Here is a 120,987-nt window from a genome sequence, read left to right as displayed (position 1 = left end):
CATAAGTTAAGCTCATAACTACTTATACTCATGGGGGCTTTTTGGCTATGAAACACACAGCCCTGGGAACCGCAGTATGCTCCCAACATACAGCATAAGCACATTGTTTTAAAAAAAGGAATAGTATTTCGGGAGGGGGAGGAGAAGACGACACGGTTCACTTCTTAATGGTGGTATATCCACATCTGTAAACTCACTTTCTTACTGAGTACTCATTGGCTACACCCACACTTGAAGCTAGAAATGTTATTCCAAGTTTGCCCAGACATACTCTCGCTAGCTCTCATCAAACGAGTGCTAAAAGCAGTAGTATATCTGCAGTAACATGAACAACCGTGAGTGGCAGCATGGGCTAGCCGACCCATGTACATTCTAACAGGGTCCAGCGCGGCTAGCCGGTGCCATTGCTGCCCCTGCCAGTGCTACTAGGGCTACATTACTGTTTTTAGCACTCTAGATCAATGAGAGTTGGCAGTAGTACATCTATATGAGCTAGGAATCACACCCCTAGCTCCATGCACAGACATAGCCATTGTCTCCCTTGGTTAGCCTCTCAATGAGGTAGGTAATGAATGAATAGGCTAGAGTCTAGACTCCCCTTTCACCCCATATGGCACATCATGTTCAGGACCCTCTGCTATGCATGACACACACATTGGAAGATACACACACAATTTTTCTGTGCAAGGTATAGGAAGAGCCAGATGACAAATACTCAAGTCCCTGCCAAACTGTTCCCCCATCTGCAGCATTGTTACAATCTGCTACTCAAAAGGAAAGAAGTAGAACAGAGACAGCAATTCTTCATTACTATGTGCACGTTCCTTCGGCAAGCACACTAAAAATAATGTAACATTAACAATCTTCTCCAACTTTCAGCTGTGAGGCCATTTCTTGTGTCACCCAAGTAAATTATATCCATGTTAGAGGAGTTTGAGCCTCCCTCCCACAGTCCTGCCCACCAGTCTCACTTGTTTGGGAGTGATGATGTGGTGGGCAGAGAAACTCTCATGGGGACTTAAAAGTAAGGCAGTTTTAAAAAGGACTTAGACAAGACAGCGATTTTAGTGCATGTTTCCCTGTGACGTTTAAAATGAAAAACGGTCCCTCATTCAAGCTGGTGCAGCTTGACAGACCTTCTCTCTCCCTTCCCATCCCTGTTGCTTCATGCAAATACATCAGAATCCTTACTTCTTTATTAGCCTGTGAAGGGAGCATGGGCTGCACACCACAGCGTGGCTATCTGCTAAACACACATTAGCAATCAGACCTGGGTAAACAAGTAAAGTTAACTGCTACAGTGTTTAAGTTTTGGATAGCTCCCCTAGGGCACGTCTACATTGCAATTAAAAACCCATGACTGGCCAGTGCCAGCTGACTCAGGCTCCCAGGTCTCAGGCTGTGGGGCTGTTTCATTGCAGTGTAAACATCTCGGCTCAGGCTCGACTCTCCCACATCACCCAGCCCAAGCACAGAAGTCTACACTGTAGTGAAACCACCCCACAGCCCAAGCCCTGCGAGCCAGCTGGCATGGGCCAGCTGTGGGTGTCTCATTGCAGTGTAGACATACCTTTAATAACGTTGCCCTCATATAAGGACCTTTCACCCAAGGAAAAAGCTTCACGGGAGCATTGTAACCATTTTACAGATGGCAAAGCCAAGACACAGAGGTTTAGTGACTTGACAAAGATCACAGGCAATTTAGAAGCACAGTCCTCAAGACGGTCCAGACAGGAATCCTGACTCTCCATCCTTCGCCGTATCCACTGGAAAAATCACTGTCTGCCACCAACTACTGCAGCTCTTACTGTAGCCTCCTCCCCTTTGCATATTAACCCTCCTCTCTCTCTTGTCCAGCCCTGTCCTTTAGAGCGTCCCCCCACATTTCTCTCCCCAAATATGCCCTCTCCACTTGGGCCCAAGACTCAGACTGAAGATCATCAACAGGAAGTTGAGTCGTATTAGGAGTACATGTCAGGAATCAAAAGGGGCTTTCCAGTGGTAAGAACAGGACTTGTTCCTGGCAGAAGTCCTGTCCTGCTGCTGGAGACCCTCCCTGAAATCCAGCACAACACCTCAGATCTGTTTCGAAGGGGGTGTGTGGAATGGAGGGAGCCCTGAATGACCAAGTCCAGGGTGGGTGGTGGTTTCTTCAGAACTGGCCAGCTACAGCAGGGTTAGCATTATTATTTCACAATGCTAGTTGCTATAGTTACAGCAGTACTTTTCTATTTACTCAAGACATCTGTTCTAGGAAAGAAACATTGCTGCACTATCATCTGAGGAAGCTCACAGTATGGTGAGCAAACCACCAAAGCTAATTCAGGGTGCATCAGGACTAACACCACATGGGCGTGTCCCCACATAAGGGAATTCGGAAGTAATGTCTCAGCCAACTTTTCACCTGTTCTACTGGGAGCTGGATAATCATTTGAAAGTGATAATTACAGCAGCTTGCCAGAGTTTCAAAGATAGAATCAAGGAAAAGTGAGGGAACAGATAATACAGGGTTAGACTAATAATAGCATTCACTGCTTTTTTTTTGTAGTTATATTAAGCTACTTTATTAAAAATTAGCACCCTACTTCAGGCTGGGCTGGGGGAGTATACTATGCAGGGATCCAAGTCTAGATAATATCTTCATTCCTCTTTCATCCTCTCAGCCCTACTACACCGCACCTTCAGCTAGCACATATAAGATGAAAAACTTTTATTCAACTGACAAAACCATTTCTATACTTGTCAGTTATGTACCTTGACTAAAAATTTAAAAAGCTCAATTTCATGCAAAATACTGTAAACTAACTACTCCAAACTCCTTATTTTTGTGGAAAGGTCACACTTTGGGATAGGGCAGGGGATTAGCCACCATAGGAGATGAAGCATTTCACTTTTGGTTTGATTCTGGAAGTGGGGGCAGTAAAGATATCACCCTACAGTAACTGTTTTTTTTTAAGAGGTTGCTGTGAGTGTGTATCCTCTGCTTTAGGAGCACTGGTTTTTCATGTGCACAAGCCTGGAACCTTTTGAACAGCCATGTCCATCCATGCTACCCAAACACACATGCTTCCTTGTGCTCCTGTGCGAGGACACAAAAGGCAAAGTGGCCACAACCCTCCCTCAGTTCCCTCACAGAAGTCCATGACAGCAGACTCTGAGAAGCAGCGAGGGAGTACAGGCTGTGGGATCCACACTGACTACAAACACCTGGATGCCTCATAGTTACTATAGGGAAAGTAACAGTTCTTTTTTCTTCAAGTATATGCCAGTGTGGATCCCACCAAATACAACCAGCAGCTGTATCCCCTCTGGAAGGGAAGAACAAAGTGTTTCAGCTTTATCCGTTGAGCAATAATTTGATTGTAGTACTGCTTTTCTAAACCTGACGCCTGCCCTGGTAGTTAAGTCCACTGCATAATGTTTGACAAAATTCAATGGGTTACTATTCTATGCTGGCAGATTTAAAAAACTGGCATGTTTCTGAAGCAGGGGGAGGATGTTACTTAAGCCTTAATGTAAAAGGAGTACACCAACCAAGTGGTAACACTCTGAGCTACACGGCATTATCGACTTCATTGTCCTTTGTGATTAGAGGGCTTGGTCTTCAGAATGAAAGAGAAACAAATGGAGAGATAGCCTGAACACTTTGGTTCTGTCAATATAATACAGTAAGATTATGGAAACATTCAGCTTGTATAACTTCTCTCCTGGTATTGAGTGCGGTTCTGAGAAGAAAACAAGCAGGTAAATTGGCTGATTCAGAAAAAAACTCTGAGATCACGTTGGGGATGAATTTAGGGAGAGGTTTCAGTAACACTTTGTCCCTGTGACATAAGGTGCAGAAGAGACCATTCACTGTCCTAGCTGAAGCAATAGGAACTAGGAAGATCATCTTCAGAGTAAAACAAAATAAGGACCATTCTGACAGAGTCTGGAAGGGTGTGTGTCAAGAGGACAATGTTGAGGTCCCAGGCAAGAGTAGGTTCTCTGACTGGTGGATAAGTATATCAAGATCCTTGAGGAACTTCAATATTTTTGGGTGAGACCCCAAGCACGACAGCACAAGCAGATAGCAAGCTGAGATCACTGTGACGGGGACATTAACAGAGCTGAATGAAAAGACAGCGCACAGCAAATAATTGAGTATCTTCAGCATCACAGCCTGCCAAGAATCCAAGCTATGTTGGGTCATCAATATTGAGAACCTCTTCCATTTTGTCAAGTAAGTCTTTCTGGGCAAGGTCTTCCTGGACTTGTCAAGAACAGTTCCTGTCTGAGGTACTCAACTAGCTAACATCCAGGCTGTCAGATGTAGAGACTGTGGGTTTGGATGAAGTATCTGACCACAGTGCTCTGAAATCAGGTTTCAGCAGGGTGGGACCTGAATAGGTGAATGGACATCAGTAACAAGTCTAAAACTGCCTTGGCCAGGAGGAAGCTATGACAATGATCATGGATGGCTCAGTCTCATTTGACTTTGGATATCACCCTAGATGAGTCAGCAAAAAGCCATAGAGGAGGTGTCTGTTCTACCATACAGGAGGCAGAAGGAAGGCATCTAGTAATGATCATGGGCTCAAAACTAAACAGGTTTGTCATAGAAATCCTCCATAGAAGGAGCATTGGGTCTATGATGGAGCATTGATTGTTCAAGAAGACTGCCAAGTCACTGTTGACTCCCAGGAGGTGAAGAGCCACTGGGGTTACTCTGTGTTGGCAGCCCCATGTCCAGAGCTTGATGGCTTCCAAAGACAGGAGTGCTGTTTGTTGTGCATCATGGATTTGCTATCATCTGCACTGTGGAATTTTGGAGGACATTAGGAACACCATATGGGCTAGCCTGATGTCTCTGAGGTCCACGACATTTATGGGAAGTCTCATGTCTCTAGCAGATGTCATCTGAGCATCCCCAGACTTGCAAGTCCTCGAGGAGAAAGTCTGGCACACAGATCACTTGTCTGGGATGTCTCTCTCCCCCAAGCAAAACAGGCATCAACTATTCCTGTCCATAGGGGAGATAAGCCCATCGCTGGATGGTCAGAGTTTGAACCCTGACAGCTTAGAGTCCACCGTGAGGTCTGGTGCTGGCACAAAGTTCCTTACCCCACTGTGTGGAGGAGCGTGTGTGCGGGAGGGGCTGCGTAAGCATAGTAGTTCTTTTTTCCAGAAACATCTAATTTAAAGGAGTGGAAAAGATAAAGTTCACAATTTTTTGAGCCAGGTTTTGAAGCCTTCAGGAGAGTAGTGGCTGAGAGTAGAGAGCACTTGCTACATTCTGCCTTGCTGCCATGGGTGTAAGAGAGAACTGAGGGGCGCAGCTGTTCCACCCTTCATGCACTGGCATGGGAGCATGAGGTGGCATAGGGCGCTTACGCAGCCCCAATGGACCCTGCTGTTCAAAAGATTCTGATGCTCATGTACACGAAGCCCACGTGCACGTACAGTGGGATCTACACTAACACCCAGGAAAAAGAATCATGTTACTAGTTGATGAATGTTCATGCATTTACTGTATGGACAAGTTGTTGGTCTCAGTCCAGTTACTAGTGAGCATGTGCTCACATCACAACTGCCACCCTTAGTAGCAGTCTCCTCAAAAAAGCCAGAGAGTAGACAGACTAGGGAGAGAAATTCCTTGAATTCTAAAAGGGAGTTCTTTTAGGATAGATCAAGGTATACTAGAAGGGCTGTGAAGGGAAGTTTGCGCTACCACTGCCTCCTCCATTTGCAGTAGCCAGGACATTGGTCTCCACAACTAAGTTTAGTACCTGACCTTTTCCAGAAATGTGACATCACACTTTGCATATCAGACCAGAACTGTATCAATAGTATGGCTGCACCCTATAGACTGAACACAAAATATTCTACATCAAGTCCAGTGGCCTACAAGTGGATGGACATGTACAGAGACTATCATCTTTACACACACATTTTGAAAAACTAGTTTGTTGCATCTGTTTTGGAGAAGTTTTGCCAGTTGTTTCATTGTGGTTCTATGGTGCCCCATTATCCTTTAGTAAAGTGTTACAAACATTTCAACAAACTCAACTAATCAAAACCTGCTATATCACCAAGTGTATGTGAGACACCCATCATGTTATGGCATAGTACAAAGACCTCCTGGCCTGAAGTTGAGGGGAGGAAGGAAGTGACCCAGGGGAACTTCTACTGTGTTTTCTTTGAAAACTTACTGGTGTGAAGGAAAACTTGAGTAGGCCTAAAACTTTGGTCAAGAGAGCTGTGTACGTGGTAGGGGGTGAAAGGGGAATATGGAAAATTATAAAGTAAAGCAACTATAATAGCCAGTCCTGTGAAATGTAGCTGTAAAAGCAAAATGTTAGGAAAGCCGTTAACCACAAAGGAACAACCTGTTAATCAACAGAAAAGCTTGTTCTTTTGTATTCCTAATAAAGGGGTGTTCTTCATTAATAATTTTCCCCAATATAGAAAAAAGTGTGCCTGACTAATTTTGGCTTTAAGCTATATACGCGTCTGTGTTTCTTTATTCGGGAGAGCTGCCAGACTGGTGGTCTCCCCCTGCATTACTTGTAATAAAGGAACCTCAGGCTGTTCTGATCCAAACACAACACATGGTAATTTTCCCACAACATTGGTAAGCTAGTTAAAAATGTATCTGAGCAATGTTCAGATGTCACCAGAGTAGAGAATTAACAATTTCCCCTGTACAAGGGCAATTTCTCCCATTTTCCACAAGAACATGCTTTCTTTTGAAACAGCAGCCATTTTTATTTCTCCTTTGAAAGAAGCCTTGATTGCTAATATAAGTGCCCATCATATCAACCACTGTAAATACTCTTTAACTAAGCACCAGCTTGTCTTACTTCACTCCATTTTCATAACCCTCAGACAGTAGTAGTTTCTCTGGCCAGTACTGCTGTATGGGCAAGCAAAGGGCAATGTCACACTTGACTAAGCATCTTATTCTGGTAGAGTGAATTCTTTGATACAGCCTTAGCTTAAAAGAGGGTGATTTTTTCCCATCAGTGTCACTGGACTGAGCCAAGTGACAACCCAGATTAGCAGGAGGGCAATGAGTCAGGTCTGACTAAAGTAGTTAATTAAAGATGGCTTTTGGAGGGGAGACACTTAAAGACAGTTTAATTTGTAGAGAGGCTGAACATCCACACACCCCCACAATATTAAGCATGTACTTTACACATAGTGAAGAACAACATTTAAAGTCAGGTTTTATCACTCAAACTTTTCCCAAATGTTATATTCCCTTTGCCTTGTTCTTTATTTCACCAGTATAATTTCCACGGCAAGATGACTGAAAGTTCACATGGACCTGCTGCTGCTTACAATAGTCTGTGCATTAGCAGACTATATGTAATGGTGACCTTCAGTATAGTTTTTTTTAAATAAAGAGCATAACGATTGTGGTTTACTTGACACAACTACCTTCCCCCGTCACATAAATGCAAAAGTCAAATTTGAAAAGCTGAAATTTCAAGCACCAGATGCAATGAGACCATTCACTACATGCTCTCACATCTATTAACAAGATCCTCCTTTACACAACACACGTACACTAGTAAGGCAAAGTGTACTACATAGCCATCTTAAGTGTAAAACACTCTTTAAGACATGCACTTTAATATTTGTATGACAGTAGCAGCTCATTTTGCTGGACACAATAGAACAGTCACTGTCTTGAGTTTACAGTCCACTACCTATGATGTATAAATGTATACTGTATAATTTGCATTCTGTTGTAACACAAACATGCCGAGAAGCAGATTGGTGAGAATCTTAACTCTGAATTTGTGTTTTTTTTTGGGCAGCCATATCTCAGCTGTCACAGCATCTAGATGTCACGTCAATAAGCACATTAGTGTTACTCATTGCTTTAATTTGTGGGCTTGCTATAACAGATGCTATGAACCAAGAAAGTCTATTCTTTTAAATAAAGAGAAATACACAGTTTTGTGCATGAGCAACATAATTAAAATCAAAACACTTTTTTTATTACAACTTTCAATTCTCAAAATAGCCAAATGATTATCAAAATTTTTGAGTAAATTGAGAGAGAAGGGGAGGAGCAGTGGTGTTCATAAGTATGATCTTAGCCTAAAGGTTTGTCTTCATAAAAAAACATCTGGGCTGGTATAACTACAATGATGTAATCACCACTTCAAGTTTTCTGAATAGAGACAAACCTTCAGTGTCACCCAAAGATAACTGGTGTCTTGTTTCTTCTTCACAATGATCACATCAAATATTTCCAGATATTTCACTGCCAAAAAACTCAGTTTCAAAGGCTTTCTGGTCTCCTGCCTCGTGAAAGTTCATCACTAATACTGGAAACCGGGAGACTTGTCAAGTGGATGGGTGGCCTCTATGGAAGGAGTCATGGGACTTTGGAATCATCCAAGGAAGCTTCATGGGCATATAGGCTGGTCTGCCAGGTAGGAGGTATCAGCAGGGCCGGCTTTATGACCTGCAGGGCCCAGCTGGAATACTTGGCAGCGGTCTGGGGCTTTGGCAGCACTTCGGCAGTGGGCGGTCCACTCCAGGTTTTCCACGGCACCGGATCCCCCGCCGCCAAAATGCCGCCAAAGACCACCGGAGTGGGGTCCCCTTAGGCATGGACCCCTCTTTGACATGGGGCCCAATTCCAGGGAATCAGCTTAAAGCCAGCCCTGGGTATCAAGGCAGTTCACTTGATAGCCGCCACACGACTGAAGCTAATTTCCAGATGAAACAATACTTATCCAGGCACTTATCCCTAACTCATTACTGTGGCATCTAAGCTCCTTATAAGAGTAAGCACATTAAAGATTTCTTAAGTGCCTGATGGAATGAGCTAACTCACCTGAATGTTGCTTCCTACCAGGGACACAATCCATTTTGTAATACCGCCATTAATTGCTGTGGAATTAGTATATAACGGCAACTTCAGTTGGAGTAAACTGTGAAGCAGCTCAGAGGAACTTAGAGGGGGAAAAAAAGAGCTTTTGTTTATTTCTACAGGCAACTGCCTCAAAACGTAAGATTAAAAAAAATAAATTTACAGAAGACATAACTTTTCAGGAAACTTGTAAGACATCTCTTTCCCCAGAGGTCTGGCATCCAATTCTCTAATAAAATGTGATAAACCATCCCAGTTTTCACATTTACTTTCATTCTTACAGGTACTCCAAAATACTAATAGTCAGCAGTCACTCCAGCCCTGCTAGGTGTTTGAAATTGTGCCTGCAGACACGTACAAACAGACTAATGGTTTTGGGGTTATACATATTGTTATGAACCACAAGATCTGAGGAGCTGATGATAGTTTGTAACACCAGTATTCGCCAGCACAGCTACACAGGAAAGCCAAGACCCTTGTCACCCTGGTATATTGTCAATGCCCAACAGGACATGAACAGCTGAACAAGACTCCTACCGTATTTTCACAGTAAGTATAAGACAAAAGGAAGATTTTCTACCAACAAGTATTTTAGTCTATTTACTTCCCCAACTCAACTATTTAATCCATCCCTCCACTCATGAAAAATTTATGGCAGTACCCCTTTGAGACACTCCTACCACCCAGTCTTTCAGCACTAGAATGCCTCCCAGTCACGTGTTATTTTATATGGTTATATGCGGAGACAACTGTCTTCCAACATCTAACAGAGGGATGGAGGTGGGGGAAGACACCATGGTGATAGGGAAATTAAAGAACTAAACCATTCAAACAGCATGTTTAATGCTATATTAACCACCAAAAGAACGTTTAACATGCAGTTACTGACCACCAGCTTCTCTTTCTTGCACTTCTCCTCCCATTAGCTAACAAAAGAAAAGCCCAAAGACTGCATTTAGTCAAGAGAGCAAGAAGCTGTCAGTTCCCTTCAAAATAAGTACTTCTATAGATAAAACCAGGATTTCCTTTTAATTGAAAGAAAATTCCCCTCCAGTCAACAGGTTTGTCATCATTCTAAGGGAACTGTTACATTGGGTCAAGGGAAGGGGAATGTATTTTCGGGTTTTGCATACAGGGACAGACAAAGCAACTGCAATTTGGTAAAGTCCCAGACTACAATGGGGATAAGGAAGAGCAGGATGTGCCGTTCTCCAGGTAAGGTTAGGAGGGCAGGTGAGCTTTCAGTTGCTGGAGGACTTGGAGAGTGTCTCCAGACTTTCCAGCAAGCGAGTGATTCCTCTTCCTCGTGTGCTTGTTCTACATGACGATATCACTCCAGAGGGATGTTCACCTATAAAATTAACCAGTACATTTTGCAAGTCAATCAGCATTTAAAACATTCATAACTCAAAGAGATCTGCTGTCCTATCTCCCCTTGCTCCATCTGAAAACTAGTGGGGCTGCACCTTTTCACTGACCTAACCAAGAGGCAGAGTCTTGGACTTTAAAATGCTGTCCTCAAAGTATACCAAGTCCATCAATGACGTCCTTCTGGCAACGGCAATGACTTGTAGCGTGTGGTCTAAGTGCAAGGGTTGGATTAGGCAGGTCAGAGCACTGGTATTTTTCCCTGTTTGCCATCTTGTGCTCCAGAATCTCAATTTTCATTTAAAATTTCTCCCCTCCCCAGCCTGGTCTACACAAAGGATTGAACCAATTCTAGTCGCTGTTTTGACTGCCCTTACTCAAACCCCTAATGGGTATTGGTCTACTTTAGTGTCAATCAGTGGTAAATTGCAACTCAGCACATCCTAGTTTACCCTGTTTACACTAGGGGTTTGCATCAATGCAGCTACATCACTGGCTGGAAACATGGCAAATGAGGCTCACAAAACCTAATTCTCTAGCCCTTAGGGATGTAAAGGAAACTAGTCTTAAAAGCATGAACAGAGTGTTGAGACGGTGATGTCTGCTAGAGCTTGCAAACAGCTGACAAACCAGATCTGAGGGAGGAATGAACAGCAGCTTTCATCTTGGGTGTAGACCCAAGATGGAACACGCCACTGACAACTATTTTGCTGCTAGGAGGATTCTTTAGGTTGGTATGGAAACTTAGTTTGCCCTTTCACATTTTCTATTAGGCATTCAGATGTCTGAGCACATGTGTAAAGTTACAAGTTAAATGTAAATCTTCATCAGAGTAATGTTAAAATTGAGCATTTAAGGACAAAGTCTAAAAAGGCAAGAGTTAGGTTCTCCTAGCAATGTCAGTCCACCCATATTGCACACAGCTATTGAACTTGAAAAGCAGGAACTGGTCCACTGTCTGCTGCTCCAAGCAAACCACTGCCTTTAGTGAGGTTATACAGAGCTAGAGCAGAATTTGGCACAGTACATGCCAAACATGTGGGTTAATAATGCCAAGAGCATTAAAGGAAATGTTAGTTGTTTTGCTTTTCTTTATGAACTACGTAAAGAGCGTTTGCTCCAACTCCACATTACTGCAACTTGAAATATAGCAAGATTGTATATGCAGTAAAAAAAGATTTTAAAGACTATTTAAATTGTTTTTCTTGCAAACTCACAGCTACTAGCCCTCACTGAAGACTAGCCATGATCTGACATTTCAGATACCCTTGTGAAAATGTCATACTTTGTGGCTTAGGAAGAAGATCTGTTTCCCTTGCTCACTTAACTCAGAAGTACCTGGAAAATGCAGCTCTAATTTTTCATAAAATTAATGTCATCTTTGGGCTCTGACCAACTAACGAATGTTTTAGCCCCAAAAAGGCAGATTTTCAAGGAGTCAAGTTTATAATGGAAGTCATACTGCAACAAGTATTCATTGAGTTTGTATGTACTGTACTTTTTATACAAGATGACATGTTGGGAAGACAACTCTACCCCAAATACCCACCAGGAAGTCCTCTCTCAACCCTGGTGTATGTTGAGAAAGGAGGGCTGTACGAGCTGGAGGTAACAGCACACAAGGAATGCTGAACACAATGAATTGGAGGAGCCCATTTTGGCTCTGGGAATTTTTTCCAGTAAAACCACTGGCCCATCTGATTAAGGACAGACATTAGGCATTCAGCCAAATCTGCAACTGTATACATGAACGAGCTGAAGCTGTACCATCCAAGGGAGGTATTGTGATGATCATCTGGCCATTTACTGTATCCAGAGACAAGGGGGGCAAAGAAGGACAGTGCCACAGTCATTTGATAAAGACTTAATTCTCATTCTTTCCTTTCCCAAATCTGGAAGTCTCAAACTCACCAGCAGAAGAGGCAGCACCTTGTTTCTCAACTGGAGCACTGAAGTATCGATTACAACCAGGATTCTGAGCCCTCAGCTTCTGTAGCAGAAAAAATTCAAGCCCCCTTCTCAGAACAGAGAAATGTTCTCTTTCACATAGCATCCACCACACCTATTCACAATACCCAAGAGTGCCGGGTAAAGATTTAGGCAAGACAGAATATCTGGTTGCTTATTTGCATAGGATTTAAACAGGTTAATTCTCCCTGCCTCTTATTCTAAAAGAAGCATTTTTGCAGATATATTTTGGAGGACTTCACGGTTAGATTAGAGATTTTGTAGCAAATGGTTGGGACAAACTTCAGAAAGATGTCTAGTCAGCTAGTGGAGAACTTTCCTGGTTGGCTTTCCCAATAACCGTTGTGCATTATGAACCAGGATGTCACCTGCTGTACAAGTGAATATAGCCACTCTGACACTGGGAGATCAACTCCACTGCCCCAGAAAGAAACCAGGCCACCTTCAGGAAAAGAGTAGTCATAGCTGCCTGAAATAATTCAGCACAAATTCAAAGATGATGACCTGGAAACGTCCAGCATCCAGTACCACCACCTTGGGATTCATATTGTTGCTGGAATCATAGTCTTGCAGAGGTAGGTGAGCTGTTGTGAGCGAGACTCCATACACACTTGCCAGAGTGTTACTGATGCAATAACTACATTGAGCAAAGGAAAAAAAAGAGTTCTGATGAGAATTCTGTACTGTATTTCTTATATACAAAGGCAGCAGGGAAAGACATACAGAAGGAATAGCTGCTATCAACAACACTTTGAAGTGTGGGGGGGGAGGTGAGATAGGAGGACTACATCCTAATAACATCTTTTCATCCAGAAAAAAGGCCAACCTTCTTTAAAAATTATACATGAAGCTACAAGAATCACTTGCTCCTATCACCCAGGATGAAACATGACAATTGTTTAATGGTGCACAGCATTATTAAATCAGTTTGAACAGGAAGACTGCTTCTATATCCAACTGTTGGGGAGATAATGCAATTATTTAATGGATATTTGCCTAAATTACCCCTACTTTTACTTCCAAAAAGCACAGGGCGCGGGGTCATACGTGAATTTCTAGGATAGAAATTGGTAGAAAGTCTTCACTATATTTCACCCCAACACAGGAACTCTAAGCTGCTATTAAGAAAGCACAGTGAACTATAATGCAGATGGCACAATCCTCAATATAATTCTAATACATCAGAGCAATCAGAGTCACCAGACACCCAAAGCACAGGCACTCATGGGAAGAGATTGGGGGGAGCACTGCCCCCCTAAACTGGATTTATTGCAGAGGTAATGCATGGGGGGGGGTACGCTGAGATTTCTCCCTTCTATTTGGCCCTGCTTCCTACCTCAGAAGAAATGTTCGGGGAGGGGAAGGGCACAAGTGGTGACACCAGGCCCTGTGTGCACCCAGCTCAGTTTCCCCATGTGAGCTGTGTAAGGGAAGGGCAGGAGAGCAGCTCCTGATGCCTCCTAGCACAGCCCAGGTGGGGAAACTGAGCTGGACACACAGGGCGCCTGGTGTTGCTACTTGCCATCACCGCCACCCCCAGCCTCCTAGAGGAACATCTGGGGTGGCGAGCGGTGACGCGAGGGGCTCTGTGCTTCCAGGTCAGTTTCCCCACCTGGGCTGCATAAGGGGAAGGCAGGAGAGCAGTTCCTGATGCCTCACAGCAGAGCTCCAGCTTGCAGCCTTTTCAGTTTTACTAGCCTATGAAAGAAGAGACTTGAACCAGAAACACAACCATCTAGACATCGGGGCTACGTTCTAATCAGCACGGGTAACATTGTAGCAAGTGAACACAAGATCTGAGCTGTTTCCAAGGGTCTGTGCAGTTACCGCATTGAATGTGCCAAGCCCAAGTGAGTGACAGAGTGAACAAGGAAAGTTAAATGTGAGTGGAATGTGCTTAGGCAGATGGGCAAAGGGGACAGGCTTTCGCAATGGATTTGTCTGATGTGTGCATTGCACATTTATCTGCATCTAAAAACAGGGAAACAATTCATAGTTACATGAAATTGCTTGTTTCTGTTTAGTCAGGAATTTGTTTTTATGCACATGTTAATCTTTAAAGGGGTAGCTTGTAAATGGGGCAAATTAAGTTAAAACAAAACATTAAGGGTGATTAAATACTGAACGTAAACTTTATCTGTGATTTCAAATACACTAATTTAAATACCACTAACAATCGATAAAATCCAGACGTTAGACCTATACCTATTAATAGTAGTAAGCCCCTTGCCCCCACAAATATAGAAGTCCAACTACGTCTATGCAGGCACTGATATCATGGGATAATATTATATGATGATCATGTTCCTAATATTCAAACTACAGAAAACAATAAGGGACACTAATGAAGAGATACTTACAGAGAAAAGGAAGCCATTACAAAAACAAGACTTTGGAACAACCTTCCTCAGAGGATTAGAGAAGCCAGAAGTATAGGGCTAGAGAGTCCAGAAGCTAAGAATTGTCTGCAACATATCAGACACATCCCCTTCACGGTACTCACGCAGTTTTCTTGCAGGACGCTAAAGCACAGAACAGGATGTCATTCTCTTCATGCCACTTGCACCTAAGTGCAGATTGAAATTCGTCTGAGTTCACAATGGAAACAAAACTAAACCCTTAATTGAGATGGATATAACTAATCTAGCTGGTTTAGAGACCCCTTGGCTGATGCTACCCTCCCTTTCTTCTAGTCACTTTCAATGTAATTAAACCCAGACCTAGAAAACTCCTGGCACAGTCTGGGTGCCCAAAAGTAACAGATTAAATTTTAAAAAGGGACCATGTCACATAGCTTGGCCCCTTAAATTTACATTTAGTTAAGAGGTTGTAGTTTTATAAAACCTAATAGAAATTCTCTTTTTCTTCTTAAAAAAGGCAAGAAAAGTGAATTTAAGGAAAACCATCCACTTGAAGCCTTTTTAATTTCAAAGTCTTAAAAGTAGTTTTTGGTACTATACCTGCCCCAGATTCTCCCTGGGAGTTTGTGATTTTGTAGTCACAAGGTTCCCCCCCCTTTTTTTTAATTATTATTATTAAAAGGACAGTTTCTTTTCCCTGTTGGTGTGTGAATAACCCACAGAAACAGGGGGAAATGACTATACAAAGGAAATAACACTGACTACAGAGAGTGCTGTCAAAAACTAACAATAACCAGACAGATATTTCTCTCCTATAATCTTAGTGTTAAAAAATTTAGTCTTAGTTGTTACTTATAACAATAGCAGGTAAAATGTCAGAAGTAAATTGACAGTGTCACTTTAAACTTCTCCTGCAGCATTTGCAGCCCAGATGTTGCAGCACTGTGCTAATACATGAGAACCTGAAAGTGAAACCAAGACGTCTATCTTTACTGTCCATGATACACGTTCAAAAAGTGAACGTAAGGCAAGAAATGTATTAAAACTGAATCTTATTCAATATAAGGTGTTTCGCTCTCAGACATATACATGAAAACCCAGTTAAATCAATGGATTTTCATGGATGAAAAGAGAACCTTGCTCTAATTTCTAACCTAAGCACCTCTATTAAAAAAACCCTATTTTGGCAGACAGAAATGGATATACAGTCCAGCAGGATAATTCCAACAATTTACCTGTATTTTAATTTATGGGGTACAAATAAGAACATCTGACTACTTTAATCCAATGGATTATTAATGAAGTAAACATTCTTCCAAACATTTTCTTAATGCAACTTTAATGAGTTTACAAAATTCAAAGCAGCAAAGATGTTCATATTTGAGATTATACCTCCCAAACGCAAGCACATGGAAGTATCTCACCCCATCCCTTTCCACTCTCAAGTTAAACCCACAAGCCTTTGCTTCACAGCCTTCAAACCTATGCTTATGCTTGAAAAATCAGAGACATACTGTCCAAGAGCGCATTTACTCCAGCCACATCTGAGCCATGATCCAAGGAGGACCAGCCTTAATGATGAAACTAGAGTTTTCAGCTAACCTAACATTGAAGTAAGAAAGGTATGTGTGCAGGGGACTGGGGGACAGTATAAAGCACCTGGCTAACAGACAGTTACCACTATAGCATCTTCCTGTTCAGGAAATAGGGAAGAGCCAATGCCAGCATACCGAGTGTTACTGGAGTAATCCCACACGAAGACATCCAGCAGGTTGCGCACCCAGGTCTTGGAAGGCTCCTTTTGAAGTTTCCGCTGGTACAGTTCCACCACCAGGTTTTCCACACTGCGAAGCTCCAGCTGGTTCTCAGTGCCTGTTATTCAGAGAAGACCGAGACAAGAAGAGGAGAAAGAAGGGCAGAAATTTTGACAAATATAGGTGAGCCAGAGGAAATGCTGCTGAGATACTAAGACTCCTTACAATCTTAAAAAATTAACTTCTCACCTGCTTCCTTAGCCATCCATTTCAGACACCAGTTGACTCTGTACCAGTCATCAGACTAGAGAGAAAAAAGTTTCACTGTCATATGCTCCAGAACACAACTACAGCTATGGAATGGAGTTTAGTTATCTCCCCCACCCCCACCTCATTCCTAAACCATCTTCTCCAGCTATTTTAATTCTTGCACAAAGCCATTTTCACTCTTCCTGAAAGTTCTCCCTGCGTCCTAAAGAGGGCTCCGGCTCGGGGTGCGGGATCTCGGGTGGGGCTGGGGATGAGAGGTTTGGGGTGTAGGAGGGGGCTCTGGTCTGGGGCCAAGGGGTTTGGAGTCCAGGAAGGGGCTCAGGGCTGGGACGGGGGTTGAAGTGTGGGAGGATGTTCGGGGTGCAGGCTCCAGGAGGGAGTTTGGGTGCAGGAGGGGGCTTAGGCTGTGGATGAGGTGTGATGGGGGGTGCAGACTCTGGGACGGAATTAGGGTGCGGCAGGGGATTCCGATCTGCGGCAAGGGGTTCAGGGTGTGAGCTCCGGCCAGACAGCGCTTACTTCAGGTGGCTCCTGGTCGGTGGAGCAGTGGGTCTAAGGCAGGCTCCCTGCCTGCCGTGGCTTCATGCTGCTCCCAAAAGTGGCTGGCATGTCCAGTCCCTCGGTGGAGGCATGGCCAGGAGGCTTTGCACAATGCATGAGGCCCACCCCCGTAGGCACCGGCCCTGCCGCTCCCATTGGCCACAGTTCCCAGTTAAGGGGGGCTGTGGAACCATCACTGGGGGAGCAGCATGCGGAGCTTCCCTGATTACCACTGTGCCCAGGGGCCGCAGGCACATGCCAGCCACTTCTGGGAGCTGCGTGGAGCCAACCAGACTTTTAATGGCCTAGCAACCCTAGCTTCCCCCTGCAGCGGGACGAGGCAGTGCTTGTGGCTCCAGCCCCATGGGGGGGTGGAAGGACACTGAGGCTCGGGGCTTCCTGCCTGCGGCATGGAGACTAACCACAGGCCGGATTAAATTAAGCAGCTGGCCAAAGGTTCCCCACCCTTGCTATAAAGGCTTCTTTGGGCAGCTACAATAGGACTGTGTGTTCTGAAAGGCTGATCTAACTTAGAGGGGGCTGGATTGTACCTTGCAGTACACAGGTGGCCACCTGCCATGGTTTGGCCGAACAAACGAGTAAAGTTCACGTAACACAACAGGGTGACCAGCATTCGAGAGCTCAAAACCAGAGATGGGGATCTTGTGAGTGGCATCGCCTAATGGAGGTTAATGAGGAGAGAGAAAAATGGGATATGAGCAGTCTTTTTTTTTTTTTTTAAAGAAACATACACTCCTTTCTCTACTCCCAGTCCCACCTACCATCCACAAGTGAAATATGCAAGATTCATGCACCCACCAGAACCTCACCTTTAACATGCACCTACTTATTTTCCCCCAAGAACTGGGATGATCTGAGGTGAGAGCCCTATGCTGCTTTAAAGAGAGTTACCCAAGCATTTTGATAAAGGGAAGCAGGAGCTGCGTCAGTTAGCAGTGTGTGTAGTGACAGAAGTCCACTAACTGGAATCTATAAACACTGCTCAAATGGCGATACAAGGGAAAGGCAAAAACAAAGCAGTGCAAGTCAAAACAGCAGAGAGGGCCAACCGACAGGGTTGTAAGAATACTTTAACTTGCTGAATGTCAATGCTGCATAGAGAAGTATTAGGTTTGTATTTCTAGAGGTTCCTCTTTAATAATGATACTTTATATTAGCATCTTCCAGTTTGGGGAAAAACAAGATGTGTATTTTTTTACCCATTTATTTATTTTTTACAAGCTACGTGCACACCTGGTGGAGATGCTTTACCCACCACTGAAAGGCAGCCACCTCAGAGATGGAAACGACAACTATGAAACATCACACACTGAAGTTACACAGTTGTTTAGAACAGAAATACTGAAGCTAACTGGAATTCTATGTGGGAGGGCAGATCATAACCAACAAGACATGATTACTCACAATGGACATTTGGGCAAGACACCATCATTAGTGAAAAGTGTCAGAGGTTATTCAGAAAGAAGAGCTTTTAGTCTACAGAAGACACAGCATTATGAAATCCCTCAGGAAGTTTGCTCTAGTGCCCATCTCTCTCTTGGATGCGAGATGCACAGTTTTTAGAGACACATCACTTCTCACAAGCAAGGAAAATGTTTGAAGGACTGGTGTACACAAGCCAGTGAAACTGCCAAACCCTGCATCCCACCCCTTTCCTTCTCTGATACTCACTTGCTGCTTGACAATGAAACCGAAAGCCACGTGGCACCTCTCCTGCAAGAGGGCAGAGAGAATACACATTATCAAGCAAGAAACAGATACACAAACACTAAATAATGAATACCTCGTTGTGCTATAAGAATGGCCATACTGGGTCAGACTAAAGGTCCGTCTAGCCCAGTATCCTTTCTCCCGACAGTGGCCAATGCCCCACAGGGAATGGACAGAACAGGTAATCATCAAGAGATCCATCCCGTCACCCATTCCCAGCTTCAGGCAGAGACTAGGGACACCATCCCTGCCCATCCTGGCTAATAGCCATTGATGGACTTATCCTCCATGAATGTATCTAGTTCTTTTTTGAAACCTGTTATAGTCCTGGCCTTCACAACATCCTCTGGCAAGGAGTTCCACAGGTTCACTGTGCGCAGTGTGAAAAAAAACCTCTCTTTTGTTTGTTTTAAACCCGCTGCCTATTAATTTCATTTGGTGACCCCTAGTTTTTATGTTATGAGAAGGAATAAATAACAATTCCTTATTTACTTTCTCCACACCAGTCATGATTTTATCTCCCCTTAGTCGTCTTTTTTCCAAGCTGAGAAGTCCCAGTCTTATTAATCTCTTCTCATATGGAAGCCGTTCCATACCCCTAATCATTTTTGTTTTCCTTTTCTGAACCTTTTCCAATTCCAGTATCTTTTTTGAGATGAGGTGACCACATCTGCACACAGTATTCAAGATGGGGGCGTACCATGGATTTATATAGGGGCAATATGATATATTCTGTCTTATTATCTATCCCTCTCAATGATTCCCAACTTTCTACTCACTTTTTTGACTGCTGCTGCACATTGAGTGGATGTTTTCAGAAAACTATCCACATGACTCCAAGATCTCTTTCCTGAGTGGTAACAGCTAATTTAGACCCCATCATTGTATATATATATATAGTTAGGATTATGTTTTCCAATTATCAATACTGAATTTCATCTGCCATTTTGTTGCTCAGTCACTCAGTTTTGTGAGATCCTTTTGTAGCTCTTCACAGTCTGCTTGGGACTTAACTATCTTGAGTAGTTTTGTATCATCTGCAAATTTTGCCACCTCACTGTTTACCCCCTTTTGCAGATCATTTATGAATATGTTAAATAGGACTGGTCCCAGAACAGACTCCTGGGGGACACCATTATATACCTCTCTCCATTCTGAAAACTGACCATTTATTCCTACCCTTTGTTTCCTATCTTTTAACCAGTTACCAGTCCATGAGAGAACCTTCCCTCTTATCCCATAACAGCTTAGCTAATAGCTTTATTTACCATCGTGTGTCCTTGCATAACCGCCATGAATGTTCACTTATTTAAAACTTATTTTCTTATTTATACTCATTTGCACAAACACTGCACAATGCACATTTTACAACCTGTTGCATAGCTGTGTGTTTCGGCTGCTATCTAGGCAAATGCATTTTACTATTAAATCCAATGCACACAAGCATGCAGCATCCCACCTACACAGTAGTAGTTTTTCTTCCAGCTGATGCTAGACAGCTTCGTAAAGGCTTTTATTTCAAACTACTTTCTTACAAGATTTCTTTTACCTTCCAAGTTCTCACTCAGTCGGATGCCAAAGGCCACCTTTCTGCAGACTTTAGTAGAAGACAGCATTAACCACAGGCATTTATCTATCTACCTAAAATGCTCAACCTCTGGAAACAGGACCGTGTCTTATGAACTGGGTTGGGAGAAGTGAGGTAGAAAGTCTTTATCCTTCCACACAACTGAAATGATGAGTTCCCTCCCTTCCGTCTGTCCCTTAAGGCTCACCGGGATCTACAAAGCGGTGGAAGTCTGCTGTTATGCCATCCTGTAATGAGTATTTGACACAGCCAATCTCACAAGGGAGGAAGCGCTGCTCACAGGGAGAGGGGAGCTCTCCATGACTGTAAATGTTCAGGAAGTAGAAGATGTTCCCAAGCACAGCTGGAAGGAAAAATTTGCAGGGGTCACTAGAGGAGAGAGCAAGCAAGTTTTTTTTCATTCAGTGAACATTATTATTTATATTGCAGCAGCACTTATAGGCCCCGATCGAAGATCAAGGCCCACTATGTTAGGCCACACAACTGAGTAAAGACACAGGATAACCATTGGATAAAACAATAGGGAGTGGCATGTAGGAGGACAAGGTAACCGTTAAAAGGACACTTTTGCATAAATCAGGAGATTCTGCTGTCACAGTTCACCTCCAGCTAAACTCAGATGGTACTGTTTGTAAATATCACAGCACAGGTTAACAAGAATGCCAGGGGTCTGGAATCCATCAACCACCACTGCTCATGCCTCCCTCCAATAAAGCTCTACAAGATTTTGTCTCTAAGTAGGGATGGGAAATGTCACCGATACCAGGAACTCTAAACAACACATTAAGCTTCAACCAGATCCAGTGGGAAGCAGACTGAACTAAGGATATAGTGCTTTTTCCCTGTGGAGGGCTGAAAAGAATCAAAGTGCCCTTAAAGAGAGCTCACCTCTAAAATAACAGTGCAAGAACATGTGACAAGTTACGTATGATACAAACAAGAAACAATGCTCATAGACTTAGCATAGCAACAGGTCCAAACTACTAAAATATTGACTACTCTGTGATAACTACACAGATAGTTGTCACTGAAACACAGACAAAGGGTATTGCCTCACCCCCAGCCTAGCCCATTCTCTCTTCAATAATATTTTACCAAGCACTTGCGCTGGTTTTATGTATCTTGGCTGGTAGCTTGACTGTTTACAGCATTTTGTAAGTGCTACTGTATGTTATACTAGCACTTCTCAGAGGCAGGGTGAAGAGCACTGTGCCAGTGCTCTGTTTCCTTTGTGGCTAGTCAATGCTGATCAAAGTATCAGATGGGAACAGATTGGCTTTTCAGGGCTCTAGTTAATAAGACAGTAGCCAGCCAATGTGCAAGTACAGCACTGACTGACAATTGCTTTCTCCCCTGCTAAGTTGTACTGTTATCCACTGTTTATACTGTTGTTCTGAGCTTGCACTCATACATCTAAACACTCCCCACCATTATACTTTACATAAGCATTGGACTAGGCCTTGTATATCCCTAATAAAATGGAAGTTACAATACTAATGCTTCCCTGCAGCAGTTCATTTTGGTTTATCTCCAATCATTTACAGACATTAAGGGCCTTATTCAGTCCTCAAATATGTACATGCAACTCCCATTAAGTTTAAAAAGAGGTACAGACACATCTGTGGGCAGAAACTGCCCCCAGAACATTATGAACTACATTTCTATTATGAAATCCTCTTTTACTGTAGGACAACTTACAATAGTAATTTTAACGAAGTTAATTTTTGTCTGACATGCTAAATATATTCAGATCTAAATTAAACATGAATTTCCCACTTTCCCCAGCTAAGGCCTATAAACCAGATGTAGCAATTCTGCTCCTTATGGAAGTCATCCAACACTACAAGATCCTTAGGATTAAGCTTCTTTAGGTTTACTCTACCCTGATCATTCTCCCAAGAAAGACTGATGGCATCTGGAAGAGAAGTGCGTCTCTGTATCTGCATGGGCAGTGGTACAGGAACCGGAGAAATCTGACTGGGAGGCTGCAGAAGACAAAATAGAGTTAAATCTATAGTCTGCTCCTCCAAAGTCAGAGAAGGGCCATAAGATAGCTCCTCTTTTGTCCTCTATAAATGGATGGCAGCACTGCTCCTTCTAAACTTACATAATCATAGTTTGCAGTATGCAGGCAGAACCTGCAGATTATGAGCAGGTATGTTTTCTCCTCTGACACAAAGGGTATTAGCGGTGCCAACACCAATTTACCAACACATGGGAAGAACTATAGCCAAGCCTCTGAATTAAAAAAAACATCCACAGAAGGACAATTCATCCATGTTTAGCTTTGTCACATATCTTCTAAGTCTACAGACTTTTGCCCCTTCCCCATGGCTCTCACTAACACAGTTTCCCCCCTAACTGAAAAGCCTATAAAGAGCAGGCTAAAGACAATTTCTTTCACATCAACTTTATTAGCCATTATTACACAATATTTCAGAAATTAGAATGACAGGGTAAGCAATGTCCATTTATTGCTTCTCTGAAGGTATCATCATGCAGAATTTGCAATCTTGGGTCCTGCGTCTCCAGTACAAATCACGAAAAAATTCTCATTACTCTTAGGGTTTTCTACCTTTGATACACCTCCGGGTTGGCATCAGAGCTCTGGCCCCCAGAGTATGCTCTAACTTCAGGAACATCAGAGGCCACAGAACATTTAAACTAGCTCCTTTTAAAATGTAGAAGCAAGGACTCCCCAAACCTCAGTTATATGTAAGAGACCTACACACTTCTCCCTTACGCCAATAATTTTTTCTTAAAAAAAAACAACAGTACAGAGGAAGTCAACCTTCTCAGAACATGTAATCAACAATGTAGAAGTGAGTGCTCATGGTGTGAACAAAAGACAAATTACATTTTCATCTGAACCCCTCAAACTCTGAGGTGTACAAGCATGACAACATTGCTGGAGAAGCAGAATTACAAGGTAAGCAATTTTCCCTTCCTTGAAGATATTATTTAATACAGATGCCCAACCCTGGAGAGGAGGTAAGTTCAAGGGATGTCCTGAAATAGTAAGTTTAACAGTGAACATGGCCAGCATAGGCGTGCACAGACACAGCCTAATGCCCGTGGGCCAGATCCGGCCCCTCAGGGCTTTGGATCCGCCCTGCAGGATTTGCCCCCCATGGTGCCACAGGCCCTGCGCCGCTCTCAGAAGTGGCCGGCACCATGTCCCTCGGCCCGGGGTGGGGTGGGGCCGAGGGCTCCATGCATTGCCCCAGGGACTGCCTTCCCACAGCTCCCATTGGCTGGGAGCAGAGAACTGTGGCCAATGGGAGCTTTGGGGGAGGTACCTGGAGGTGTGGCAAGGGCAGCAGGAACATGAGGTAGGGGAGACAGCATAGCAGAGACATTCTCTCCCACATACAAGATGTGTGTGAGAGAGATGCACACTGCCCCTTTAAGTAAGCTGACCCACTCTTAAGTGCATTGTCTTTTTAAGTGGATCAGGAAGTTGAGACAGCAGCTGCTGCCCCAAGCTCTCTCTGTCTCTCTCTGTAAGTGACCCCACCACTCTATATGGAGAAGGGGTAAGCAGGGTGCAGGAGCAGGGGAGAGGGGGACACCATGACATTAGCCCCCTCCTCCCCTTCCCAGCAAGCAGGAGTCTCTGGGCACAGCTCCAAGGCAGAGGGCAGGAGCAGCACATGGCAGTGGGGGGAAGGAAGCACAGGGAACTTAGGGGAGCTGATAGGGTAGCTGCTGGTCCACCCTGGTTCCAAGCCCCCACTAGCTAGGTGAAACAGGCTGCTCTTCCTGCAAGCAGTGGACAAAGCAGGCAGCTGCCAAATGACGTTAGAAGGGAGCATTGTGTAACTTTAAATGAGCATGTTCCTTAATTGATCAGCAACGTAACAATGAAACAGTGTTAACTGGGACGACTTTAAGTGAGGCGTTACTGTAGTCTAGATATAGCAGCTGCACCAGTGTAAGGCTGTGGCTACACTTGCAGATGTGGAGCGCCGGGAGCTAAACCAGCCCTTAGAGATAGCAGCAGGGAAAGCACTGCCATGTGTTCACTGTCAGCTGCAAGCACAGTGGTGTGGCCACGTTAGCAGCTCTTGCAATGCCACAGAGAGCAGTGCATTGTGGTAGCTATTCCAGTGTGCAAGTGGCCGCAGTGTGCTTTTCAAATGGGGGGAGGGGTGGAGTGTGACAGGGAGTGCATTGGGTGTATGTGGAGGAAGGTGTCAGCATGCTGTCTTGTAAGTTCAGACAACAGCAGTGGGAAACCCTGACATCAGCCCCCACCCCACGCCTCGCGCTCTCTCACCCACACACAAATGTCTGCCTCTGCAGCATTCCACAGTAATGTTTTGCTTTGTCCCGGAGCAGATAAGCATGTCAGTTGTCAGAAATGGAGCTTTGAAAGGGGATATCTGCATGTCTGCAGCAGAGTTCAAAACAATGACGGGAGTGGCCACTTGACTTGAAGGGACTATGGGACGTTTCCGGAGGCCAATCACAGCACAGTAATGAAACACATCATCCACAATGACACTCCACTGCTCCAGCCAGGGTGCAGCAAGCTATATGCTTCTTGTGCAGGTGGACTACCAGGGGCGCTCCAGCCACAGAGTCCAGGTGCCCTATGTGCCTTACCAGTGTGGACATCTCAGGAGCTAGATGCCTTGGGCTGATTTAATATGCTCTAACTTGCAAGTGTAGCCAAGCCCTAAGTTAAACTAGTTTAGTTAAACTGGTGCAACTTGTCTCTTATGTTGGTTTAAGTTTATGTACTACTGTAAATTTAACAATGCAAGCAAAACTAACATAAATGTGTCCACACAGAGTTGCATTGGCTTAACTAAACTGCTATGAAATCACACCTTTAAACTGGTATAATTTTGTATTTAGACCAACATACTTTACAGTTACAACCTCAAGCGCCTGTGACCTTAACAGTACTGTCATAGCAAAAGGAGTAACATTTCCTGTTAACATGATAGCCCTAATTAGAGTTATGCTTCAACCCCAAATCCAGAATAAGGCAGACTGTGGAGGAAAAGTCCACAGTGTGGCAGAATACCGAACTGCAGGCTCTTTCCTCCATTTAATAGCTGTAGGATGAAAGTAAAGCCGCTCAACTATAGATTTATGTTGTTGGTAAATTCAAGACATTTCTGGACTACCAAGGAAGATACAATTACAAACTAATATTCTAGCCATGCATATTTCTACACTAACAAAGGAAAAGGGGCAGAAGGTAGGCTTCTCGTAAGTTCTTAGGGTGGCCCCGTGTATCACAATTTTTTACCAACCCCTGTAACTGTGTTACTCCTCTTATTCAGCCCACTCCAAATTCCAAGTTTCTTCTTCTACTTTCCCATTTACCTGTTTCAGTGATGTCTGGGTGGAGTTCTCCGCTCTCCATTTACGAGCCATCTCTGCATATTTCTTCTTTTCATCCTCAGTCAGCAACTGGGAATAAAATTGTTAAATACGTTATTGTCTGACCATTTCATTCTAATAAGACAAACCTGCTCCAGAATCCAGCAAGCTCTTAGGAGAATAAGTAGTCTTCGGCTTAGAGAAGGTTAGATAAAGCAGCAATGAAGCTGGATTGAGCCAGTACTGGCTGATACACCATATTAAACACTATAAGGGCCAGTTGGCAAGTGAATTTCTTAGTACAAAGATTGTTGGGGGGGTTTTAATATTAAAGTGGGCACTGGGGGAGAAATTATGCACTATTAATAAAGCTGCAAGACTAAGAGCCAAAATGAGGTTAATGAACACTTTAACACACCGATCTTGTGCTACTAGCCACACCCTAGCACAGAGGTTCTCAAATTGGGGGGCAAGAAGAACAGAATGTATTCGAGAGTGGGGGCTGAGAAGCCGCTCTGCCTTCAGAGTAGGGCAGCTCTGAAAGCAGCACCCTTGTCAGCAGCAGCAGAGCTGGGCAGCACTATATGTACCAGTGTGGCAGGAGCAGGGGCATAAAGGACTACGGATACAACAAAAGGGAGGCCCGATCAAATAAGTTTGAGACACACTGCCCTAGAATGAATAAATAAAAATTTTAGCAATCTAATTCACTCTTACTGAGCAGGGGGTTGGACTAGATGATCTCCTGAGGTCCCTTCCAACCCTAATAATCTCTGATTCTAATGCCATTTGTTAACATTTTGCCTTTTCTTCCACTTGGACTATGCAGCCAGACTGGTGGAAGTTTCATTTACAGTTTTTTAAGTATTGGCAAAATGTTTTGTTCCCAAAGATCAAATCCAGCAAATACTGACATACGTGTTTAAAATTAAGGATCAAGATTTTAAATTTTTTAATTTAATTTTAATTTTTTTAAATAAGATTTATTTTTTAAAAATGCAAAACTACATTTCTATATTCAGACTTGTATTTGTTCCCCTTTAAAGAATGGCATATTTGTCCCAAATCTTAGATTTGGTAATAAGCATTTTTAAACTTTTGTTTAAAGTGTCCTTTTTAAAAAATTCTAACTGAAATAATCTTTCATTATCCTGTACTATTTATAATTTAGAAACTTTAACATTGAAAACCTAGGAGACAAACCTCACTGATTCACCAATAACATGGAAAATTTTAAAACAAACAGTATAAATAGTGAAAAAATTGGCTTTTAAATCCCTTTAATAGTTAAAGAGGTTTCTACTTAACAGATCAAAGAACTGTCTACTATTTACATCTTAACAGTGTCACATCTACATTGGACAGTTCAAACCAGTTACCCATTCCCCACAAGAGAATCCCTTTAAAACTGAGCTAACTCAGGAAACATGCAAACACCATAAACAGAGAAGAGAAACAGCATTTCCTACTGCCTTTCTCTATCTAAAGAGGAAGATACTTCACTCCAGAGAGGATCTCTGTGCAGAATGGAACGTGATAGGGTGGGTGTGTAAGTGGGAGGTAGAAGGACTTGTAGATGGGGTGCGCGCCCAGAAGTAGGTGTAGGGAGAAGGTAATAGGGGAATACACATGTGGGGCAGAATGTGTGTTGGTGGGGGCGATGCACGCCAAGAGTTGGAAAATATGTGCGTGGGAGAAATATGCACATCCATAGTTGGGGATCCACACCCGGGGTTGGGTATGTGTATATGGGGGGAATGCACGCCCCAGGGTTGGGTGTGTGTATGGGTGTGATGCACATTCACAGTTGGGGGGGATGTGTGCATGTGGGGATGCACACCCAGGGCTGGGGTGTGTATGGGGGGGATGCATGCCCAAGATTGGAGGAGGGTGTGCAGAGGGGATGCATGCCTGGAATTGAGGGTACATGTGTGTATGAAGAATGTATTGGGGTGGGATGCATACCCAGGGCTGGGGGGGATGCACACCCAGGATTAGGGGCAGGTAATGGGCAGATGCACGCCCAGGGATGGAGGTTGTTTGTTGGGGGCTAGGAGATGCATGCCCAGGGTTGAAGGGGGGCGAGATGCATGCCTGGGGTTGGAGGGTGTGTTGGCGGGGGTGGGGGGGAGGGTTGCACACCCAAGGTTGGCGAGAGTGTGTTGGCGGGGGGGGGGTGTACACGCCCAGGGTTGGAAGGAGCGTATTGGCGGAGGGAAGGCTGCACGCCCGCGATTGGAGGGGGTGCGTTAGCAGGGGAGGGAAGGGGGTGCATGCCCAGGGTTGGAGGGGGTGCGTTGGCGGGTGGGTGCACACCCAGGGTTGGAGGGGGTTTGTTGGCGGGAGGGAGGAGCTGCACATCCCGAGATGACAGTACGTGGCGGGGTCCAGCCCTGGGCGCCCCTCCCGCGGGCTTGGCCAGGCCCCGCTCACCTCCCAGTCCCGCGAGCAGAGCGGGATGGCATCGGGCACGCGGGCCACGGGCAGGCCGCGCCGCTGCAGCTCGGGCAGCTTCTCGCGCACGAAGAAGTAATAGGCGTTGCGCGCGCCCTTGCGGTTCGGCATGGCGGGGCGCGGGGGAGGGGCACCAACTAAACCTCCGAGCCCGGGCCGGACGCCGCTGCTTTATCGCCTTCGCGCCAGCGGCCCCCCCCTCCAATCCTCTCCCTCTCAGCCCCGCCCCTCCGCGCAGAAAGAACCAATCATATCACTGAACAGCCCGCGCGCGCATGGGCCCGATGGAGCCACAAGGCGGCACGTGCGTCAATCTCCTATTGGCCGATGAGAGAGGACCCCAGGGTGCGTGCTCCGCAAGCTTTCGAGAGAGAGTGTCGAGTGCGGCGCCAGCAGGGGACACGCCTTCTCGCCCCGGGGCACGCTGGGACTTGTAGTCTCGGTGTGCGGTTCCGAAGCATGCGGCCAGGGCATGCTGGGAGCGGTAGTTCTGCTTGGCTCGCACACCGAGCAGGGGCTGCTGGTGCCGGCGGGGGCGCTGTGGGGAGGGCGCGGAGGGACATGCAGCAAGGGGGTATAAGGGGCTTGGTTGGCACAGGGGGACCAGACTACCCCCAGGGCCAGCTCCAGGCATCAGCTTAGCAAGCAGGTGCTTGGGGCGGCCACTGTGGAGAGGGGCAGCACGTCCAGGTATTCGGAGGCAATTCAGCGGAGGGTCCCTCTCTCCTGCTTGGAGCGAAGAACCTCTACTGAATTGCCACCGATCGCGATTATGGCTTTTTTTTTTTTTTTTTTGGCTCCTTAGGGCGGCAAAACACCTGGAACAGGCCCTGACTACCCCCACCGACGCAGGTGTGCGCCTTATGTACCAGAGTCGGAGCTGCCCTCTGTGAACAGCCTGCCTCTAGCCCTGTGTCATTGCAAAGGGAGCTCAGCTAGCTGTGAGCGAGGTGTCACTGATGTAGCAGTGGCTGCCTGAGACAGTAGCTCTGAGAGGAGTCAACAGCTCTGTTTGCTCAGTGGGGAGTTAACTCCTGTGAGGGGCAACAGGACATTAGGCCGAGTACCAGCACAAGTGCTTTTCTAGTCGACCTGCAGGCCCCAGCGCAGTAATGAGGATGAGGGCAACTGCAGGCTGCATTAGAACCTGACAGGCCTCCTGTGCTTACTACTAGTTTAACTGAATGCTGCCTACTTGACTGTCACCTACAGGAGGCAGGACATCAGTGAGTACACAGGAGGTTCTAGGCTGCTGGAGCTGGAAACAGCTCTGCCACAGACTTCCAGTGAGACCGTAGGCCAGTCACACAGCCTCTCCGGACAAGATTCTGAAAGGTGCCTAATACCTCAGTTGCCAACCTGCAAATACATATAAATACTGTGTATTAGCTATAGTTGGCCATAGGTGCTGGAACTTGAGTGCGGGGGAGGGGGTTACAGTTTGGTTCAATGGCTCTCAGCCACCCCCACTATAAAAATTGTTCCAGTGCCTCTGTAGTTGGCTGCAAGGGGACACTAACTGATTATATAAGCATATTTGAAGAACCTCATTAAGAACCAAATATGGAATTTCTGTTTGTCTCTTTCTGCCCCACACTCTTTCTTTCTCTCACACAAGCAAGAACACAGGGATTGTACTGTAACCAGTGTATAATATTAATATGGTGGAAGTGAGATGCATGACCCTGCAAGCCCACCCACCACAAACACACACACAGGTGGAATTCCAACTGACTCTAGGGAGCACTCAGACAGTGAGGCTCTGGGCTCTCACCCAAAGATGATAGCTCTTTAAGAATTTTGTTTTCTTCTTCTCCCTCAACACAACACGCATACTCTTCCCTTTAAAGTCTTTATATTCCCCCCCTTCACATTTTAACTCTGATTAAAATACAGAAACAATGCAATCAATATTGTTTTGATCGTTTTTCTCACATTGGAGGGCAGAGTGAGCTGCTCCCACATTGTGCTACTAATTTCTTCCTCTGTCAAAAGCTTGTGCCCTCCATTTGCCAAAATGGAATGAAATCTCAGAGTCCTACCGGACTCATTGCTAATCCTAGCCATGTATGTAACAACAATAAAAGACATTACCTCACCCACCTTGTCTCTCTAGAGATAAATGCTTTCTTCCACTTCCAGCTCACTAGGATGCTGTGCCTCTTCATCTGAGTTGAGGATCTGTCTAATCACAATGATCCATTCATTCATCACCTTCAGACTGAATAATTGCATCTTGCTATATTTTGAGGCTGAAGGTGGAGGCTACCATGTAGGGCCAGATCTTTGTCCCGGTTAAGTGTGCTTTGCCCTACTGCAGCCACTGGCATAGGGGGTGTGATCAGTGTGTGTCCTTGCACAGTGATATGTGGCTGATTTCCTTTTGGGGGCCATTGCAGATGGCACAATTTAGAGCCTCCTCGAGGCCTGGATCTGTACTTGGCAGCTAGAGCATTAGGGGCTATTCTATGTTGGTATGGGCCTTTTTTAATGTATTGCTTGTTTTTATTTTATATCAGGGAGCCAGGTATTTTTGTGATGAGCAGTGCCTGAGCACCTCAAATCATTATGTAAATTAAATCAAAACAGGCTTAATTTTGCATCTTTTTTTAACCCTTTAACTGCTGTGGAAAACTACCTATATTCTGGTTTAGTCCCTGGTACATCAAAACTAAATAGCTAGAGAAGGAGTAAAGGAAAGAGACCTGTGCACAGAGCACATTTTTTCATCCAACAAGGCTATGTCTTTCACAAGATTCTGCTATATTACTGTAAGTGTGTTGTATCACTCAAACAAGGTACTAACAACTTCAACAGGACTTTATTTTTACAGTGGCATCCTCTGTAATTCTCACTCAGCCTCCTCAAATCCTCCCCCCTCCTTCCTGTTTCCTGTCCTTTCAGACTCCCAACAGCCAGTGCTCCCAGTTCTAATAATTACAAGCACATCTAAACAACACAAAGTGTTGTTGCAACTAGTGCATTTTTGCATGTTCATTTCACTTCCTCTCTGAGTACATACTGTTCTCCTGTCTGCAACCTTGCCTTGACAACCTTGTTTCTAAGAGGATGATGCCTGTCAGAAATCTCTGGGCAGGGAGTGCTAGCCACTCATGGACAAACCTTCTTCCTAGGGACAAATTAAAAATAATATGATGTGGATAATTAATAAAGATGGCTCCAAAAATGACACTCCTTAGGATGGAGGTGTGACTGGAAAATAACATTCACAAGCAGCTCAGGGAAAAGGGTGTTTCTGGAGAAAAATTGGAGGCAGCGGATCATCGTCAGGGTGTCTGATCATCAGACATCTTCCCCACTGTCCTGTATAGCTGACTGCAGGAGTTCACACCATTTAACAATTCACTTCTTTGCCTATTAATTTCAACTATACATAGATATGAACCTGCACTGCCTGCAGTTCTTACTATACCCACACACTTTCATAAAACTCTTTCTGCTCCTCTGTTGCAATTACACATACACCAGAGTTTTTATATCCTGTATTGATATTCTGTGTGGCTTGAGTACAATGAAAAATAATTTTAACAAATATTGTACTGGGAGCAGCCATCTTATGTCCATATGTCCGTGGAGAAAAACAACTCACAGCTGAATTGCTGATCTGCAGCTAGTATGTTATTTTAGGTGATAATCTTAAATTCCCACCTGAACAGCAGCAAAGAATCACTATGACTGAGGCATCTGAGAAAGAACTACAGGAAGGGCGAGATGAGGAAGTTAATACAGAAAGGTAACTGAGTGATTTTGAACTACCCACCAAAGAGAGTGAATTAAAAAAAAATCATATTATAAAATAGGGTGACCAGATGTCCCGATTTTATAGGGACAGTCCCGGTTTTTGGGTCTTTTTCTTATATAGGCTCCTATTACCCCCCACCCCCTGTCCCGATTTTTCACATTTGCTATCTGGTCACCTTATTATAAAATCTATGGTCTATTGTGCTGAGAATGTAGAGGTTTTCCACTGAATATATTGAATGCTTTGTTACTGCAAATGGCATACTTGGGAAACAGATTTGGTGTATCCACAGTACGCTCTCTCCTGAGTTTGATGAGAAGTAAAAACATAACACTATTATGCCATCAGGTGCAGCCAGACAGCCCAGGAACAAAAATGTATACAAAGATGGTGCATGTACTTGAGTAACATTTTGCTGTGAAGCTACCAATAATCAAGGAGAGATTCCAATTTAATAGAAGAAACCAAGAAAAGGGAGAAAGTTTCACAGTTTATGGCTGTCTGAACAGTGTGACTCTGATGGTGTATTAAATAACACATTTCATGACATGCCAGTCTCTAGTCTACATACTGAAGAAATATAGCATTGTCTGCTGGTGGAATTTGACCTCACATCCCAGAAGACTGTTGAAATATCAGTTTCTATGGAAATTGCTGCAAGGAGAATCCGAAGGGTTGAACAGATGTGCAAAAGGGCATAAGAAAACTATGGAATTTCCAACCAAAATGTCAAGTTTTCAGGAATGTTACCAGAAGTGAAGTGCTGATGTAAAGATGTCAGATGCCAGCTAGAGCTATGTAGAATGTGTCTGTAACCAGAAGAAATGTCTGCTAGAAAGACTGGTATTGGAAAATGAGGAAGGTGTGTGTGTGTGCGTGTGTGGAGTGGGGGTGGAAATGGCTAATGAGGGTTAGTACACCAGTACACCATGGGACTCAGAAAATAAATGAGCTTGTATATAGTCATTAATGTTCATATGGCTTTGGGTGATTCCATTACTGAAAGGATAGCCATTTCAGATAGAGTTGCAGTATATTTTTGTAGCAGATATGGTGTATCATAGCGTGGCATTCTTCCACCTAAATTTATCAGAATTGTGCTGGGGACAGGCACAGGAGAATTAATTAGTCATCAGTATGGGGGACTAGAGCAAGCAAGGTAGAATTCTATGGCTTAAATTGCCACTGTTTGTAATGAATACTGAGAAACCATACGTGCTGGGCTGGGCTTAAAAAGGTGCTGCTAATTATTCAGAAACTCATACAATGATGAAAAATGAAACAGGCCTGTTGGGGATGCACTTGGCATAACCCAGGTAATTCAGGAGAATGGAAGGCCAAGAGAGCCGATGAAGTTCTCTTGTTCTGAGCCATAGTGTACCAGCTCCTCCATTTTGAGTTTTACTCCTCCATGTTTGACCTCAGGTTGCCCTTGTTGGGAGGGGCTACTCCTACTTCCTCTGTTGCTGGGCTGATTTAACCTTTGGGCGGGAAACTTAACTGTTACTAGGCAGACTTGGCCTTGGGTGGGGACTGGGTGAGTGACAGATCATGTTATAATGTGTATCAGTTTTGGTTCCAGTATAAATAGTTAGGTAAGCTGTTTGTTTGGCGCGCTTGATCTGAGTCCTGTGTGGCTCCAGGCATCTTATTTGAGCTCAAATAAAGTTGGTTACTTCTCCACCCTGGTGTGTTTAATTGGTTGCGAAGCACACTGGGCAACGGACCCAACCATTGCCACCCTCGGGCACTCTGTGCCAGCAACAGTTTTTGGCGCCCAACGTGGGGCTCAAGGCAAAATTGTGCCTTGCCCGGACTCCTCACACAGCCGACGGATGGCGGTCGTGGCCGACACCCAGCCGGCACCGGTGAGTTTACCAGGGGCCTCGGCAGAGACGCGTCAGGCTGACCTCGGAGGACACAACGGTGCAACGCGATCGTATAGTGGAGAAGTAAGAGGGAGTTAGGGTAGATCGGTTCCCCTATGGAAGGTAGACGTCAATAGAGAACCGGTCCCTCCAGATCGCGGGGTTGTACAACGGTCTTGGTCCGGTCCCCCTTGGACAAGGTAAGACCAGTCTGGTTTATTCCTGATTCTTTTACCTTTTGGTGTCCTAGGCTATCTGGAGTGGTTGCCCGAGGCTGGGGACGCCCAGTCGTTGTAATTCCCATTGGCTTCCCCGGGATTAGAGGCATACAATGGGTCAAGGGCATGGTGTGGGGCGGAAGGTACAGTGTTGTACTCCGCTAGAATCCATTCTCAGGTGGTGGAAGATCTTTAAGTCAAATGTGATCACGAAAGGTCAGTTGAAGAAGCTTTGTACAGTTGACTGGCCTCAGTAACAACTCGAGGAACAGGAGAGGTGGCCACCCGGAGGATCCCTTAATTACAACACGATCTTGCAATTGCTGTTGTTTTGTCAGCGTGCTGGTAAATGGGAAGAGTGTATGTATGTATTGTTGTTTATGTCATTAAGGAGTAGGTCTGATTTGTTGTCTACTTGTAATTTGGTTGTGACTGGAGCACCAGTCAGTGTTTCTGTAGTGACTGAAAATCCCCTAAGAGCTGTAATGCCAGAACCGGTGTCCCCTTCGGCCACTACCATGCAGCCATCTTGTTCAGCCACAGCTCCGCCACCTTGTGAGGTAACACGTAGTCAGCCATCTTGTGAGGGGTTGTATAGTCAGGATAGGGCGGCCATCTTGGAAAGTCAGAACGGGTCAGCCATCTTAGATATGGGCCTATCTCCCCTTGTTACTGAAGCCGCGATTACTAGGCCAGAAATTGAAATGCAGCTAGCTCCTCTGCTAGCTGCTCCTTCCGTAGCTCCCATGGGGGGTGATGTGAGAAAATGTGTCTACCTGAGGAAGCAGGAGCATGGCCACAAGCGTTACTTTGTTCTGTGGGCTGAGAGCCACCTGGCCCCAGCAAGGCTTGAATACTATGAAGAGGTGTGGCAGGTTAATGTGAAGCCTAAGGGACTGGGGCAGACAAAGAACCTGACTGGGGTGTATAGGCTGTGCCTATCTAGCAAGGCTATCTACCTAGTAAAGCTGAATTCAGAGGGATCTGCTGTCCACTTGCAGCTAGTGAACATCCGCCGCTGTGGGCACTTGGAGAACTACTTCTTTATTGAGGTGGGCAGATTTGCTTCCATTGGGCCTGGTGAACTGTGGATGCAAGTTAATGATTCGGTAGTTGCCCAGAATATGCATAAGACCTTCCTAAAGACCATGAAAGCTCTCGAAGCCTTCACAGAATTCAAACTCCGCAGGAAGAACCAGTCATCTGGTGGTGGAAGTGGTACCAATCCTATTTCATGTGTCACCCTTAGGAGGCATTTTGGCAACCTACCTCCTAGACAGACTGGATTGCAAAGAAGTTCCAGAACTGAGTGTGTTACGGAGGAAACCCCCACCACCACTAAGAGTAGGAGTACATACCGCTTCAGAACCTCTAGTGAAGGGGAAGGGACATTGACCAGGCTTTCTAGTTTATCTGTCTGTGGGTCCCCAAGTGATGGGGGCTTTATTTCTTCTGATAAATATGACTCTAGCCCTAGGGATTCCAGGTACTTTCGTGTCAAAAGTAATACTCCAGATTCCTTGGGAAACACACCACCTTTCAGAAAAGAGAATTGTCTAAGTGAATACATGTCCATGAATAAACAGCAAAATATAGATATGTCACCTGGAAATTCAGCAGTTCCAAACCAGCCCAGTGATTCAAATTGTATTTATACTAACACTGTTTCCAAAGGCTTCAGCTCATATTTCTCTCTGCCAAGAAGCTTTAAGACATTATCAGGACGAAATGAAGATCATAATGAATATGTTCCAATGTCCTCATCTGGAAAACTGTTATATGATGAACATGAAAATGTCAAATGTGCCAACAGTAAACCATTAGCTAATGGCATTTCTAAATCATCCACTGTGAAAGTGTCTGATGAAGGATCCATACAGAGCAGAGCTGCAGCCGAGGCCGGGGAATGGAAAACCGTGGGCGAAATCGTCCTGGCCCACAAGAAAGGCGTCTAGGCCGAATTCAGTGTGCCTTATGCCAAAAGGAGGGATACTGGAAAAACAAGTGTCCCAACGGGAGGCCCATCTCTATGATGAAAGTAGAGGATTGGGAAACAGACTGTTCCACCTCTGGAACCCCAAGTAAAAGTGCAGGTGGACAAATTCACAGATGGATTTTGTAGTAAATTCTAAAGCAAGGCAGCAAGTCAAATTGCTTGAGTATGTCCTAGACTACTAAAAAGAGAACTGTGTGAATAAGAGCTAAAGGTTTTAAGCATGTTGCAGAAGGTTTTAGTGAAGAGCAGAGAGTAGTGATAGAGAATGGAAAAGAAAAGTTGTTTAAATAGGAAAGACAGTTTTGGAAATAGGCATAAAGGTATATTGTATGTTGTAAAAAGGACAAAGAATGTGATGTTGTTTAAAAGAAAAATGGAAAGTGCTCTGTAAATATACTGTACAGTGTAAAGTGCCACCCTGCATTTTACTTCTGGATAATAACGCTTCAAACGGTATCAGGGAAATGTCCATCAGCTTGGCATACTCCCATCTTGTACCTATGGAAGGGTAACGAATGGGATAAGACTTTGAACTCTCTTGTCCTAAACCCATATATACTGATGGCTTCATGATTTCAGTCTACACTCCATTCAAAAGATTTCCTTTAAGAGAGAGGACAAAAGGAGGGTTAAGCTGCTGTGGACCTAACTTCTTGCCTTTAAGCCAAGCTCCTGGAGAACCCGAAGTTACTCTGCAGACCTGTCCTTCCCTTAGCCCAGCCACCCTTTTGCTAGAATACAGAGGGAAAAGAAGAAACTGGAAATATCAGTGAAGATACATTAAAGTTCATGACCAGACCTCAAGCAATGCTTCAGGCTAGAAACAGAGATTCAACAAGCCTCAAAAGCATATAGAGACCAGGAAAATCCTCCTCTAAGCGGGATGCCCTGAAAAAGGAAGCAGGAAGAAGCAAGGATTTGAAAAGAAATTTGAGAAACTTAAAGAATTAACCTCTTCTGAAGACAAGTTGTGAGTGGTACATCGTTGGCAGCAGCACTATTGTGAACGGCCAAAGGAGGGCTGCAGGCCTGAAACACTCCATTCTGCTAGCACAGAAGAACGGACAAAGGAGGGCAGGATATGCTGGGGTGATCCAAGTAACCCCCCCCCCCCCGCGGCACCATCACCTCTGGTTTTTCAACAGCCAGTGAAAGCTCTTGGTAACCATGGACCTGGTTCTGCTGCTGCTACTTCTCTAGAAGTTACACAGCTGGCACACAGCAGTTTCTCAACAGGACCTCTTACAGTTTAGAATTCAGGCTCTCCAAACCCTGTCAGCAGTCTTTCTAAACCTTATAGTTCTTGGCTCAGAAAAGATGACCTTTGCTTTTAGCACATTGCTAACTATTTAGGACAATCGTTTTTATAATAGGTTTCCTTCAAAAGGAAGGAGCAACTAGTGGTAACCATTGGTTCTGATGTTGTCACGTCACGATGTTTACAGCCTGGAGTACAACTATATGTACCTCCCAGAAACACAGCAAGAAGGCACTCAAGCGGGCCCCAAAGCAGTAGTAACGGAGTCAGCAACGCAGAACAAGTATGCCTGTGTTCTCAAACCCACATCGCCTATTGAAGACTGTGAAGGCAGCCAGTAACTGCACACTTGCTAAGCCTGCTCGAGAAGAAAGGCAGTCAGATGGACAACCAGCCAGTCCTCAGAATTCTACCTTCAGCTCCTAGCCTTCTGTTAAGGTTGATAACTCCCCACCAGAGTTGAGGACGAAATCATTCCAGAGATCTGACAGACTCCATGCAAGGCAGCTAAAGAGGGCCAAAACGCGCTGAAATTGATGTGGAAACACCTGACTCCATCTTAGTGAACACAGATCTGCTGGCGCTGATCAACAAGCATGTGTTCTCTGTCCTACCCACAGACTATCAGCAGCAGCTGCTACTGCTGCTCCCCGAGGTGGACAGGCAAGTCGGGGCAGACAGTTTGATGAGGATGAATACCTCAGCACTCAACAATGAGTTCTTAACTTCAGCTGCCCAAGGCTGGAAAGAGAGGTTGTCAAAAGGTCAGTTCATTCCAGAAATGCAACTAAGAATACGGCAAAAGATTAAAAAGAAGAAGAAAGTAAAGCTATGGAAGAAACAATTCTTTAAGAGTAACTATGATCAAAGTTCTAGAATGAGTCCTGAAAAGTCCAAGAAACTAACAATATACACCAGCATTCGTGACACACAGGCCAGGAATCCATCAGCTGAACAGATGAAATGCATGCTACTCTCCAAGACATCAGCCAGTAAAGAAAAGAGAACTCCTCTGTCAAAGTCTAAAGTACAGGATGACCCTAGGTATTGCCCCTTCCCTACTCTGTTTTTGTGCTCTTCCCCAGGGTAGGTTAGGGTAGGTTAGGGTTCAGGCCTTTTGAAATTTTGTCGGGCTTATGAATGGAACTCTGGTACTGGCAAGGGAATAGATATTGGAAATAATTTGTTGTCTCAGTATATGTACTCGTTGTCTGCTGTTCTCTTTTCTCTTTTCTCTTCACAGGTACATTAAAGACTTGCAGTCTCTTCCGCTGGATTCCCCTGTCCACTCCTTACAGCCAGGTGACTCGGTCCTCGTTCGCACCTGGAAGGATGAACCCCTGCAGGAACGATGGAAGGGATCGCAAACAGTCCTGCCGGTATCCTACACAGCAGCTAAGGCTAAGGAACATAAGAACTGGATACACCACTCCCAACTTAAGGCAGTAAGGAGACCTCCATTATTAGGTCAATGGACTGTCCAGCCTGTTGGTGACCAAGACGACAAGAACTTTGGACTGAGCCCTACTGTTTAAAACACTTTGAGGTTTAAAAGGGAAACAGGTTACTTATCTTAAGTGTGTTGGGTTATATAAGTCTCTGTTTATTGTGGTTTTGGACCCTGGATGTACAGTGTTTTGTTCCTTACTCCTCACCTCAGGGAAACATTATAAGTCTCAGTATGCTTTGTTAACATTTTCTCTTGGTAAAGAACTTTTCATGCTCTTAGTTATGGTTTCCCTAATTAATGCCCAACTGTATGCTGGTTGAGGTTCCAATCCTCCCAATTTAATGATTAGTACGTATAAGGTCTTAAAGATTGCTTTTGCCAGCAAATTTAATCTCTTCAACTGCTGGATATGCTCCCAAATCCCCTGTCATACAGCAAAGCTGCCCTAAAGAGTAATTCTCTGAAACTGGTCTAATCATTGCCAATGATGATTTGCTATTAAGGGAATACAAGTCTTGTTATGCTATAGGTAACACCTCCCGGTGTCCTTCTGGTTTTACCTACCTTCAACAAAAAGCAACAGCCAATTACATCTGGTTTGCTAATGAGAGCACCTGCCAGTTCTATGTATTCCCCACTGTCTTTAATACCTTAGGTCAGAACACAGAAAAGGGCTTATGTACTCCTCTGCTAACAATTCTCTCATGAGTTAGGAAGAAAGTAATGGAATGGTAGCAATTGACAATTTCTTTTGTATCTGTGGTAAATCACAGATGGTATGGAAACTACTATCTAATATTCCTTGTACCTTCTCTTTGTGTCACGGCCTAATTCCCACCAGGTCAAGCCCAGGCAGTGCAGGTATCTGCAAGCCTCCTCAGAGCCCATTGGTAAGGAAAATAGACTAAGTATAAGTCATTAAAAGGAGCCCCAGCTCTTAGCTCTACCAGCTTTGGCTCAGGGCTCTGCAAATTAGATAGACACTAAACTATATCCTAGCCTCTCAAGGTAGGGTCTGTGTTCTCAGTTGTAATTAATGTTGTACATATGTCTCTAAACAAGCCCTTGACCACTGGAAAACTCAGGAACAGGTGCCTTCCCTTTTTGACTCTCTTTAGTTGGTTACCTAACCTTGGTGAGATGGGTTCAAAATTAATTCACTTTTTGGTAATGGGGTAGTGTTATGTTTACTTGTTCTACTGTTACTTACCTGTTGTAAGGTTATCATGGGAAAGGTTTGTTCTACAACCTCTGTCCCACTTATGCTGATGGTTGGCCACCCTCAGCATTCCCTAGACCCAGATTTAAACCAAGTGCTGTCATCATTTTATGAGACGACTCAAGCAGGAGCTTTTTGAGTATTCTCAAAGGAGGGATTGTTGGGGACGCACTTGGCATAACCCAGGTAATTCGGGAGAATGGAAGGCCATGAGAGCCGATGAAGTTCTCTTGTTCTGAGCCATAGTGTACCAGCTCCTCCATTTTGAGTTTTACTCCTCCATGTTTGACCTCAGGTTGCCCTTGTTGGGAGGGGCTACTCCTACTCCCTCTGTTGCTGGGCAGATTTAACCTTTGGGCGGGAAACTTAACTGTTACTAGGCAGACTTAGCCTTGGGTGGGGACAGTGTGAGTGACAGATCATGTTATAATGTGTATCAGTTTTGGTTCCAGTATAAATAGTTAGGTAGGCTGTTTGTTTGGCGCGCTTGATCTGAGTCCTGTGTGGCTCCAGGCGTCTTATTTGAGCTCAAATAAAGTTGGTTACTTCTCCACCCTGGTGTGTTTAATTGGTTGCGAAGCACACCGGGCAACGGACCCAATCGTTGCCACCCTCGGACACTCTGTGCCGGCAACAGGCCTAACTGGAATGTGGTAGAAACATGCTTCTGTTTTAGAGTTGCCATGGTTTTCGACCAGAATGCCCAGTTGAAAAGGGACCATGGTGGCTCCAGTCAGCACTGATGCCTGGGTTGCTAAAAGTCCAGTTAGTGGGGCTAAGGCCCTGCCCTGGATCCACAGAGCTCCAAAAGCAGCTGGCATGTCTGGCTCCTAGGTGCAAGGGCAGCCACAGGGGCTCTGCATGCTGCCCTCACCCCAAGCGCCAGCTCCACAACTGCTACTGGTCGGGAACCGCAGCCAAGGGGAGTTACGGGGGTGGGAGAGAGGCAGCGCCTGCAGGTGCAGGCAGTGCGCAGAGGCCCCTGGCCACCCTTGTGCCTAGGAGCCAGACATGCTGGCAGCTTCCGAGAACCACCTGAAGTAAGCACCACTCAGCCAGAGTCTGCACCCCGAGCCCCCTTCCACACCCTAACCCCCTGCCCTAGGTCAGAACCCCCTCCCACACCCTAACTCTCTTCTGGAGTCCTCACCCCACACCCCCTCCTGCATCCCAACCCCCTGCCCCAGCCCTGAGCCCCTTCCTGTACCCTGAACTCCTCATTTCCAGCCCCATCCTGGGACCTGCACCTCCCACACCCCAGCCCCCTGCCTCAGCCCAGTGAAAGTGAGTAAGGGTGGGGGAGAGCGAGCAATGGAGGGAGGGGAGATGGAAGGGGCAAGGCAAGGGGCAATGCAAGGGTGTTTGATTTTGTGCGATTAGAAAGTTGGCAACCCTATTCTGTTTTCAAAAACGGGACAAAATTAAAGTCATCACTGAAAAGTTAACTATTAAGCCAGACAGCTAGCCTAAAAGTTTCAAGGGGAAGATAATACCATAGACATTCAGATCAAAGGTCTAAGCAAATCTGGAACATTAGCTAAAGCAGGGGTATTGTCATCTGTCATGCATAATGAATTAGCATTTCCTGTCTGGTGAAAAAGGATTGCACCATCCAAATATGTGGACATTTCAAAGTGACTATAAATCCAATGTTGCATCCAAAACAATAACACTTCCTTGTATTGAAAATCTCTTTCCTTCCTTAGTTGAGAGTCAAAAGTTTATCCAAACTGACTTATGCCAAGCTTACTTGAAAATACTGGTGAAAGAAAAAAAATTCAGGAGTGGCTAACACCAGTGATACATAAGAGTTTGTACTGATCCCAGTGTTTATCACCAGAGAGAACGTCAACGACAGCCTTGTTCCAAGGGGCTATGGATCGGGGGTGAAATCTTGGTCTCATGAAGTCAATGAGAGCTTTTCTATTTAATTCAATGGGGCCAGAATTTCACCACAGATTTTGAGAGGATTGTCAGGAGTACAGTGAATGGAAAGTGGCTGGAAAAAAAGCTGATGTCAGTCAACCGAGCTCCATTTACTTCAGTGGAACTCCACTAATTTACACTAGACGGGGTGTGGCCCTGAATTAAAAATTCCACTCCATTTCCTTCTGTGTGCATGCACAGAGGCAACAGAACTCTGAGAGATAGTATACTTAATGAGAAATTCTATTCAAAGTACATAGAATTTTAAACTCTAGGGCAGAGACTTTTTGTTACGTGTACATGTACAGTGCTTAGCACAATGGGCCACAATCCTTAATGGAGGATTCTAGGCACTATTACGATAATTAACTAAATAATAATAAGACCATGTAATTAATTAATCACAGGATAAAAACAAGCATATACGTGCAAAGTACATTTTTAAAATCCCTATCATTCAACTAACTCTAAATGGATTTCTAATGGACCATCAAAAGACACACCTGCTGCCTAGAGATTATCTCCCAGCCTAATTTCACATTCCTACCACCTTAACTGAGGCAGTAGAGCTGTTCCAATAAATGCTACAAAACATTTTTCATCATGGCAAATGTGTATTTTTTTCATACTGAAAACTGACTGAACTATTTTTGTTCAAACTATTTTTTTTAAAAAGGGCCCTCTTGCCAAGAACAAAGGTAGAACATTTCAGTCCGAAAGGCAAACATAAGTGGAGTTTATACGCAATTAGAAAATGCCCTTTAGAATGGAAATGCTAATGCAATCCTAACTACTGGCATTGCAATGCACTCTGTTTATAGTACAGTGTACAGTCCAGTACTGTCCCAAGTTTTGGACCTGATGTGGCATAGGAAAATCAGAATACTTTATATCTGAAGATCCAGAATAGGACAAAGTTGAAGGCCACTCCCTTCTCTGATGTGGTTCATCAGCATCTACAGATTCAAAGTCTTAGTAAAAAAAATCTAGCCCTTATGATTATGAAGAAAAACTTCCAAATGTCAGCAAAGTGCAAACTGAAACTGTGCTGACTCGGCTGCAAACAGTAATCTATAAACTGCAAGGTGCTGAGCACTGATCCAGCAAAGCACTTAAACCCACGCTTAACTTCAAACATATAAGTGGTCCCACTGACTATACCACCCTCTTCAGCTGTCACAGAAAGTTCAAGAGCCTTAGGTACTAAATGTGTGAATGAGGCACTTGTTTTATTTTGCTACAACTCTTCTATTTCAGAGCCACTTTCATCTTCAATGTTAGTAAATGATCTTCTGTCATCTTCTGCTTCCACACCAGTAATGATTTCACTCAGAAGTCTTTTTCTATACTATATCATGCTGTAATGAAAACCCAGAACTCCACAACCCAGATATCATGCAGTGAGAGCTAGAAGACGTCCTGATCATCTGAAATTATAGTTTGGTGCCACCTTAAAGACTAACAGATTTATTTGGGCAGAAGTTTTCGTGGATAAAAAACCCACTTCTTCAGATGCACTTCTTCAAATCTGTTAGCCTTTAAGGTGCCACTGGACTCCTCATTGTTTTTGTGGATACAGACTAACACTGCTACCCCTCTGATACTTGAAATTATAGTTGTTAGTCACAACACTATGTTTTGGGTGAGAATTCACAGGATTTTAGTACAGTAATCACTTATTTTCTAGTTTATACATTTTGTTAATTAAGGGGAGAAATATGTGTAGGGTTGGTATTTTGTGTGGCTTGGTATAACATAAGGTGTGCAATTTAATGGGCAGATTTTCAAAGTTGTGCATGTAGCACATGCAGCACATTTAATTTTGTATGCACAATTATCACAACTGTGAATGTAATATGAATAATTAAGCATATAAGCAGCCGGTTGGGTGCACAGTAGGCCCATTAAATATGCTGCTGAATTGCAGCAATTGCACACGGACATTAAATGTGCTTGATTGTTTGCAGACCTTTTTTAAAAATCAAACCAGAGTCTACCTTAAAATCGACCTTCAATTGGTGGCAGCAAACTTACATCTGTCTCTGTGTACAGGAAGATAGATGAATAAAACAAGAGTTTTCTTAATGATGTGCAGCTGGCATGTTACTGAATTTTATTTATTTCAGCGTCTACTTAAGTTTGTAAATTAATACATTTCAATTACACACATACACACCATACAATATTGTGTGTGTGCACCCCTCAGTTCTAGCCATAAACACAATGCTGTTTGCGTGCTCCTCTGTTCTAGCTCTGTTCATACATACACAATGCTGTGCCCTCCATGGTGTGTAGGCAGGCACAGTGCTCCTTGATTCCTGTTATATACAGATGCATTCTATGCACCGCAGTTCTATTTTCATGCATGCATTCTCTGCACCTTAGATCTAGTTTATCGCACACACACACACAGCCTCTCCTCTCAGCTTGCTCTTCTCTGTCTCTCACCCACTGTCTCGCTCTCTACCCCAGACACTGGATTGCTCAGTGATGAACTCTGCTTTGCTCCTGGACAGCTTCAATGGACAGCCATGTGATTTAGAAACTCCAGTTACCACTGGAGCCTGCAGTACAGGGGGGTAAAAGGAGGAGGAGTGGAGCAAAAAGAGAAAAAAAGAGCTTTCCTTCGGTTTGGGTTCAGTCTGTGGAAATATAGCTCGCTAAACAGAGGTTTCCAATCTCATCTGAGATTGATCTGGAGGCCACTGGGGGAGTGGAAACCTGAGACCTGAAAGTATATTTCCTTTCGTCCCCAACGCAGTGGTAGCTTCCATTCAGAAGTCTCTCCGATTCACACACTGGGTGGCTGCTGAGTCCCGCAGATAACGGGGAAGGGAATACTTAGGTGCCAGTTGATTCATACCAGGAGGGCTCTTTATTTTTTTTTTTTGTGGTTCCAGTTACCCCCCACCCCCGTCTGTCTTTCTTTCCTGCATGGAAAGACAAGGACGATGGATGGATTCTTGGTAGGATGGATCGTTCTGCTGTGGGTAACAGGTAAGGGTTTGCCTACCACAAAGAGTAATAACTTTTTGGATTCCATGGGGTGCCGATTGTGTCTTTTCCTGGAGCCTGTGTGTGAAAGTCCTTGGCGACGCGGTGCAGTGGTCAGGGGAGGGTTACATCTGGTGATGATGTGAGTGAGAGACATGCAGAGAAATGCAGGGAGAATGTGTGTTTGTCTCAGTTAGCAAAGTCTGGTGTGTTGTTTATCAGGGTCATGGAAGTTAGAGGCAGGAATGCATTGTTAGGTCACAGTCAGTGCTGCTCCCTGACAGTTCTCTCTTTTACACATTCCCTCCCACCCCCAGCCTTTTCCCTCCCAACTTCAGCATGAAATTCGAATGCAGCTGGGCTTTGGGTGTAGGGTGTTGGAGAATGTATCAGGAGAACTGGGGTGATCACCTCCCGCTGGGAGAAAGGAAAAACCTGGGGGAGTCCTCACTGATATTTTGGCAGTGGTTTGTATTCTTTGGCCAAAATCCACGTTTTGAATAGTCCCTTGGGGGCCTACAGGAGGACAGATAGAGGTGATCAGCAATATCTATGGGGAGAAGGCTTCTGATATCCTGAAAGCCCCACTGCATGCCCCCAAAAGATAGTGTTCACAGAGATTTGGGGCCTAACGGTTAGACTGTGGTCCTAACACTGCAATGGTGCATGGCTAATTGGTCAGGGTGGCAGCTCTCTGCCTTTGAGGTGAGTGGGCCAGGGAGGTATTGCTCTCTTTCTGCTTCCTCCTGGCTAGGGAATATTGGTTGCTCCCAACTTCCTCCTTCCTCCCAGGGTGGCATCACCTTTCTCTCAGGTTGGTATTGCTTTTGCTGCATCCCTCTCCCCACCTCACTTTGAGCTGAGAGAATCAGAGGGAGATTGCTCCCTACCAGACAGTGTCAGATTGAGAAATTCCCTCTGACGTTCCCTGTCTGATAACTTTGGGTCTGATGTGTGTGGCTGGGACCAGAGCGACGCTCAGGCACTTGTGTCCTAGGGTGCTGACAACAGTGCCACTACGGATGACTGTTAACTGGGGTGAGCAGGAATTGGGGTGTTTGATGGCAGAGGATTGCCTCAGTGGGTTGGTGTGTGGGAGTATGAAAGGAAAGTACTGGGCTTTGGAGAGGAGACAGTGTGAACCCAGAGGAACAGATTGTCCTTGGCTGTTGTGCCAGAGGGATAGCACAAGGAGCCTTTGCTCCCCGTGGACACACCCACACTAGGGCCAGGAACAATTGTAGGAACTGCTCCCTTCCGGCGCTCCTGGCAGCACACACCAGTCCAAAGGGGTGTGAAGGAGGCAAGGCCATGTCCACCCTCTGCATTGGCTCATGGAGGGGTCCAGGCCTGCTGTAGGGGACACCCAAAGACGGGATAGCCTGCATGCTTCCTTTATGAACTGGGGAGGGACTATGACTGCACAAGCCCTCTCCCAACTTCTCGTGGGATGGGTGACTCTTGCTTGTCCTCCTCAGGGCAGTACTTAGTTGGCACAGTTTAGCCTACAAAGAGCCAATAGGAAACAGAACCTGAGAGCAAAGGGGGGGGGGCTCGAGAAGGGGCAGGGGAATGGGCAAGGGGAGAAACAGACAACAAAGAATAGACTGAAAATAGGGCTAGAAACAAAGGGAAGTTAGGGAAGGAAAGGAAAAGGGAGAAACAGCAGGATAAGACTAACCAAATAGTCACATAACAAGCCATGGAGGAATAGCAGCTCCTTGTCAGTCACTGATAGGAGGTGCTGCCTCTCAAGGAGCCAGGGCAGGCAAAGGCAACTGCAGGAGTTGTAGGAAAAGGCCACCGTTGCCTTCCCACTCCTACCCAGATTCAGGATTCAGACAGCAAAATCAGCCTCTCCTTACAGCACCTCTCTCTCCGTCACCCACCCACCTTCCGTCCCTTCCCCCTCCTTTTTCATTCTGAGTCACTTCAGTGCTAGTGCTTCCTACAGCTCTCTACCACGTCTCCATTGCATCAGTTGGGACTTAGGCAGTTTCCAATCCTCCACCTCCTCCTCTCAGCTGCTGCCGTAGTTTAACATTTCAGTATGTGGGTTTAGAGCTCCTGCACTTCCAAAATTACCACTACACTAGTGCCTGCCTTCTTACAGTGGGGTACTGATATCTGGCCCCCCACCATGCCCTGTCTAAAGGAGCCCGGGCCTGGTAGTTAACAACAAGGTATTAAATTTCCTCCCTTCTAAAAGAACTTTCTATCTGGGCATGATCTGCTGGCCAACACCATGGAATAGATACATTTCCCCTTTCTAAAGGACCTGCAGATCAGGATATTCCAGCTGCTACCATAAGAGTTTGCTGATATTTCTTCCTTCTCAAGGAGCTCCAGATCAGGACATTCCCAATGATCTAACACAGGGCAATTGACAAACTTCCCTTTTTTAAAGGAGCGTTTAAGGGCACTGACTGCAGTTTGGAGCAAGTGAGACTGGTATGGGGAACAAGAGTTACTACTGCAGTAAGACGGCCTTCCAGGCTTGTCTGGTGCTTGATTTTCAGGATGCTACTGATTGGCGCTGACTGCCAGTGGACAAAGGCCACAAAACAGGCAACAGGTTAGCAGTTGCTGGTGCACCAGTGGATTGAGGGCATCCTTTGTTTCTGAGCTGGACTCTGTGAATGAGTTCAATATCAGCTTTCTTCCCTCCTGCCCTCCATCCACTCACGGTCTCCCAGTGTTTGTGCAGGTCCTGTGTGTCTCCTCTCAGCAGGGACAAAGCAAAGGGATGTGTGTGGGGGGCGGGGGGAGAGGGAGGGAGAGACTGACTGATTGACAAACACGGATGCAGGCTTCAGTTCTCCCCACTGGCCAAGCAGAGGAATTAAGGGTCTGTATCAAGGTAAGGAATTCCAATTCCGCCAAATCAGCAAATTAATTCTCTGGAAAAAGAGAGTGGGAGTGGGGGAAAGAGAGAGAAGAGCAAACGAAAGAGCGGGTGAGACAGAGGAAGCAGAGAGACAAACATAAGAGAGAAACAGATTCTCGCCCCCTCTACTCCCCACCTCCTTCCTTTAGGTGGGCTGAGAAATTTCAAATCAGTACTCACAGTTCCTTTCCTCCCAGCAGCTAATTCCTCTCTGTCCTTTGTCTGCTTTTGATTTTCGGCCCCTGCATTTATCTTTTGTTTGGTTCTTTGTATTGTGATTTCTTACTGCGATTTCAAAAAATCCTGTGTCAATTCTAGTGGGTATGGTTGGCTTTTTCCTGCCCCCAAGTGCCTGAAAGCTGGTGTTTTAGTGACAGCATTGAAAGAATAAAGGGCTGTTTCTTGTTTATTCTTTGCCTGACTGTGGTAGTGAGGATATTCTCCCCACATTCTGGAAGGGCAAGTACAATTTGTTGAATACCTTTGAGCTCATTAGCAAGTTTGGCCCAGGTACTGTAAACCTGCTGGCTGTCACTGGGTTATGGAGTTAGCATCCTGCAGTCAGATTTGTGTCTTTTATGGTTTTAAGTGAATTTGGTGCTGATGAAAGATTCAGCCTTGGAGACTGAGGTCCTCCCTTTATCTATGGAACAGGCATGACATGGGCAGCAACTGAGCAAAGGGACTACGTCTAGGAGAGCGTCCAAACTAAGTACACCACTACTCGATATAACATCACCTGATATAACATGAATTTGGATATAACGCAGTAAAGCAGTGCTCTGGGGGAGCGGTGCTGCGCACTCTGGTGGATCAAAGCAAGTTCAATATAACATGGTTTCACCTATAACGCAGTAAGATTTTTTGGCTCCCAAGGACAGCATTATATCGAGTTAGAGGTGTACTTGATCTTCAGCTCCCTGTAAGATCACTGCACTGCTGTCCTTTAATGCTACCCTCAGGGACAGCTGTAGACATTTTGCTGCCCCAAGCATGGCAGGCAGGCTGCCTTCGGCGGCTGGTCCACTGGTCCCGCAGCTTCGGCGGACCTCCCGCAGGCACGCCTGCAGGAGGTCCGCCGAAGCTGCGGGACCAGCGGACCCTCCACAGGTATGCCTGCGGGAGATCTGCCGAAGCTGCGGACCAGCAGACCCTCCGCAGGCAAGCCGCTGAAGGCAGCCTGCCTGCCGCCCTCAAGACGACTGACAGAGCGCCCCCAGTCGCTTGCCGCCCCAAGCACGCGCTTGGCGTGCTGGTGCTTGGAGCCGCCCTGGGCTACCCTACAAGGACAGTGGAGGATTCCCCTAACATGGAGGAATCCTTGGATGGTATAAAGCCACCATTAGCTGGCTTTATTCCTTCTGCTTCTCCAAACCCAGCTGGGTGGGTGTGCTAGGGCTGGAGGGGGCAGTGCTGGATTGGCCCTAAGGGAACTGCTCTAGCTGCTGTAAGTTAGAACAGCACTCTAGCCAGCTTTGCCTTCCCCCACTCAGCTGTGCCAAGCATGAGCTAGGTGCAGCTGGGTACTGACCTGTGTACATTTTCTTATCTATTATTCCCAATGGGTTGCATGTGAGTGGTGCTAGCACTGGTGGAAAATGCTAGTGCACTCTAGAGCTCTGTCAGAATAGCAGTCGTGGATGGCCTATTCAGTTCTCAGGCTCCTGGTTGGCACTAACATTTACTGGCAATTCTGAAAGTGGTTTCTGTGATGTAGGGTTGCCAACATTGTGTTTCAGAAACAAGGGACTGTTTTCTTAGCACCCTTACCCCTCCCTCTTCCTGATATTATCATTATTAATAATAATAATTAATAATAAGCACCACTCACCTACATTCATCCAGGGTATTTCTTGCTGCTTTTTGCAACACTCAGAAACTCCCAATCTTGCTGCACAGAGATGAAAAAATAAAGGACATCCGTTGTAATAAGGGACTGTTGGGAACACTACTGTGATGGTGAGCTGAGACCACATAGCAGATGCCATGAAACTACTATAAGATGGTAGTGACTTTCAGTCAGTAATGGGATGGGTGGTATCTGATCCCGTGAGTAGACCTGTATTAATATTTTACTTCAACATATAACTGTGGGTTTGAGGAAGATAACAAAGGAACAGCAGCGTGAAGTAATCAGGAGTGAATGTCACATGATTCTGAGAGTTTAATAAGGTGGGTGAATTATTGATGAGAGGGTGACCCCTGTTGGATCCCTGACTCTTGTAAAAGGCCTGGGATAATCCCAAACATTGCAGGGATTGTTCAACCTTGTGCTGCAGTGCAACCCTCCAGTTAAGTCAAGAGCATGGAGTATCTATGGAGCCACATCAGAGTGAATGGGAAAGATCAAGGAAAGGCCAGGTCTACTGCCATTTGTTAGATCCAGATTAGATTCTAGGCCGAGTGATTTCATAGTGGGGTTCCATGGACTGGGTCTCATGATTTACACAGTTTGTGCCTTCTTCTGCCCACCTTTCCTTCTTTAGCTTGTGAGTTTAGGGGTGATTTGGGTGTGGCTCTCACTTTGTCCATGGAATAGATACAGCAGCAATACATGCTTCCCCACACTACTCCACCAGTGTACCTCAGATCTGGCCTGGAGGGTCACCTCTAGAGCTAAAAGTATTGTTCAGTCTCTATGGCCTATTCAAACTTTGGTCTCTTGCTAACTAACAAGGTTGACAATTATTGCCCATAGTAAGAACACCAGTCCACTGGGGAGCGGATGGGGGCCACAGTTCATTTCTCGTAAGTCACTGTTGTGGAAAAATTACCACATGTTGTGTTTGGATCAGAACAGCCCTAAAGCTCCTTTACAATCCAGCTGCTCTGCTCTAATACAGGAACACAGAAGCTTATATAGATTAAAACCACATCTAGTAAGGCACACTTCCTCATTAATACTTCTTCTTTATTAGGAATACAGCAAAAACAAGCTTTTCCTGTTATTCACAGCTTGTTTTTCTGATGCTTATATTTCTTAAGATTTGCTGTTGTAATTGTGTCACTTGTAATTTTTCTTTTTCTTTCTCCTGCTGCCCTTTGACCATGTACACACAGTCTGACCAGACTTTAGCACGTACATAGTTTTCTTGACCAGAGTTTAGGGCTACTAAATTTTCCTTTACAGTCACGTACCAGCCACCAATCAGATAGCAATGACTTTTGGAAGGTACTTAATTGGACTGGATTCAAACCAGCAATTAAGAGGTGAAAGTCTCTATATAACATTCCAAATCCCTTTAGTTATGTACTCACTGGCTCTCATCTTCTTTACACATAGAATTTTAAGGCCAGAAGGGACCATTGTGCTCATCTAGTCTGATCTGCACATTGCAGGCCACAGAAACTCATCCACCCACTCCTGTAATACACACCTAGCCTGTGGCTGAGTTACTGAAGGCCTCAAATCATGATTTAAAGACGTCAAGTTACAGAGAGTTCACCATTTACACTAGTGCACACCAGTAGGTGACCCATGCCCCAGGATGCAGAGGAAGGTGAAAAAAAACACCAGGGTCTTTGTCAAGCTGACTTGGGAAAAATTCTTCCTAATCCCAAATATGGCCGCAGTTTGACCCTGAACATGTGGGTGACACCCACCAGCCAGATACCTGGAAAAAAATTCTCTGTAGTAACTCAGAGCCCTCCCCATCTAGTGTCTCATCTTCGGCCCTTGAAGATATTTGCTAATAGCAGTTGCAGGCCATATGCCATTGTAAGTAATCTCATTATAATATCCCCTCCATTAACCTATCAAGCTCAGTCTTGAAACCAGTTAAGTTTTTTATCCTCACTGCTCGCCTTGCAAGGCTGTTCGAGAACTTCACTCCTCTGATGATTAGAAACTCTTATCTAATTTCAGACATAAATTTATTGATGGCCAGTTTATATCCATTTGTTCTTGTGCCAACATTGGCCCTTAACTTAAATAATTCCTCTTCCTCCCTGGTGTTTATCCCTCTGATGTATTTGTAGAGAGCAATTATATCTCCCCTCAGCCTTCATTCTGTTAGGCTAAATAAGCCAAGCTCCTTAAGTCTCCCCTCATAAGGTAGGTTTTCCATTCCTCTGAACATCCTAGTAGCTCTTCTCTGTATCAGTTCCAATTTGAATTCATCTTCCTTAAACATTATTCCAGATGATGCCTTATCAGTGCCTTGTATAATGGTAATAATGCTCCTCTATTTCTACTGGAAATACACCCTAATACATTTTAGGCTTACATTAGCCTTTTTCACAGCTCAGAGTTATTCTGTGATCAACCAGTACACCAAGGTCTTTCTCATCATCTGTTGCTTCAAAATGAATCATCCCGTACTTATAGCAAAAATTCTTGTGGTTAGTCCCTAAGTGCGTGATCTTGCACTTTGCACTATTAAATTTCACCCCATTTCTATTACTCAAGTTTTCACGGTTGTTCAAATCTTCTTGCATGATATTCTGGTCCTTCTCTTTGTTGGCAGTACCTACCAACTTTATGCTATTTGCAAATTTTATTTGCACACTCCCACTTTTTGTGCCAAGGTCAGTAATGACAATGTTAAATAAAATTGGTCCCAAGACTGATCTTTGAGGAATTCCACTAGTAACCTCCCTTCAGCCTGACAGTTCACCTTTCAGCATGACTCATTGTAGTCTCCCCTTCAACCAGTTCCTTAACCACCTTTTGATTCTCATATTCATCTGCATCTTCTCCAGTGTAACTAATATTTCCCATGTGGAGCTGTATCAAATGCTTTATTAAAATTCAGGTTATCTTCTCAGAGAAAGAGCTCAGGTTGTCTGGCACTATTTGCCTTTTGTAACACCATGTTGTATATGATCTCAATTAATGTTTACCTCTATGTCCTTAACTACTCTCTCTTTCAACATTTGTTCTAAAACCTTGCACACATTTGAGATCAAACTAACTGGCTTATAATTTCCCAGTTCACTTTCCCCCGTTTCTTAAATATAGGAATTATATTTGCAAACCTCCAGTCATAGGGTATGACAGATTCCTTAAAAATCCTTGCTGTTGAGCTTGCAATTTCATGTGCCAATTCCTTTAATATTGTTGGATGGAGATTATCCAGGCCCTCAGTTTGGTCTCATTAAGCAGTTTGTGTTTGGCTTCCATCTTAGATGTGGTAATTTATACTTCCATATCCTTTTTCCCACTAACCACCCTGCTACTGTCAACAAGCTCCTCGTTAACATTATTAAAAACAGAGGAAAAGTATTTGTTTAAGTGTTAGGACATACTTAGATTGTCTTTAATGTCCATGCCATCCTCAGTGCTTAGCATCCTGCTTCCTCTTTCCTTGTTTTCTTTTTATTTATATGTCTAAAGAACCGTTTACTATTGGTTTGAATTTCCTTTGCAAGATCCCACTCTGCTTGGCTTTTGGCAGTTCTCACATTTTCCCTATACTTTCTGACCTCCAAGAGGTAGCTTTCCTTGCTGATCCATCCCTTCTTCCATTCCTTGTAGGCTTTCTCATAACTTCTTTGAGATGCTTATTTTATCCAGTTTGGTCTGCATTCCTTTCCTACGAATTGTTTCCCTTTGCTTGGGAATGCAGGCTCCAGATAGTTTCTGAATTTTTGACTTAAAACAATTCCAAGCCTCTGCCTCCTTTGCATTCTGATCCTTTAATTGTTCAGTCCAGTCCACTTCCCTAATTCATTCCCTTCATTTTGTAAAGTTTGCCCTTTGAAATTAAGGACCCTAGCTGCAGACTTACTTTTGTTTATCCTTCCATTTAGTTTAAACTGAATTAACTCATGATCACTCAAACCAAGGCTGTCCTCTACAACCAGTTCTTCTATGAGGTCCTCGCTACTTATCGACACCAAATCTAAAATGACATCACCTTTTGTTGGTTTGGTGACTATTTGGTGAAGAAATCTGACGGTTTTAACATACAGGAATACCAGGGCCTTACCATTATTAGTAGCAGTTGTCCTCCAATCTGTACTGGGAAGTTAAAGTCTCCCATAATCACACAATCCTCAGTAGTATTTATTTCATTAAAAATATTAAAGAGGTATCTCTCTATATCCAAATCGGATCCTTGGGATTTGTAGCAGATCCCAAGCACTATCCTAGTGGAGCCCCTGTTTCCTTTCTTCTCCAAAGTGATTGTGACCCAAACAGATTCCATCACTTCTACTTTCTTTATGATCTACCTTGTCATTAATATACAAGGCTACTTCACCACTGTTAGCTTCATTTCTGGCTTTCCTAAACAGCATATACCCTTCAATACCTGTATTGCAGTTATACCGACTGTTCCACCATGTTTCTATTATCCCTATGATTTCCAGTTCCTTCATTTTGTTGCCCTGGCTTCTTGCATTGGTGTACAGTCATCCTAGGTCAGGGATTCTCAGACTGTGAGTCAGGACCCCTCAGGGGGTCGTGAGGTTCTTACATCGGGGGTCATGAGCTGTCAGCCTCCATCCCAAACCCCGCTTTGTCTCCAGCATTTATAATTGTGTTAAATATATTAAAAGTGTTTTTAATTTGTAAGGAGGGGTCACACTCAGAGGCTTTCTATGTGAAAGGGGTCACCAGTACAAAAGTCTGAGAACCATTGTCCTAGCTGTTTCTGCTTGGCTTCACTCAGATTCTCACCCAGGTACAGTCATTTTACTGCCAGTGTCACCTACCTGACAATTGCTGTCAGTGGTATTGTCACTATCTTTCCTCTTGATGTCCATTTCCTTACCCTCTGTTGTTCTTTTCTCCATTGTTGTATCCTCTCTTGATTTTCCTCCTGTTCAATATTAGAATCAGACATGGAGATTACTTGAGCGTCTCCCCCAAATTACTAGTTCAAAGCTCTTTTAATCAGTTGTGCTAACCTCCCAGAAATCTGTTTCCCCGCTACTCAGGCAGAGTCCATCCCATGAGAAACAGTCCTCTGTCCGTGAATGCCTCCCAGTGGTCGAACATCCCATAGCCCTTCTCACAGCACCATTGCCTGAGCCATCTGTTGATCATCATAAACTTTCATCTAATCCACTTTCCTTCTCTCAAAACTCAGGTTCCTGGGTCTCCTGAATTAAAATTTTTACAGAGATTTTCCATGTAGTTCAGAGTCCAAGGACTCCTGATTTCAAACATACATAATCATCTTTCTCTCATATATACAAAGTTATGTAAAACCAAGGAATGCTGGTTCTATGGTTTCATAGCATTAGCCATACTAGATCAGACAATTGGTGGTGTGAGCCTTATAAGTACCTAGACAGACCTCTGTGCATGATCACCTGGTGACCTTAAGAATAAAGTTCATTTTATTCTTTCATCAGTTTGGACTAATCTCCTGTTTTACAATAAATGACTGCTAAATGGACGCAGCCAGGACCCTCTTAAATTCTGCTGATGTATTTGATTTAATCATTGCTTGCAAATGTAAGTGCCTCAGATTACCTTTATATTATGTAATCATTTCCTGTAAATTTTCTTTCATCACTATGAAATTTACGGTCATTACTTGTGTCTATTGCAGATTGCGTAGTACAGGAGTGAGTAAATGCAGTACATAATTTAGAACCCTAGAGGGAGCTTAGAAAGGAATCAGCAGGAAAAGAGGAAAAGTTTTCAACTAGCAATAATCACGCCTCGGATTAACCTCATTGGCTATGATACTGCCCCAAACATAGAAAAATTCAGTCCCTCTCTAATCCTAGTTGTATTAAACTAGATGAAGAGGACACAATCAGTCACTCATAACTAAACCTTTCATCATTTTTAAAGCCTCCATCATGTTTCTTGTTGCCCTTCTCTCTCAACATCTCAGGTTTCTGTACTTCACCCTCATATACGCACATGACGTACTTTCTTTCCTCATGATTCTTTCAAGTTCAGCCACATTTCTTGGAGGTGAGGAAACTTAAACTGGTAGCTGCATCTGGATTATTGCTGCACCATTGATTTATATGAAGTCACCATCATGTTTTCACTTTGTTTTAATGGAACCTAGCAATCGGATATCTTTTTCTGATGGCTACTGCTGAAGCAGAAGCAGCATAATGAGTGAACAGATTCAGATTTTTTAGCAGAAAAAATAACAGGTTTAAAATTCCCAGTTCCACTCTGTGTGTGTGTGTGTGTGTGTGTGTGTGTGTGTGTGTGTGTGTGTGTGTGTGTGTGTGTGTATTAGGGTTTAACTAGAACTAGTGTTTCCATTGCTCCAGCTTCTCCACCTAATGCTACATTGCTCTTTCTGAACATCATCACTGGGCACTGAATCTTAAAGAATATAATAAAGCAAGTGGATAAGAGTGCTTCTGGACTCCTTGTTGTTTTTGTGGATACAGACTAACATGGCTATCCCCTGATACTTGTTGCATGGAAGAGGCCAAGTTGCTCATCATATGCTTCCTGTACACTGTCTGATGGAAACAGAACCCTATACTGTATTGTCCCAGACATTCCCACTCTGTTTTCCCTTACGTGGACCTCCAGAAGGGCATGCGGGTGGTTGGTCAGATGAGAGTTTGCTAAAGCTCTGCTAATCATTTATTAAAGCAGTCCCTGGCTTGCCCAAGCCCTTAATCTCATTAACAGGAAAGTGGGCTATGCAGGGAAAGGACTTTACCATATAGAATTCACTGAAAGTAACTGTGTTTGCTAAGCAAATACTTCATTCACAAGGGAAAGATTTAAATACCCACCATTTCTGCAGAGTCACTGTTTTATCAGCTGAGCTGCAGCAACATGATGGGTCATCTGGTTAGCTAATTTAACACACTGTGTGGGGTGCAGATAGTGTGGAGTCATGCATATTACTTCCTATGGCAGGTTTGTTACAGAGCACTGGGCTGGGGAAGGTATTGAGAATGGGAAATAGGGCCTTTAATCCATAGGTGGCTGGTTCAAATCCAGTCTAAAGCAGAAGTAGTTGCTATTTGTTACTAGATCTCATGGGTTTTGGTGTCCAAGTGAAATAAGTTGTGGGTCTCAGTCCCAGCTCCTAGCAGACAATTATCTCTGTCCCTCAGAACTGGCATTAATAGGCTTCTATGTTGCAATCTCTTCACAATCCAGTGACTGAATTGGTTCTGTACACTGTGCCTTGCTAACTTCTTCAAAAAGAAAAGTCACAACATTAGTCCAAGACTCTCCATTCCTCAGTCCCTTTGCTTCTGCTCTGAATTCTGAGATCTCTGCTTATTTTCTGCTTCTAACCTTTCAAACTGCCTCCTGTGGCTGCATCCCTTCACACCTACTATGTCCCTGGCTGACTCTCCTTTATCTTTAATTGGTCTTTCCTCTGCCTCATTGTCCTCTCCCTTCAGGCACACTCTTGTTTCTCCATCTTAAAGAAACCTTCCTTCATTCTAATATCATTCTATAATTACTACCTTAGCTCCCACCTCCAAGATCTTTGAGTACCCTTGCTGACTTCATTCTTCTCCTCCATATCTCTCCCTTGATTTCTTGCAGTCTGGTTTCTACCCTCTTCACACTGCAAAATGAGCCTTAATTGGGGTCACTAAGGACTACCTTCCAGCTAATTTAACCATTCTGTACCTTAGATCTCATTTCCTCCTACTCACCCTTACACTTCCTGTGTTCATCCCAATGCTTCTCCTCTCTTTGCCTCCTTTTCCCCCAGTCATGGGCACCAGCCATTGCGGGAGGCTAGCCCCCAGCCCCTCCCCTTCTGCCCTTCTCACTTTAAACTACCAAAAAAGAAGGGTGCATCAGCAGTCACACATGTAATTCACTCCCATGTGTCTGCTGTGAGGTCCAATATGTCAGGCGGGGACGCAGCTCTCCTGTCAGCTGGCAGATAAATCGAATGTTAGATACTGAATGACACCTATTTCCATGAAGTGCAAAAGCCTAAGAACTCTAGCCACTATCCTTTGCTCCTCCCACATAGAGAGAATTTGCTTAGTGTCCAGACTGCACTTCAGTTGCAGCAAGAGTTGTATGATCTGGATTCATATCTATTGTGTCTCAGTATGGGTGTGGGACTGTGTTATGCACATTACAAGGAGCCAGATTCTGCTGTGAGTTATGCTGGAGTTAAATTTGGGTAATTCCATTGAAATCAATGGAGTTACTCTGGATTTGCACTGATTTGAGTGAGATCAGAATCTGGCCCACTTACTGAATGTCTTTAGTTCATGGAGTATCCTTATCCATAAAGTACCTAGTCCTTTACAAGTGCCTAATATGCCCGCCCCGCTCATCCACTTTCTTTTTTAATATCAAAACTAAACTCACATAATCCTAATGTTCTCTCGTACTTGGATCTTCCTCAATGGGTGGACAGAAACTGCTTGTAAATTCACCTACAATAATAAAGGCAGTTGTCCAGTTCTGTCCTCATCCTAGTGCGGCTGTTGTTATTATTTGTATAAGCTGTAGTGCCTAGGGACCCCAGTTGTGGTGAGGACCCCATTGTACTAGGCACTGTACAAATACAGAACAAAAATGTGGTTCCTGCCCCAAAGATGTTACATTTGACCCTTGAGCCAAATTCTGGGGGGTCTTATTCCTACTCCCCAAACATCCTTGTTAATATATCTTGAGGGAAATTCCACCCCAGCACCTAAAATCTGATGGTCATTATAAGTCAATGTGAGAATGACACCACTGTAAAACATCTAATCCCACCTGTGCCCAGAGCATGTTGTCCGTACCACTCTGGGGGATGACACCAATGTTTTTGTTTTGTAGCACTTGCTGAGGGACTGCAAGTCACAGTGCCTGAAAAGAAGAAGGTTGCTATGCTGTTTCAGCCTGCCCTGCTTCGCTGCCACTTTTCTACTTCCTCCACCCAGCCAGCTGTGGTGCAATGGAGATTTAAATCCTATTGCCAGGACCGCACGGCAGAAGCTTTGGGTCTGACCCTCTCAGGGATACAAGCGGTGAGCAAAAGGAACCTGGAGTGGGATCCCTACCTGGACTGCGTGGACAGCAGAAGGACGGTCCGTGTCGTAGCCTCCAAGCAGGGATCCGCAGTCACAATAGGAGACTTCTATAAGGAAAGAGATGTCACCATTGTCCATGGTAATGCCCCTCTAGCTGCTTTAGTATTGTTTAGAATCATTCCTTGGCAATTATGAATACTGAAGGCTGTTGGAGATTGTTTAGTTAACTCCACCTGGGGCAAGGGTATTAATTATTATTTTTTGCATAATCCTAGTGCCTGGGGACCCTAGTCATGTACCAGGACCCGATGGTACAAGTTCATTCTTAGACAATGGACTCTATCAACTAAATCTGACCCAGAAAGGGGAGTTTAAACTCATTCCTCCTGGACTTTCAACATGCTCCACAAAAGGGCTCTAATCCTGACCCGGAGGGATTACTTTCTCCTGGGTCAACAGGGGTGTTCTGTTTCCATGTTCATTTAGTTCTGGGCCTCTCCACGCTGCTTCCACCAATGGGCCCAAACACTGACTTGGTGGTGCCAGCTTCTTCTGTGGTAGAGAATGGAGAGTGCAGTCTCCATGGCTGGGCTTTCCCCCTCACGAATCTTCCTATCCTTTGGAACAGACCTCTCCTCCTGCCCTGCCAACATGGAGGAGTAATTCTGCATCTCATGTTCTTTCAACTCTGGGCTTCATCACCTACTCCAATAGGGACCTAAACCCACTCCCGCTTCAAGAGGGAGAAAAGGAAGAGATTTAAGCTGTGTGAAGTCAACTGGTGGGAGCTGAGACTTCCCTTAATCTTTTGCGGGAAGAGGCCATGTGAGACTAGGACTCCTTAATACATGTCATCCTCTCTAATTCAACAAGCCAGCTAGCTGGTAGGGGTTACTAGCTCCTTGCTCCCTGGTGTGGAGGAAACATTCTCACCTCTTGGAGGGGAGGGAATATTTTACTTTGTTTTCTAGTGATGCCTTTGGGAGATGGTTGATGTGTTCCAGAGGAAATAGCATCCAAACCCCGTTTGCCCTGCAGGAGTACTGTCAAAACACTGGGCCATTGCCAGTAGGGAGGGCAAAAGGAAGGAGAGTTAGTGGTTTGCCCAAGGGCTCCATCCTCTGCCTTGCACTGTCTTTGTGGGCCTTGCCTGTGGTGTTTCTCCAACTCCCCATTCAATACCCTTACTGAGCTACATCTGTTTTCAGAGTAATAGGCTTGTGTTACTCTCTTAGGGTCCAATCCCATCTCCCGCTGGAATTAATGGGGAGTTGTATCGGTCCCTTAATCTACAGCTAGAGGCTTGACCTGTCACGCAGCACTAGCTAAGGATGTAATCCCCGCAAACCACCAGGGAACAAAAATCTACTCCCGTCAGTGACAGCTCCCAGGGGGTTGCACTTGGAGTGGGGGCCAGTGTTTTCAACCCTTCACTTCTTGAGGGGGCTGGGGAATGGCCCCACCCTCTGCATTTTTTGTTTTTCAGATGCAGACCTCCATATTGGGAAGCTGATGTGGGGGGACAGTGGGCTCTATTACTGTCTGATCATCACCCCTGACGACTTGGAGGGCAAGAATGAGGAATCAGTGGAGCTGCTGGTTCTGGGTGAGCCATGTTTCACAATTTGCTTCTTTCCCAGTGGAAAGCTCTCATGCTCCGTCTCCTGCTGAGTATGTTTATGTAGTATAATGTGAGGGCAGCATATGTATATATATTACATTGCCTGGGTCTGATTCTCCCCTGCCCCCCACCTTGGGCAGTCATTTGTATGTGGAGAAAGTGGGTGTCAAACACTGCCAAACCAGAACGGGAATATTTCACATCCACATCGTCTCACTTGGCACATGGGCAAGTGGCTACCTAAGGGGCAGGGCAGTGGAGAATCTGGCCCCCATATTTAAGATTTAAAGTGATAAAATGCTAGCAAATAAAAAATATGAGATTGTGTCTTTTTAAAATACACATTAAATAGATCCCAAATGCACTGTTTTTTGCTGCACTGAGATCTGTAATGGGGGTGGGCAGCCCCTAATGTTCTCCCAGGTTGTCTGGAAGCTCATCCCTGAAGAAGAATTGAGAGGGCACCAGTTTTTGCTATAAGGACTTGTCTATATGGGAGATTTTTCCAGTTATACCAATATAATTATATCACTATAGTTCAACTTCTGTAGTTACACTTGGTACACTTCCTCATGTGGACACATTTATTCTGGAATAAAAATGGGCTTTTCTGGTTTAACTGAAACTGTTTCCAAAGCAACATATTGGGGAAAGGCCCCTGTCTGATAGACAGCCAGCCAGCCTAGTGATCAGGCAGTGGCTCTGTGGTTCTTTCTGGCCCGATCGTTCTACAGCAGGCCCCATCTAGGAAGGCCACTCATCCAGTTTTATACTGGACAGTCCTCTTTTTGGCTGGTTTGTCCTCTGTTCAATACTGGGACAATACCGGAGTTGTTTTTGTCTGGTATTGGACAAGGGACTCTATTTTGAAGAGCATGCCACTCCGCTCGCAGCAGCACAGGGCGCTCTTCTGAATAGAGTCCCCTGTGCAGTGTGACCTCTCACGCACCATGTGTACAAGGTCACGCAAGCAAGGGTGGACCCACACCATTCCCGGAAGCACCAGAATGTCTGGTATTCCAGGAACATGTGAATTCATAGGCGCCGACTTCCCGTCTGCCCGTGGGTATTCGGCTCCCCGGCCCCATCCCTGCACCGCCTCTTACTGCTCCAGCACCGCCCTCGCCCCACCCCCATTCCACCCCTTCCCCAAAGTCCCACCCCCCCGCCTTTTCCCACCCCAGCCCTGCCCCCTTCCTGCTCCCATTCCACTCCCTTCCCCCAAGTCCTCACCCCTGCCCTCCCTCTTCTCCGTCTCCTCCCCTGAGCACATCGCGTCCCTGCTCCTTCCCCTCCCTCCTGGAAAGTCCTAAGTGCTGCCAAACAGCTGTTAGGCAGCTGGGGCGGGGAGCGCTGGGAGGAAGTGGGAGGAGTGGGGATGTGGCGCACCAGGGAGAAGTAAGTGAAGAGGGGGAGCTTGGCTGCCGGTGGGTATGGAGCACCCGCTAATTTTTTCCCAGGGGGCTCCAGCCCCTACACACCCACGGAGTCGGCACCTGTGTGTGAGTGGCCACGTTAGCCCCAATTGGGTCATATGTGGCAGGTCTCAATCTCTCTCCGGAAAGTCCCTTCCACTCCCCTTAGAGTTTTGTCATCTGAGAGGTGCAGAGGTGCCAGGTAAGGAGACCTGGCCCATCCACTCCACCAGGTCCTGACTCAAGAGAGGCATTACAGTGTCCAGACCACTGTTTGGTCCATGTCCAGATATACTCCACACAGGTCACTTCTGCTTAGTCTGCCAGTGGAACATTGCCCAGTTCTTCAAAGCCTCTTGTGAGTTTTCAACTCCCAAAGAGAAGGGGGGCCTGGATCACTGCTCCCAGAGTGCCCTTAACGGTGCTGGAGCCATTCATCTCATAGCTCCAGGCATCAGTCTCACTTCCTGATACAGCCTGTATCCATAGGCAGTAGGTTATATTCTTTTTTGGTGCCCGAGCTCCAGCAATATTCAGGGCTGGGGGCTCTGCTCCACCAATATTTGGAGCTGGGTCTCTCCCCTGGCCCTACCTCGAGCGGGCCCCGGCCCCCGTGGGTCTCCTCCCTGTCCCGCCACTTCCCTGTCTGGAAGAAATTGGCTCACGCATCTCCCGTGCCTGCTTGTGCTGCCCGTGTAGCACATTCCACCTAATCCTCTGCCTCAGCCCTGAGCCCCCTCCTGCATCATGAACCTCTCAGCCCCAGCCAGATCCCTCATCCCCCTGCACCCTAATCCTCTGCCCCAGCCCTGAGCCCCCTCCTGCATCATGAACCCCTCATCCTCAGTCCCAGCCGGAGCCCTCATCCCCCCACACCCTAATCCTCTGCCCCAGCCCTGAGCCCCCTCCTGCATCATGAACCCCTCATCCTCAGCCCCAACCCTCATCCCCCTGCACCCTAATCCTCTGCCTCAGCCCTGAGCCCCATCCCACACTCCAAACCCCTGACCCTCAGCCCCACACCCTCACCCTGCTCCCCTTCCTATCCTCAAAATCCTTCCCAGAGCGTGCACCCCCTCACCCTTCCCACATACCCCTCCTGCCCCCAAACTCCCTCTGAGAGCCTGCACCCACTCCCTCTTCCCACACACCTCTTCCTGCCCTCAAACTCTCTCCCAAAGCCTGCACCCTCTCCCTTTGCACCCCCTCCCACCTCCAAACTCCATCCCAGAGCCTGCACCTCTCACCTCCTCCTGCACACCCACCCCCTGCCCCAGCCCAGAACCTGCACCCAGCTCCCAAATTCCATTCCAGAATCTGCACCCTGGACCCCTCCTGCACCCTAATCCCCAGCCCAGGACCTGCACCCCAGACCTCCCCCCAACGCCCCTCCCAGAGCCTTAGGCAGGTGGGGGGCGGAGTTTGGTGGGGCGGGTTCTGGGCACCACCAAAATTTCTACAAACCTGCCACCCATGCCTGTATCTCCTTTCTCTGGGCCACCCACGTCCTTTTAAACTATCTGTCCCCCTGGAGCATGCCCTACAGCTGCTGAGGGGTGGGGCCTCTCTAGCCCAGTACTATCCTATCCTTTCCCCTGGTTTAGTAAACTCCAGCATAGTCACTCTTGTACCTTAATAAGAATGTCCACATGGGGGTTTATACCAGTATAATCAAGGAAAACAATATTTTAAACATCAGCCCAAACCAACTTTTTTCTCTTAAAGCGTGAGCCATAGTTTGCCTAAATTAATCCCCTAGAAATACATCAGCCCAAACCAACTTTTTTCTCTTAAAGCATGAGCCACAGTTTGCCTAAATTAATCCCCTAGAAATCAGAAGTTAAAACCTGAAATCAGAGAAGTGGCAGGTGATGAGGGCATAGTCCCTCTGGAGAAATATTACCTTCCTTAATATGTATGTTGTATATTGATATATTGCTACTGTGGTGAAGGTCATATTAAAACACATGGATAGATAACTTGTGTAGAGGCTGTACATGCACACACTAGAACATATATGTTGGCCTGCTGGGTCAGATGAGTATTTAGATGACATCTAAAAAGAGGACAGTGTAGCAAGTGATAGTGCTGGAGGAAAAATACTCAACCAATATGGAAGATAAGCATAGTGATGTATTTTAATGCACGCCAAAGCCCACCTACAGACATGAGGTGGACAGTGGGCTCTTGGGCAAGGGATATCAGCATTAACCACTGGCACATCCATGTCCAGTTCCATGGCACTATCATGCACCATGTACTTGACACAAGCCAGAACCCCAGATCTGAACACTTCTGAACTTTGGTCTGTTCTAAATCAGGGGTAGGCAACCTATGGCATGTGTGCTGAAGGCAGTACACGAGCTGATTTTCAGTGGCACTCACACTGCCCAGGTCCTGGCCACCGGTCCGGAGGGCTCTGCATTTTAATTTAATTTAAAATGAAGCTTCATAAATATTTTTAAAACCTTATTTGTTTTACATACAACAATAGTTTAGTTATATATTATAGATTTATAGAAAGAGACCTTCTAAAAACGTTAAAGTGTATTACCGGCACTCGAAACCTTAAATTAGAGTGAATAAATGAAGACTTGGCACACCACTTCTGAAAGGTTGCCGACCCCTGCTAAAAATCCAGGTCTGGATCCAGACTTTTCAGTTTAGGCCCATCTATGCCAGATACTAGCCATGGGTGTTATTATGTGATGCCAACATGGATATTGTTACGTGGTATTTAACTGTGCCTCATCCTCACACCCCAAAGGCACCTAGCTGGCCACCAAATCTCAGTATCATAATAAATAATAATAATAATAATATAATTAAGAATACCTAGCTCTGATATTGCACTTTTCATCAGTAGATCTCAAAGCACTTTGCCAAGGAGGTCAGTTTCATTAGTCCCATTTTACAAATGAGGAAACTGAGGCACAGAGAGGGGAAGTGACTTGCCCAAGGTCACACAGCAGGACTGTGGCAGAGCCTAGAATAAAACCCAGTCTCCTGAGTCCAAGTCCAGTGGTCTATCCACCTGGTTGCACTGTTTTTCAGATACCATGGTGAAGCAGTGTGCTACCATGGAGACAGGAGAAGGCTAAATAAATGGATGTTGCTTCAAATCTTGGGACCTGTGTATAAAAGATTATATGGGGAAAAGAGCCTTGTCCTGCTGTACTGTCTGTCAGGGGTGCCTGTGTGCCCCAGGCTGGCAGTAGTGTTCCACAGTGAGAGTCAAGAACTCCTCTGCCTAGTGACTATAGTTCCCAACAGTGGGTAGCGGAACCTTGGCCCACCCTACTCCACTGGTTCTGACCCAGTGTCTTTCAAAGCCATAGGCCATATATATGGCCTAGGGTCTGGTATCATTATGTGCTCCCTGGGTCATTTCCTACCACTGTTTCCTGAACCACCGTCAGTGTCACAACTCTGTCTCGGGATCCCTTCTGGCTTTCTCCCAGGTTCATCTCTGGGGCCCCTTCCCCTGTTGGCAGCAAGTCATTGTCCTCAGTTCCTGCGGTCAGTGGGCTTGGCTAGGAGGCCCGGTTCTGGCAGCTTCTTGGCAGAATGCCGCTGCAGCCAACTGCTGTCCTCCTTGGTCAGCCCAGACTAGGCTGAGCTGCTCCCTTTTGAATGCTCCCGTCACTGGGGGCATGCCTAAGGGGGCTGACTTCTTGCGTCCAGACTAGCTGCTTAACCCTCAGCTCACCAGTGCGGAGTTAATACATCCTGTCACACTGCCCTAGTCCTTTGTGCTTTTACTGGGAAGGAACTTGCAGCTCGGGCAGCTTGTTTCCTGTAGCTGCACTTTGTCTGTTTGTGTGCAGCACTTGCACATCAGGAGAGTGCACTTCAATGGGTTCTCCAAGAGCATGAGAGCAGTCTTGTTCTGGGTGTACTTTGGTCTGCTTCGTAGGCTGGTTGGAGCAGCTTGCATTCACCTCCTCTCCTGGGTGTTGGTCATCAGACAGAATGATCAAGCCCGTTAGTTATATGTATCAGTGACACCCCAATTATCTTCCCTTCTCCCTGTCTCCTTGTCCTTCCAGGTCTTCTTATTCTTTTTCCTGTCTCTCTTTCTCTTGCTCTCAATATGGTGGTGACTGAAAGCAAGACAGTGCCCTTTGATGCAGGAGATAGGCAGCTAGCAATAAAGAAATACCATTTTTTAATATTCTGGAACTCTCTGGGATATTCTGATTCCATCCCACTTCTCTTATGGATATTAGTGAATTGCAAGGACAGACTGAATATAAATGTAGATTTGAGAACTTCTGCAGTCTTAGGGGATGCTCAATGAGATATTTTTGTTTGCTGTTTGCTGATCAGATGAAAGGCTGACTCCCTATTGGGAGCAGCTGAAACAGTAAAGAGATAATGTCTGAGAGAGTTTGAGTTTCCTGTCATGCACAGGATCTACTCCCTATTGACATTTCCTTTTAAAGTACACTGTACATTGTTTATTTTGGGGGTCACTGCATCTTTTAAAACATTGGTTGGAGGTTGTGAGTGGAGCAGGAGTTCTACCTCTTTATCATATCAATCGATGAAACTGGAAATTGGGGAGGGCAGAATAAGAGAGGAAACCAATGAGTGCTTAAGAGGAAATAGGAGAAATTTCTCAGATTTGAAACTCAGAAGTAGGAAGTATGCAGGTTAAAGGGAGGATGCTGCTTGACAAGATAATTTGACATCAATAACAACTTGGAAGATTTGGGAGGCGGCAAAAATACAGTGATATTTACATAGTTAAGGGCAGAAGGTCCCAAACTTTGCCCAAACAAGGACTTCATTAGCAACCTCAGGAGCTCAGGAGCTTCTTCTACTATAATTTGAATAAAATGGGGTAGGTTGCAACTGCGCATATCTTTATATGGACATACAGCCTATGGAGACTGCAGCTTGCAGCTGCAATTTTCCATCTTGATCTGAGCAGCCAGGCTGGGATTTTTAATGTGTCTGGAGCACACTTCCATACTTCCAAAGATAAGAGTCATTCCTGGTTGCACTGTAGAATTCCACTGGCTGTTCTCACTTTGATCCCAATTCAGCAAAGCATTTAAGCATGTGCTTAAATCCATCCCCTGTTCAGCAAAGCCAGTGGGATTTAAGCATATGCCTAAAGTTCAGCAAAGCACTTATGGGCATGGACTGCTGAATCAGGGCCTTTATCTACCCCTGTCTTAAGGGATCAGTGGGGAAAAAGTGTTTTGCTATAGAGGCAGGAATGAGATTGGGAGCAAGTGAACCCACTCTAGAATAAGGACAGGATGCTATTCAAAGAGTATTAATACAAATTATTATTAAATATTTGTATTATGATAGCACCTAGAATCAGAGATCAGAGTCCCACTGTTCCAGACACTGTACGTACTGCAGTGTCAGAGCTAATATAGTGCCTTGCAATGACATCTTGGGGTTTTGGTGATGCTAGTTTAATTCATGTTCTTTCCTTGGAGATCAAGACCCTTTAGCTAGGCTGGGTGACTTCTGTAGCTCCAACTCATTGTCTCTATTAAACATACAGAATGTACTACACTTGTAATAAAATAATTATTATTTATAGCTCTTTTCATCTGAGGACCTCAAAGCTCTTTACCCAGGTTATTAAATATGATCCCCATTTCACAGCTGGGGAAATTTAGGCACAGATTAAGTTAGGTTGACTAGCTCTCAGACATACAGTGAGTTTCTAGAAGAGACAGGAGTAGAGCCCAGGAATCCTAAGTGGTAATCTGGTGCGCTAGCTAATGGACCACACTGCTTTGCTAAACAACTGTTGACATCTTTTATTCTCTGTTCCATTTGGCAGGTCAATTAACAACATGAATTACACAATTATCAGATAGTATTTTATTAATGAATCTCCTAGAAGCCTAGACTTCTCCAGTCATTACTTTTTAAATTAAACAATTAGCATATGAGGTTTCCTTAATCCCATGTTAGTAAGCAAACATTTAAAGTTGATAAATTAAAATTTGGTAATTTTACCTGTCAAAATTCATTAAGCCTAAAAATCAAATTCTTCCTAGCCAAATACACACAGAGAGGCATAGTTGTAGATATATATACCTTCTTGTATACTTACACACATTGTAATAATAGCTACCTACCTGTCTAATGTATTGGTTGTGTAAATCAATGCATGCTGCTGTGTGTGTGAGGTTGGACCTTTGTGCTATGTTCTTAGTCAATAAGGTGACTTATTTTACTTGATATAAGCAGTGCCAGCTTTAGTCTTTTCTGCCCCAAGAGAGATTGAGCCCACATCAGCTTCTATAATCCAGAGATGGGAGAGTTCATGGCGGGAAATTGCCCTGACAGGATGACAGCTGTATCATTTCATTCCATTGAAGAGCTGCCAGTAACATCCCAGCTTACTTGTCCACAGTAGTTGGCAGATGTGTTAGTGTCACTGGCATGCGCAGGAGGCTAGAGGCCCAGGAAGGCCCACAAGCAGCTTTATAACCAAGACTTTTTACCTGTAGCTCTGCCTGGGCCAGAGAACCATAAAGTGGGCAGGAGCAAGGAGTAATTATTTTACAAAGGACAAGACAAATGAGACCAGTTTGTACTCGCATCTGTGAGTGCCGTGGTGCCAGGAGAGAGCACCAAGAGTGTCCTCTCCTGCTAAACTCCTGTGTGATGTAGCTTTTCCATCTATCCTTCTGCTGCGCACCCATGCCTCTCTCTTGAAACCTTGTCCAACGCCCCCTTCACCCTCCAGGTACTTATTTCATGCCATTTAGAAATGCTACTTGTTGCCAAGGATTCCTCCCCCCTTCCTTCTTATTTGCCAGCCCCAGCCACGTGCTGCTAACAAAGGAGAATGGCACGATTAAAAGGCCTCAGCTACTAAGGTTTCCATGGCAACAGCCTTCTTGGAGGTCTTTGTTGCCAGCTAAAGCTTTGATCTCCAAGAACTGGCTGCCTCTGTTTCTCCCTCCGACTGACAAACAGAGAAAAGAGGGATGGGAAAAAAGAAAATATTACCGCTCGCAGAGGGAGCAAGGAGGAACTCATTACAAGGCCACACTCTCCCAATAAATCTCCCAGCAGCTGCCTTGGAAGAGCCTCCGATTTATGAGAGCCACGCTTTCTCCACTCTGCTTTCTGATGCCCCTACTGGGTCAGTCTCCAAGTGCCAGGGCCCCTTAAGTGTAACACAGGTTGACGACAATAGCATGTTCGTCTGCTACTGGGAAGGAAATAGCTGTCTGTGCCCCTACTGCCCTCTGCTGCTGCAGGGGAATGGACCAGAGCATCAATCCCCCCAAAGGGAACATATTGTCACTCACTTCCATCCCTGACTCCTCCTGCTCTTTGATGTACTTACCCTGTGTTCCCTCATTATTTTCTCCAACTCTGTTTTTTTTTTTTTTTTTACTCTCTTTTCTGTAGACCCCATTCCATTCAGCTATTTGTCTCCTCTGGCTCCAGGTCAGATCTAAGTTCTTGCTCCCCTCCTTCTGGGCGTATCGTCTACCCTGTATATTAAGTTCTTAAGTTCTTTTGTTTTCTCTCTCCCTCCTACCTCTTTCCTTCCCTTTTACTTCTCCACCTTCCAGGTCTGCTCTGCTTTCTCTTGATTTATCTCCATTTCCAATTTTCCTCTCCCTCCCCAGTCCTTCTACACCAGAGCCTGTCTATAGGCCTAAAGATCCTACTCCCACTTGGTGATGGCCCTTGCTGTGCTTGTGCTGCCACTCTAGTCTTTGTGCCTCTCAGCTGCAGTTGAGTGGCCATAACTTCCGCTTGTGCCTGAGAGGCAGCAGGTGCATATTAGGGGAACAATTGAGAGGCAGCTGCTGGAGTTGCTTGTGTGGAAAGCATAATCAGCAGTGCGACAGGAATAGAGACAGTGCCAACACGTCCCAGATTTTTATTGACACAAGGACAAACTTCTATTTTGAATAAAACCATCCGGGACAATCCTGGAAAATTGGGCTATCTAGACATAGAGGTGTCTGCTGGGATTCACTGAGGGGTGTTAGCATAAGAAGTTACAGTCCTTGTGGATACAGACACATTTACGGAAGACACATTGAAACTAGACAGCCATTTCAGTCCATTTATCAAAATGCCCATAGTCGCTTTCCGAGACAGGCCAAGCAATAATAAATAGGCAACAAAATAGGATGACCTCTTATCAGGGTATTTGAATAAACTGTTTTCTCCTTGACAGCTCTTTTCTAGCCCCCACTCTCCCTCTTCCAAGCTTACTTTTAAAAAAATGAGTTTGGTGCCAATGGAAGGAGCTAGAGTGATATGGAGCGCTGGCGTTTATTCACGGGACAGGGACAGTGAGCTTTCTCCTCACTGACCTGGGTCAGACTGATCACCTAGTCTAGGGGGGGCAGAGGGGAGTACAGCTCTGTGACCTATTCAGTCCTTGAATTTCCTATTAAGACTTCAGAGCATGGGAGCAGCAGGCAGCTAATCCCATTTGGGGTGGCCTGCTAGCGGGTCTGTTCCCTAGGAACTAGGCTGATGCCCCCAATTCATTTCATGCATGACACTTTTTGTCAATACCATTCTGGGCCTGAATCAAGCTAAACCTAGAGGTGAAAGAATGTTATACCTCACTCCCTGCCCCCTTGAGCCATCTAATCCCTCCCTCTTGCTGTATATTTTTGCTTCACTTGTTGCTCATCACTGTGGGAGGAAAGTCGGCCTTCAATTAGCGAGCATTCATGACAAGCCTGTGTGCTACCTCCCCCAGCCGTTGCTGTGGTAACCGCTGGTATGAACAAGAGCGGCTGGGTCAGCTGAAGTGTTTCTCTGCAGCCTAGCCTATTTAAAAGCCATTATTAAAAATGAGGAGCAGGGGGAGGGTCTGTGAAGGAGGGAAGTTACATGGCACTGAAGGGATGGGTTATCAGTGAATTAACTCAGCCCGGGGAAAGAATCAAAGTGCTGAAAGCTAGTTGAGGCACAGTCAGTCAGTGTATTGTTTTCTGGTAGCTGGCTGGGCTATTCACGTCAACATGTTTAGGTTCAGATGTGGCCTCTGCCCTGGGTTTCACTGTATTGGCCTCTCCTGAGAGGGCTTTGTGAATTCTTTCACAGACTGAATCCCTCACGCAGACAGGGAGGAGTAGGGAGACAATGCAGAACCTGCTGATGCGAAGGTGGGAATTTTGCTGAATTCTCAAGATTCCAGCTTTATTTGCCCTTCTGGCGTGGTGAAGATATCTCTCCTCCTAAATCCAGACACATCACATTGTGCTTATTGAAGGGGCCTACTGAGTGAACTGTTGCACCGATTGCATGGAATGGTTGTCCTGCTTGTCCTCACAACAATTTAGGGTTTCCAACAGCAGCATGGTTTCTGACATTTGCCTCCCCCCACATATCACATCTTACTGCTGTGGTTTTACCAGGACATTCTTGGAACCATGAAGCACCTATCCATAAAACCCAGCACTACTGCAGGGAGCTCAGGTTTTAGGGTGGGCTTCAAATGAGAGGTGCTACATTGTGAGATGGAGTTACCCAGGCCAGTTCCTGCTCCCAACTGGTGTATTGCCCTCTTATCGCCTCATATTTTACCATCCTCATACTTCTGATGTCTCTGCAAGGGACACAGTCTATCTGCATGCAGAGTAAACAAACAGGAGGCAGACACACTTTCTGCAGCCATGCAACGTTAATGTGTGTTTGTACCTGAAAATACATTTTGCATGCATGTGATTCTTGTGTGTAAATAAGGCATATATTTGATGTGCATGTGGAGTATGTATGAGTATAGCATACTTGTGATGGGAGCCATACATCTGGTATGCATGTGTAGAGCATGCCTGTGATATGAAAGAGTTACCTGGCAGGAATCTGACACATACGATGCATGGCCCATGTCTTGTGTACATGACACAGATGTATGTGTATGCTGGCTGAGAATAGTCTGGACATTTAGTACTTCCAGGGAATGAAGTACCTGGAATCCATGAAATTCTTTGGACACATTTATGAAAATGTTGCCATAGACTGATGGATAGAACCCTATTTTAAAGTAATGAATAAGGAACACTTCATCTGAAGGATCAGTTTTACATCTTCTGCTAAGACTCTGACAGCTCATTGGGACTGATGGTTTTACAGTGAGTGTCAGAACAGCCTTGATTAGTTGCAACAGGTTGCAAAATGCTGCCTGAATTTAGAATGTTCCTTGTGGCTCCAGCAATCATTTGTGTGGATTTTTGATCTCTCTAGACACTCCACTGAAGCAGTGAAAAAGTGGAGAGTGAGATTCTGGTTGATTTTAACATGCTTCAGGGAGAGACGAGAAACCAAAGATTTTGGGTCCAGTTAATCACTGTGTTTGAGCTTTGCTCAGAGCAGAACCCGGGGGCGGGGTTGTTAAAGGTGACTTTATACCACCTTTCACTGACTTAGGGTACATCTTTACTACCCGCCGTATCGGCGGGTAGCAATCGATTGCTTAGGGATCGATATATCGTGTCTCATCTAGACGTGATATATCGATCTCCGAACACGCTTATATCGATTCCGTAACTCCACCAACCCGAAAGGAGTTGCGGAATCGACAGGGGGAGCCGCGGACATCGATCCCGTGCCGTGAGGACGGGTGAGTAATTCGATCTTAGATACTTCGACTTCAGCTACATTATTCACGAAGCTGAAGTTGCGTATCTAAGATCGATTTTCCCCCGTAGTGTAGACCAGCCCTTACACTTGGCTGCCTGCCTTACTTTCCATCCCCCATATGTGTCTGTTCAGATTGCAAGCTCTTCTCCTTCCTGCATATCTGTAAATAACCTAGCAAACTGTTGATGCTATATAAAAATACACACAGCATAGATGCATGCAGGGGCATTCTGTATATGTTCTGGCATATACATATATGCCTGTAGTATACTTTACCAACATTCTTGACATATGCTGTTCATTAGCAACATTTCATACATTCAGTTCCCAAACAAATAGGTACCAAGTTGCCCTTAGGGCTTGCATTTTGTTTGTTGCATTCACTGTAAATTCAAATGGAAAATGCAAGAGGTTTTACAGAAATCCATTCCTGGTTGGTTTAATAATCACAAAGATATACCTATCTCCTAGAACTGGAAGGGTCATCAAGTCCAGCCCCCTGCCTTCACTAGCAGCACCAAGTACTGATTTTTCCCCACATCTCTAAGCAGCCCCCTCAAGGATTGAACTTACAACCCTAGGTTTAGCAGCTTCGTGCTCAAACCACTGAGCTATCCCTCTCCCAAAGTTTGCTTCACTTGGATATCAGCTCCATATCTCAAAGCATCCACCCAGTTATAGAGCCATCCTGTCATACCTCCACCCCCATAGTCATTATGGCATCTCTTGTGAACCTCTCTGTGCAGCTGCAGTGTCCCATATGGAAAAACATTACACGTACATGTACTGTATGTATGTGGCTTACTTGCAGGGGGCATTGAGGTCAACACTTTTCTAATCCAGACAGTATTGGTCTTTTGCATGCTCTCCCTTTTTTTATGCCAGTAAAATGATTTTTTAAAAATTGAATCACTCAAGCCCCCAGATGAGTGTGTTTGAGTGTGAACGTGCATGCCTAAGTGTAGTGTGCATGCTTGTTGAACAGTACCCTGCAGGCATCACCTTGTAATCATGCTGAACGGACCCACTTCTTGCAAGCCTCTCCCTAGATTGGAGAGGCTCCATTCCTGACTCTCTCCCTCCCCCTCAGCCCAGTTGGTCAAATCAAGGCCAGACAGATACATAGACAGCCACCAGGCATTGAGCAGGGCCAATTATTATGGAGGCGATGAAATCCCTGAGCCATACAGTTCACTTCACAGAGCATATGTGGGTCGATCCCATGTTGAGAAAGAGGGCTGAAAGCTCAGGCAGGGGCTGGGGAGCATGTTTTTCCTGCAGTAACCTCTCTCCCTGTTCTCCTCCTTCTGTCTTTTCTAGGCAGGACAGGGCTGCTTGCTGATCTCTTGCCCAGTTTTGCTGTGGAGATTATGCCAGGTATTCAGTCATTTAACCCTTTATTGACCCACCCTCCCTCTCACCTTGTTTGTCCGTCCCTCTGCTGCACTGCACATTAATTTCTTTCTTACTTGTGTGTGTCTCCTGTATTCTGTGATAAACTGTCGCTTGTTGGAAGTGCCTATTGCACTGAGAAATATCAAACCTCATGCTAGGGATAGGGAGGGGCTGTAACACAGGGATGCAAAAGACAGAAATAGCTGAGAGAGACAGGTCCAGCACTAGAATGGAAAAGTCTGTTTACGGGAGGTTTTATATCAAGCTGTATGCCTGTGTGCTCACACACCAACATGATTGTGGCAACTCCATTTTGTCCTTACTGTAATATCTTGGCACCCTTGTATGTCTACAAAGTACAGTGTGGATGCACCTCTGCATGTCCTCAAGAAGTACTCTTCAAAGGCCTAACAGTATTATGGGATACTGTTATGAAAATCAGCCACCAAAGGCTGCACATATGTGGCATCCTGCTAAAGGAGGGATACTACGCCAAACCTGACTGTGGGAGCTGTTATTTTGTGCAGCAATGCTACGTTATCAGGGAATCTAGCTACAGATAGTTGGGGTGGGGCCTGAGGATTTTCTAGACTGCACAACTATCCAAACTAATGGGATCCCACTTTTAAGCATTTCCCAACCTTGTAGAGGATCTAGTCCAAGATTCTACATCAGATGGTCTTTCAGACGGAAGAGATGAGAAAGCATTCAGCTCTGTGTACGTCTGAAATGACTGTAGCCTGAGGGCATTAAACCAAAGTGCGTCTCTCCCCACAAAACAGACTTTTTATACACACTTTCATACACAAGAACAGCTCTAAGTACACATGAAGGGGGAATAATCTGTCCCAGACACACACGTGGAAAGGAGGGTAAAGACCTCTAATGTTAGCCATAACATTAGAGCCAGCAGAGGATTCAGTGTAGTAGGAGGAGTCATTTCAACAAATATACTCAACAAGGCTTGATTCTCCAATTCCTTGCACCTTTTGTCTCCATTTACACCTGTGCAAAGTGGATGTATAATGCTAGCATATTCATCAGGTAGCTTTTTATACCTGCTTTGCATAGGTTTAAGTGACAATAGAGAAAGGCAATGGCAAGGACTCCAGCTGGAGGGGTAAGGAGAGAACAGGTTTAAGTGACAAAAGACACACACGCACACACACACACCCTCTTATGGATAGGTTTCCTGATTGTGGGGACACTTAGCAACTCAAACATGGTAACCACAGTAACCTTAATGTTTATATGAATTTGGTCATATTCAGAATTGCTGTGTGAGGAAATAACAATGGCTGTATCGGGAAAAGGATTATAGAATCACACTTTTCATTGGAAAAACGCCTTGATTTATGTCTGTAATGGATCCAGCAGCGTCTTTTGCTGTTTCTTTATACTTATTACTTAAGCAATAAGGTACGCAGCACTTGGTACGCAGCAAAGACCTCCCTATAACTCCAAGGCCCCTGTGACAGGAGCACTGACTCCAAACATCCACTTGCTAGGGCTGAGTTGCAACCTATAATGTACTTAATAAATCTAGCCTCTTTTCCTGCTCCTGGAATGTCTGCAGGTAGATCCCAGTTTTTTCATATTGATTTGGTGAGTTTTTTCCCCACAGGCTTTTTTTTCTTTATGGATTGATTGCGAAACACTGAGGGTAACTGCTCTTAGAGATTTTAAATTTGAGCTGTGTTGCTGAGTTGCGATTGGTTGCCTGTGTCATATGATACTGTTTCTTTTCCTTGACTGGATGAATGTCATTCCTTTAAAAAGAATGAAGACTTGAAAAAACCCACTGTGCCTTTAAGTTTCTTCGAGAGGGATGGATAAGGGAGATGAGGGAATGATAGCACATTTTTAGTCCTTTCCTTTCTGGGCCACGTGAAGCTCTCCTGAGGCATCAATGGTAGAAAAATGTGGTTGCTGTCAGATTTTCTGGCTGGATGCAGCGCTGAATATAATATTCTCCAAGTACATTTACAATAATAATTGTGTGCGTGGGCCTAGTAGTGAAGGAGCAGGCAGAGCCTTGTTTGGTTCATTTACCGGGCTATTTATAGTATGTTTTCTGCCACCGTTTGTGTAATTAAAACTAGAATGCTGGGGTAGAGCATGCACAAACAGGGCACAAACGCAGCTGGAGAAAACAAATGTTTGTGTAGCATGTTTTATGATATTTGTCTAGGTCTGTCTCTAACCTCAAACTCCAAAGGGTATTCTGTCCCACAAGAACAAAGTAGGACAAGTGCCTCCATCCTGCTCACTCCCAAGCACCTCCTCTGTCCAGCACAGTGAGAGGGAGCCTGTCTCCATGCTTCTCACCTTCTGTCTCCAAGATGTGACTGCAAGACATATAGACGTACCCAAGCTAGCTTTGATCTAGCTAGCTTGAATAACAGCAGTAGTGAAGCTGTGGCAGCACGGGCTAGCCACTCGAGTACGTACCCAGGGTCCTGGTTGGGCTTGTACAGCCGTGCTGCCACAGCTTCACTGCTGCTGTTCTTCGAGCTAGGTAAATGACAGCCAGCTTGAGTATTTCTACACATGTTGCAATCACACCTCTGATTGCAGTGTGGAGTGTATGGGGGACCTATTGTCTCCTTACTTCTCACCAGGAGAGATCCTGCTCCTTCTATTAGCCCACATGCCTGTTCTCTCCCTATCCCTCCAGCTGGAGTCCTTCCCAGGTGTTGTGTCCTTTGACCGTTTGTTCTCATTTGGTTTCCAGAGTGGGTGTTTGTGGGCCTGGTGATCCTGGGGGCTTTCCTGTTTTTTCTCCTGATTGGGATCTGCTGGTGCCAGTGCTGCCCACATAGCTGCTGCTGCTACGTCCGCTGCCCCTGCTGTCCAGATTCCTGCTGCTGTCCACGGGCATGTGAGTGATCTGGGACCAAAGTGCGAAGCTTCCGCCCACATCCCTTTTGCTATGTGTGAGGGAAATCTGCTCATACCTTTCCCCATCCTGAGTGCTCCACTTGACTAAAGATTGCCTGTTACTAAGAATGAAGCAGCCAACCTATAGTTTAATGGTCAAATGCTCTGAGTTAATTAAGAATGTAATTCCCAGAAGTCTCCTGCCAGCGAGGTTCTGGCAACTGTATCTGCTCCTCTAATGTCACATTCCCCATCCTGAAGCCACAGTCCTGTCAGCTGTGTTTGTTAGAAAGTGCTATGGCTGCAGAGCAGAGAGCATTCTGCTATGGGTCTTTCCTACGTTGCAAAGCAGCTGCCTACTAGAGTCATGCAAAACACCTGCAACAAGGCCAGGTTCCACTGCAAACCCAAACCTCAGGCCAGGTTTGCTGAGAGTCCCATTCTGGTCTTCAGGATGAACTGCTACAAATCCAAACAAGAAATTGAGTGGAGCCTAGATTTATGTGCTGAATGACCTTGACTAACCATGCTTTTGAGGGCCATCAGCAGAGAATAAGCTGCCCCTTACCATTTTTGGAACTCCTTTTAAGCTCAGAGAAATCCACTGGCTCTTGAGTTCCATTCGTAACACACCAGATGCCTCCTGCTGGGCAGTCACCAAAATCCAAAGCAGGAGCGTTATTTTAATAATAGGAGATATACCAATCTCCTAGAACTGGAAGGGACCTTGAAAGGTCATTGAGTCCAGCCCCCTGCCTTCACTAGCAGCAGGGCCGGCTTTAGGAAGTGCAGGGCCCAATTCGAACATTTTCGGCGGGGCCCTGGCAGGGATGACTTAAAAAAAAAAACATGTAAAAAAAAGCCTTTCATTTCTTCCATGTAGTATTTACTTTCCATAATTATATAAATAATACAATTATATATTATGTACATTGCATCATATATGCTGTTGATTGCTTATTAATGACTGCCATTTCACGTGTGGGTCCCTGCCACTCCCTGCGGGTGTGCACATGTGTGGGTCCCAGCTGCTCCCTGCCCCCCTCATTGAAGCAGATTTGCAGGGTTACTGCCTTGGGAACTGCAGGGCAGCAGTGGACATGGGGCTGGTTGGAGGCAGGGCAGGGGCTGACTGGAGGTAGGGTCTAGCTGCAGGCAGGGCAAGGGGTGCAGGGCTGGCTGGAGACAGGAGGGTGTGGGGTGGGCTGGCTTCAGGCAGGGCTGCAGGGGGATGCAGCAGGGGTTGGGAGGGCTGGAGACAGAGGAGTGCGGAACTGGCTGGCTTCAGGCGGGGGAGTGCAGCGGGGTTGGCTGGAGACAGGGCAGGGGGTTTGGGGCTCGGTGTGGGCACGGTGTGCATGGCTGGTGCAGGCAGGGCTGTGTGGGGGGCTGGCTAGCTTTGGGCAGGGCCATAGGGGTGTGTGGCAGGGGGTGGCTGGAGACAGGGCAGGGGGTTTGGCAGGGGCTGGCTGTGGGCAGGGGGGGCAGGGCTGGTGTGGGCAGGGCAGGGGGTGCAGCAGAGGCAGCTGGAGCCCTGGCCCTTTAAATAGCCCCCAAGCCTCCCCCTATCCCAGGGCTCTGGGGGTTATTTAAAGGGCCCGGGGCTCCCCTGCTTGACCTGCCCCGGACCTCTTAAATAGCCGCGGGAGCCCTGGAGAATACATGGGGGCTGCGGGGCTCCGGCCAGCTATTTAAAGGCCAGGGTGGCAGAGACAGCTGGAGCCCCAGCCCTTTAAATAGCCCCTGGAGCCCCCCCACTATCCCAGGGCTTTGGGGGCTATTTAAAGGGCCTGGAGCTCCAGCCGGGAGAGCGGGGCTGCAGGGCTTGCCACGCTCTGGCCAGGGCTCCAGCCGAAGAGTGGGTCTGTTGGGCGGCTTGCCGCGCTCTGGCGCGGGGCTCCAGCTGGGAGAGCGGGGCTGCTGGGTGGCTTGCCGCACTCTGGCCGGAGCTCCAGCCGGGAGAGCGGGGCTGCGGGGCTCCAGCCGGGAGAGGAGGGCTGTGGGGCTTGCCGCGCTCCGGCTGGGGCTCCAGCTGGGAGAGCGGGGCTGCGAGGCTCCAGCCGGGAGAGCGGGGCTGTGGGGCTTGCCGCGCTCCGGCTGGGGCTCCAGCCGGGAGAGCGGGGCTGCGGAGCTCCAGCCGGGAGAGCGGGGCTGTGGAGCTCCAGCCGGGAGAGCGGGGCTGTAGGGAAGCCATGCTCCCTGCGGTGCTTTGGTCAGGGGAGCGGGGCCATGGAAGACCCCGGAGGAGACCTCAGCTGGCGTAAGTAAAAAAATGTAAAAGGTGCTGGGTCCTATTCCCAGGAATTGGCTGAATTGGCCTAAAGATGGCCCTGACTAGCAGGACCAAGTACTGATTTTTGCACCAGATCCCTAAGTGGCCCCCTCAAGGATTGAGCTCACAATGCTGGGTTTAGCAGGCTAATGCTCAAACCACTGAGCTATCCCTTCCCACTTTGGAGGGGAAGGAATGGCATTTTGTTGCTAATTATTGTTCTCTTTTCAGTGTATGAAGCAGGCAAGGCTGCAAAAGCTGGATACCCATCTGCTGTTACGTCCATCCCAGGTCCTTACTACATCCCTACTGTGCCGGGAGCTGGCGTGCCATCTCCTGTTGTGCTGATGGAGAAGTCGCATCCCCCTCCCCTAGCACCAAGTGACTCCAGCGGAGGAAGCCAAAATGGTAATCTGCACCCAGTCTCTCCTGTCAGCTTGTCAGAGCATTCTGAGTCAGCAAAGTCCTCAAAGTGAGTGGGGCTGGAGAAGGAGGGTTAGTTAGCTCCACGGAGAGAATGGTGTAATCTAAGCCCAAGACTTAGAGCCTGAATTTTAATCATGAATTTTAATTATTTTAAGCAAGTCACTTTGTACCTCAGTTTCACCATCTGTAAAATGGGGATAATTATGATCTTCTGTGGTTGGGAGTTCTGTGGCTAGGGACCCTCCCCCTGGATGGACACGGACACACACAGAGCCTGTCCCTTGCCCCCGCACATCAGAACCTGGCCTCTGTCAGCCACAGCTTCCTGGAATGACATGGTGGAGAGCACACTGACAGACATTCTGACATAGGCAAGCCATAAACCATTGTGGGCTTTAAGGATGTGGAACTTAACTTTGAAATTAGATCTGGGAGTGGACTGGTAGCAAGTTTACAATATCTGTGCGATGTGTCTACCCAACCTACTTCAGCCGCCATCGAGGAACAGACACCCCTGGGGAGGAACACAACATTTACTTAACAGAACACAGCCACATTACAGAACAATTTAGGGTGAGAAGTGGGAAAGAGCACTATTGCCATATGAAACTGCTCAGGGAATTTGGTGAGGAGGAATGTATTCATTAATTAGCAAAAGTTTAATTTTATCACAGCACCACACTGTTATGACACCATTGAGAAGGCAATTAGATAATTTAAGCAGGGAATCAGGCTTTTGAAATAATCTTCCACCTCCCTTATCAGCATCTTTGCTTTTTTTTTGAACTACCAAAAAATTCATCAGAAGCAGGCAGGCTGCCAAACAGTCATGGGGCCACTCCGTGATCAAGGTGCTAAAGGAGCACTCAAGGAAGACAGCCTGTGACATGGTCCCTCACCAAAAGTTCTTAAGCAAAATAATCAGTCATGGGATAAGAGGGAAGGTGCTCTCATGGATCTGTAACTGGTTAAAAGATAGGAAGCAAACAGTAGGAATAAATGATCAATTTTCACAGTGGAGAAAGGTAAATAGCAAGTTCCTGCAATGATCAATACTGGGACCAGTGCTATTAAACATATTCTTAAATGGTCTGGGAAAAGGGATAAATGGGTTACATAGTTTGCGGATAATACACAATTACTCAAACTAGTTAAGTCCAAAGTTGACTCAAAGAGTTACAAAGGGAATTTCACAAAATTGAGTGACTTGGCAAGAAAATGGCAGGTGAAATTCAGTGTTGATAAATGCAAAGTAATGCACATTAGGAAATATATCCTAACTATACAAATTAACTGTTACCACTCAAGAAAGAGATCTTAGAGTCATCGTGGGTAGTTCTCTGAAAACATCTGCTCAATGTGCAGTGGCAGCAAAAAAGCTAACAGAATGTTAGGAACCATTAGGAAAGGGAGACATAATAAGACAGAAAATATCATAATGCCACTATATAAATCCATGGTACAGCCACACTGAATACAGTGTGCAGTTTGAGTCACTCCATTGTAAAAAAGATACATTAGAACTGGAAAAGATGCAAAGAAGGGCAACAAAAATGATTAGGAGTATGGAACAGCTGCCATATGAAGAGAGATTTAAAAGACAGTGACTTGGGGGGCGGGAGAATATGACAGAAATCTATAAAATCATGAATGGTGTAGAGAAAGTGAATGCGAAAGTGCTATTGACCCCTTCACATAATATAAGAACCAGGAGTCACCCAATGAAATTAATAGGCAGTGGGTTTAAAACAAACATAAGGAAGTGCTTCTTCATGCAAAGCACAGTGAATGTGTGGAACTTGTTGCCAGGGGATGTTGTGAAGGCCAAAGGTATAACTGAGTTCAAAAAATAATTGGATAGGTTCATGGGGGATAGGTCTATCATTGGCTATTAGCCAAGATGTTCAGGGACACAACTCCATGCTCTGGGTGTCCCTAAATCTCTGAATGCCAGAAGTTGTGACTGGACGATATGGACCATAGGTCAGACCCATTCTTATGTTCAGCTTCAACAATCTGTATATTTCTTCGCTCTTCCACTGAAATCAGAATGGGTGAACTAATGAGCTGGTGGAACAAACTTTCATCATCGAAGGAAAGATCTGGGACAGAGTGTTTAGAAATAGGAAATAAACCAGCCATTGACCCAGAGCAGAAACATATCCAATGAAAAATCATTTTCAGAATATGTTGGACTCCAGCCCAGTGCTTAATATTATTTTTTTGTAAAATGTCACTGCACATAGAATGCAGCGCTGGACGTAGGCTGTGGACTTGGGCACATCAGGGGATTGTTGAATAATTAGGGAGCATAGCCTCCCCCAAAAAAGTCAATGCGTGCTTTCAACAATTTCATTGCACGTCACTGTGTCAGAGCACCTGGTTTCAGGCCTTGTTCAAGGCTCTTCAACAGAATTAGGGATATGCTCCTTGAGATCCCAGCTCATTAGCACAATACAAGTGTAAAATTTATGACTCAGGTACAATTTAAAGCTGAATGGAAAGGCTCTTTACTTGCAAAGACCCCAGTTTATGTAGACTTCGCACTTATAAAATAATAAAAAGACAGCTGAGGATCTTAAAAAGCTTTTTTATTTATATTTACCATAGCCCCAGTCATAGTCCAGGACACTATTGTGCTAGGTGCTCTACAAACTCAGGACAAAAAGACAGTCCCTGTCCCAAACAGCCTAGATGTTTAGAAAACATTAATCATGAGATCCCTGCAAGGTGAGTTAATATGATTATCCCCATTTTATAGATGAGAAAGCTGAGGCCTAGAGAGATTAAGTGACTTACTCAGTGTCACACAGTGAGCCAGTGACAGAGCCAGGAATAGAACCAATGTCAGGATCCCCAGTTTGCCATTCTGCGTAGGGGGAACAGAGCCCTAAACTCAAGGTTTAACAGGCAAGTAAACAATAAATAGACTTTCGGTTGTTCTGTTTGTATTTGTAGTTTTTAAGGCAATGTGTCCATTTTAAACTGAGTTGTTACTAGTGAGGTTCTAGCATGATTTTCCTGACCAATGAGGTCAAGGATTTTTTTGTCCAAGAGGTGTATTACAGACCTTGTGGAGTGGGAGGTGTTTGGGATGTGGGGAGGGAAGATGGGCAGTCATTTCATTTGCAAACACAGTGCTCAGAAAAAGCAATCCGTCTCCATTCTGGTGAGGGAAACACTGCAGGATCTTTTGGAGCACAGTCTAAACTTGTAGCTAGTATGGTTCAGCTGCCAGTGTGGACATGGTCTTTAAGAAGGCTCAAAAAGCAGTGCCCAAAGGGACATAGTTAACACATAAGAACACATTAGCAGTTCATGAGGATGGAGTACAGTCTAATGATTAGGAAGGGCTTTGGCTACGTCTTCACTACCTGCCGTATCGGCGGGTAGCAATCGATTTCTCGGGGATCGATATATCGCGTCTCACCTAGACGCGATATATCGATCCCCGAATGAGCTCCTATAGATCCCGGAACTCCACCAACCTGAACGACGGTAGCGGAATCGACATGGGGAGCCGCGGACATCGATCCCGCACCGTGAGGACGGTAGGTAATTCGATCTAAGATGCTTCGACTTCAGCTACATTATTCACGTAGCTGAAGTTGCGTATCTTAGATCGATTTCCCCCCGTAGTGTAGACCAGCCCTCAGTTTCCACTGATTTGGCATGTGATCTTGGACAAGTTACTTAACTTCTCTGTGCCTTAGTTTCCCTATCTCTGAAACAGGAATACAAATATTTACTCCACTGTTAAAAAGGGCCTGGCAATCTTCAGATGAAGAAAACAAGTGTGAAGTACTAGTATTTTAAGACCATATAGAGGCATAATAAAAAGGTTCAGTAAGTGGAGCATTTTGCGTTGTTGTAATAAGATCTGGTAAGTCAAACCACAGACACTAGGCTTCCCCTGTAATAGAAAATATTTTCCATGCACTTACCATCATCGTCTTAACAGACATAATGCCAGTATTAGTTCCTAGACGCTTCCAGAATTAGCCAGGAAATTACTTTTCCTTTTGATACACAGCAGCAATAGCAAGCCAAGCATGAAGTTTATAAGCCTAACTAATTTTCTATCAGTTCCAGGAGCTATAAGTGTAACCCAAATAGATATCTGGCACAACCTCAAGATGAATAATGGCTCAAGGGACTGGAACGTGGGATGGGTTGCTTGTAAAACAAGGTGTGGGGGTGTCGTGCTGTCTGGAGTGGCTCACAACTGTGAGTGGTTCCGTGAGGGCAGACATCCCAAACTGGTGGTAAGTGCTATAATTAGACTTCACCCAGAGGTGAAAGTAAGCCGGTACGGCCCAGTATGGAGTACTGGTAAAAAAATGGTGCAGTAGCATACCGGCAAATAAGTGGAGCATTCAGTACTGGCTTACTTTCACCTCGTTTGGCTGCATAACAAAAAGTTCAAACTCAAGCTAATAAAAGCTTGGAAAGGGAAAACTCATTGTCACATTTGTTTGTTGTTTCTCTCTCTCTCCTCCTCCAGCCAGGCTGCCCAACGTGGCTAGGCTCCGTGTTCCCCCAACACTCCCACTCAGCATGGGCTGCAGGAGCTCCCTTCTAGCTTGTAGCAGGGAGCAGGGGGACTGACTGAGGCAGAAGCCTCCCCAGGTAACCTGCTGCCCGCATAAGAACAATTTAAATTTAGCTGTTCTTCAGTAATGTAGATCGCCTCATCCAGGAGGCAGAAAAGAACTGCCTCAGCTTTGGTCACCCCCTCCCCCAACAACTGAGAGTGAAATTAACAAGGATGCCAGAAATAGCTCCGAATCCCGCCATTCAGACCCCAGAGTGAACAGCTAAGTTTAAACTGTTCTTATGCAGGCAACAGGCTACCTGGGGAAGCTTCTCCCTCAGCCAGTCCCCCTGCTCCCTGCTACAAGCTAGAGGGGAGCCATTGCAGCTCCTGCTGAGTGAGGGGGTTGGGGGAACACGGAGCCTAGCCGTGTTGGGCAGCCTGGCTGGAGGAGGAGGAGGGAGGACAAGGAGAAAAATGTGACAGTGAGTTTTCAGTTTTTCAGGCTTATTCCAATAGTAAAGTTTTATTACAGACAGTACTGGTAGTAGTAATAGTAGCTTTATTTTCTATATCTAACTCATGCAATGGGAGGGATCCATGAAGTATGTAGGAGAGGTGGGTTGCTTGTGTTTGGACTGTACAGGTAAGAAATGTAACTTACTTCCACCCCTGGCCCCGTCCCTTCGGAGGAGAGGAGGAGAGACAGAATGGGACCCGTACCGGTAAGAGCTGTATTTTACTTTCACCCCTGATTTCACCAAACCAGTAACAAATGTGAACTTCTAGATCACTCTCACACAGTGTTTCCCAAACTGTGTTCCACGGAACACTGGTGTTCTGCATGATGTGAATAGGTGTTCCGTGAAAGAATCGTAATTTTAAAAAAGGATCTTTAAATTTTTTTTTTAATTTTTAATTTCGCATATTTGAAGCGTAGTTTACAATTCTTTTTGTATTACTATAATTTAACGTAAAACTCTTTTTCCAGTTATTGATAGATCTCGTATTGACTATCATGGTGTAAATTGAACGCGGCACACAAGCATGTTGATCTCTACCCCTTTTGGGTATGTTTCAGTTAGGGATGTCGTACCCTTTCTGCCCAAGGCTGTGCAAACTGCAGCAGTATGCACACACCATTCTCTTTACACCATGTTGAATATAACATATTCACGCAACACATTCAAATCTGTGGGTCTTTACCGTGTGTGCGATAAGCACAATTAAACTCGCTTTGCTTGAAACAATATAAATATTTGTGACAAACAAAATTTGACAAAAATCAGTATTTTCTGAATATTGTTACTAAACCTAATCGTCATTTGTGGCTAAAAGAAGGAACTTTGAAACGAAAAGCAAGTTCTTCTGGTACTCCAACTATGGCCAAAGTAAACAAGCAAAATATTGTGACACTTCAAGGTCAGGATGAACAATCGCAGTCTTTTTCGTTGCCGAAAAATCTATTAGTACTAGTAAGTTATCCAAGGTGAAAGAATTTCCATCGAAGTATATCAAAAAACAAAAAGAAGCAGATGTTAAAAGACCAAAATGAAAGTATGATGAAAGTTATTTGTCTTTCTGTTTTACGTGTGTTGGAAATAAAGATGTTCCTCATGCACAATGCGTCGTGTGCAACAAAATACTAGCAAACAGTTCATTGGCTTCTGCTAAACTTTGTAGGCATTTGGAAACCAAGCATGCTGAATACAAATACAAAGATATAAGTTTTTTCAAGAGGCAGCATGAATGACTTGGAAATTGTAAACTTTCGATGATTAAAATTGCTGAAACAGACAATGAAAGTGCAACAAAGGCATCTTAATGAGTAAGTTACCGTATAGCGCTTGCCCGAGGAGCTTACACTGTTGGAGAAACGCTTATCAAGCCTTCTGCGAAAGATATTGTAACGTGCATATTGAGCAAGCACTCTGGTAAAAAAATTGATGCTGTACAGTTGTCAAATAATACTGTTGCACGCCATATTAAAGATCTTGCTGATGACATAGAAAAAGAGCTAGTTTGTCAACTGAAAATTTGCCATGAGTATTCATTGCAGCTAGATGAGTCCACTGACGTTTCAGGACTTTTTGTGCTACTAGTATTTGTCTGATATAGATTTAGTAATATTATTGACGAGGACCTGCTCTTATGTGAATCTCTGCAAAGCAACATGACTGAAGAAGAAATATTCAACTGCATCAACAATTTTATCAGAAAGCATGAAATTAGTTGGGGAAAACGTATTGCTGTATGTACTGACGGTGCTCGGGCAATGACCGGGAAGATGAAGGGAGCTGTAACGCGAATCATAAGTGTGGCACCAGAAAGCATTAAGAGCCATTGTGTTCGACACAGACAAGCACTTGCAGTTTAAAAAATACCAGCATATCTGAAAATTGTGCTTGATGAAGCAGTACAAAGTATCAATTTTGTCAAATCTCGACCACTTCAATCTAGGTTATTTATAATTTTGTGCAAGGAAGTGGGTAGTCAGCACAAAATGCTTCTTTTACATATGGAAGTGAGGTGGCTATCCAGAGGAAAAGTGCTTGTGAGGCTTTTTGAGCTTCGTAGTGAACTAGTGGTATTCTTCACTTCAGGTAATTCAGGATGAAACTTTAATGACTGTCTGACAAATTCCTCATGGCTAATGAGACTTGCGTATCTTGCGGATATTTTTGCAAAATTAAATGAAATTAATCTGTCGCTGCAAGGAAAGAATATGACCATTTTTACTACAATGGATAAAATTTCGTCGTTAAAAAAGAAACTGGAATTCTGAGCATCTTCTGTAGAACAGAATACCTTCGACTGCTTCCCTACAGTACATGAATTTCTAACTGAAATAAATTCTACAGTCATGAAGAAGTTTCCAGCACCATTTTACAACCCTTATGTGACTTGCAGGCCTCTTTATTAGAATATTTTTCTACAACTACTGATGATAATGCTTGGGTTCAAAATCCGTTTGTAATTACAGCCAAACCAGTTGGCTTTACTGTGCACGATTATGAAAGCCTAATTGACTTAATTTCTGACTCTGATTTGAAACAAAAGTTTAAGGATCTTCCAGTGAATAATTTTTGGAGTAGCCTAATAGAAGAGTACCCTAATGTGGCTAAATGTGCATTTCGAGTGCGCCTTCCTTTTGCTACAACTTATTTGTGTGAGACGGGATTTTCGTATTATACTGCAACAAAAACCAAATATAGGAATAGACTTGATGCTGCACCTGACATGAGGATTCAACTTTCCAGCATTGTTCCTAATATTAAGTGAATTTGTGATAGAAAAATGCAGAAACATCAATCCCATTAAATCCAGATTTGTATTTCTGTTTATAAAATAGATTTTCTTAGTAAAAATCTAATTTGTTTGGAGTTTGTGTATATATAAAAACAGGTTTTTTTAAGTAGAACACTGTTTTTAATTTTGACTCTTGCACTTGATTTTTGTACTACTTTATACATGCTTTCCCGTTAGAAATTGTTAGTTCAAGTTATTTTAAATTTGTATTTTTGCTTTGTTTTATAAAATAAAATATATTTGAGCATAAATAACACAATTTTTTATTTGAGAACCAAATGACTACAAAATAATATTATAAATGTTCTGTAATAGGCTAAAAAGTATTCCGTGGCCAAAAAAGTTTGGGAAATGCTGTTCTAACAGTCTTATCAGGAGTGGCTCCAGGCACCAGCACGCCACGGGGGGTGCTCTGCTGGTCGCCGTGAGGGCAGCAGGCAGGTTGTCTTCGGCGGCATGCTTGTGGAGGCTCCGCTGATCCCGCAGCTTCGGCAGACCTCCCGCAGGCGTGCCGCCGAATCCACGGAACTGGGGACCTCTTGCAGGCAAGCCGCCGAAGGCAGCCTGCCTGCCATGCTTGGGGCAGCAAAATACCTAGAGCTGCCCCTGAGTCTTACCATTGAGCCACAGACAATCCCCTTAGACTCTTCAGTCTATCTTGCCACCTAGACAAACTGGACATAGTGATAAGTGGTCACTTATACAAAAAGTCACACCACATTTAGGTTGCTTCCAGTCCCATGAGACCAGTCACTTCCACCAGATTAATTGATAATCTAGATCCTACACCAAAGACAATGCCTGTAGTCAATCGTCTAATAAACTATCAAAAGGTTTATTAACTAGAACAAAGGAATAGAGTTATTTACAGATTAAAGCAAGCAAACATATACACACCAATGAGTTACCATATAAATCCTAAGAGTGACAGAGATGTAGTGATCTGGACCTGCCTGAACTGTCTTTCAGGGCAGACCCAAGGGGCAACCCCTGGGGATATCTGGCTGCAGTTTAGAATCCCTGGCCCTTCAGAGTTTCAAACAACCAACAGGTGCAGTTTCTTCCTGTCAGTGATTTTTATTCCCTTCCCCCATAGTTCAAGATGATTGAATGAGTTCAAGTGCACCATCTCCTCTTCATGGGAGGGGGAGGAGGGCAATCAACAAAATCTTTTGTCCTCTGACGTCTCACAATGGTTTGTCTGGTGTCTATGGGCCTCCTTCTGTTGAGCAGGAGATAACACTTCCTGTGGTAAACTAGTATTTCACACTTGGTAATGTTTTTCTCCTGACTCTGGGGGCTTGAAGTTCAGAGCAAACACTTCTACAGTTACAGAGCAAACATGTAAATATCACCTTATAACATAGGATATAGCTATTATCAATGAGATTAATGCACGCAGCAACATAAAAGCATTTCATAGAGTCTAAATACTAAATATCTTCCTAGAATACTTGTTTTGAGCAAAACTAACATACAGGTGACCTGGTCAGGTCTCCAGTTACGAGGTTGTCAGTTCTGAGCTAATGCCTGTAGCCTGGGCAAGAGGTGGCATCTGGCGTGCCAGCGTGACGGGGGTTAATCCAATTCCTAGTAGATACCGGAGTGCTGGAACAATTTTTATAATGGGGTTGCTGATGATGGGAACCATGTATTTGGAATTACTACTGGAAGCCAGGAGTGCAGCAGCATCCTCAGCACCCCTAGTTCCAGCACTACTGAGTAGATATGTCAGAAAAAATATCCATAATTGGCACTTTTGTTGGCCGTGTCCAGGCTAGAGTTCAGGCACACTGGCAAGGCAGAGCGGGAAGTGCGCACTGCTGTACTTGCTCTGTCAGTGCAGTGGAAGAATTTAGTTTCCAGATTTGCCAATCCAGCACCTTTCACTGGCACAAAAATCATGTTTAGAGATATAATGTAATAAGCTTTGTAAAGAAGGGATAGTACCTCTGCACATTTGCTGGGCTTATATGCACATAATTTTAACAATAACAAAGCACAATGGAAGAACAAAATTGTAGACTTCCATCAGCTGAGCTATTTAAGAGTGTTTTTTTAAAGGTAGACAAACTGCAGACACTATTCTAATAGCACCACACTATATCTTATGCATCTAATTGTCTTTACTAAGTACACATACACAATGTCATAGTTTAATACGGTTATTTACTTACAAATGTACAGTAACATACAATAAAGCACTTTCACACCAAAGTACTTCACAAACTAATTATAGGAATTGATTTACCCAGGGCTGAAATGCAGCCATCTCTGGAGTGGAGCGCAGCAGCACTGCACAGCAGTTTAGGACAGAAGATGACTCAGGACTTGTCTACACAGCAAGTTACTGTGCAGCAAGCCAGGGTATAAATGTGCAGTGCACCAGCCTGCCACATAGTAACTCACCACATGGACATGGCTACAGTGCACTGCACTGCAGGAGTTTCATGTGCTGTAGCCATATCCATGTGGCAGGTTACTGCATGGCAAGCTTGTTCGCTGTAGGTTCACAGCCTGGCTTGCTGCACAGTAACGGCTGTGTAGACAAGCCCTTATAGTCCAACCAGTGCACACCATGCAACGTAACATGGAATCTGTGTGTTAGTCACTACCGTATCAGGATGTGGAGTAAATCTTTGAGAGAATCTTCCAGCACAAAACACCAACCAATGTTATTGAAAACCACAGTATCAGATAAGTGTACAAGCAATATCTGGTGCATGCACAAATATGAGCAAGCATATTAAATCCAAACAAAATTGATTATTTGGTTTCAAGTTCTAGCTGATTTAAGAGTTCCCAGCTGGATTTCTTAGCTTGTTTCCCTGAGCAACTTTCTCCTAGTGGGGTGAGTTTGGGTGTTAAATTGTTAGTCACATTTTGCAACCAGACCAGTTCTGGAATAACTTGAGACTGGGACCTTTGCTTAACCATCTCTGGTAAATACTTTAGTTTCTTCAAAGACCTGCGTTTTGTAATTCTCTGTTTGCAGAGTATGGGCCACATTGGCATAGGCCCTTTTGTGGGCTATAGGATAGGGAAAGGAAATGCACAAAGAGGCTTCCACACAGTGTACTCTAAGCAAGAACCCCTCATAATTACAGTCCCTGTGGCTCCAGGCACGTATAGCAAGCATAGAGGAAGCAAGAGCATGGAGCTGTCCAGGCACACAGGTGGGGAAGTATGCCATAGGCCACAAAGGGGTATAGCACTCCCCTGGCAGGTGGGATAACTTACTAATTATGACTGAGCCCTACATTTTGTATAAAATATGTTATGTACAGACTGCAGCAGCCTGCAGTTTTGCAGGTACCTTATAGAACAGATGGGATCTCTTTTAAGATTCTGCCATTGGCTCACCAGTACATTCAGTATAAACGTCAGAATTTTATTATTTACTTTTAAGGCACTTAAAGGTCTTAAATCTGAAGACACTTATTGGGCTTCCCTCTGTATTCCCTGGAACTTCTGATACCCCATGGAATATACTCTTCACCACGTCCAAGCAGAGCTCAGGTGGAGTAGGGGAGTGGGAGAGTGCAGCGGGCCAGTTGCAGCTCCCTGATTCTCCACCACCTGGCTTCAGTGCAAGATAGTGCTGCTTAGGAGATTATGCCACTGGCCCTTCTGCTAGTAGAGGGCCACGCATAGCAGGACTCCACTCTGCCTTGCCTCCTCTCACCCAATTGCTGCCCTGACAAATCCTTTCGTGAGGGTTTGAAATGGGGGGTGTTCTCCTGAGGTTGACAAGGGTGTTACTTTACCCTTTGCCAGTTTCTGTGTGGGGTAGATTCACTCTGTCACAATGACACTACATCAGTGTGTTTTGTTGTATGTAGTGATCTCTTCCAAACCCATTTTGCTATTGCTGCAAACTTTACAAACAACATAGTTGTTCAACCTCATATCATGTTGCTCTTGAATGTCACCTGAAGCAGAGACAAAATGACCAATCCACAGGCTTTGGGAGTTGTAGGCCACCTGCCTGATGATGTGGGCTCAACTAGCTACAGAATTTGTGTATACCAAAAGCCACTTCTTGGTTTGAAAGTGCTGTCCTCTGAATGTTTTCTTCTCCCAGCAGTGCGCAAGGGGTACAGGATCCAGGCTGACAAGGAGAGGGACTCCATGAAGGTGTTGTACTACGTCGAGAAAGAACTGGCACAATTTGACCCAGCCAGGAGGATGCGAGAGCGATGTGAGAAACAGGCATTGTATGACCCTTCCCAGAGGGGCCTGGACTAGATGACCTCTCGAGGTCCCTTCCAGTCCTATGATTCTATGATGAATAGTCTGGAAATTCATAGTGAAGGTTCCACAAACAAATTGAACTTAGACTGTATGGCCTAGCTTTTCAAGAATGTCTGATGCCTAGAGTTAGGCTCAGAACATAAATAGGCACCAAAATATGTGGCACATGTTTTTCAAAGATGTGGCTAATCTACCAGCTCTCAGTTAAGTCAGTAGGAGCCGTTGGATGTTCAACTCTTTTAAAAATCAGCCCTGTTTATGTAGGAACGTAAATAAGGAGTTAGGACCCAAACTTTTGACACCCATGTTTGAAAATCTAGTCCTACATTCCTGCCTTCTCTGTCATATAGCTATGGTAGAACTGTGGGTGTATGAGACAATGTGGTGTCTGTATACTTTTAGGAGGAAAGGTGCGGGTCTGTAATAAGTCTCTAAAGGTATATGTTATGTTATTGGTATAATAGCCACAATATGCTTTGGGGGATGGAGAGGTAGTTTGTATTGGCCACTTCAGTGAAATGGTGGATCTGAAACAGGACGGTTGTTTCTTGCGTTTACCAGGAGAAGAGTTGTCAGGGATTCTAGCTGTCAATGTGTGGGCAGTTACAGTAGAGGAAGGTTTGTGACACTGGGCAATATGGGATGGGTCAGAGGCACTTTGTGGATTGGTATTTACAGTCTAGGGGGTGCAGGATAGAGTTCACACAGGCAGTGTGGAAGAGGTATCATGGCATGGCAGTACACTGACTGGGAGTCAAGGGGCTGGTTGACATGTATAGAGGATATCAGTCTGTGGGGCTGGCAGACATCAAGGCAGAGTTCCTCTGAGTGGCCTCCACTGACTTCTAGGACACCTTGAAGTGGTGGGAGCTGTGTAGGGTTCTCTTCTCCATGAAGATTCCTCATTTTGACCCTAAAACCTGCACACCCATCCCTGTTTTTTCATTCCTTATACCTCTTTATCTGTGGGTTCTCTGGCCCCTCCCTCATCTGAAGGGCTGGGCCTTTCATTGTTTTGCTGGGCTCTACCCACCAAGCCAGGGTTCACATCGCTGGTACCTTCTGCAAGCACACTTAAAAATAAACAGATGAACAGACCTAAAAACGTTGCTGGTGAAGAAGACAAGAGAGATCAAATGCCTGAGGTAGCTTGGTGACTGACTCATCCAACCCGATGATATGAGGGGTCTTGACATTCATATGTGGTGGATACAGATCATTTTCCAAAAAACTTGTGCCCATTATCATTAGCCTGTGCATCCAATAGGTCCAATGAGTAGGTGTCTGTATAGAGATGCCTTTAGATCCTGGCAGTCACAGATGCATGAGCTCCCTCAATCAGTGACGATAAAGGTTTAGGGAATGGCATTAATCACAGCTCTGTACTGATTAGGAGAAACTAACAAATTACATGTAGTTCTAAAACAGTCATCACGGAACGCATTGCCATTTACACCCACCAGATCTACTATAAAAAGACTCTCTCCAGATTGGAATGTCTGGAATCCAGATGTCATTGTGCTTGACAGGGTAGTGATTGACAGCGATTCAGCAGACGAGAAATGGCAGGGAGTGTGCAGATCATTTTTTGAGGGGGTTGATCTTGTTTTAGCTTGGCTAGTCAGGCCAAACCCATGGTCAGCCAGTCTGACACCAGAGGAGGTGCGTGTGTGCCTATGTGTTATGCCACACTTATACAAAACAGAACACTCATATAAGGCTGAAATTGGACAGGGCTGCACACCAGAGGCATTCTCCAAATCTGTTGTGAGTTGAGATCTAAAATTCACCCTCCTGGGATAGGAGGGGCCCAGGCCAGCATTCTGAGAATGGGTTTGGATTCTGTTTCTGATTATTTTGAATAGAGGGGGACTCGGCTTCTGTTTGAATGTATCAGACCTAGTCCCACCATAGTCTCACTGTCCCTTCTCACACACACATCTCCTCTGCAGTATCTGTTTCTCTCCTCTGTGTCCTGGCAGATAACAACACCATCTCTGAACTCAGCTCCTTGCACGAGGACTCAAACTTCCGTCAGCCTTACCGGCAGGTGCGAAGGAAACCCCTCCCTCCTGCAGGGGACTTGGATGGTGATGCGGAGTACTGGGCAGGGGTGATCAGCGGAGGTGGTGCATCAAGGACACAGGCGGTTTCTGATTACAGGGAGGAGAGGGACAGCTTTAGGCACAGGTGAGCGCAGTGCTCAGGAGACAGCTGTACCTGGCCAGGGAACGGTGCAGGAAGAAAGGTCTTATGCATCACAGCTGTCCTCACTTTCCTGCTGATTTGTTCCTGGCTGGCAGAGCAGAGGGGATGCAGAATGGGGGAAGATGGAAATGGGGCCTGTCTTGGACAGAAATAGAATTGATCTGATTCCCACAGCTCTCCTTAGCCCATCCACTCAGGCAAAGCCAAACCGTCTCCCATTCCATGTCTGATAATGTGAAATATTTGATAGCCTTTTATAAGGCCAAGAAACCCATACCCCACCCCTCTGTTCAGTGGGGCTCCTGGAAATGGCACCCCAGTCTCTCTAATGCATTAAGAGAAACAGTGCACTCTAGCAGGAACCACACCCCAATCTCTCTGTGCCATGCGGTCTGCAGTGCTGGCCCAAGGGAATGGCACTCCACTCCTTAGAGCACACTAATCCACACATTCATCGCCTGGGAATCTCACCCTAGTGTCTCTGGTGGAGCAGCCTGTAGGAAGTGCAGCTCAGGCCCTTAAAGGCAATAGCAGGGATTCCCCTCCCCAGATGGTCTGCTGGTACAATGTGCATAATTCACTCAAAGCTTGCTGGTGACTGCACTATTGCAGTCTGGTTCTTGGTTTCCCCATCAGGGCATGTGTATGCCAACAGGCTTCAGTGCTAGGGAGCTCTTGCTTCCTCCTCCCAGCTCCAATGGATCAGACACTGCATCTCACAATTCTGCCCTCCTCTCTTCTGCAGCCAGCAGAGATCGAAATCGGAAATGCTGTCGAGGAAGAACTTCTCTGTGGGCGTGCCAGCCGTCTCCATGGATGAGCTGGCAGCCTTTGCAGAGTCCTACAGCCAGCGCGCCCGCCGGACAGATGGTGGCCAGGAACCCCGGCGTTTCGAGAGGTCGGAGTCGCGAGGGGGACGCGGCGGGGTGGTGCAGCATCAGGACAGCTCCTCGGAGGAGTACTATGGCAAACGCAGGGGGAACCGCGAGCTGCAGACAGACTCGGATCGGGGCTGGTCATACAGCCCGCCCAGGAGACGGGCCCACGATGAGAAGCACCTGCCCAGGCTGGTGAGCCGGACACCTGGAGGGAGTCAGAAGTATGACCACTCCTACCTCAGCAGCGTCCTAGAGAGGAAGTCCCGGAGCTATGAGGAGAGTGGCGAACGCAGTGAGACACCCTCCAAGCTGAGCTCGCAGCCCAGCCAGAGAGGGGGAACGTATTATGCCTGGTCACCGCCATCCACCTACAAAGCAGGGCAGCAGCAGCAGCAGCAGCAGCAGCAGCCGCCAAAGCAAGAGGAAGGAGAAGACACCCTGCCTCCATACAGCGAGAGGGAGCTGAGCCGAGGCCCTTCGTACAGGACCAGGGAGCAGGCTTACCTCAATGCCTCGGACAAGAAGAGGAAAAAGGAGCCCAAGAAAACAGTGAGGCCGTGTCTGGCGCTCCTGATCCAAATGGGATGAGCGGGGACACCAGGCAGGGGATGCTATCTAGGGTCTGGGGGATCACCAGACAAGAGATGGAGTTTAGGGTCTTGGTGGAGGAACCCTAGGCAAGGGGTAGAGTGTGAGGGACCTTGCCAGAGATGGTTCATGTAGGTTTAGGAGGTCCTGAGGGTGAGGCAGCTATGGGGAATTTTACGGGATCATGATGGGGAGAGGCAGGGATTGTGATCTTTGCATTTAGCCAATCATCCTGGAGTGGGTGGGGCAGGAAGGGGAGGTTATCTGGGATAGAGCAGTCAGGGTGGAGTGGCTGGGGAGGGGAGGTTATATCTGAGCCTAGGTAGATCAGATCGAGTACGTGAGGAGGGAAGGTTAGGGGCAAAGGAGGATCAGGGTGGAGCGAGGGGGAGGGGAGGTTATCAGGGTCAGGGGGAACATGGTAGAGATGAGACATTATCTGGGGCTTAGAGGAATTGTGGTCCATATCCATGACAACCATGATAGATGAGGGGTGGGATATCCATTTTGTGGGCAGGGATGTATTTAGTGGCGAATGCTTGTGTAACAGCCCTAAGATGAATGGTTTTGGAAAGGTGTGTCTATGTGGAGATGAACTGCTCTGTGTCTGTGTGTGCATGCATGTGCCAAATGCGCTGCTCCTCAGACTGGTTAGTGGGGAGGAGCAAATTCCTGCTCCAGTCTGGTTTGTGGGGTCACTGAATCTGTTCAAAGGCCTTGGTAGGTAAGGGTGTTGGATGTCCCCTTAGTGGAATACATCCCTCAACTTGGGTAGTGTGATCAATACCCTCTGAGCTTAGTTAGTGTGTGTAAGAGAACGGGGGGCCTGCAGCTTAGTGTGGGGGTGCCTGCCCCCTTGGCAGCAGGTACATTCAGCACTCTCTGGTGAAGCTAATGCCATTCATTCTATTTTGCAGGCCCCCACCCTGCCAAGCTGCCTCTTTCTCCTGGTTCCACATGTGATTTTATGTTTACATTTCTTCTTTTCTCTCCCTCAGAATGATTTCCCAACCAGGATGTCCCTTGTGGTTTGATGTTGTCACAGAAGAGTCGTGTTGATGGGTACCATGAGGTGGCCGTGAGGCTGAGATACAGAGCTCTGAGCAAACAGGTCCCAATGAACCTTTGCAGCCACCAGCCATGGACATTCTCTTTCAATTGTCTGTTTCACCATGGGAGTGGAGGCCATCTGTAGAGGCAGACTCCAACGAATAGCTCTCATCCCACTTGCTGTGGGAGAGTCCTCCAGGAAGATCAATGATGGGGCTCTCTTTGGAACTCTGTTCCACATTGCAAGGCAGCTGTCACCATATTTCGTATCCCAAGGGTCCCAAACTGAAAGAGAGGCTGGCTTCTTGCCTCTCACCCAAGAATGCCTCATCCCACATTAGGAGAGGCCTATCTCCATACTGCTTGCTCTCACTGTTTCCCATGACCTAGACTTGGAAGGAAGTTGTCTTCATGCCTCTCACACTCAGAGCCTTAGGAGGTGGGGACTGCCTCTCACGCTCATCACATCGAGATGTCTCCATGTCTCATCTCTTCCATGCTGGGAGGAGGCCTCATTCTAAGAACTGCAGGTTTCCTCAAGATGGCAAGGTCCCCATCCCCTGAAAGTTCTGAAAGAAAATCTCTAGCAAAAAAACGCTGAGCGTGGCACTATGCTAAGGGCTGAGCAGGGAGAGAAACAAATGTGGGTTGGTTTGTTTGATATTTTTAGTCCTATTCATTCAGTGATGGGAACTGCGAGTGAGATTTTATGTACTGTTTTAAAAGTGGATCTAAGTAGATTTTATTGTAATGAGAACATAACATTGTTCTTCTCACTGTTGCTTGTCTTGATATGTGTGGATTTCTTTGAGGCTGAGATATGACCATATAAAGCTTCAGATGGGTAATCTGATCATATGACAAACCCAGCTCGACCTTGTCACTGTTCTGTTTGTGGTGTCAACACACTGCTCTGGACAGTGGGCTTTTTGTTTTAAAGAAACAAGAAGGAAAAAATCTTGGTGTGAGAGAGAAGCTATGGCTCTTCCTTCTGCAAGGATCAGCATTATCCCTTTCTGGTTACCAATCCAGGACATCCGACAGAGAAACAACAGAAACTGAAAAAAAAAATATCTTGGCTGAAACACACACTTAAAAATCACCACATTCCAGTTACTTCCAGGTCGCCCACTTCCATCTTGACATGATTTTAGTGCCCGATGTTTCAGGAACAGCTGAATTTAGAAATGTGTGCTTCACACCATCTGGAAGCATGACATTTCTGCTTTCAAAGAGTATAATATAGTCATTTCTCACTCTGATTTAATTTCTAGCTGCTAAAATCATGGTGGAATTCATGTGGAGGGGAAAAAAAGACATGGTGATCAGAACATGGTTTTAACTTCCACCTGCTAGGGCTAGAAATTAACGGGCACCTTATATCAGTGGGATGGCCAGCATTCCCCTGTGACATACAGCCTTTCTGTTCCAAAAGTTAATAAGTATCTGGTCTTAAATTTGTTGCTAAGTGCTCTGCAGGATTGGACCTTGCAGCAGTGTGATTCTCTGTCCCTATTTATTAACGTAGCTGCAGTGGTCCATGACTGTTACGAACTTCTCTTTGGATTTGCTTTGAACTTGGCACTTTCCTTGCCATATACCGGTAATTACTCAGCACCCTATTTTTGCCCTGGAATGGTGGGGGATAATCCCCAAGAATCTGATGTTGTCACTTGAAGTCATAGTGGGAGATGGAGATTATGGACCATGTGTTAGAGCAGTGGTTCACGACCAGGTGGGGGGCCACAAGCAGGTTTCAGGGGGGCCACCAAAATACATCAGAGAGCAGGGCTGGCATTAGACTAACTGGGGCCTGGAGCTGAAGCCCAATCTCTACTACCTTGGGCTGAAGCCAAGGCCCGAGCAGTTTAGCTTCGTGAGGCCCCCTGTGGCTTGGAACCCTAGGCAGTTGCCCTGTTGGCTACCTCCTAATGCTGGCCCTGGCTTTTAATCTACTGGATATGCAGAAAAAGTTGTGGCACAGGCAGGCTGTGGAGTTTTTAGGGCATATTAGAGGGGGATGAGGGGGCTTAGAAAGAATATGGTAGAGAACGCCTAGGTTAGAGGAAGGATCCATTCCCATTCTCCCTCAGCACTCTAGTGAGTGTATCTTTGTAAATCCGAGAGAGATTGATCATCTTGTGAGCGCACACCATCCTTCTGGGTTTGTTCTCTGTTACTGTTAGAGAGAATAAATTTAAAGAAATTCATACTCTGCTCCTCATTAGTGTGTGATCCTGGAAAGTCCCAGCACCTGAGCCTCCCAAAGAAGAGCTAAGGAGGTTGAAGGAACTCATCCCATTGTGTCCTTTCTACCTGGCATCCAGCAACCCCAGAGACCATTATATGGGGAGATCTGAAAGAGCTCTGTCAGCCAGTACCATAGCAGGAGGGAGGAAAGAGAGGGATTTCAAGTTGTCTTGGAAATCTGTATTTCCCAAAGCATTCTGGAAATGGTAATAGAGTTGTGCCTCCTCCTTAAATCAGTCACTGGTTCATTTGATCAAACCCTCAGGAACCTAACTTAGATATTAAAAATAACACACCTCTTACCATGTATTTGGATCACATTTACTCATCTGAGGCTGATGCTTTAGGACATTTGAATCCTGGCTGTATAAGATTGCCATGTAGTTAATGAGGATGAAGTCACAGTTGTGAATGGGATAAATGCAGATTTGTAGACTATTTCTCTTAGATTTAGAATATCCTGGTAACATACTTATATCCTCTCTGTCTGACTCTCCACATGTCTTATATTACATTGAAACTTTAATGACTGGGAAAGAGTTGAAAGTAAAAAAAAAAGTGTTGATGTTTCTGATCAGGATAATTATACCTGGAAATGCACCAGGACTAGAGTCCAGGCACATTTTTTTCCTGGGTGACACACATAACATTCCAGTCTCAGAAAAGGACCACACTCCCCAAAGCCACATCAGGACACAGCACAGTCCATGCTGTTCCACTCTTAATCTATAATCTCCCAGTTTCTAAATAATTCACACCCCCCACACACACCTCACACACCTGCCTGGCTGTTTAATATTCTCTGTATGCAAATGAAATTCTATACACTTGGTGACTGAGACAAGCTGTAGACTGGATTATTTCTCAAATAGGGAGGGGGATCTCTGCACCAGCCCCAAATAGAACAGTTCATAAAATGTACAGGTGAAAGGGAACTGTGGTTTCTATAGCTACAAGAATCCATTGTCCCATAAATTGAAAAGCAGCACCAGCAGTGCTGTTCTAGCCCATGGGTTGATGTAGTGCTGGGAAGATTCACTTGTCATTGTTTCAGATGAGGAAAAATGGCAAGTGTTTATCCACTTAATCTGTCAGAACATCTGTAGAGTGACCAGCACTGTAAAATAAACCAACCTAAGTATTCCACTTAATCTGGGAGTAACCAGGATCTAAAATTCTAAATTCTCTATTGATCAATTGTATAGTTGGCTGTAGTGGGGTGGTCACCCACTCCTGCCTTAAAAGGCTTAAAACAGGTCAGGGAGAGGGCAGTGGCAAGGAGAGAAAAGCAGGGCTGATTGGGGAAAGCAGCCTCAGCTGGGGGCCACACCACAATCAGGCCAAGGCTGGCTTAATGAGGGCCCAGCTGGCCCTTATAAGAGGGCTGGGGCCAGAAACCAGAGACAGACTCTCTCTAGGTTTGAGAGAGAGGGAGCTGAGAGAAGGTACCTAGAGTGGAGCAGGGCTGGGGGAAGGCCAAGGGAGCTGGGGAGCTCTGGGCTGGAAACCCCCCCCCCCTGGCTGTGGTCTAGTGGAAAGCCAATTAGGTACTGGGGTTGCAGGGGGCAGCCTATGGGTAGGCAGAGGCAGCAGGTCCAACCCTCACCTCCACCCCCTGCTGCCTATGATGAGTGGCTTACACTGCAGTCTGCCCTGGTGAGTGGGGGCTAGATGGTGACTGTCAGCCCATGACCAAGGCCAGGTGGGGATAGAGGATTGGGGGTTCCCCTGAGTGGGGAGACCCTGAGACTGGGGGGGTATTGCCAGGGGGCAACACCTCAAAGACAAGGGGCACTAGGTCCTGGGAAGGACATAGAGGCCAGCAGCAGTGGGACACTAGCCTGCAGAGGGCGCTCCAGAGGCTAGAAATGCTAATTCCCTGAGATGACCAGCTGCAGTGGTGAGTCATGCACTGTGACACTGGCATAAAATTAAGATCCTTTCCCTGCAGGCTGTCAATATCTGAATCACATCAAGAACATGGATATTTTATAATCGCAACATGAAATGTAATCTCCCCCTCCTTTCTAGATTATTTGGGAGCAGGCAACACTCACCTGTGTGCCCAGATGCCTGATGATGTCAACAGTAAAGGAGATCTTGAGTATCCCAGTGGTGATACTGGACAGGTGGGAATCCTCTATCCACCCTCCTGTTCCATCATTTTACTTGTAAAGGAAATTAATCTTGGAGGTGCCTCTGCCTGGCTAGGCGCTGTACACACTTAAGGGTATGCCTTGGGAGCTTCTAGGAGTAACCCTGAGCTAATCTATGCTCAGAGTCTAACTCAAAAGTACCAATTTTAAATAATATACATCCAATATGCACTTAGATTAGAGTTAACAAACCTTTACTTAACAATTTAGAAACACATGATGTAACACACTGAGAATGAAAGTGCCACAACCACTTTAAATCAGCAGGGGGCACTTCAATAGATCAGTTAACTGCAGTTTACAGCGGTAAATGAAACTTCACCAATTGACATTTATGCTGGCACCATTTCCCCACCCCCTGAGCGTGTGCTCCTCTGAATTTCAGAGTTCTAGATGCTTGCATGGCGTACTTGCTGTCAAAGCTGAGGTCAGCACTCTGTTGGTCCAGTAAAGCAGTTCAGCCACAGCAACATGGGGAGAGCAATTCTAACTTGGGATCATTTCAAGCTGCACAACCCCTCTGAAAATCCCAGTTGTTATAGCCAGAGGTCAGTAACCCCAGATCTTGGTTAGACAATATGACCACTTCATATCTTCTCAGACTCAGAGAAATCCCTTAAAGTCTCTTTGCTACCTTCCTTCCCCTTCAAGCACTTTCCCAAACAACAAAGGTGGTGGTTACTCAGACTGCCTTTGCTCAAGGCCAACCTCAGTCAGTTCCGGGCACTGGACTGTTGCTGTGAAGCCCAGCAGTTGCCTCTGTGAGCCTCCCTGCTTGATCAAAGAGCCAGCAGCTCCTGGGTTGGACAGAGTTCCACAAAGCAATCTCAGCTTCCTTGACCAGCATCCCAGCTCCTCACCAAAATAGAGCCCAGTGCATGCTCTTTTTGCATCCCCTGGAAACAGAAGTCTCTCTCTTTTCCCAATGGAAGTTGTAATCTCTAAGGCTGACTTGCACTACTCAGAGCCTTCCTGACTGGAACACTCTCAGTTAAGCTCAGAGGCCCCTCTAAAGAAGCATCACTATGTTGACTAGCTAAGACAAGAGACACAATAAAAGAATACTTCTAAAATGTTTCAACTTTTAGAGCAGCAGCTGGATCTACCTTAGGCGGTCAATCCACTTGTTCTGACAGTGGATTGATGGAATGAGAGGATATATTTTAGCTAGCAATGAAAATGACTTCTCAGTGATCTTCAGCATTTCTCTGCAATACATTGTAAACCTGTCCAGGGATGATTTATGAGTAACCTCCCTGACAACTGAAATTGAAAACTAACAGATCAAGCATTAGAATATCTACAAACTTTGGGAAACAATTGCGAGTGTCTCCTGAAAGATGAGGGGCAGACTGTGGCAGGTCCCATGCTGGCATTGCAACTGAGGAAGAGGGACTGGCACTCTAAAATAAACCTCCTGTCCCTTGATAATCTGTGTTGAGGCCAATCATGTCCGTTAGTTCAAGGGCCAGACAATCCAGTGCCATGGCTCCACTTCCCCTTCTGTATCAGTCAGTGGAACCATGGTGCATCCTTTTAAAAGGTATCAGAGCTCCCACTCCGACTTGTGCTTCCCCAGTGACCCAAGGAATTCTGGCTGTGAGTCAGCCAAATGCCTCTGGGGTCACCTGCTGGCATGGAATATGTCCTCAGCCCCTGCTTAATGTTCACACGAAGCCCTGGTGGTGCTTTGTAGAGGCCTATTTTGTTTACATTTCACTTTCCTTTTCCAACCAATATATTGTAGATTTGAGAAAATCTTGATCCCCACCCCTAAAGCAACTGAAGAAATACAGACTGGATCCAACTTCTTCCCCATGCTAGACAAGGGCACCACCACAAGACCAACAGTCAGTTACATTTAAACTAGTGGAATTTCCTGTTTCTTGAACTTGTAGGACAGGTGATACCAAGGCTGAGCTGAGCTGTTCAATTTTCAAAAGCTGCATCAGCTTTATGAGTTTCCCAGACATGACCGTGGGCTGGGGTTCTTTCCTTAATGGAAGTGTATTAGAACTTAAGAACTAGCCCATTAGTGCTGGTCCTGGACTATTTGAGTCAATGGAGAGGGTAGTGTGACCCTTCCAAGGGCAGCTCTAGCTTTTTTGCCACCCCAAGCATGGCAGGCAGGCTTCCTTAGGCGGCTTGCCTGCGGGAGGTCCCTGGTCCTGCGGATTCGCCATACCTGCTGCTGAATTGCTGCTGAATCCATGGGACTGGTGGACCTCCCGCAGGCAAGCTGCTGAAGGCTGCCTGACTGCTGCCCTTGCAGGGACCAGCAGGGCATCCCCTGCGGCTTGCTGCCCCAGGCACACGCTTGGAGCACTGGTGCCTGGAGCCGCCGCTGAACCCTTCCTTTTATTATTTTCTACCCCTCTTCAAATATTTTCCCTAATAGGGGCCCAATCATGCTAGAACTGAGCACTCTCAATTCCCACTGATTTCAATTGGTGTTGATGTCACTCAGTATTAGGCTGAAAATATTTGGCACTTTGTTCCATCCATTTGGCCTTCCATGCTCAAAATTTCTACTTTTGTCAGTTGGAGTCTGGGGTACTCTCAGTAGCTCACAGGATCAAGCCCTTGATCAGTAATAGGTCAAACCCAGCACCATAACAAAATTTAACCCAGCCTGTTACTAAAAGAAAGAGTAAAATTAGTTTCAAGATCTTTCTGGAGGAAGCTAGTGATATCAGCAGGTTGCTAAGTCACAGATAGAATGGTAAAAGGATGTTAGGAGCACAAAAAGTTAGTCACTGCAATGGAGATCTGGACTTAACTCATCCCTTCTGAGGGGACATTTTTCAAGAACTTTGAGCAAAAACCCTTGTGATCACTAACGTTTCGGGGAGTTAGATACAAACACACACATGCTTTCCCCACTGGGTATGTGACCAGACAATGAAAGTTTGTACAAATGGTTAATGCTTATATTTGATATCCTGCTGGAGAGTTTTGCTGGGTGACATTTCCCTGCAGCTGGAATTCTCCCTTTCTAGCTTGCTCCTGCAGTTCCAGCTGGTCCTAGACAAATTAATGTTTTATGTGTCAAACTCAGCGGTGACTATTTTCCTAGCACCCCTTTGAACTCTAAAAACTCTTTTCTCCAAGGAGAGACAGCTTAGTTTCTGGCCTATCAAAAGCAAACCATCTGACAAGTGGTGACTATTGATATTTTAAAATAAAATATTGCCAATTTTATTATTTTTAAATCTACCAATAAAGTGTATTTACCCTACATATGTTACGCTGAAAATTCGTGAATGGGAAAACCAAACACGTAGCATGAAGATTATCTTCCTGAGAAACAACCACCGGGATGAATATTCCTTTTTTCCCTGGGAATGCCTATAAGATTTCATGGGTGAAATTCTGCTCTGTGCCTCTAAGAGGTGCAGCACAGAACTCATAGCTCAGGAGGAGGCAGAGGGCTAAAGTGATTTTAAGCCACTTTTGAATCCTCCCAATTCTGGATTGCTCCCTGCGGCCAACGAAGCCCCTGGTATAATTTATACAGCCAGGGGTCTGTGGAAATTACAGCAGCCATCCTGTTGCTCCAGATTTGAGAGGTGTATGTACCGCAGAATTCAATTAAGCTAATTGCAACCATATTATGTGCATTCAGCCACCATGAATTAATAAAATAGAACACCACATAGTTAAGGGTTAATTTGAACAAGCAGGGCTTTGGGAGGCAAGGTCAAATGCTAGCTGCATGCCTGTTGTTTCTGCTAATCAGAAAAGGAGGAGGGGAGAAAAGAGTCAACAAACTGAGACTGAAAGAAAATAGGTGGATTGAAACCTTGAGTTTTGGGTGTCTTTGATATAGAAGCTTATTTATGACTAAGATTGTTAGGAATGTTTGTTGCTAAGTAGTTTATTGAAGTTAAGAGAAGTGATGACCTGGTAGGGGTCACTATGAGCTATGTGTTTCATAAGTTAGTTACAAAAGACTAGCTAATAGAGTGTACTTTGGAGCAGTTCTCTAAAGCTATCCTGAGAAACTTTTTCCTGACACCATACTCCCCCGTGGGGAAGCAACTGGCCATCATGAACCTGTTGTAAATTACTCAATACCCTCTCAGATTCTAGGTAATTCCCTATTGTGGGATGTTCTAAACCTATTACGTATGTCTGTGTGTGCTTGAATCCAATACATTGTAGTTTTGACTCACTTGTGTTAAGCTTTCATCAGAGGGAATTGCTGCATTCCCCTTGATTTATTCCTGACACCACCTGGAGTGAAATAGTGCTTTGGGTTCTGAAAACCCTGGGTAACAATCCCAGCAGGCTACAGCATGACCCAGAATCTCTGCAGTGCTGAATCCCCACTCCTGGTAGGCCAGGATATCTGAGTGGGGCTTTGAAGGACAAACTTATGGCTGACTTCTGCAGTGGCTGGGCCAGAAGAATCTTCTCTCAGCTGGATATGAGGTTTTTAGGGCCCCTTACCACTGTTCTGGTTATTTTACCTAGTAGTAAATAACAGAATGGGGGTGAAGAGTTCAGCCCCTGAGCCCATAAATCTCATGCACCACTCTCTCTCAAATGTCCCTCATTCTGGGGGACAGCTCAAAGTTCCCTACATTCCACACACATCTTATGTTCTCTCCCCTTTATTATTTAAAATGACAGGCATCAGAAATAAAGGATCATGCAGTTGAGGTTATAGAAAGTGTTGCTGACACTAAATAAATCAGTCCCACATCCTTTCAAGTTTCCTGCATAATTAATGTTGTGTGATCCTCATTATAGGCCTTCGTTATGCTTGGTGGCCCATTTTGGGGCATTGATAGGTTGAGAGGCATTCACCTACATCACTCCTCTACTGTTCTAGCCTTTTGTTCAAGCTCTTCTTTGGCTCCTGTCTTCTCTCTTCCCACTCCCCTCTTTTCTGTGCTATCCTTCATTAAACCTTCAATCTTCCACTTAAGGGAACACTGTCAGCTTAGATTTGGCCCCAAAACAGTTTTAAAAAAATAACCACCAAAACAGAAAAGTTTCCATTAATACCTTAAAATTCTATGCAGAACATAGTTTTGAAACATACAAGCATTCCCCAGCACTATTTGCAACCCCAGTCTTGTTACACTAGGAACCTTGAAGTGAAAACAACTAAAAACAAAAAAGGAAATTCACTTCATAGATTTTCATTACTCACACAGAGATATATTAAAAAGAAACCCAATGGCATATGCCATGGAAGGTAACTAGAGTCTAAGGTGTTATTAGTAACAGAGAAGGTAATGGGTTTAAAAGAATGAGCTTTAAATTAACAGATTCCTTTTAAAAGTACAGTTGGGGTCTAAAAAAGCAAGTTTGCAGGAGACTTCATATTTATTGTCTCAACAATTTTAGGTCAGATCGGTTCACTTTATAAGTAAAAATTTGTTTCTCCCTAGCTACCACATCTGCAAACTTTTCACGCATTCTGAAAGTCAACCATCACTCCCCTTCCCCATCATAAAGATCCTGCAGGCCAAATCAGGCCCTTAACAGTCAAACTAGCTTATTATCTCCCATTTATCAGAGAGGTAGCCATGTTAGTCTGGATCTGCAAAAGCAGCAGAGTCCTGTAGCACCTTATAGACTAACAGACATATTGGAGCATGAGCTTTTGCATCCAACGAAGTGGGTATTCACCCACAAAAGTTCATGCTCCAATATGTCTGTTAGTCTATAAGATGCCACAGCACACTTTGTTGCTTTTATCTCCCATTTATACACTTAGACACAGCTGTGCAATCCAATCAGCTCCAAATTATCTTCTCCCTCACACCTGTATAGCCCAACGGGCTTCAAATTGGGCCCTCAGTTACACTTGTACAACTACATTGTGCTTAGGAGGGACTTACACTTCAAAGAAGCCACCATAGTGCGATAGTGAATGCAGAGTATGGGCTGTTTAAAGGGATGTTAGGATGAGGTCCACAAATAGACAATGCTGAGTGTCATGATGCCTAACTTTTCGTTTCCTAGAAAATCACAGCAACAACACTGGGATCTATAAAGGCAGAGTTAGGCACTGAGGTTCCCTGTGCAGTGAATGGGAGAGGTAGGTGCCTTACAATGCAATCTACAAAGCCAGTGTGCTAGGAGGGGAGCCCCGTAAGCTAGCTAATGGGAGATGCTAATGAGAGAGGTGTGTGCTAAGCCTCAACCCTCTCCCGAAGATAGGTGCCTAAGCCTAAATCCAGGCTGCAGTGTAGTGCTCATGTCTGCTAAAAATCCACCAATGAGGAGAAGATAGACATTTGGCCACCTAAGGTGTATGCAGGGCCTGAAACAAAATGGCTAGGGGTGGAATGAAAGAAGGAGAAAGAGGAGCTTCCCTTATAACCTTTAGCCTCACATACTCATGCACAATGTGGGAGAGACCCAGTTCAAGGCCCCCCTCCTCCTGATGGGGAGAAGGGATTTGAATAGGGATCAGCCACCTGTCAGCTCAGCACCCTAACCACTAGGATTATAGAGTCATTCTAACTTTTGCTTTGGCTCAGTTAATATTTATGTATGCCCTTGCTTAATTAACAGGGAACAATTTCAATAAGAGAGGTTGAGGAAGCCCCTATTAGAATAGTCCACAGCCTAGTGACTGGGGCACTCACCTCAGGATTGACTGAGGCCTGTTCAAACCCCTTCTACCCCTCAGGAAGAGAAAGGGACTTGAACCAGGCTCTCCCTAACCCTGGGTGAGGCCCCTCCCCTGGCTGTTTTGTGTGGACTAGCCTGAAGGGGTCAATCCCATAGGGTATACTCAGCGGCTGCCTACTGTATCTGCCCTCCTGTGACTTAGATAGTCGAATACCTATCTAACATCTTTCCCAGCTTGTTAATCACTCTGGGGCATAGGTGGGAGATGGCATCTGAGTGCCTACCGCAGTAGCGCACATGCCGAGGCAGGAGATAAGTGCCTGGAGTGATGCTGCAGTGTACACCCCCAGAGGGAAAAAAATTAGGCACCAAGTGAGGTTAGGCACCTACAGGCTTAGGCAGCAGCCAGGCTGCTGTTCTGTGGATCACAATGATTCCTAAAAATAGGCCTTCGGTGCCTAAGTACTTTTGTGGATTGCAGCCTGTGTGCCCAACTGCTAGTGATTCCCATAAGCCCCCTTTGAAAATCCAGTCATGGTACCTAATCCCCTTGTTGTTGTATTCACGGGTTATGCATTGCTCATGTACATGGCAATCTTTTTTTCTCCCAGTATGCCAGGAGCAAGTTGTTCTGTTTAACTGCACTCAGCTTTTGTTACTGCTCCTGTGATCTTCTCTCACACTGAGGTTATTTTCAAAAGAAAAAAAGAAATAATAATGCCAAAGATAATGGGGAAAAATAACAGAACGTTTATTTATTTTTTTAATATCTGGTGTGTTTTTCTCATCCACTCTTCTCATCCACCGTTATCCACTTGTCAAAATTTTAAAGCAGGAAAAACGAATGCCAATCTGCCCTGATTATCCTGTAGGTAAGTAATTTGTTCCCTTTCTCTCAAGAATCCGAGTAACTTTGCTTTAGTCTACCCATAGGGCATATTTGCTCATTTTTTGTAGGCCTACAGACTTCTTTTGCACTGGTTTTATTGGTGCAAATTAGGGCTGTTGATTAATTGCAGTTAATTCATGCAATTAGTTAAAAGATTAATCATGATTAAAAAAAGTATGGCTATTAATCACAGTTTTAATTGTACTGTTAAACAATAGAATACCAATTGAAATTATTAAATATTTTGGATGTTTTTCTACAATTTCAAATATATTGTATTCTGTGTGGTAATTAAAATCAAAGTGTATATTACTTTTTATTACAAATATTTGCACTGTAAAAATGATAAACAGAAGAAACCGTGTTTTTCAATTCACCTCATACAAGTACTGTAATGCAATCTCTTTGTTGTAAAAGTGCAACTTACAAATGTAGATTTTTTTGCTACATACCTGCACTCAAAAACAAAACAAAGTAAAACTTCGAGCCTACAAGTCCACTCAGTCCTGCTTCTTGTTCAGCCAATTGCTAAGACAAACAAGTTTGTTTACATTTACAGGAGATAATGCTGCTCTCTTCTTATTTACGTCACCAGAAAGTGAGAACAGGCATTTGCCTGGTACTTTTGTAGGTGGCATCACAAGGTATTTATGTGCCAGATATGCTAAACATTTATATGCCACTTCATGCTTTGGTCACCATTCCAGAGGGCAGCATTATCTCCCGCAAATCTAACCAAATATGTTTGTTTGAGTGATTGGCTGAACAAGAAGTAGGACTGAGTGGACTTGCAGCTATTTAAATTTTACATTATTTTATTTTTGAATGCAGTTCTTTTTTTACATAATTCTACATTTGTAAGTTCAACTTTCATGATAAAGAGATTGCACTACAGTACTTGTATTCAGGGAATTGAAAAACACTATTTCTTTTTTTTTTTTTGCAGTGCAAATACTTGTAATCAAAAATAAATAAAAAGTGAGCACTGTACACTTTGTATTCTGTGTTGTAACTGAAATCAATATATTGAAAATGTAGCAAACATCCAAAATATTTAAATAAATCGTATTCTATTATTGTTTAACAGTGCAATTAATCACAATTAATTTTTTTAATCGTGTGATTAATTGCAATTACTTTTTTAATTGCTTGACAGCCCTGGTGTAAATGCTTTTATTTTGCTTGTTTGAGCCTCTTGCACGCTCCCTTCTCCCTAAAAGTCTGAATTCACTTTGTTCTTTCTCATAACCAATTGTATGTATTCCACCAACCACCCCCCCGCATGTTTTAAATTAATGGTGAGAAACCACAGAATGTTCGGAACTTGATTTGACAAGCAGTTACATGTGTGGATGCATATCCACTGAGAGGCAGCATTATCCACGGATTAGATCCAGAGTCAAGAGAACTGTGTTCAGTTCCCAGTTTTGCCATACATTTGTTGTGGGACCTTGGGCAAGTCACATCATCTCTCTGGCCTGGGCTACACTGGTGTGTGTGTGTTTGAACTAAGATAGGCAACTTCAACTATGTGAATAGTGTAGCTGAAGTCGAAGTATCCTAGTTCAACTTATCTGGCTGTCCTCACGGCAGCGAGTCAAGCGCCGTGGCTCCCCCATCGACTCCGCTTACTCCTCCTGCTGAGGTGGAGTACAGGCGTTGATTCGGGGATCGATTTATTGCATCTAGATAAAATCGATCCCCGATACATCGAACATTACCGGTCAATCCGGTAGGTAGTATAGCTGTACCCTTTGTTTCTGTTTTCCCAATGACAAAGTGGGGATAGTATATACTGATCTGTCCCACGAGGAAATTGAAAGGGTTAGATAATATTTGTAAAGTGCTGATGGGCCCAAACCAAAACCTCAGATTTGTTTTTCTTGGACTTTGGGAAAAGTCAAATCTTGATCCAAACTTCATTTCTGTCCCCATTTTCCATTATGAGCTGAACCAAAAGCCCAGCCCTAAACTTTAGAAAAGTTGGATCCAGATCCAGATTTTGTGGTTGGGGACCATCTGTATGCTCTCAGTCTACTGGATCTACAAACATAGGGTGGAAATCTCATGAGAACAAGCTCACCCTTCTGAGCTATACACTGCTTCCTAGTGTTGGCCAGACCCTCTCCTGGAGATTTTCAGCACTCTTATGTCCATTCCCAGCCTAACCCAGCAAGCACAAAGGCAGCAGCAAAAAAAAAAAAAATTTTTTTTAAAAAAGCCTGGCTTTTTTAAACGTGAAAAGATGTTTGAGGTTTTTCATCATTTAGGCAAAGGAGCTCCTTGATTTTAACAGGTTTGCCTGACTCTGCTTTATATGCTTCACACAAGGTGGCATCACAGCATTTCCAGACATGGTATAGGAGAAGAGATCATGAAATTTCTTTTCTCTCTGTGTGACCTTGAACATCCCATGTTTCTGTACTCTAGTGTTGGGATGAAGCGCCATCTGGTGGCTTTCATAGACCTTTGCATTAACGTCTTCATAGATAAGGTTACAACCAAGCACCACTTTAGCCCCTCAGTGTTTTGGCTTGAAAACTGCCACATTTACTCTGAAGGCAAAGAAAGTTTCTGCAGAGTCTGAACACAATTAATAGGTAATTAAAACCACTGTGATTTGAAATTCTGACTTTTGTCTGTTTCTTCGACTTCCATTATCTTGAGAAGAATAGTCCTCATGTTTTCAAAGTAGTACCATGTCTCATTGCCCATTAGACTGTTTGTTGAAAAGTTTAATTACACTGAGTATCTTTTGTGATTACCAGATTTAAATTAGCTCTGTTTGAAAATATTTGCAAAGTGTTTAATGTACCCTTTTTTCTCTCCAGCAAAACCACATACCACCACAAAGTCTGATGAGGGGTTTTTCAAGAGTTGAAGTAGTAAAAGGTTACACTACTGCTCAGGCAATTCATTTCAGAGAGTAAAGGTTTAGACTATTATGAATTAAAGTAGAAATGGGATTTACACCTGCATTTCAAAGCCTTCACAGTACAGGCATGTTCAGATGATCCAAGATTTTGGTTCAGCCCATTGTAAAGATGAGGGTTATTTGCAAAATTCAGATCCAGATCTCATTTTGGATTCAGAGTTCTTGGATATTTAGGTACAGACTCTTGGTTCAAGCTCATCTCTAAATTGGAAAAATAAATATGTCTCCCAAAAAATGTTGTCAGGGAACATTAAGTCTTGGTCATTAGCTTAACTCTTTATTTTTTCTTTTTAGTTACATGCCAGACTTGTTTTCATCGCCCCTGCCCTGTAGCAGGTGTCAGTTATTTGCATTTTCTAACTATGACATATTAGCTGCAAGCAGTAGATTATTCAGTGGTTTTCTCACTGAATACATACGGCAGGGTAAAGGTAGCACTATTCAGATGTGTAGTTTTACTAAAGATCCAGCTGAACATTTCATTTATTTGACTCCTTGAAGTTCAGTGTTTCTTGACAAAATCCCAGGTTGCCATTTTATCTGCATCCAATCCAGCAGAAGGGCCTGATCCTGCTTTTACTGAAGTCAGCATTTTTATCAAGGACTTAGAGTAGGATTGGGCCATGAATCTGGGATCTTTTGGCATACCCCGTGCGGACTCTTCACTTGGGGAGAGATACCATTCAAAGATGCTAGCGCTGGATAGCCATCAATATAGAGATGCAGTAACCTGTTCAGTGTGCTAAAAAACAGTGAGATTTGTTTTCTGTTGGAATACTAGTTTTGCACATCTCCCCTCCAATTCTCAATGTTGTTTCCGCTTCAAATGGAGCATGTTTGGCCTATTGCTAGGGGACAATATATAGTCCACATTTTAGGATGGGGGGGGATGTGGAAGAGGGGAAATCATTGCTGAGCCATGGGACTCAAAGAACCTCTTTGCCTTGGATTTTCAAGAGGCTAAGGGAGTTAGGTGTTCAGGTGCCAGTGAATTTCAGTGGGATTTGAGCCCCTAGTCCCTTAGTGTCTAATGAAAATCCCAGGCTTTGTGCTTATTTTCTCTGGGACATCACATCGAAGGTCTCAACCATTTATCACCAATGGTTTGTACTTCTATACAAGGATCACAAACTATTATTCTTAATAAATGTATCCATACAGAGAACAAATTCTGATTTGTAATTAATATGTTTCCTGACATTTCAAAAAACAATATCTTTCTCAGAGCAGAGAGGGAGTTTAACACCCTCCCCAAGCTTTCCCAGAGGAATAAGAGGCAGTTTGGAGGGACAGTTGGAAGTTGTCCCTTCTCTCCAGACCTGCAAGAATCAGTGACTAGGAATGCTGTTTCTTAAAAGAGAAAGGTCTTTGTTGTCCAGATTGCTATGATGCTCTTTATGGTCTTGTGTTTCTAGCTTCTAACAACCTTAGTCTTAATACATGAGTGTAAACAATGGAGGGGCTTGCGGGATGGGGGGATTAGTCTCCCGATAACAAATAAGTTATGGATTGTATTAATAAACACTGAATTTGGAACAGAAGCTTGTTTATTTCATTTAATTATCAGTGGACAAACCACCACAGTACAAAACTGCTCGTTAAACCGATAGTCAACAGCTGCTATTTTATTATTGTTTAACTCTACCTGCCTAAATTAAAAAATGGTCTATGCTCTTGTAAGAAGATTTAGGCCGGAGTAATTAGGTTCTAGGAATACATTCTTATGCTCAGATCCTCCAGAAATTTATGCACCTGCTTAACTTGACTCCTGGGACTATGCACAGTAGTCAATTGAAAACATGCATAAATGTTTGCAGGATTGAGGCCCTGGGCTTGATGTTTTTGAAGTGCCAAACACCCACAGTTCCAGATGAAACCACTGGCAGGTCTGGGTGCTCAAAATCACTGAAAATTTAGCTCTACTTACATATAAATATATTTATTTTCACCATTTTTGATGTTATGTGATTTAGCTTGGTCCTTGTAAACAGCTGTAAAATAAATGCTTGTGCAGCAGGATCTTTATAAGCCGGACGCTCCATCCTGATTTAGTACAGCTTCCTAATCAAGACAGAGTACCATTTTGTACTTGCAATGATTGTCCAGCTTGTGTCAAATCTGTTCACTTACTCAGGAATTAGGAGTTACGTTGAGCTGCCAATGAGAAGTGGCTTAAAAGGAGTTAAATTGCAACTGAGCTAGTGAAAGTGTAAGGCCACAACATTTCTATCAGAAGCCTGAAGACAACTAACTTTGAAGAATTTTTGAAAAGGCCAGGGCAGGGATGGCTGTTGAGGCACTTTGTGTTGTTAAACCAACAGTAGAGGTCTTTGGAGGGGAAACATAGTCCAGCCCCTGAGCATCAGAGGGGCATGAAATCCTTATACTCTAGAAGAATCACTTCATCACCTGCAGGAAGCCAATTAAGCAGCAGTCACTGCTAGCTCAGTTTAATTGGGTTCCCTGTTAAACATCCCGATTAAGATGAATTCAAGATTAGGATTGTCCCAATTAATGGGAGTAACAAAAAGAAACATGGTCAAAATATTGGGTACACTGTGTGTCCCTTAATGAGACAGGGCAGCTGTTAAGCACTTTTGTGGGGGAGGGATAGCTCAGTGGTTTGAGCATTGGCATGCTAAACCCAGCGTTGTGAGTTCTGCCTTTGAGGGGGCTACTTAGGGATCTGGGGCAAAATCAGTACTTGGTTCTGCTAGTGAAGGTAGGGGGCTGGACTCGATGACCTTTCAGGATCCCTTCCAGCTCTATGAGATAAGTATATCTCCATATATAATGAAAGAGTGGAGGAGAATGAAAAAAAACCCCACTGCTGTTTATTAAGAGCTAAATTCAATTCAAATTGCTGGCTTTTTCCAGGACTCCACCCACAGAGCTCTGTACCAGGACACTGAGCACAACACACACATCCAAAGAACCACAAGATAGCAGCATTGCATCATGAGAACTGGCATCAGCTCACTAATAATCTCAAGAGAAGAATGTTGCCATAATAAACGTGGTAAGAGATTGCACTTTCTTTCCTAGCTCCACCCACTTTGCCCGGGCCAACATTACAATGGGTATATTCATATCTGGAGTTAGTAACCACTGTCTCCAGATACTTACTGTTACAGCTGTAGCCAGCCCCCAGGAATGGTTAATCTTTTGGTCTGCATCATATATTGTACATCATGCTCCTTCCCCTCCTCTGAAATTGCAGGTTTCACTAAAGATAAAAAAAAAAAAGTACCGCAAACAATAAAATAAAATATGGCCAGAGTTTTTCTTCTGTAACTGTAGTCTGGCTGGAGGCTGATGTGCTGAGTTCTGATCATTAACATAGTATGGGCTAGATTCACAAATTACTTAGGTTTCAGAGTGGTAGTTTGTATCAGCAAAAACAATGAGGAGTCCTTGTGGCACCTTAGAGACTAACAAATAAATTTTTGTCTCCAAGGTGCCATAAGGGCTTCTTGTTGTTTTTACAAAGTACTTAGGTGCCTAACTGCTTCTTTAGGCACCTCAGGCCAGCATTAGTAGCACCCTCAGAACTGCCATTGAGCTACCATGTTTGTGCCAGCGGCATGTGCAAAGCCACCTAAGTCCTGATGCTGCTCCATAGCTCATGAACTGCTTGGAGCCGTAGCTCAGGATTCTCAAATGAGGCATCTCCCTACCTGTTTTACCACTGGGGCTGACCCAGGAGACTTTCTCAGAGCTCATCTACTGCATTGGGCGTCACACAAAAGACAGCCAGGAGTGAGAGAGAGAGCGAGCTGGTGTGTGTGTCTAGAAGACGCAGTGGTTAGGGCATGTACCTGGGATGCTGGGGAGCTGTATTCAAATCCTGGCTCTGCCTTATTTGGAGCAGGGACTTGAACACAGCTCTCCCAGGCAGGGCCGGCTCCAGTGTTTTTGCTGCTCCAAGCGGCAAGGGAAAAAAAAGTAAAAGCCGCCATCGGCAGCCCTTTGGTGGCAGCTCTACCGCCGCCACTTTATTTTTTGGTGGCGGGTCCTTTCCTCCGAGAGGGAGTGAGGGACCTGCTGCTGAAGAGCCGGAGGTGCCGCTCCTTTCTGTTGGCTGCCCCAAGCACCTACCTGGTGCGCTGGTGCCTGGAGCTGGCTCTGCTCCCAGGTCTGTAGTCTAATCACTAGGGTAGTAGGTAATTTAGACTGGATATAAATAATGAATGTAGGAAACCTGGGTTCAAGTCTCTGCTCCACATCCATTTTAATCCCATCATTGCACCAGTCCTTCAGTCACTCTAGACACTTGCAGGGTAGACATGAATCTCTAATGCAAAAATGCTTCTGTGGGGGGCTCCTTCCTCCACCATAGAGAAGCAAAAGAAGACACAATCCCAATTATTTTCCTTTGCAGGTCATCTGTAGAGGTGTTTCCCTAAATGCCTCACCTTGGGGTCCCAATACTGGCTGCAGAAGCAAGAGGAAGAGAGTCATGTGTAGCTCACCAAAAATGGAGCAACAGGGTCTGACGTATCCTCAAATGCACACACTGCTTGTCATTTGCACTTCTATTCTCCCCTACCCTGCCTTTACCCATACTGTTCCCTCTGCTCAGGGAGAGTGACTTCTGGCATACAGCAAAGTTCTTTACTTTTATTTTTTTAATGAAAGCCTACCAGCCCTGAGGGGACTGCAGGGCTAATCAGTAGTGCCTTCCACACAGGATGAAAATGAATGTCCATAATAATACCTTGTTTGTTCACAGCACCTTCCATCTGAGGAGCTCAAAAGTGCTTTACAAAAATGAATTAATCTGCACAACACACTGAGAAGTAGGTCAATATTAGCCCAATTTAACAGATGAGGAAACTGAGACCCAGAATTGAAGTGAGCTTCCCAAGGCCACATAGCAAATCAGTGTCAGATCCTAGCTCCCAAGTCTGTGTTTTAACCACTGGGCCATGCTGTATCTCTAGGGAGGTCTAGAAAGACTATACTTACATGCAGCTTCTGTAAAGCAAGGACTGGCTATGTAAATGGTCATTTAAGGAAAAGGCTTCAGTGGGAGTTTGTGCTCAATATAAAGCTTCCAACAGTTTCCCTGGAGGGTCCTTTCATGTGGTGGTGTCTTCTTAAGCCATGCTCTAAAATTGACTTGCTAACACAGCAATCACAAAGAAGTGGATGGGGACGAGAAACAGTATACAATGAGATCTTGGGAGTGTGCAGGACTCTTTGGACAGGTAAGGGGCTTCAGGGAGCTTGACCTGATCCAGCAGAGTACAGGAACTAGGCTGAACAGGCTGCTTGATCAATGACTGGTGCAGCGTGAGAGAGAAGCAGAGGGCAGTGTACACTGTGGAGGCTATTACACTGGTGCTTGCTGCCAACACTTGCACTGTATTGATGGAGACTGGCACAGTGGCAGATGCCATGGCATTAGCCTTGCTCAGGCCAAGTGCAATCCAAATGCCTGTGTGAACTGTTGGGAGGAATTTTGTTTGTGAAGGCATGTGTGCTACAGGAGCACTGGGGGATCCAAAGAGGGGCAAGGATGCCAAATTTCTATAGGGTAGACAAAGCTCAAGCGGGCAGGATCTTCTGATAAACCCAGAGTCCTCCTTTGAAAGCGTGGTGTTAAGTCCTGGGTCAAGTGCAGGGAACACATTTCTATGTCAGGTTAAGCACTTAGGCTATGTCTAGACTACCCGCCGTATTGGTGGGTTAAAATCGATTGCTCGGGGATCCATATATCGCGTCTCATCTAGACGCCATATATCGATCCCCGAGCGCGCTTATATCGATTCCGGAACTCCACCAACCCCAACGGAGTTGCAGAATCGACAGGGGGAGCCGCAAACATCGATCCCATGCGGTGAGGACGGGTGAGTAATCCGATCTTAGATATTCGACTTCAGCTACGTTATTCACGTAGCTGAAGTTGCGTATCTAAGATCGATTTCCCCCCGTAGTGTAGACCAGCCCTAAAACTTGGAAGCACATTTATCAAAGCAGACATTTTCAAAAGCATTCTCTTCTAATACTGGATGCCTAACCTGTGACACCCAGTGCCTGGGTTTCAGAGGTGCTGAGCTCCTGCAGCTCCCATTGACTTGCAGTTGTTAAGGGTCCGGCACCTCTGAAAATCATCTTCTGGATGTCTCGAGCTGGGCACTCAAAATCCAAAGTAATTTGGGGAAATCTGGGTCTACACATCTCAGCAGCATGATGTGACTCCATTTAATCTCATCCCTCCCCACAGCCTCCAAATGATCACTCCCACCATTGCCTGCCTCCCATCCACTAACTCATTGATTCCTGGCTAGTTCATCTCCTTTTCACACACACCGTTACTTCACTGCCCAGCACTGCCCCCCCATCCCCAGTCCCACAAGGCCTTGTGCCCAGCAGCCGATTGCTATGTGGCATACAGTCTCTAGTGCTTTCTGAACTGTGGCTGGAATTGGATGCTCTCCCTGCACTTGGTGCATTGGAAAGGTTTCTCTCCCCGGTGGATGCTTTGGTGGCTGCAAAGGGTGGTGTTCCGACTGAATGCCTTCCCACACTTGGCACAGCTATAGGGCTTCTCCCCAGCGTGGCTCCTCTGGTGACTGTGGAGGTTTGAGTGCTGGATGAAGTGCCACCCGCAGTCAGCGCACTGGTAGGGTCTCTCCCCAGTATGGGTTCTCTGATGCTTGATGAGGTGCAAGCTCATCTCAAAGCTTTTTCCGCAGACGGTGCAGGGATAGGATCTCTCCCCTGTATGGGTCCTGCGGTGCTGGAGGAGGTTGGAAATGTGGCTGAAGACCTTCCCGCAGTCCGGATATTTGTAGGGTCTCTCTTCCGTGTGGGTGATCTGGTGTCTAACCAGGATCGAGGTCTGAGCAAAGGTTTCCCTGCACTCGGCACACTGGTAGGGCATCTTCTCTGCCCTGTGGCCAATCAGTCCAGAGTGCGCTCTGACGTTTTTCGTGTAGCTGGTGCATTGGTAGGGTCTCTCTCTGGTGTGCACTCACTGGTGGGTGATGAGGATGGAGCTGATGATGAACCCTTTCCTGTACAGGTACATTTATAGGGCTTCTCTCCCATGTGAGTCCCCTGGTGTTTGACCAGATCTGACCTCTGCTGGAAACATTTCCCACACAGCACACTGATAAGGCTTCTCTCCTGTGTGGATCCACTGATGTTTCACCAGGTCTGAGCTCTGGTTGAAGCTCTTCCTGCACTGAGTGCATTTATAGGGCCTCTCCCCAGTGTGGGTCCTCTGATGTTTAATAAGGTCTGTGCTCCGGCCAGAGCTCTTCCCACGCTCCGTACAGTTATCGGGTTTCTCCCCCTCATGGATTCTCTGGAGGTTAATAAGGTTGGAGTGGATGCTGAAGCTCTTCCCACACTCCATGCATTTGTAGGGTCTCTCACCCATGTGAGTTCTCTGATGCAGAACGAGCTCAGCACTCCGGAGGAAGCTCTTCCCACTCTCAGCACATATGTAAGGTCTGTCCCTCATGTGGGTTCTCTGATGCTGGATAAGTTGTGAGCCCCAAGTGAAGCTTTTCCCGCACTCAGTACAGGTGTTTGGTTTCTCTCTCATCTGGGTTCTGCCCTTTGGGTCTCCTGCAGTATTTGAGAGAGGTTGTGTCTTGTCTCTTCTCTCCAGAGTTTTTCTGCTCTCTTTCTGACGTGTGCTAACCCAGACAGTTTCTTCCCTGGTCAGGACTCAGGGAAACATTCCTGTTAAAGCTTTCTAATCACAACCCAAGTGATCTCTCAGAGCCTTCCTGCTGAGGATTTTGCACCTCTCATCATTTGCACTCATCATCCCATCATCTGCTGGAAAGAAGGAAAATTCAGACATGATTCATGTCCTTTATTTGACAGAATGAAAACTTTGGGAAGGGAAATTGCAAAGGGATGAGAGTTGTTGGTTTTTTTATTTGTAAAAAGTGTTGATAAGCTTGAAAATCCCACAAAACTCTTTCCTAGAGGCAGAAACAAGGACTTGGTGGGTGCCTTTTCCAAAGATCTGCTCTGCCTTTGCTAATTCACTCCCCACATGAAATTAACAGGATCACTCATAGAGCAGTAGCACTAACTCTTTGTCTTTTTTTTTATTACGTGTAGAACAGATTACCAAGAGATGTGGTGGATTCGCTATTACTTAGATTCTATAAATTGAGGTTGGAAATCTTTCTAAGAAAGATGCTTCAATTAAATCACAAGTCACTGGGCTAGATGCAAAAACTGGGTGAAATTCTATTGCTTGCTTTATACAAGATCAGACTACAGGATCATAACGGCCCCTGCTAGCCTTACAATTGAGGAATCTAGGAGAGATGTAAATGTTTAACTTATTCCTCATCTGTGCATGAGGGTTGGCTATTTGGGACACACAGCTCTTCCGCCCTTCCATCTGATATTAAAAGTCCATCTTCGGAATAGGAAATCCTGCTAACAGAAAGCAATAAGAAAGTATGGTGGTTAGTTAAATGTTTAGTATAATGATAGTTGCATGATTTGAAACCCCAAGGGGAGACTAGAGAGGGGAAGTAGCCAGTTCCTGGGTCCACTCAGAGCAATCAAAGGCTCTTCGCCTCACAGCTCTTCAGAAACCCCTCATCTGTTTGTCTCCTACCATCATCTTCCCTTCACTGATCTGGTCACAATGGCACCCTTGGATCCAGGGAGGTATTTATATTGTGGAGTTCATGGTCTTGTTTGAACACTAACAAATATACGGTTTAAGTATCAGCGATCCTCTTATTCTCCCTCAACTCATGCTAGGACAGGCCCTTAGTGGAGAGGCAGGGCAATGGGGAATGGGGGTTTGCTCTCTTCCTGGTGCCGCATCCCAACATAGCAGCAGCTGGGACACTTACAGCCTTGCAACGTACACCTGTCCCAGTCCCCTGACATCAGAGAGATTCTTTGGACCAGATCCTAGTCCCTGCTGTGGCAGTTTTGGATTAACTGGCTACATGAGTATTCTCCCAGAGGGAGAGAATCCCAAGGTGAGATAGGACCTGCATAGTGGCTTGTATGTCACTGCCTCCCAAGGCCCCACATTGAGAGTAGGGAGTGTAGCTTTGTCCAGCTAGTGCAACTGAGGCTTGGTCTACACTAGAAACTTATGTTGGTGTAACTATCTTGCTTAGGGGTGTCGAAAATCTGCACCCCTGAGCAGAGGCACTGACGTTCTGTGTTCCCGGGGGTTCTCGACCCCCACTTCCTGCCGTCGCTCCTCTTCCTGCATGCCGCTGAACAGCTGATGGTGGTGGGTAAGAGGCGCTGGGAGAGAGAGGGAGAAGCTAATTGGCATGGCCACCGACGGGCAGGAGGGCCGGGGTGGGGGGAGGGGAGGACCTGATCTGTGGGCCTGCCAGTGGGTGCTGAGCACCCTTTTTTTTTTCCTGAGCATGTAAGGAGTTGGTGCCTATGCCCCTGAGTGATGCAGTAATATTGACCTACCTGCTGGCGAAGACAATGCTGTGTTGACAAGAGGGCGTCCCCTATTGACATCGTGTCTCAGGGAAGCTCTCCCTGTGGCGTAGGCAGCATCTTCACTAAGTGCGGCAGCACCGGTGCAGCTGTGCCACTACAGCACTGTGAGTGTAGACAAGCCCTCGGAGTAACTTGGAGGATGCTATAAGCTATACTTCAGGACTAGAGCAGCACCCAACAGGCTGAGGCTCAAGGAGGTGTAAAGGCAGCTTATACTGCTGCTCCTGGGGCACTGGGCATCAAAGAGCCAGTCCTGAGGATCTGGCCCCTTGTCTGCATTCAAGAAACAGCAGAGTCAACTACACCCAAGCTCACCTGGAAAGCAGGCGTAAGGAGTAATGCCACCATCTGCTGCTCTCTGCTACTCCCCGCCAGCCATCCCGGGTGCAGGCTGACCCCTGGGAGAGGCTGGCTTCACTGGAGGAGGAGAGGAGGGAAAAGGTGGCAACATGGGGAGTCCAAAGGCTGGGCCAGGAGCGTGGCTCTTGGTGTCAGGTAGGACAACAAACTGAGGAACAAGATGGGAGGTTAGTGAGGGGGTGGAGGTGAAAGAAGCAG

The 120,987-nt window shown here is 45.2% G+C and overlaps 3 protein-coding genes and 1 pseudogene across 10 annotated transcripts; 1 reads left to right on the top strand and 3 right to left on the bottom strand.

Moving 5' to 3' along the window:
- Positions 1 to 6,143: 6,143 nt before the first annotated feature.
- On the bottom strand, positions 6,144 to 28,629 carry MAEL (maelstrom spermatogenic transposon silencer). 2 transcript variants are annotated; one of them, XM_030580992.1, is made up of 12 exons: positions 28,222 to 28,627; positions 25,792 to 25,878; positions 22,334 to 22,436; positions 20,639 to 20,794; positions 18,825 to 18,866; positions 17,684 to 17,811; positions 16,572 to 16,626; positions 16,299 to 16,440; positions 14,712 to 14,774; positions 12,713 to 12,845; positions 12,152 to 12,230; positions 6,148 to 10,223 (listed from the first exon to the last, which is right to left on the bottom strand). In XM_030580992.1, exons 1-12 carry the CDS (start codon positions 28,351 to 28,353, stop codon positions 10,114 to 10,116), a joined length of 1,230 nt encoding a protein of 409 aa, XP_030436852.1. In that variant the 5' UTR covers positions 28,354 to 28,627; the 3' UTR covers positions 6,148 to 10,113. The 2 variants fall into 2 exon arrangements, with proteins under 2 accessions (XP_030436862.1, XP_030436852.1); XM_030581002.1 differs by lacking the exon at positions 12,152 to 12,230 and having other exon boundaries at positions 6,144 to 10,223; positions 28,222 to 28,629.
- A 15,726-nt stretch (positions 28,630 to 44,355) lies between these two features.
- ILDR2 (immunoglobulin like domain containing receptor 2) lies at positions 44,356 to 97,010 on the top strand. Of its 7 annotated transcripts, none has more exons than XM_030580939.1 (10): positions 44,356 to 44,937; positions 58,509 to 58,841; positions 60,189 to 60,308; positions 73,667 to 73,723; positions 76,476 to 76,622; positions 79,125 to 79,301; positions 91,250 to 91,363; positions 93,399 to 93,606; positions 94,370 to 95,103; positions 96,089 to 97,010. In XM_030580939.1, the coding sequence occupies exons 1-9, from the start codon at positions 44,892 to 44,894 to the stop codon at positions 95,088 to 95,090; spliced, it is 1,923 nt and encodes a 640-aa protein (XP_030436799.1). In that variant the 5' UTR covers positions 44,356 to 44,891; the 3' UTR covers positions 95,091 to 95,103; positions 96,089 to 97,010. The 7 variants fall into 7 exon arrangements, with proteins under 7 accessions (XP_030436799.1, XP_030436787.1, XP_030436817.1 ...); XM_030580927.1 differs by having other exon boundaries at positions 91,247 to 91,363; XM_030580947.1 differs by having other exon boundaries at positions 44,357 to 44,937; positions 94,370 to 95,051.
- LOC115644662 lies at positions 55,320 to 55,481 on the bottom strand (annotated as a pseudogene).
- Positions 97,011 to 117,367: 20,357 nt separating the features above from the next.
- LOC115644320 (zinc finger protein 436-like) lies at positions 117,368 to 118,522 on the bottom strand. The gene is made up of 2 exons (XM_030548517.1): positions 118,074 to 118,522; positions 117,368 to 117,863 (listed from the first exon to the last, which is right to left on the bottom strand). The coding sequence occupies exons 1-2, from the start codon at positions 118,520 to 118,522 to the stop codon at positions 117,368 to 117,370; spliced, it is 945 nt and encodes a 314-aa protein (XP_030404377.1).
- Positions 118,523 to 120,987: the final 2,465 nt, after the last annotated feature.

This window comes from Gopherus evgoodei, chromosome 1 (assembly GCF_007399415.2).
Source record: "Gopherus evgoodei ecotype Sinaloan lineage chromosome 1, rGopEvg1_v1.p, whole genome shotgun sequence".
Classification (NCBI taxonomy): Eukaryota; Metazoa; Chordata; order Testudines; family Testudinidae; genus Gopherus; species Gopherus evgoodei.
Note: the sequence above shows the minus strand (reverse complement) of the source record. Positions and strands in the feature narration are given on the sequence as shown.

Excerpts from the sequence above, each read along its gene's own strand:
- MAEL (XM_030580992.1), bottom strand. The coding sequence starts at position 28,353 with ATGCCGAACCGCAAGGGCGCGCGCAACGCCTATTACTTCTTCGTGCGC. Across the intron at positions 25,879-28,221 it reads TCTGCTCGCGGGACTGGGAG|TTGCTGACTGAGGATGAAAA; the intron begins GTGAGCGGGGCC and ends TTTTATTCCCAG. Across the intron at positions 14,775-16,298 it reads GATTACTCCAGTAACACTCG|GTGCAAGTGGCATGAAGAGA; the intron begins GTATGCTGGCAT and ends ATCTGCACTTAG.
- ILDR2 (XM_030580927.1), top strand. The coding sequence starts at position 44,892 with ATGGATGGATTCTTGGTAGGATGGATCGTTCTGCTGTGGGTAACAG. Across the intron at positions 73,724-76,475 it reads TGCTGTGGAGATTATGCCAG|AGTGGGTGTTTGTGGGCCTG; the intron begins GTATTCAGTCAT and ends TTTGGTTTCCAG. Across the intron at positions 91,364-93,398 it reads CAGGAGGATGCGAGAGCGAT|ATAACAACACCATCTCTGAA; the intron begins GTGAGAAACAGG and ends GTGTCCTGGCAG.
- LOC115644320 (XM_030548517.1), bottom strand. The coding sequence starts at position 118,522 with ATGAGAGAGAAACCAAACACCTGTACTGAGTGCGGGAAAAGCTTCACT. Across the intron at positions 117,864-118,073 it reads AAGCCTTATCAGTGTGCTGT|GGCAGAGAAGATGCCCTACC; the intron begins GTGGGAAATGTT and ends GATTGGCCACAG.